This window comes from Dendrobates tinctorius, unplaced genomic scaffold, assembly GCF_039654945.1.
Source record: "Dendrobates tinctorius isolate UK_male_01 unplaced genomic scaffold, ASM3965494v1 ptg000070l, whole genome shotgun sequence".
NCBI lineage: Eukaryota > Metazoa > Chordata > Amphibia > Anura > Dendrobatidae > Dendrobates > Dendrobates tinctorius.
This window is the reverse complement of record NW_027361738.1, coordinates 74,372,418-74,491,819: the sequence shown is the minus strand read 5'-3', so window position 1 is coordinate 74,491,819 and position 119,402 is coordinate 74,372,418. Positions and strand designations below refer to the sequence as shown.

General features: G+C 44.7%; 1 protein-coding gene across 1 annotated transcript; it reads right to left on the bottom strand.

The window, feature by feature from the left end:
- Window positions 1-543: 543 nt before the first annotated feature.
- Window positions 544-64,850, bottom strand: ABCB1 (ATP binding cassette subfamily B member 1). The gene is made up of 28 exons (XM_073581921.1): window positions 64,560-64,850; window positions 63,814-63,929; window positions 41,929-42,004; window positions 32,631-32,775; window positions 31,399-31,447; window positions 24,586-24,777; window positions 22,439-22,610; window positions 22,228-22,352; window positions 21,955-22,126; window positions 20,835-20,948; window positions 19,719-19,829; window positions 19,371-19,496; window positions 19,091-19,294; window positions 18,671-18,841; window positions 18,123-18,284; window positions 14,201-14,371; window positions 13,211-13,357; window positions 9,724-9,825; window positions 8,486-8,563; window positions 7,972-8,055; window positions 7,103-7,306; window positions 6,399-6,499; window positions 6,149-6,289; window positions 5,879-6,035; window positions 5,317-5,514; window positions 5,023-5,229; window positions 2,323-2,469; window positions 544-1,868 (listed from the first exon to the last, which is right to left on the bottom strand). Exons 2-28 carry the CDS (start codon window positions 63,918-63,920, stop codon window positions 1,668-1,670), a joined length of 3,864 nt encoding a protein of 1,287 aa, XP_073438022.1. The 5' UTR covers window positions 63,921-63,929; window positions 64,560-64,850; the 3' UTR covers window positions 544-1,667.
- Window positions 64,851-119,402: the final 54,552 nt, after the last annotated feature.

The window sequence follows — 119,402 nt, the reverse complement described above, 5'->3', positions numbered from 1 at the left end:
GGATCCTGTGTTTCGTCTGTGTATAGTAGTTACCTTTCATTGTAATCTTCTCTGTGACGATAATGAGACTTCTGAACACTCTTCTGTACAGATGTTTCAGTCTAGTATAAGGCCTTTTTGACAGAGATAATTGCAAGATTTCAGATTTTTTTCTTTTTTTAAGCATTCGGAGATGGAAAAAATAAAAATAATCCAGCATGTTCCACTGCGTGTATCTGTGCGTCTGGCAACTTATACAAGTCTTTGTGCATTTTTATTTACTAGGCAGTCTTACACCCCTCCATTACTGAAATTATCATCAACTTTAAAAAGCTGTATTTAACATAAAAAACTTGATTTCAACAACAGATCATTTCCTGGTGACACATGCCCTTTAGAAAAATTTTCTTTAAGAGCTCAAAACTAGTATTGTTTGCTTTTCCTGTAGTTACACCCTGGTGATAGGTTTCTTTAGTTTATTAGGGCATGGTCCTAGGAGGACTCTGTAACTACCTTGTCCATATTTATACTTCACTGAAAAACAACCTCAAACAAACCGCCAAGTTGAAATGTTAAGAAAAAAAAGTTTATTTTGTCTTAAACTTTGCTCAACAAAACTATATTCCAGTGCTGGAGTGGTAGAAAAACAAAAACAAAATGGGGAGGTAGCAGCAGTAAAACAACCCTCCAACTATCCTGTCTCCGAAATTATCAAGTGATCAATACTTGTTATTAAATAAGAGGTATATATTATATTAACAATACACAAAATATTAACAATTATACAGAAATTATATCAAAAGTTAAAGAAGTCTTATGTGATTATACTAAAGGGTCATTGTTTTTTTTTTTAGAAAAAGCAAATACCAGACACAACCCACAAAGAGTGGCGCTCTTTATGCCTTACCATACACAATGTAAAGAGAAGAGTGGCGCTGTTTATGCCTTACCATACACAATGTAAAGAGAAGAGTGGCGCTGTTTATGTCTTACCATACACAATGTAAAGAGAAGAGTGGCGCTGTTTATGTCTTACCATACACAATGTAAAGAGAAGAGTGGCGCTGTTTATGTCTTACCATACACAATGTAAAGAGAAGAGTGGCGCTGTTTATGTCTTACCATACACAATGTAAAGAGAAGAGTGGCGCTGTTTATGCCTTACCATACACAATGTAAAGAGAAGAGTGGCGTTGTTTATGCCTTGCCAAACACAATATATGGAGAAGAGTGGCGCTGTTTATGCCTTACCAAACACAACATATGGAGAAGAGTGGCGCTGTTTATGCCTTACCATACACAACGTATAGAGAAGAGTGGCGCTGTTCTCACCTTTTAGCATAATCACAGAAGACCATGTTCACTTTTGTTTCAATATGAGAAGAGCAATAGAAACATGAACAAATAAACACATTTTTGGAATTTTTAACCATTTTGCTTACAGTAGCGATCTCATCATCCAGGTCTCTATACCAGCGCCTTTGCTTCCTCCCGCCATATACTGTAAATGACTTGACGTAACCAATTCCTACTCAAAATAACAATCATTTTTACATTTGGGTATTGTGAGAAGGAACAAAGAGCGAGAGATCCGGCCCCGGTGTAATGCCCGTAGTGCTGGCCCGCTAATGGTCTTTGGGTTCACAGTAACACCATCTGAATCTGCAATGTCCGCTCTCGTGTCCTTCTCATGTGGGTCCGAGCTGTATTGTGACCAGTGAGTGATACACCCCCTTCATCTGCAGGAGCTGCTGATGTGTCCCCTGTTCTACAACTTTTCCGTTCTGGATCACGGCGATTTTATCCGCGTTCTGAATGGTGGACAGGCGGTGAGCGATGACGATACATGTACGACCTTCCCGAGCTTTGTCCAGAGCTTCCTGTACAACCTGAGGGAGAAAGGGGAAACGTTCTATTATTACAGACACAATGAATAGAACAAAAAAATATATATATCAAAACACAAAAATCAGAATTTCAAGGAAAGACTCAGTTGGTGCCTGTGTTGTAGCTGACAGCTATTCTTCCGACCCCTCTATCACTCTAAAAAGTTCTACTAGAGCGATCCTCTTGGCATCCAACTCTCTTCTAAGTGAAGGCTCAGTGGGTTAATTTTACCCCCTTGTCAGGGGAATGACAGGACCTGCTCTTTTTATCTGTAAGTGATCATTCCCTAACTGATAACTAGAAGCAATCCTACTACCATTGAGAGCTTTGGGCTTACGCAGGGCGCTGCTCCTTCGTGCCACAAGGACACAATAATTACTCCTGCCCCTATATGTGCCTATAGGCTTGCTCTTATAAGCAATGTGTGATCGCTTCCTACACAGTTTATTTTTTCACCTTTTCACTCTCTGTATCCAGAGCAGACGTGGCCTCATCCAATAACAGGATTTTGGGTCGACGGACCAGAGCTCGTGCTATGGCGATTCTCTGCTTCTGACCCCCGGAGAGCTGTGTTCCCTTATCTCCAACACGGGTGTTATATTTCTGAAAAAAAAAATATTTTTAGGAGACTTTTAAATTATTTATCAATTCTGCATTATTTATATGGATACAATTTTAAAGCACCACTCCAGTGTTTTGTTGTTTTTTTTAAATTTCACCACGGGAGTGGTGCAACTGATCTAAGTTCCCTGACCCTAGTATTATACTTGCCAACTGCCGTCTTCAGCTGTTTCAGGCACCATTATGGTCTCATACCGCCAACTTGTGACCGCAACTTCTGACTGGCCGAAAGTCAGAGGTAACAGTCACAAGCTCTCAATGTAAGTCTATGGGAGCCTTGTGCTGACTCTCATAGACTTACATTGAGTTCTGATTCCTGGCACTGGAGAGATCCGGCAGTTCATAACTCTAATAATAAAAAGTTACGGTGGGTTCACTGTCATTGGAACCGCTTGACCACAGTGCCCAGAATTATTATCAAAACTGAGGTTATATAATTTATAACAAATACTATGGACCCAATTCATCAAGCCCAGTGTGTTATGATGGGGGTTTTGGAATCAGACACTCCTGTTTTGTGAAGAGGTGGATGCTTGAAACATCTGAAGAGTCGCGTGCTCCTCCATGCGGTACACCAGAAATATCATTTGTGTCAGGTACGGAACACCAAGACTCATCTTGGATTAGACAAGCTGGGGGGAGTGTACTTCTTCTCCCTGTATGAGTTGCCCAATCATAAGTGTGCAACAACACAGCTGAAAAAGAACACGCCTCCTCTATGGCTTAGGTTTCACAGTGTGTGTGAGATGAAAGGATACAGCCCTGAACTCCTCGCCTAACCTCATGCATGGCTAGAAAGTGCTGAAAGATTGGAGCACATGACTATCCTTTTTCACATAATGTGAATATGGGGGAAGGCTCAGCACAGCTGAGTTTAGCAGTGTCACATTGCACATCCTTTTATCAGCTCTCCTCCACTCACAGCACTGTCAGCTCTGCTGTACTGCCCTTTCCACCCACACAGCCTGTCCAATGAGTAATACTTACAGCTGTTATGCTCAAAGCAACTTGTAAATGTTCTGTAGTGAAAGCAGAGCAAACGGCTCTTATGTGGGACATATAATATCAGCCTGCTCTGCTCATGTAATGACCTTAATTGAAAGCTGTGAGTCAACTGAGCTCTAATTTGCCAACACTTTCTAATCATAAAAAACGAATCTGAACTGAGAAAAGTAAGTTAATGTGTATGCAAAATGTAAGTGCATATTAACACATGACCATTAACCAGAGAAAATAGAAAGCAAAAAACACAAATATTCTGAACTAAAAAGTAAAAAATAAACTGCAAATAATGCAAATATGGGTGTGACCGCCCTCTTTCTGAGCTGGGAAAACCATCCTGACTGGCCTAAGCTTTTACTAGTGGTTTAGCCGCTTGATCCTTGTTCACATTCACGTCACTTGGCAAGTGAAAAGGTTTTAAATACTAGAGTAGGGACTGTCCCACAAGGGTTGCCGTGACGTGGCGGGATGGCTTGTATATTATTTTGATCAAAATTATGTTTACTAAATACCCTTATTATTATTACCTTTATGCATTATTTGCAGTTTATTTTTTACTTTTTAGTTCAGAATATTTGTGTTTTGCTTTCTGTTTTCTCTGGTTAATGGTCATGTGTTAATATGCACTTACATTGTGCATACACATTAACTTACTTTTCTCAGTTCAGATTCGTTTTTTATTCATTTCATTGTGCATTCTGTGCATATATGGGTGTGACCGCCCTCTTTCTGAGCTGGGAAAACCATCCTGTCTGGCCTAAGCTTTTACTAGTGGTTCAGCCGCTCGATCCTTGTTCACGTCACTTGGCAAGTGAAAAGGTTTTAAATACTAGAGTAGGGACTGTCCCACAAGGGGTGACGTGACGTGGCGGGATGGCTTGTACATTATTTTGATCAAAATTACGTTTACTAAATACCCTTATTATTATTGTTACCTTTATGCATTATTTGCAGTTTATTTTTTATTTTTTAGTTCAGAATATTTGTGGTTTTTGCTTTCTACTTTCTAATCATGCATGAGGTTAGATCATGAGATCAATGCTGTATTCTTACATTTCACACAGTGAAGAACCTGCTCTAAGCTATTATGAAGGGGGGGGTTCTTTCGCCAGTGTGTTGCAGACTGCTTATGATCGGTCAGCATCAGAATGAGGATGAAGTACACGCCCCCAGTGAAATCTCTCTGGTAACACCCACTTGGACTTAAAAATAAGTAACCGTTTACATTTCATTTACTCTGATCGTTAATATCTCCGCAACGGAGAGGTGAAATTATGAAAAAAACAAAAACCTTTTATTCAGATCTGCAGCATCTATTACATCGTGTCCAGTTCAACACAAAAAAATTGGTTAAAGGTCCTCTTTAATCTAGGGTTCACTGTATTTAGAAAAGAGTTGTGGAACAATATTGTTGCAGTGTTAGATTTGTAGTAACTATCACAAGTCAGCCACGACTTCTAATCTTACAACAGATCATTTCAATTTGATCCAGTGATTAAAAGTCACATAGAAATTGCTATTTTGTTGACTTACATCAGGGAGTGATTCAATGAAGCTCTGGATATTGGCCTCCTTGGCTGCTTTCTCCACTTCTTCGAATGGCACCACTCGGCTGTTATCTCCATAGGCGATATTATCTGCTATACTGCAGTCAAACAGCATGGGCTCCTGAGACACGATACCCATCTGTGCCCGGAGCCACTGGATGTTCACCGCCCTGACGTCAGACCCGTCCACACTCTATAAAGAACACAACAATGTCTAAAACCTTGGACACAGAGTTGTCAGATGTCCATTACAAAAATCTTTTCCATTGGGTTTACTTACCACTTCTCCATCCAATGGGTCATAGAATCTTTCTAGAAGTTGGACCGTGGTACTTTTCCCACATCCACTGCTACCAACTAAAGCCAGGGTTTCTCCTTTCCCTACGTTGATATCCAATCCTCGAAGCACGGGCAAATCTGGTCTTGTCGGATAATTAAATCGGACTCCTTGGAATCTTACGTTCCCAGCGCAGTGAGACTGTAGGCAATGACAAGAGATTTTTATCGATATGCTCCTGAGGCAAAACTTTGCAGAAAGTTGTGCAGAATTTGAAAATCATGGATAGGTTGTGTCTGGTATTGTAGATCAGTTCCCGCGAAGTGAATGGAGCCCACTAGTGATACTATACAATCTATTACAGAGATATTGGGCTGTTTTCAGAAGAAATCATATTTATATAATACTGTATAACCTTTAAAGAATTAGGAGCCTTAGTGTCATTAGTCCACCTCACATTATATGATGGCCACTTCTAGGTGGCTATAGATATGTCTTCCATTTAACATAGGAGCAAATAGACAAGTCATGAAAAATAATTCCACTTCTTCATTAGAGATCTTACAGGTTTGTCTCCGCCCGCGTTGTAGCTGTCTATAAGAGGCTCCCGCTCTAGCAGATTGAATATATGAGCTGCTGACGTCTTGGCTTTCGCATAGTCTGGAGCAAAGGAGCTGGTCTGACCCAAAGCCATGGCCCCGAATACAATGGCTGAAAATACCCTGTATAGAAAAAATACAGTAGTGTAATATTATCAAAGATATAGAGATGTTGGTAGAAAGATAAACAGACAAAGGAAGATAAGATAGATAGATAAATAAATAGATAGACTTACAAGAATACATCCTCCATACTCGTGTGATTGTTTGCTACCAACCAAGCCCCAAAGCGGAAACACCCGGCGTACGCAAAGAACATGATGGCTTGAGATAATCCAAAAGTCGCTCCATGAATGTGCGCTTTCTTTATAGAATTTCTAGGCAAGAGGACAATACATTTTTCAATGTCAGACGAGGGATCTTCTGTGCTGCGTCTCGGCCGGTATCGTACAGACGCACAAGTGCACACATTATGGCTTCTCTTACCTGTAGGGTCCGACCAGTTTTTCATCATACATAGCCTCGAACTTCCTCTCTCGGGTTAATGAGACCACGGTACGAATGTTCTCTACAGCCTCAGTGGCGATCTATGATAGAAGGAGCGGGGATCAGAAAGTAAGAGGCCCTGGTTACGCGGCCAGGCACTGCCAGCTGAATGCAACCACCAATTATGGCAACGTGTGACCCTATGATGCACTACTGTTACACAGTATGGGTCCGAGGAAGGCAGATGTCTGGATAGCAGCAGTATCAGGGTGATATTAGCTCATCTGTGGCTGCCCCACCACTAGGGGGCAATAAGAAAGGACATCCTGGCCTGTATGGTTTCGGTTCTGTTCACAGGTCCAGTAGTTATTTCCAGTTTTGGGGTAATAAAAATTGAAATAAAATGTTCCAGCACAGAACGCATTTATTTCAATGGGATCGGAAGTGTCATAAAATCTTTACCATTTGCCTCCTTTCCAAAAAAACCCCCAAAAATCTGATAGCAACTGGATCTGTTTTGTTTAGCACTGACGTCTATGGATCATAACGGATGGCTTCCAATGTGCATATGTTTTTGCTTTGTATGTAACTGATCTAGTTTCTTTTAATACTGAATCCATTACAAACAGATGACAACTGGATGTGTGAACATTGCCTTAGTGTGGTCCAGGCTGACAGCACATATTATGGCAGACGTCGCTCACCTTTCCAGCTACTTCCAGTTCCTTTTTGTCCTTCTTTGCGTGCCCAGCAAACGCTTTCATCTGCAGCAGCGCAGACACGGCGAGGACTGGTACAATCGCCAAGATAAGGAGAGTTAGCTGCCATCCGTAGATGAAAGATATTATGGTGGCGGTGCCCAAGTTGGCAACGTTCTGTGCCAGTAAGGCCAGTCTGGATCCGGTGGCCTGCAATAAAGACACACAGGCAAAATATGGTAAATGATGTCTCTTTCCATAAACCAATTCCAGCAACATTACATTAGCTGTAAGTAAAAAACCTGCAGATGTCAGAAGCATCTGAAATGCCCGATATTTAAGAGCTCCATTCATTGTCTATGAGCCTACTGGCGATATCCAAGTGCTCTCTCTTTCTCAATCCGTCGGAGGCTCATATTCATGGGTAGGGTGGACATTAACCCAATGCATCACATGTAGGGTCAACATTAACCCAATGCATCATGGGTAGGGCCGACATTAACTCAATGCATTACGGGAAGGGCTGACATTAACCCAATGCGTCCCGTGTAGGGACAAAATTAACCCAATGCATCACGTGTAGGGTCGACATTAACCCAATGCATCACGGGTACGGCCGACATTAACTCAATGCATCACATGTAGGGCCGATATTAACCCAATGCATATGATGGGTTTTCATCCCTCTTTCCATCATCTATAGTGGTCACCAACAGCTCCTCGTTCCTCTGAGTATATTGTGGCTGCAAGACCCTATAGTAGCTTCAATGTCGGTACATAACCCAAAGTCTCCCACTACTGTCCTCATATTAGGTTTTAGTTTTGAGCGTCCTCTAGCAAAGTCATTTTTGGAATAGTCAAAACCAAACACATACCCCCTGCACTTGGGAGGCGTCGGTGGCCAGTCTTGTCGTTAAAGCACCAGTGCTATTTTTCTTGTCATCAAACCAGCCCATTTCCTGAAATACAAAAGACTCCATGAAATAATCAACGTCAGGAAACTTCTATTATCCATGGAAGTAGATCGTAGTACCTAGACCTTGGCCTGAATACAGATTGCTGCCTCTCTTTTTACTTTGGGGTTCTCCCATTGTTATAAGGTCGTCATCGTAATCACGTACCTAGGAATATTTTGGCTCCTCTTTACGGAAGATGGATTATTTAACCATTGGATGAGATGACATTTTTCTTCATGTACTACCCTTCCCAGCCAGCAGAGGTAGCATTGTGGGAGATAGGACGTATCGCTGTACAACACCATGACCTGTCCCTGACTGAATGTACAATACTATAAAGCTGCATTTTTTAACAGATATTCTGCTTTAGAAAACCCATGGCTTTATTTCCTAGGGGTGTCAACCCTTTTAAAGTAAATGCCATAGATCATACCTGTCTTAACATCGCTTTAAAGGTATATAGCCTGAGTCTTGTTGTCAGAATTTCTCCAGCTTTTCCAAATGTGAATCCCTGTAAAATTAGGAATAGAAAGTGTTAGGAAATGTTCATCAGATTAGAAGAACATACTGTAGTTACTTTTAACCATAAACAGTGCCACACTTGTCCAGAAGTTGTGCTTAATATTACAGCTCATCACTATTAAAATCAATTAGTCTCAGCTGCATTACCTTCCATAACCTGTTGGTCGGCGTGGCGCTGTTTTTTGGAAGAAATCAGCCATGTTTTTGTAATCCTACAAACTCAAACCCGAGTTTCTTCGTACGCCATTCCAAAGTGAATGAGGCTGTGAAAACTCCACTTCCTCCATGGGGCAAGGATGTCCCAGAGGCATCGAATGCACAACAAAATTAGCATGAAATCTGAACACACCTTTGGAGAATGTTCACACGATGCGTTGTAGAAGCTTTTTTGGCCCTGTTTTTATCACTTTTTCAGAAAATTTGGGCAAAAGCAAGGCGTTTTCACTGCATTTTGGAAACAATGCTGCAAAAATGCAACAAGTAAGCATTGTATGAACACACCGTTAGAGAATGAATTACTGGGGTAAATGTTTTTGATTGAGCAAACAATCTAAAAGAGTGTATCTCATGTTCTTATTTTAGGAGTGCACTTGCCTCCTGGCGCCTGTTTGGCGGAGTCAGTGCGCTCCTGATTGATCAACAGTTCGGACCAAAGGCATGGCGGCACCGCCGGTCTCCAATGCTATAGGTAGATTTGCCCTTGTAGCATAAGGCTGGGATCACACATGCGAGAAACACGGCCGAGTCTCGCATGTTAATACCCGGCACTGCCGCCGGCACTGGGGAGCGGAGCGTGCGGCTGCATGTATTGCTATGTGGCAACACGCTCCGATCCGATCCCGGGTATTAACATGCGAGACTCAGCCGTGTTTCTTGCATGTGTGATCCTGGCCTTAGTGGAATGCAGTGGCAGCGCTTACAAGCTCTATTGCCTAGGAGACCGGCCATTGCCGTTAGACTTCAAAGTTGGCTGGTAGCCTAAGCAATGAGCAATAAACAATAAAATTAAAATTCTTTAAATTCTTGAGAACAGAGAAGATTTTTAATAAAATGTTAACTGCAAATTTGCTTGTTTTTACAGGCGTGTTGCAATTTTACTGTCTTAAGGGCAACCTCTTTAGAATAAAAAAAATGCTCAAACTGAAATACCTGGAGGAAAAATGTCACAAAAGAGATGCCTCCGAGTCCCAGAAATATCAAACAAAACATGTTACTTTGGGATCTCATCTCATGTGGCTCACCGGCAAATACCTACAATTTAAGAAAACACACTAATTACTATGTGCTCTGTGCACATCGAAGAATGAAAAACACAATACGTGAGCAATGTCATTCCTATGGTTCAGCACATAATACCAGATAATTTAATAATAAAGATCCTTCAATAATCCTAAAAAATGAAATATTAAACTTTGTAATATTTCCTCTTAGTTGAAGTTGATATTTTCCTCACTTACCAAATGCATTTAGATTCCTTTAAAAAGAATGTTCAGAGACCTTACCAGTCACTAAAAAATCAATCTTTAGTAACTGAAGAGAAAAGGAGGAAAAAAAAAAAGAGGTGTGGGGAGGAGGAGGGGGATGATGCTGCAGAATTTCATTCTCAATCACAGAGGCTCATGCCATCAAATAGGAAAAGGGGCAGCACATGTAGTGACTGGTCAAAGCACAGCTTAGCTTTTCATCTTTACACCCAGTTAAAGAGAGATGACGTACACACACACTTTTTGGAACAAAGTATTATTTTGCTTCAATTTAATGCAATAAAAGACAAACACAAGTATATTACAATGTTCTGAACTACAACTGTTTATCGTATATACCCGAGTATAAGCCAAGATTTTCAGCCCATTTTTAAGGCTGAAAGTGCCCCCTCTCGGCTTATACTCAAGTCATAGACCAGGGGGTCGGCGGGGGAGGGGAAGCGCGCCTGTCACATCATACTCACCCCTTCCTGGCGTGGTCTCTGCAACCCCTGCTTCTCAAATCATCTCCAGTGCCTCAGCTCTTCCTGTGTTCAGCGGTCACGTGGTGCCGCTCATTAAAGTAACGAACACTGGAAGGAGCTGCCGGCATCGGAGAAGCAGGGTCTGCAGAGACGCGTCAGGAGGGGGCGAGTATGACGGGGGGAGCATATGCGATATTCACCTGTCCCCGTTCCATCGCCGGGCGCCGTTCTGTCCTCCGCGTCCTCTGGCTGTGACTTTCAGGTCAGAGGGTGCGATGACGCAGTAAGTGCGTGCCCTCTGCCTGAACAGTCACTGCAGAGACCCGGAAGACAGAGCGGCGTGCGGCGGTGGAGTGGGGACAGGTGAATATCGCAGGTGCCGGGGCCCTGAGCCAGCGGCGACAATGACACTTAGCCCCCATAGTGTGCCGGTGTCCTCGCCTGCTCAGGACACCAGCACCTGGCCCCCAGCGACGAGAGGTGAGTATGTAATTTTTAATTCGCAGCAGCATATGGGGCATATTCTATGGAGCATCTTATGGGGCCATAACCTTTATGGAGCAGCATATGGGGCATCTTATCTGGCCATCAAGCTTTATGGAGCAGCATATAGGGCATATTCAATGGAGCACCTTAAGGGGCCATCAAGATATATGGAGCAGCATATGGGGCATATTCTATGGAGCATCTTATGGGGCCATAACCTTTATGGAGCAGCATATGGGGCATATTCTATGGATCATCTTATGGGGCCATCAAGATATATGGAGCAGCTTATGAGGCATATTCTATGTAGCATCTTATGGGGCCATAATCTTTATGCATTATGTGGGGCATCTTATGGGGCCATCAACCTTTATGGAGCATCTTATGGGGCCCATCATGAACTTTATGGAGCATTATATGGGGCATATTTTGTATGACGCATCTTATGGAGCCATCATGAACTGTATGGAGCATTATATGGGGCTCCTGATTCAATATGGATATTCAAAAACATTTAACCTACTGATGTCTCAATTAATTTTACTTTTATTAGTATGTATTTTAATTTTTGAAATTTACCAGTAGCTGCTGCATTTTTTACCCTAGACTTATACTCGAGTCAATAAGTTTTCCCAGTTCTTTGTGGCAAAATTAGGGGCCTCAGCTTATACTTGGGTCGGCTTATACTTGAGTCATAGACCAGGGGGTCGGCGGGGCAGGGGAAGCGTGGCTGTCACATCATACTCACCCCCTCTTGGCGTGGTCTCTGCAACCCCTGCTTCTCAGATCGTCTCCGACACCACTGCTCTTCCTGTGTTCAGTGGTCACGTGGTACCACTCATTAAAGTAACGAACACTGGAAGGAGCTGCCGGCATCAGAGAAGCAGGGACTGCAGAGATGCGCCAGGAGGGGGTGAGTATGACAGGGGGAGCATATGCGATATTCACCTGTCCCCGTTCCACCGCCGGGCGCCGCTCTGTCCTCCGCGTCCTCTGGCTGTGGCGTTCAGGTCAGAGTGTGCGATGATGTAGTTAGTGCACACCCTCTGCCTGAACAGTCACTGCAGAGACCCAGAAGACAGAGCGGCGCACGGCGGTGGAATGGGGACAGGTGAATATCGCAGGTCCCGGGGCCCTGAGCCTGCGGCGACAACGAAACTTAGCCCCCATAGTGCGCCGGTGTCCTCAGCTGTTCAGGATACTGGCACCTGGCCCCCAGCGACGAGAGTTGAGTATGTAATTTTTTTTATTCGCAGCAACAGCATATGGGGCATATTCTATGGAGCATCTTAAGGGGTGATAACCTTTATGGAGCAACATATGGGGCATATTATCTGGCCATCAAGTTTTATGGAGCAGCATATGGGGCATATTCAAAGGAGCATCTTATGGGGCCATCAAGATATATGGAGCAGCATATGGGGCATATTCTATTGAGTATCTTATGGGGCCATAACCTTTATGGAGAAGCATATGGGGCATATTCAAAGGAGCATCTTATGGGGCCATCAAGATATATGGGGCATATTCTATTGAGTATCTTATGGGGCCATAACCTTTATGGAGCAGCATATGGGGCATATTCTATGGAGCATCTTATGGGGCCATAACCTTTATGGAGCAGCATATGGGGCATATTCTATGGATCATCTTATGGGGCCATCAAGTTATATGGAGCAGCTTATGGGGCATATTCTATGTAGCATCTTATGGGGCCATAATCTTTATGCATTATATGGGGCATCTTATGGGGCCATCAACCTTTATGGAGCAGCATATGGGGCATATATATCTATGGAGCATCTTATGGGGCCATCAACCTTTATGGAGCAGCATATGGGGTATATTATTCTATGGAGCATCTCATCTTATGGGGCCATTATTAGCCTTTGTGCAGCATTATATGGGGCATATTTTGTATGAAGCATCTTATGGGGCCATCATGAACTGTATGGAGCATTAGATGGGGCTCCTGATTCAATATGGATATTCAAAAATATTTAACCTACTGATATCTCAATTAATTTTACTTTTATTAGTATATATTTTTATTTTTGAAATTTACCAGTAGCTTCTGCATTTTCCACCCTAGGCTTATACTCGAGTCAATAAGTTTTCCCAGTTTTTTGTTTTTTTGTGGCAAAATTAGGGGCCCCGGCTTATACTTAGGTCGGCTTATACTCGAGTATATATGGTACTTACCGCAATAATCTTGGAGAATATAATTGCGAAGGCGGGCTGAGTGGCACCATTTATAGCAGCGCAAATTATTCCAACCACAAAGTACGGCCATTCTGGTTTGTTTAACTTCATGATTTTGAGAAAAGAGACTGGAGGAACTTTTTCAGCCTGAAATATAACATGTCCAATATATGAGTTGGGAAGTGAGGAGATCGACAGTTGCCAAGCCCTTTTATTTATCAGAATGCATGGTACAATCATATATCATAAATACATTATACTGCTCTAAAATTAGAACGCTTGCTTTTTTTGTAATCTCCACTGGGTCTAGATGACTGAAACCGGAACGCTGCCGGGGAGAATAAAATTCATGGGGTAAGTGCAGGTACCGGGCAGGTCAATTATGCTATTAACCTTCAGATTAAACCCAAATCTACAGGTTAATAGGATTATTTCTGGTGACAAGTTCCCTAGAATGCAAAAAAAAAAAAAACTCCAGAATTGCTGTTACAATTTTTCCACCTCCTTTCCAAAAATGTTATAAGAAGCAGTCAAAACATTGTATGTACTTTAAAATGGTATCAGGAGAAATTACAACTCACCAAAGAAAAAAGCAAGCCCTGCTGCAGTTCCAGGGAAAAATAAAAAAAACAGCTACAATTATCCAAAAAATGGCGACACAAATCAAAGTTTTCTTTAAACCATTGAAATATAAAATTAGCTTTATAAGTTTGGTTTTGCCGTAATCCTACAGACTTGAAGAATCATGCTGTCAGCTAATATTTACAGCACAATGAATGACGAAATAAGAAAACCCTCAAAACAATGGCGGAATGATGGGGTTTTAATCACCATTTCACCCCAGTTGGAGTTTTTTTTTCCCTATTTTTCAGCAGATTATATATGGTAAAGTGAATGATGTCATTTGTAACTACAACTCGTCCTTATGTTATTGATTCAATTTTTCCAGCTAAAATAGAAAAGGCATTTATGGTGTTTCCTAGCACTCACCTCCTCCTCTTTGTCCTTTTCCTTATCTTCGTCCTCTGCTGTTTTCTTGTAGCTGCTGTGCCGACTTGATTTCCTCCTTATTATGTTGGTATCAGGGACTTTTTCATAGGCATTTATAACTCCGTATTCATTACCCTTTACTTGACTTTCCTTATCCTCAGCATCTATTGTCTAATGATGAAGGAGAGTACACATTACATTATATAACGTGGAGATTGGCAGAATGGATGTCTGTCATGTCTCGCAATTCATATATGACATATTGATGTGTTTTGACTAGTGGGATCTCCACCAAGCTCAGAATGCGAGTGTCCATCATCCTGTCTTAGGCTCATAAGTAGCTGTGACGGTGTTTTCGCCCTCTATTAATGTCTAAGTGACATAAGCATAACACTCCATCATAGGGGCCTACCGGAGGATTCTCCTGTGGGCCAGTCCGAGCCTATCCACAAAGCTCAGAATGCGAGTGTCCATCATCCTGTCTTAGGCAGATAATTAGCTGTGACGGTGGATTCGCCCTCTATTGATGTCTAAGTGACATAAGCATAACACTCCATCATAGGGGCCTATCGGAGGATTCTCCTGTTCTCTTGTGGGCCAGTACAAGCCTGTCCACCAAGCTCAGAATAGAAGTGTCCATCATCCTGTCTTAGACTAATAAGTAGCTGTGATGGTGGATTCGCCCTCTATTGATGTCTAAGTGACATAAGCATAACACTCCATCATAGGGGCCTACCGGAGGATTCTCCTGTTCTCCTGTGGGCCAGTACGAGCCTGTCCACCAAGCTCAGAATAGAAGTGTCCATCATCCTGTCTTAGGCTGATAAGTAACTGTGACTGTTGATTCCCCTGTATTGATACCTACATTAGATGTGCATATAGTTCAATAAGTGTGTAACATCTTCTATGATGGGGATGGAAGAATAAAGAGGCCATATACCTGGCCAGGCAGCATAAAACCATGTGCTTCAACTGTTCTTGCTGCAAGTTGCTGTAAATTGTGGATGACTTTGCCATGCCGATCTCTGTTGTGTGGCACACTACCAATGCACATCCACTAAATGAAGATGCAGACTTAAAGGGGTATTCCCATTTTCCAAGATCCTATTCCAATATGTAGAAAGTGTAATAATAATAATATTAGCAAATGCCTCCCATCAGAAATGTAGTATGTTTCTCCTGATTCGCTATGTCTCTTTCCTCATGTGCATTGCAGGACCTTATGTATCCATGGTTACGACCACTAGCAACTCTCTGTCACTATATCGGTGGTCGTAACTATGAATACTTAAGGTCCTGCAATGAGGAAAGAGACATAGCGAATCAGAAAAACTATACTACATTTCTAATTGGAGGTATTTGCTAATATTATTATTATTATTACACCTGCTACATACTGAGATAGTATCTTGGAGATGGGAATACCCCTTTAAGGATACATATTTCTTATCATTTTTGAAACGACTCCATATTTTGGCTTGAAAAACAACATTAAAAAACCTTAATCAAAACCTGCATGTCTACTGGCACGCTTAAATGACCGTGCACTTCAGATGTACGTAGGTTGATTTGACCTTGGATGAGCATATAATGTGCAAGGTAAGCTCATGACACCTTCATCATGGAAGATAAGGATGGCGTAGATGAATCTTGACTACCAGATCCTTTTGTTGCTATCGGAGGAGTCTAACAATGGAAGATCAAGAGAAAAAGCTGCGGGCCTTAAACAACTATGCAATGCATATGATAAGCTTAAGGTAAATACATGGGTGCAGGTTTGGTGCCTGCAGATGCCGGTTTAGAAAAATTCTTTATTAATTCATATACTGCTTTTTCTTTTTTTTTTTCCACAATTACATTTACTGAATTCTAAAATTTAATAAGAAGTATTTTGTTAAAGAAAAAAACACAATAAAGCAAGCAAAAACATAATGATGTATCCAGGCTTGGACTGGCCCACAGGAGAACAGAAGAATCCTCCGGTGGGCCCCTGTGTAGGAGCGAGCCACCACCCTCTTATATGACCAGTACTTAGCACTCTGTACTTGAATGACTATGTACAGACAGAGGTGGCATCTTATTCATTTACCAATCTACCCAGATCATCTAATATATAAAGCTCAAAGTGTGTGTGTGTGTGTGTGTGTGTGTGTGTGTGTATGTCTGGGATAGGCATCCACACCGTCGCAGCTACCCCGAGAGCGTCCTAGGCTATGTTGTGAGGCGAAAATTTAACCCAGCGCGTTCCAATTCACCAAACAATTTTGCCCCTATCTACAAAATGGGGAAAAAGTGTGTGTGTGTCAAGCCCCGCCCCTCATTATGATGTCACAATGGTTGCCATGGCGACGCTGATGTCATCATAGGTTGCAAGCCCCACCGCTCATTATGATGTCATAATGGTTGACTATGGGATGGAGGATGTGTGATGGTATATGGGCACTGGACTATGGGATGGCGGATATGTATGATGGGTATATGGGCACTCTACTATGGGATGGAGGATGTGTGATGGGTATATGGGTACTCTATTATGGGATGGAGGATATGTATGATGGGTATATATGGGTACGGGACTATAGGATGGAGGATGTGTATAATGGGTATATGGGCACGGGCCTATGGGATGGAGGATGTGTGATGGGTATATGGGCACTCGACTATGGGATGGAGGATGTGTATGATGGGTATATGGGCACGGGACTATGGGATGGAGGATGTGTGATGGGTATATGGGCACTGGACTATGGGATGGAGGATATGTATGATGGGTATATGGGCACGGGACTATGGGATGGAGGATGTGTGATGGGTATATGGGCACGGGACTATGGGATGGAGGATGTGTGATGGGTATATGGGCATGGGACTATGAGATGAAGGATGTGTGATGGGTATATGGGCACTCGACTATGGGATGGAGGATATGTATGATGGGTATATGGCCATGGGACTATGGGATGGAGGATATGTGATGGGTATATGGGCATGGGACTATGGGATGGAGGATGTGTGATGGGTATATGGGCACTCGACTATGGGATGGAGGATGTGTGATGGGTATATGGGCATGGGCCTATGGGATCGTGGATATGTATGATGGGTATATGGGCATGGGACTATGGGATGGAGGATAATTATAATTTGCTATAACTAACCACAGTTAGTTACTATGCCCGGGCAGCGCCGGGCTCTTCAGCTAGTTGTTATATATATTTTTGATTAAGGATGATGCCACATTTGCATGTAGCTGAAAAGTGGCACCCATGGAGTTGGATACTGGTGGGCCCTTTGCACCCCAGTCCGACACTGGATGTAGCATATAATAGGACAGCCACAGATTACATTCTGGAGATGCCAAAAGTTTACAATTTTTATTGCACCCACATGGCAGATCTGGCATGAATAATAAGATAACTGTAAGTTGCTTTTTAATTGATTGGGTTTTTATTATGTAACTGAACAAAAAAAAAGAAAATTGAAATGTCTTAATAAGGGGGCTTTTTGGTACAGATTTTGAAGACAAAATAAGCAGTATATCACAAATGGAAGGGTCAGCTATAACAGAGCCTATAAGATGCACTGTCATGAGTTGTTATGATTTATGGCCGCTGTACACGATAGGATAAAGTCAGCTGAACCCATCGATATTGGCGAGATCAGCCTACTGTATAACACCTATAGGGGTTTCTCGACTCTCTAATAAAATATGATGTTGGGGGACATAATGTTGATTTGCAAAGTGATCCATTGTTCTCTCTGGACATAATTTTCTACCAGAGGAGTTTAGCAGCTGCTCTCATAAAGAACACAAGAGTCGACAGCTATGACAGCTACCTGATGTGTATGGGGGGCTTTTGGGCTACAGTGAAATTATGGCTTAAAATGACTAACTTTTCAGGTACAAGTGGTGAATTTTTACCTGCATAGTGACCAGCTTATAGTAAATTCCTTCCTTCTTCATGAGCTCTCCATGAGATCCTTCCTCAGTTATGACACCTTCAAAAAATCCAGCAATAGTATCTGCGTTCCTGATTGTTGACAATCGGTGGGCAATGACAATAGTGGTCCGTCCTTCTCTAGCCTACAGAAAAATTAATAGTAAAGAGTTTAGAGGAAGTTTTACCGTATGCTTAGTGACCCAGAGAATAATATGGGTTGGAAATTTAGGTGCAACCTTCTTAGCCCGGCCACCGTGACGTTATGACATACTGTATAAGATGCATGAGCCAAATGACTTGAACCCTGAACACCCACTAATAAACATTTTCCCAGAAGTCGTTAAGGGGCTTTATCACATAGTGTCATGTCACAGGGTCACAATGAGTTGTCATGTAGACTGAGGGCACCATAAAAAAAATTAAAAAAATAAAAATTTTGGGAAAAAAAAAAGGTTTGGCCTTTGGAATGATTTTTTTTTTTTAAATAATAGATTGATCATTAAAGTAAACAATATACCAGTCACTTTACCTTATCCAGAGCTGCCTGGACAACAGATTCACTCTCAGTGTCTAGAGCAGATGTGGCTTCATCAAGAAGAAGTATTTTGGGGTTGCGAACCAGGGCTCTGGCAATCGCTATTCTTTGTTTCTGGCCTCCACTCAGCTGAGTTCCTCTCTCTCCCACAAGAGTCTCAAATTTCTACAAATTCACAAAAACATGGTCAATCAAGCATCTGAACTATGTATTTCCTTGGACAATTGTCTCACAAAAGTTTCAGGTCCCTTCTACAATGTCCATATTTCCCAATAGGCGCTGAACTCATGAGTCAACACATTTTAATTGGAAAGTCATAACTACTGGTATCAAGTTCGAGGTAAACACAATGTCAAAAAGAGAGTACGGTAATTAATTGACTGTATAAAAAAGCTAAAATCATGTTGAGCTTACATCTGGAAGCTTTGTGATGAAGTTATAGGCATTGGCTTCCTTTGTGGCTTGTATAATTTCCTCCATGGTTACATCTTCCCGGCCATAGCGTATATTTTCAGCTATGGTGGTATCAAACAGGACTGGTTCTTGGCTCACCACCCCAATGATCTCTCTTAAGTATCTGGTATTCAGATTCCGAATATCTTGTCCATCAATGGTTATCTTCAAGAAGAAGAGAGTGAAAATCTAACCAAGGATGGCAGAAAAATTCAGAAAAGGATGTAAAAAGCCCCCTTACCGTGCCTTCCTCTGGGTCGTAGAATCTCTGAATAAGCTGGACCGTTGTACTTTTTCCACAACCACTGCTCCCCACGAGGGCCACCGTCTGACCGCTGGGAACCGTAAGGTTCAAGCCTTTCAAAACCTTCAGTGAGAAATATTCTCATTATACGTCACTTGTATGTAGATAATGCTGCAATCATGTACACATAGGTAATACCACAGTACATTACACATTAATAATACCGCCATATTGTAAAAATAAATAATACCACTATACAGTGCCCAAATAAAAACCCTACATAATGGTGTGCCAGCTATTATTATCGTGATTAGGAGTATTGTTGTGGTAACACAAGTTACTTACCTGGATGTCAGGCCTGGATGGATATGTGAACTTCACATTTCTGAACTGTATGTCTCCCTTAATCTTGTCAGGTTTAAACCCTGCAGTGGAAAAGCTGTCTATTTTGGGTTTCTGTAGGAAACAAACAAAAAAAAGATGTGTAAGTATGTATAGACAAAATGTATTAATTTATGGGACCCCTTAATCAATTAGTAGCCCGTAGAGATGATGATCTGCAATAAAACAGGCAGATCAAATAACATGCACTTCTAGCACGGTAGGGTTTACGTATAGGCATTGTAGACCTGTGTGTATATAGACAATGTAGGTCTATACTGGCGCCACAACAGCAACACTTCTCACTTTCCGATACATACAGTAAGTAAGACACATTGGATAACCCCTTTAGGGTGTGAATTATTTGAGTCTAAAGCACAGGATAATCTGTATCTACAGAATTCTGCAATGTAAATGCAATATTGAGCTCCACAGACAGATAGAGATGGGCTTCAGCTGCATCTCCCTCCTCCCTCCCACCGCTCCTCTATTCAACATTTGCTCACAAATCCAAAGACTGCACAAAGACGCTGTAAGTCTTTGGCCAAAAAACAAAGAAAGCCTGAAGCCACCTAACTGAGACGAATCTAGCCACACTGGAGAGCGGCATAGATGACGCTATTTGTGGTCAGAAGCCAAAAAAACTCATAAAAACTCCACGTACCAGTCCCATATTTAATAAAAAGTACTATACACATGGTCACAGACAGTAAAGATCCCTGAAAATGTAAAGATTAAATTGTGATGAACGAGTATACTTGTTGCTTGGGTTTTTCCGAGCATGCTCGGGTGTCCTACGAGTATTTTGCCGTGCTCGGAGATTTAGTCTTCGTTATCTCATCAGCATGATTTATGACTGCTAGACAGCTTGATTACATGTGTGGAATGCCTGTTTGTTAGGGAATTCCCACATGTATTAAGCCTGTCTACAAGTTGCAAATCATGCAGATGAGACGACGAAATCTAAATTTCCGAGCACACCAAAATACTCGGAGGACACCAGAGCATGCTCGGGAAAACCCAAGCAACGAGTATACTCGCTCATCACTAATAAAGAACCTACAAAAAAAGAAGTCTTACATTGTCGATAATGTTAAATACTGCATATGCGGCCCCCCGGGCGTTGGAAAATGCTTCAATATTGGGGGATGTTTGTCCAACGGCAAAAGCTCCGATAATGACGGAAAAGAATACCTAAGAGAGTCATAAAAGAAAGACATCTCAATAGTTCATCATGACACTGATAGATATAATTACAAAGTTATTTACAGGGGGTTGTCTAGTTTTGACAAACTTTTTTTTGTAGAAGGGTCCCAATATGATAAGCTGATCACAGGGAGTCCTTATTCTGGATTCCCCAGTAATCAGATGCAATCTGCTGGGGAAACCGTCAGCAAGTGCTCAATTCCTCTGTAGTGCCTCCACAGGGGAAATGAGGTATGAACTGTCTGTGCAAAGTGTGCTCAAAGGAGCCAGGTACTGCGGATTAGGGAAAGCTCCATTCTGAATTGTAGACATGTAGAAATAACCAAATATCTCAGAATTAGTTTGCTCAAATTGACCAGTAGTTTCGACCAGGTCCAAATAAAATTCGGTCCAAATAAAATCAGTCTTGAAAAGACATTTATCTCTCCTTACCCAAACTCAAAATAAAGGGTGGGCCAATAAGAGGTTAAAAAATAGTACGCCTCACATGTCCTCCAACTGTAGTTCTCATTCAGGTCCTCTGCTTTATTTGTATTGGTCTTCAGATCGGAGTTTGGTTCAGATCTTCACTAACTTACACCCAATATGAGGGCTAATCAGATCTGGACTGAGGGCTGAGGTCCAAAGACTGATCCAGAGCAGAGGACCGGGTTAGTTGGGCTGTCCCTAGAACAGGTTAGTATAATTTTTTATTCATTTCTACCCTTCTTCTCAGGACTCAAAGATTTCTCCAAAATGGCGACTGGTAAATCGAATCTTCATCATTTTAGCAAACCTGAAATTTTGGGGAAATTTGGTAACAAATTTGATTATGAATCTGGGTGATTTGCAAATGGGTTTTCTAAACCTGACAATCAAATTAACACCTCCTAGACACTGACAAAACCCCAACTGCGATTGCATCCAGATGTTACCAAATGCGATTTACATCCTAGCCATCTTTCTATAAATGTGGCCTTTTTTAGAAGAAGAATTCGTAGGCATCAGTACTCACGGTCAGCACGCTCCCAATAGTGTAGTCTCCCTCTATGATCAGGGTGGTACCATACCAAAATGCCAATGCATAGGATGCATATATCATTAAAAACGCAAATCCTATTGAGACGTTAGCCGTGATTGCCTTCCTGATCCCTATCTTTTTGGCATCCTCTAAATTCTTTTCATATCTGGATACACAAAAGGGTTAAACAAGTCAATCACTGATGCTGTGACGATCACGGTCTATCCTCGACCTAAAACAGTATTACAAGAAGAGAGCTGTTCCCACCTCTGAATTTCCTTATCTTGTCCGCCAAAGGCTATAACTGTCCTGATGGCAGCGAGCACTTCCTCGGCCACGGCTCCAGCTTTGGCATATGCCGTCAGCTCCTTGTTAGTAAATGCTGACAATATCTGTGAATAAATGGTAAGATTTACACGGAACTCGCCTATTGGCATTATATACGGAAGAACTAGAAGCTTTCAGTGTTTTTTATTACCTTTGCCCAAATAGCTGCTGAAAGTCCCATTACGGGGCTGATTGCGAGAATGACCAGGGTCAGCTTCCAACCCTTAACGAAGCCAATGATAAATCCGGTCAAAAACGTAGCCAACGATTGGACCAGCATGGCGATCTTATCTCCAATGCCTTCATTGATTTTTTGGACATCACTGATTTAAAAAACAAAAAAAAAGAAAGGAAAAATCAAAACAGACCAAGCTGTAAAGTTGAAGGGATGATGGAGAAGAAATCTTCTATGGCACCAACAATATCACGGAAAGCCTGCTAAAGGGATAACCTAAAATTAGGGGTATATGTACCACAGAGGCATCTAATGCAAAAGGTTACGGGCCCTCAGAGAGTACATGTCATCCTAGTTCCTCATGAAAACTAAATCAAGGTCTCCCCTAAACGAAGGTGATGGATCACTAATAAAAGAAAAAATTGGCGGTTTGTGCCACTACCTCGTCCAGCAAATAACAAAACGCTCACACTTCCTTCACTTTCTCTCTCGAGTCTCCTGGGGTGTAACTATAGCAGGTGGCACCTGGGTCGTGAAGTCTAGAAAGGTCCTTTGGTTCAGATGGTAAAATCAGAACTATTAAAAACCTGTGATAGGAGCCCTGTTGGAAAGTAGGGCTCACAAACTCAAGCAAGCTACAGCACTGGTTCTCTGGTTCTAAAATCTGCCTCAGACAGTTATGTGCCTCACGAGGCTGGTGGTGGTGTGTCATGCTCTTCCTCGAATTTTAGAACTCCTTATCTCACCCACCAATAGTTCCCTTTCGCCATTTGGGAGAAAGATCAGCAGATAACTCCAGCTCAATGCTTTATTTGCACATGGGTCATCATGAGATCCATATGGCCACAATCTCCCTTCTCCAGAAACAGGTACACTGATGGTGTACCCAATTAATTTTAAACATGGGAAACACCTTTAATAATAACACTAATTATTATTACTATTATTATTGATTAAATATACTTTATGTATTTTTTTTCTTCATTTTTTTATGTTTATTATTTATTTTATTTTCTTTTTAAGATCTGAACGTTGTACATTCTGTATACGGATGGCCTGTTGCCTGTGCTTCTCTTTTCCCCTCATCCTCTGTCTAGTCAGTAAACAGATTAGATCCGTTTTAGATATAAATATATCTTCCAAAGTCTCCATAGAAACCAACCAGGTCATCACGTAATTCAGAACAATTAGATGTAACAACAAGACAGAACATAAAAGAAATATAATAACATAAAAAATATCATAAAAGATAAGAAATCCTCCGCAGTGTCGGCCTTTTATTACTGACCTGAATGCCTTCCTTATATGAAGACAAAAAATAAAAATAACTTTCTGGACGTCTGGCTGCAAGAAGTTCAACATCGCACTTTCTTCTAACCATGTTACACCCACAAAATCCAGGAAGCTGAGTTGTGGGGGGTTGTTTGTTGAAGTTCCTATTGTTAATTTCCCAGTATTCTTTAGATTTTTTTCCCTTTGGTAAGAGGATCCTGGCAAGCAAATTACATTTTCTCAGCTTCCTTAATCCCTATGCATGTAACATAATAAGAAGAGGGTCTGGGGGGCCAAGTCGGCATAGGGAGACTTATAGGCCAGGAAATGCTCCCTCTACGAAGACGCTATTTGCCTAACTTTTACCAGGGAGCAAAGCCTGGTCTATAGGTCTCCGTCTGCTGACTTAATGAGAAACTTGGACCAAGAAGGCCATCAATGGCTTTCTCCCACTCATACTTTGCATTAATGAGGGACAAGAACCACAAAACAGCTGCTTGCAAATGGAGATCTTAATTTTGAAGAAGACTCTGACCTGGCTCTGGCACGAGGCACAGGTCAAATTCTAGAATTGCTACCTCCAGTAGATGGCATTAGAAACCCTGTTCTCTTCCTTGCATGAAGATTATGACCCCCCATAATAGTAGACTTATTTTTTAGTTTGGGGTGGTCCTCTTTGGGGGAAAGTTAGTGAAAACTCTTTGGATGGCAAAAAATGGAACCCTGAGTAGCTATCATACTTTTACCCCTTGGGGTGACCCAAGTAATACCTTAACCTCGAAGGTGGCATGTTTGGCGCCATACAATTACAGTATGTAAAATATGAGTAAATAATGTCTTCGAGTACTCACTCAGTCAGCCTAGTGTTCAGTTCTCCAGCGTCATTGATGTCAAACCAACTGATTTCCTGCCTCAGCACCGCATGGAAGAAATTCTTTCTTATTTTCTTGATCTGCCGGCCGCCAGCCAGGGTCCAGAATGAAACCTGGATATAGCCGGCAAGAAGCACTCCGAATCCTAACCCCGAATAATAATAGGCATACCTGCATCAGGAAAGGATAATGGTCAAGACTACGTACAACAGTGATTCTGGTTACATCAAGTTGTTGCTTTTTGTATTAGATTCTAAAAGTTGTAAAACTTTCCAACTTACTGTTCTAAAAGGCGTTCTCTTATAAAATATCTTACCAGTCATCTCGCCTGTTGCTTCATTTCTATTAGTTATGACCTGTAGACTTTTCACAATTGGTGGTGGAGCATTCACAATACCATGTTCACTATTTAAGAGCCCTTTCACATAGTCCTGTACAGTAGGGAATTATGGGAAAACACTTTCTCTAGCCAAAATACCTCTTTAATTTTGCCTTGTCCTACTGCGCTAAAACCATTGAGTTAGTGTTCAGCGGACAAACTTACATTGAACCTGTCACTTGTCATAAATAAATACGTAATTTTCTTTATCAGGTGTAAATGCCGCTGTTCTCCTAAACCCAGTGTTGTTTTTCTTTTGTTCCTGCGCCTCTCTGTTCCTGAGATATGACCCTCTTTTCCCTTCACATAAATCTAGTCTTGCTAAACAAGTGGGTGTGGTCCTCAAGTTTCCTCTGAGGACGTCTTCATGAGTGCCACTCCTTGTTGGCTAAAGAGACTTGATTTATGTACAGGGAAAATTGGGCCATATCTCAGAAACTGAGAGGAGCAGAAACAAAAGAAATACATCGCTGGATTCAGGAGAACAGCGGCATTTACACCTGGTAAAGAAAATTACATATTTACTGTAAGGTCTTCTTTAAAGGGAATTTTTCTTAAAGCTTATACCCTGTAAGGTATATTTTGGGTAGCATTTCCAGAAGTACCTTTACATCCTGGGGCACAGGATGGACCCATGCGCCATGGAGTCCACTATTGGTTTCGGATGCCTACGGACACATGACCACCTCTTGGCACCTCTAATTGGCCCAGGCCCACTATAATATGACCCCCCCTAACCCTATAGGACACGCCCCCGGAAGAGGCAAAAGGGCGAAATGTGCGTCAGGGCACGGGGGGACTCACGGACCATCTATATATTTTCTTTGGTTATTTCTGACTACAGTTACGTTTCCTGGGATAAGGTAATATAACTATTTGTACGTTTACATATAATCAATCCTGATTCAGTTTCTGGGTTCACCTTGCTAGGTATGGATACAAGAATTTGGTGATGCTATAGCCACACTTTCACTTTATTTATTCCTTACTACCTTTGGTTCCCTTTTGATTCATTACCAGCTGAATTTTATGGATCCCTGAATATAGTTATTTAATGCATGGAATTTTTATATTATGCTGAATGTACCTGGAATTTCATAATATAGGTTATTTAATTTTTCTGGTATGTCCTTGGGTCCTACCCTTTGGGTATTTTAGTGTACTGTTGATCTATGGTATTTAATTATTTTTTAATATGATCAATAAAGATGGCTCATTTTATCGTAACTATGGTTCGCTTCATTTGGCCAGTGGTTTAATAACTGCTTGTCTTGTGTAATTGTATTGGAAGTGCCCTTAATCTTACTGTGAGACCGCCTTTTATGTATTATATATTTTTGGTAGGCCATGAGGACCATCACTGAGAGGGAAATAATGGTCATTTACATCTACAGTATATACTAGAATATATATGGGCAACAAAGAATAGGTGCTGGTATTATTGTTGTTATTATTATTGTAGCGCCATTTATTTCATGGCACTTTGCATGTGAAATGGCGTATACAACACAAAAACGAATGCAATAATCTTGACCAAAACGAGTCACCGACTGGTACAGGAGGACAGAGGATATATGATATATGAGAACATGCTGTTTTAACCTATATACTAATGGAGAGAGCATAGAAATTCAGGGCTAAGTGGCAGCAAATAGAGGCCCCTGTTACTGTGATTATCCCATAGGTACACCCCAGCTGGCAAATATATATCCTATGGGGATGCCGGTAATGATTTTGGTTGGAAAATCCCTTTAAAGAATATCTGCCATAACGACAGTATCTGTAATAGCTAGAATAATTAATATAGCTTGGCCTCATCAAAATACCCATTGCCTTCACCTCCTAGGGTTAGTACTGGACATCTTAGGGCAAGCTTACATAATAATCTCCATTACTAAAGGTGTCATGGAGTCAATTCATTCCTCATTGCTAAATGTAGGGGTATTTAAAGGGGTCAACTACACAGGGCCGGCCCGAACGTATAGGCGAACTAGGCGGCCACCTAGGTCGCCGACCCAAAGGGGGCGCCAGAAAAAAATAGAAAAAATGATAAAAAATCTTTTCAAAAGGCAAAAAGTTTTAGAGATGGAAAGAAAAGTGTACATATTTAAGGGCAAATATGACACAAGAGAGGTTGGTTGGGTTGGCAACAATTTCGATAGAATCTGAAGTTGCTAAACAAATTAATCTCGGTGACTTAGTGTCATCCTTTTAAAAAAAAAGGCAAGGAAGCAAAAATTTTAATTACCTATGGTCGTTTTTGTTTTGTGTTATTGATTACTTTGTATATATTTGTCCTATACAACTTCTCAGGAGATTAAAGAGTTAGGAGAGAGTTAATTAATCATTGTTGTTGTGGTTTATTTTGCTCCTAAATTTATATCCCAAGTTTTCATCTACTGCCAAGAATAGTAGGGGCGCAACAAAATAGTTTCGCCTAGGGTGCCGTAATCTCTCGGGCCGGCCCTGCAACTACACTAAGCAGAGTGACTCTATCTGGGCATATTATGGATGCCATTATGTTAGTCGTATGAAAGATCCCTTTGAATGAAAAGCCGTAGTTTTACTACCAGGCAAGGAATCATATTTAGCAGTGACCTTTGCTTTTCGCTTTTATGGCCGTGTTACTCAGTTTGTTCGGCCCATCTCTGCATACAGTGAAGACAACTAATCAGATATAGATGGATAGTAGGAATAACTTATTGTTAATAGATAACCTGTAATATTTGTACTTTGCACCATGACATACAGTATAACCACACCTTGGGAAGCTGATAAACACAAGAAAGAAATATTTTTATCTTAATTCCAAGAAATAGTTATGTGACACCTTTTGAAGGACATGAAGACTCACGAAGTCCATCAGATTATTGTAATGCTCTGCTACATCTAGGGGGAGCATATACCACTGAGGTCGGATGAGAGTCCATGAGACTGGTCAGAAAACTGGTGCAAGGTAACTGTGCAGACCTATGAGTCCTCATCATGGCCTGCTGACAAAGGCACCGCTACGGGGGGGTTCAGAAATACCGGATGAACCTGGGTCCTGCAGCTTGTGGGGGATCAAAGTCCCCTCTTGTTCAAAAGAAGATGTGGGTACTATATATGGCAGATGGAATAGAATTATAGCTCTGAAAAAGGATAAATTCACCTGTAACGACCACATAGCTACAGAACTAACAGGCTGGTAGTTGCCAACTATTTGCCTGTTGTGCCTGTCGCCGATCTCTGCCGGCACAGAGTAGTCACTGACCGCTCCTGTCGGCAATTCAGCTTCCTCCGTTGACGTCATATCAACGAAGCAGCAGGTTCTTTTTAGTTCTGAACTTTCAAAGGTACTTGACTGCCGACGTCATGCTGACTGAAAGCCGGCTCCCTGCTGCCTCACTGCGGGAAGCTGGCAGCGAATCGGCATGATGCCAGCTGTCATGCCCTGCCGACAAAGCAGCCTTGAAGAAGAAGAGCTGCTCTTTTGATTTGGAGCAGCTAAATCATCGGCAGTATCAGCCGGTGACCGCTCTCTGAGCCAACGCCGGGTACAGGAGCCAGGTGGTTAGGAACTACCTGTCAATTCGTTTTTCGGCACATTGTAAAAAATATTTATATTTTTGGTCCATGTGCTGTCCCTGATACAAACAAACCACACACAGGCCAATAGGAGTGACTGAGCTGGTACAGAAAAAAAGATCGCAGCATCGTTTTTCGGATCAGACTCGCCTATTAAGCCCAATGGATGCCTTATGGTCACTATCTGTACTGCATCTGTTTTTAATGGCTCCATTGCAATTGTTAATATTGATAACCGTAATGTCTTTGTAAAAAAATATAATTAATAATGAATAAAACCAGATACTATATGAATGTCAAAAAGAGATATGTGCTTGCCTGAATCCAGCATAAAATCACGCCCACGCACCACATGCTGCCACGACTTTCAGGCACACTGCTGCCGCGCCATGTAATTATGTATGAACTCAGCCTCATCAGTCATACACCTTTGTCAGTTGAAGCAAACCTGACAGCAGGATTTTGCTAATTAAACTACAGGCATTGTCATGTTGCCACTGTAACACTGATTAAAATGATATCTGGGGTGTAGAAATCCGTCTTGTAGTTCTTATGTAATCAGTGTTAGGAGTTTGCAGCTAATGAGTCAGGACTGTAGGCAGAGTCTTATTTTCCTGCTCTAGGCCAGAGAAACCAAGGAAAGACCTTCCCACAGGATGCCCCGAAGCACAAACAGTCTGTCTTTATGATGAGGAACATGTTTGTGCTTCGGGGTGGCCTGTGCTCAGGCCTTTCCTTGGTTTCTCTGGCTTAGAGCAGAAAGATAAGACTCTGCCTAAAGTCTTGCCCTGGAGAACGGGTATATCATTAACTGAAAACATCTAACACTGATTACACAAGAACCACAAGATGAATTTCTTCTTCCCAGGTATCATTTTAATCAGTATAACAATGGCAACCTGACAATGCCTGTAGTTTACTTAGCAAAATCCTGCTGACAGGTTCGCTTTAAATATGGTTAGGACAGGCTTTCCTCTCTTAAATGCAAATGTTTTTTTTCACTGACAGAACACAGTTCCTAAAATATGATTTGAAACATAACTGTATAGTTCTATATAGTTTTTTTCAGTAAATTTTGACAATTTGTAAAGTATTAAACAATTCCTATAACTCTAGTGTGAAAAGCACCGCCTGAATTGCAATAATTGGGGAACCTATGGGCAGCGTGGAATGTCAGACTCAAGTTTTGTACGTACAACTTCATCACATCGAAAACTGAAAATAAACACTAAGAAACAATGGGAGGAAGTCTCCTGGAGCTGATAAGGAAGGAGACTTCTGCACCTCCCATAATCACCCTACCCCTCCGAATACCACTGAATTCACTGCATTTTCTGAAATTGTAATAAGTCCGTCAGTCTGTGCTGGGTCATTTTATAATTTTTATAGGACAGTGATTGCTAACAGTTTGCTTTCTAGTTCTTCCAAAACTACAGCTCACAGTGATGTTTGGTCTCTATGCACAACATCTAGAGAGCATCAGGTTTGAGACCACCAGGGTGATAGAGAAGAGCGCCCGATTAGGCCACGTGCACACATTGAGTATTTAGTGACTTTCAGTATTTTGCCTCCCTGGTCTCACACAGTGTGCTGGTGAAGTTAGGGAGCATACACCTGGCTTCACTGTGTATGAGTAGGGAGGATGAACGTTCTGACACATCAGCTGAGACTTGCAGGGATGGCCATATTAGCGCCTAGGGGGAGATCTGAGTCTGGACTAGTTTGGGGGAATCAACACTCCATCCAACCAATCCTGACTAGTCTGCATAACTCAAGCAAGGCTTAAAGGGTTACTCCCATCTCCAAGATCCTATCTCAATATGTAGTACATGTAATAATAATGATAATATTAGCAAATTCCTCCAATTAGAAATGTAGTACAGTTTTTCTGATTTGCTGTGTCTTTCCCCATGCGCAGGCATTGCAGGACCTTAGATAGCCACGTTACGACCACTGATATAGTGACAGTTAGCTAGTTGCTAGCAATCATAACCATGGATACCTAAGGTCCTGCAATGCCTGCACATGAGGAAAGAGAAATAGTGAATCAGAAAAACTATACTACATTTCTAATTGGAGTTATTTGAAAGTATTATTATTGTTACATCTACTACATATTGGGATAGGATCTTGGAGATGGGAATACCCCTTTAAAGCTTTATTTTTCACATTTAACAAGTATGTTGCACATGAAGTAGTTTATTGTAATACAAAAACAGACATATATTTCGTCATAATGACTGTTTATAGAAGGTTAGGGGAGCTGTCAGGGTCCCTTTCATCGGTTGATAATATGTTTATATTAACTTTGCCAACAAAATTCTACTTACTCCCCTTGAGAAAGCGACCAGTACGGACGCGAAACGCGCGTCGGGGCTCTCTACACACCCCCCTCACCTCCGTGCTCCTGCATGTCCAGCCCGTTTTGGTAAGCCTTCTTGCCACTTGGCTATGCGGTATGTTCCACTTGGCATTTCTTGTTAGTACACCGCTTCTTTTGGCTTAACCATATTTTACTCCCTACTTTTGGGACAAATCTTTTTTGGTTACCGGTCCTGTAAATGGGTTATCATGCTTGGGCATTTTTATCCCCCCATTTTCTGTCTTTTGCATAATGTTGTATTGCTATAATGCGGTATATGTATTTTTCTACATGATTGTTATTGAATAAAATTGTTACATATTTTTACTACATATTGAATCCTATACTCCCCTTTTTTCGCCTGCTGTTTAAATATGTATTTGGAGTGGAATATTTATTGACATGGCGGTTTATCCTAAAATATGTCCGCCTTCTATCCTCACTAAGATTCATGGCACTGTGCTGTTTCTAAAATTCTACTTACGTTGTCATTTCCTCTTGGAACTGGTTGGCTGCCTCTATCATTTCTTCATCTGTACAGGACAAAACGGAAAAGAAAAATATAGATATACGTTATATATCATTCAACATTTCTCAGAACAAGAAACTCACCGAGGAGAGGTAGCTACTCTTTAAATTAATGTCTGAGCCTTTAACAAGGAATAACTGCCAAGCCAGAAACTCATCTACAGAAAGCCTGTTTCGGGTTGGGGGTAGGGGGTATTTCCCCCTCTTTTATGTAGAGCAGATAGTGTCTCCATACTTAGCCGGTCTCCTTAAGATACCGGACATTTCAGGTAATTTTTCAGAATATGTTGGCATGTATGTAAATGAGGAATAAAACTATTTCTGTCCATTATGTAGTTAATCACCGTTTCTCTTATGTTTTCACTTCTGATGACTCCATCTCTAATTCTCTAATTTTCAGTTGTCTCTGAGCTAGAGAGTGTAAACTATCAGCTATTGTGTCTCCCATCACAGCACAGCACACACTGACATGAGGGATTCCTGCTCTTCTTCCTTATGTTGCACATTCAAAAGCAGCAACGAGAAGGGCATTAGACAATAGTACTGAACTGTGTAGCTGTGAATCCAACTCTGTAAAAAGCTAATTCTTTTGTTGGAAAGCTGCAAGATCTGTCAGCGTGCTTCCGTGCCTGAGTATTCCTCATCTCCTCCTCGTCCTTCCCTCTCCACAGAGTAAAACAAGATGTTAGCAGTCCATCTTGATTTGGCCAAGACTGATTAGAGCTATTTTTTTTCACAGCAGATGGTAAGTTCAGGAGTAGGGGGGAAGAAGTGGCTAATAAGTGGAGAAAGAAGTTGACTTCTCTGATAAGATTTATTACAACGTTTCTTATTTTTGTTGGTACTATTGTTTTATGCAAAGTTTTTTGAAAGGACAGTCACCATTTAAGGAGAACCAGTACTTCTCCCACTAAAAAAGTAAAAAATAACCTTGTTTTCTCATCCAATCATGAGCCCCTTTACATTATCCGGATTTAGAAAGGATTTTAGCACGTTTTGTGCACCAAAGGAAATCTGGAGTGTGTGAACATGCCTTTAGAAAACCAAAATGCTGACTTTTCCCTATAGAAAACGAGGTCCACAATTCAGTTTTGTAGGCCCGCATTTTACATTATAACATGGGTTTTTTATGGTGTACGATAGAACACTGAATAGTCATTATCACAAGCCATGTGATTGTATACTCACGGGTCATATTTTTCCCAAAGTCCACAAAGCTGTCTGTCATGTCTCCAAAGACGAGCATCATGAGCGGCAGGCCGGCACCATGAGCCATCGCTGCTAGTGTTCCCACCAACATTAGAAGTCTGTCTACTCCTCCAGAATATCGGAACTGGAAAAAGAAGAAATAAGCTAATGGAACTGAAAGGATTTTCAATAACATCAGACTACACCGGTCATGGTAATGCAAATTAATAAAGGCTTCCGTTAAGACCTTATATTGAGAAAGCCTTGATACAATTAATGGGGCAGAAGGTGAGGAATATTTAAGGGATTCTCCAGGACCTCAATGTTTAAATGGTGGGGGTCCGACCTTCACCGATCTGTATAATAGCCACGACCCTGCAAGAAATTTATCCTTTATGACAGATGTCTTTAAAAGTGCATGAATATTATACCCGAATATTAAAACTGAATTAACTAAAATACCTCTAAAAAGGGGGCAGAAAATAAAGTACTGGGTCACGTGATGTCTCATATGTTCCCTCTCAGCTAATCAGCAGCTCTTCAAAGCATCACGTGATACTGTATATACTCCACCACTCCTTAAAATTAAGCATCACATCTTGTGATACTTTCCAAGACCGTTGACTGGATTCAGCAGGATCAGGTTGTGCTTGAAATGCTGTTTATTTTAAAACATTAATGTCCTACCTTATTTTGTTATGAGTGATTTTCAGATACAAATATAATTTTTTAGATTATTTTCCAAAACGTTATCCCTGGAAGTTTATAACGCAAATAATTAAAGGGGTTCTCCAGAAATAGAAAGAAAAACTTCAAAGGAAATGTCGATAGAAAGAAATTCCGAAATACTGTAGCATACATTAGCAAATCACAGGTAATTGCTATATAATTAAGATGTCCACTGCCGTGATAAATAGACAGAAACCTGTCCTAGAATGTTAGGACAGGTGCCTGTGAGCATGTGCAGTAATAAGGTTAGGACAGGTGCCTGCGAGCATGTGCAATAAGAATGTTAGGACAGGTGCCTGCGAGCATGTGCAGTAAGAATGTTAGGACAGGTGCCTGCGAGCATGTGCAGTAAGAATGTTAGGACAGGTGCCTGCGAGCATGTGCAGTAAGATAAGAATGTTAGGACAGGTGCCTGCGAGCATATGCAGTAAGAATGTTAGGACAGGTGCCTGCGAGCATGTGCAGTAAGAATGTTAGGACAGGTGCCTGCGAGCATGTGCAATAAGAATGTTAGGACAGGTGCCTGTGAGCATGTGCAGTAATAAGGTTAGGACAGGTGCCTGCAAGCATGTGCAATAAGAATGTTAGGACAGGTGCCTGCGAGCATGTGCAGTAAGAATGTTAGGACAGGTGCCTGCGAACATGTGCAGTAATAAGGTTAGGACAGGTGCCTGCGAGCATGTGCAGTAATAAGGTTAGGACAGGTGCCTGCGAGCATGTGCAGTAATAAGGTTAGGACAGGTGCCTGCGAGCATGTGCAGTAAGAATGTTAGGACAGGTGCCTGCGAACATGTGCAGTAATAAGGTTAGGACAGGTGCCTGCAAGCATGTGCAGTAATAAGGTTAGGACAGGTGTCTGCGAGCATGTGCAATAAGAATGTTAGGACAGGTGCCTGTGAGCATGTGCAGTAATAAGGTTAGGACAGGTGCCTGCGAGCATGTGCAATAAGAATGTTAGGACAGGTGCCTGCGAGCATGTGCAATAAGAATGTTAGGACAGGTGCCTGCGAGCATGTGCAATAAGAATGTTAGGACAGGTGCCTGCGAACATGTGCAATAAGAATGTTAGGACAGGTGCCTGTGAGCATGTGCAGTAATAAGGTTAGGACAGGTGCCTGCGAGCATGTGCGATAAGAATGTTAGGACAGGTGCCTGCGAGCATGTGCAATAAGAATGTTAGGACAGGTGCCTGCGAGCATGTGCAGTAAGAATGTTAGGACAGGTGCCTGCGAGCATGTGCAATAAGAATGTTAGGACAGGTGCCCGTGAGCATGTGCAGTAATAAGGTTAGGACAGGTGCCTGCGAGCATGTGCAATAAGAATGTTAAGACAGGTGCCTGCGAGCATGTGCAATAAGAATGTTAGGACAGGTGCCTGCGAGCATGTGCAGTAAGAATGTTAGGACAGGTGCCTGCGAACATGTGCAATAAGAATGTTAGGACAGGTGCCCGTGAGCATGTGCAGTAATAAGGTTAGGACAGGTGCCTGCGAGCATGTGCAATAAGAATGTTAGGACAGGTGCCTGCGAGCATGTGCAGTAAGAATGTTAGGACAGGTGCCTGCGAGCATATGCAGTAAGAATGTTAGGACAGGTGCCTGCGAGCATGTGCAGTAAGAATGTTAGGACAGGTGCCTGCGAGCATGTGCAGTAAGAATGTTAGGACAGGTGCATGCGAGCATGTGCAATAAGAATGTTAGGACAGGTGCCTGTGAGCATGTGCATTAAAAATGTCAGAACGGTGCCTGTGAGCAGGTTCAGTAAGAATGTTAGGACAGGTGCTTGTGAGCACGTGCAGTAAGACTGTTAGTGCAGGTACCTGTGAGCATGTGCAGTAAGAATGTTAGAGCAGGTGCTTGTGAGCATGTGCAGTCACAATTTAAGTACAGTTGCCTGTGAGTATGTGCAGTAAGAATGTTAGTACAGGTGCCTGTGAGCATGTGCAATAAGGATGTTAGGACAGGTGCCTGCGAGCATCTGCAGTAAGAATGTTAGGACAGGTGCCTGCGAGCATGTGCAGTAAGAATGTTAAGACAGGTGCCTGCGAGCATGTGCAATAAGAATGTTAGGACAGGTGCCTGTGAGCATGTGCAGTAAGAATGTTCGGACTGGTGTCTGTGAACATATGCAGTAAGAATGTTAGTACAGGTACCTGTGAGCATGTGCAGTAAGAATGTTAGGACAGGTGCTTGTGAGCATGTGCAGTAAGAATGTTAGGACAGGTGCTTGTGAGCATGTGCAGTAAGAATGTTAGGACAAGTTCTGTGAGCATGTGTAGTAAGAATGTTAGGACAGGTGCTTGTGAGCATGTGCAGTAAGAATGTTTGGACAGGTGCTTGTGAGCATGTGCAGTAAGAACGTTAGGACAAGTTCTGTGAGCATGTGTAGTAAGAATGTTAGAACAGTTGCTTGCAAGCATGTGCGGTAAGAATGTTAGGACAGGTGCTTGTGAGCATGTGCAGTAAGAATGTTAGGACAGGTGCTTATGAGCATGTGCAGTAAGAATGTTAGGACAGGTGCTTGTGAGCATGTGTATTAGGAATGTTAGGACAGGTTCTGTGAGCATGTGTAGTAAGAATGTTAGGACAGGTCCTGTGACCATGTGCGGTAAGAATGTTAGAACAGTTGCTTGTGAGCATGTGCAGTAAGAATGTTAGGACAGGTGGTTGTGAGCATGTGTAGTAAGAATTTTAGGACAGGTGCTTGTGAGCATGTGCAGTAAGAATGTTAGGACAGGTGCTTGTGAGCATGTGCAGTGAGAATGTTAGGACAGGTGCTTATGAGCATGTGCAGTAAGAATGTTAGGACAGGTGCTTATAAGCATGTGCAGTAAGAATGTTAGAACAGTTGCTTGTGAGCATGTGCGGTAAGAATGTTAGGACAGGTGCTTGTGAGCATGTACGGTAAGAATGTTTGGACAGGTGCTTGTGAGCATGTGCAGTAAGAATGTTAGGACAGGTGCTTATAAGCATGTGCAGTAAGAATGTTAGGACAGGTGCCTGTGAGCATGTGCAGTAAGAATGTTAGGACAGGTGCTTATGAGCATGTGCAGTAAGAATGTTAGGATAGGTCCTGTGAGCATGTGCAGTATGAATGTTAGGACAGGTCCTGTGAGCATGTGCAGTACGAATGTTAGGACAGGTGCTTGTTAGCATGTGCAGTATAAATGTTAGGACAGGTTCTGTGAGCATGTGTAGTAAGAATGTTAGGACAGGTCCTGTGAGCATATTCAGTAAGAATTTTAGGACAGGTGCTTGTGAGCATGTGCAGTAAGAATGTTAGGACAGGTGCTTGTGAGCATGTGCAGTAAGAATGTTAGGACAGGTGCTTATAAGCATGTGCAGTAAGAATGTTAGAACAGTTGCTTGTGAGCATGTGCAGTAAGAATGTTAGTACAGGTGCCTGTGAGCATGTGCAATAAGGATGTTAGGACAGGTGCCTGCGAGCATCTGCAGTAAGAATGTTAGGACAGGTGCTTGTGAGCATGTGCGGTAAGAATGTTTGGACAGGTGCTTGTGAGCATGTGCAGTAAGAATGTTAGGACAGGTGCTTATAAGCATGTGCAGTAAGAATGTTAGGACAGGTGCCTGTGAGCATGTGCAGTAAGAATGTTAGGACAGGTGCTTATGAGCATGTGCAGTAAGAATGTTAGGATAGGTCCTGTGAGCATGTGCAGTATGAATGTTAGGACAGGTCCTGTGAGCATGTGCAGTACGAATGTTAGGACAGGTGCTTGTTAGCATGTGTAGTATAAATGTTAGGACAGGTTCTGTGAGCATGTGTAGTAAGAATGTTAGGACAGGTCCTGTGAGCATATTCAGTAAGAATCTTAGAACAGGTGCTTGTGAGCATGTGCAGTAAGAATGTTAGGACAGGTGCTTGTGAGCATGTGTAGTAAGAATGTTAGGACAGGTGTTTGTGAGCATGTGTAGTAAGAATGTTAGGACAGGTGTTTGTGAGCATGTGCAGTAAGAATGTTAGTACTGTTTCCTATGAGCATGTGCAGTAAAAAAAAGTTAGGACAGGTGCAGTTATGTTGGTTCGGGTGCCTGTGAGCATGTGCAGTAAGAAGCTCAACATTCTAAGACATATTTCTGTAAGTGTAACAAGTCGGTAACAATCTTCATTATATAGCGATTACAGACAAAACTATTGTGATTTTTCTCATTAAAAGCATTTAGAAATGTATCTATAATGACATTTTCTTTGGTTCTTTCTTTTTTTTCTATTCCCGGAGAGCCTCTTCTAAGGAAATGGAAAGAGACTTTTAGCAGTGGGTGTCCATTACAGATGCAAGAAGCCTGAATCATTAGCGATAAAAGGACTTTTTTGGTAATTAAACTAATTGGATCAGACATTAGGCCTTGGCCACTTGAGACTTCCTAGAAGAGAACGTACGCCATGTGCTCAAGTTCCAGCCAAATCATCATCACTTTTCAGGTGTGAGTGGCTTTTAGATATTTAATGAGAAATTTCATGATATCTTTGCTCCAATTTTTAATTACCGGTATATAATCATAAACAGATTATCTGAAATCTGAAAGTTAACAGATGAGATTAGTGGATGTGTGCGGGTTGTAGCAGAGCAGAATTAGCCATTAAAATGATCGTTAGTGCACGATAATAGCTCTTTGAGCTAAGGGGAAATAGTTGCCAATTGTCTGGGTTTTTTAAGGATACCCAGGCCAAAATGGAGTGTAGGTTATATCAGTGATGGGTGTGTTCTCAATAGGGATGGGGCTTTAAATATCCCCAAAAATGTTGGCAATGTTGCAGGGGTCGTCTGCTTTGAAAAACCTCTTTTTGTTACAAAGTTTAAAAAAAAAATAGCATATCAAAGGGGATCAGCTACAGTGATTCCCCTCTGTGAGTTGCTATATTCCGTGGAAGATCCTAGCCAACAAGTGTTTAGTTTCCCTGCAGCGCCTCTGCAGGAAGGATAAGGCACTACATGGTGCTCACTGAGCAATCTATGTAATGCATAAGAGAGCAAGAGAGGATGTGTAGCAGGGACGGAAATACTGGATAGGCAGCTGGATCACACGCACAGGAGCCCGTGCTATAAGGGGGCCAAGTCACACTGTAAGTTTCTCAGGTGATGCTGTGGTCATTCTACTTTCTATTTTTGTAGATTCTCCTCCTCTGACTTAGGACATTGGGGGAAGGACCCCAGCATCTCTTTATGCACACCAAACAGAAGCTTTATCAGTGAGCCACAAGCTGTACTGGTAAGTCTAGGAATATTTTTTTTTTCCAAAGAGCCAAATTATATTCTTCTTTACAGGCATATTGTACTGGTAAATAGACATACATCCCTATATACCGGCAAATCTATATACAACTGTATATTAGAAGTAAGATAAAAGTCAAGGAAGTTTTTCTTCCCTCAAAATTATGAAAAACCTACTAAAAAACAATTACAATATTCAAACTTTTAATAAATACACTTTTTAAAAATAATTGTCATAAAAAAGTAAATAACACAGACATATTTGATATCACTGTAATTGTAACAACCCTTACAATGTAGTTAACAGTTTACATGCGGTAATGGTAAATGTCGTTAAAAAAGAGAAAATGTTGTGATTGTTTCTTTTTCTCCATTAAATCCATAAAAAGTTAATAGGAATGTAACTCTTACAAAAAGGCACTTAAAAAAATGACAGCTCTTCTCGCAAAAAAACACGACCTTTATGGGGTATGTGCGCGTGACGTTCTTTTTTCAGGCACATTCTGTCTAAAATCCGCCTGAAAAAGCACAGAAAAAAATACTAAGAAGAATGAACATATACAATGTCAAAATGACTTGCTGTGCACATGTTCAACCTTTATGAACTTCTTTTAACCGCTTTGGGACTCCAGAACACTATTCTGGCGGATTCCGCTTTGAAGTCACTAACTATTAGTACATAACATTAAAAAAATTGCCACCTGCGAAACCACTGCAAAAGGCGTCAGAACAGACAAAAAAGAAACATTTTTTCAGAAAAAACACCGCCAGGGTTGCCCTGAAGCGTCTTTTGCCAGAAAATCTCAGCGGGTGTGCCAGCACCTAAAAGATGTGTGCACATACCCATATAATTAAATCTTACGTGAAAATAAAAAGTCATAGCTGTCAAAAGATCAAAAGAGTAACAAACAATCTGGTTGTCTGGAGAGTGATTCCCAAAAAATGTTATTATCTGCACGCATGTATTATGTGGGTATTTTTCATGTTCGTGTGTGTTTGTTTGTACTTGGTATATACACTCACTGGCCACTTTATTAGGTACACCATGCTAGTAACGGGTTGGACCCCCTTTTGCCTTCAGAACTGCCTCAATTCTTCGTGGCAGAGATTCAACAAGGTGCTGGAAGCATTCCTCAGAGATTTTGGACCATATTGACATGATGGCATCACACAGTTGGCGCAGATTTGTCGGCTGCACATCCCTGATGCGAATCTCCCGTTCCACCACATCCCAAAGATGCTCTATTGGATTGAGATCTGGTGACTGAGGAGGCCATTTGAGTACAGTAAACTCATTGTCATGTTCAAGAAACCAATCTGAGATGATTCGAGCTTTATGACATGGCGCATTATCCTGCTGAAAGTAGCCATCAGATGTTGGGTACATTGTGGTCATAAAGGGATGGACATGGTCAGCAACAATACTCAGGTAGGCTGTGGCGTTGCAACGATGCTCAATTGGTACCAAGGGGCCCAAAGAGTGCCCAGAAAAAATTCCCCACACCATGACACCACCACCACCAGCCTGAACCGTTGATACAAGGCAGGATGGATCCATGCTTTCATGTTGTTTACGCCAAATTTTGACCCTACCATCCGAATGTCGCAGCAGAAATCGAGACTCATCAGACCAGGCAACGTTTTTCCAATCTTCTACTGTCCAATTTCGATGAGCTTGTGCAAATTGTAGCCTCAGTTTCCTGTTCTTAGCTGAGAGGAGTGGTACCCAGTGTGGTCTTCTGCTGCTGTAGCCCATCTGCCTCAAAGTTCGACGCACTGTGCGTTCAGAGATGCTCTTCTGCCTACCTTGGTTGTAACGGGTGGCAATTTGAGTCACTGTTGCCTTTCTATCAGCTCGAACCAGTCTGCCCATTCTCCTCTGACCTCTGGCATCAACATGGCATTTCCGGCCACAGAACTGCCGCTCACTGGATTTTTTTTCTTTTTCGGACCATTCTCTGTAAACCCTAGAGATGGTTGTGCGTGAAAATCCCAGTAGATCAGCAGTTTCTGAAATACTCAGACCAGCCCTTCTGGCACCAACAATCATGCCACGTTCAAAGGCACTCAAATCACCTTTCTTCCCCATACTGATGCTCGGTTTGAACTGCAGGTGACTGTCTTGCCCATATCTACATGCCTAAATGCACTGAGTTGCCGCCATGTGATTGGCTGATTAGAAATTAAGTCTTAACACACAGTTGGACAGGTGTACCTAATAAAGTGGCCAGTGAGTGTATGTGTGTAATGTGTAAATATGTGCGCGCATTTTATTATATTGTGCGCGTTGAGTCCTGACATGGGCCCTTTACTGTCAGTGCAGTACTGTAGATATTATAGAGTTTAACCACATAATAAACTGAGCTCTACTTTGCTGACAAACCAAGCTCTGCTGTATCTGTAAGTCAGCACAAGCTAGTTCAATGTCTGCAATAATATATAATGCTCTGCCTTTATTCACACTGATGTCGTTTGACACGTGGTAAGGTTTTAATACTGGAGACAGGTGAGGACCGTCCCGATGGGTCACCTTGTCGTGGTGGGATGGCTTTTAAGCCTTTTTGATCAAACTAGCGTTAACTTAGTGTCCTATGTTATTTACATTTACTATTACTATTCACTGATTTGCTGGTTGTTGGGTATATGCTCATTTTTATTTTTGGGGGGATTTTTTCTTGGGTTTTGATACTATATAAAATATATCTACGGTACATATCTGTGTTAGACATAAAAATAATATGTGTACATATATATTTCAGCAAAGAGCAAACAGATGAACGGCATACTAGGGCACACAAATCACCACATTACCAGACGGAGCTATTTATCTGAAGTATTGCGGCATATAATTCAGTCAAAAAATGGAGGTGCTTGCATGAAAAAACATGAATATTTCAATGTGAAGCAAAAAAAGAAGAAATATGCAGCACTCACCGATGTAGCTGAAAAACTGTGAGTCTTTATTTCACATAATTTCCATCAAATGTGTGGACATGCAGGACGTGGAGGAATGCTAGGGGAGGGAGGTGCCGGACAACGGCCGTTTCGCGATTACTCGCTTCTACGGGTCCACCCGAAACGGCCGATGTCCGGCACCTCCCTCCCCTAGCATTCCTCCACGTCCTGCATGTCCACACATTTGATGGAAATTATGTGAAATAAAGACTCACAGTTTTTCAGCTACATCGGTGAGTGCTGCATATTTCTTCTTTTTTTGCTTCACATATATATTTATATATATAAAATCAATTAAAATAAAAGGACTCCACTTCAGATAAAATTTTAATTTATTTTCTCTCCAAAAATTGAATTCAATTATTTCTGAAGCCGCTGCTTCTTACCATTGTGAACGAGCCGACCTTTGGTTTTTCCACTTTGTCTTTGTCTTTCGACCTGGAGAAAAATCCTTTCTTCTTGCTGCAATGAAAAACAACATAATGTTAGAGATCCCGATGATAAGTAAAGTGCGGCAGTAATGAGATCATATCTGAGGGATACGAATATCAGTCCCTAGGATATAATTGTTTTGTAGGGTATTAAGGAACGCAGAATGAGGGGAAATAGGCTGCTGGGGTCATCAGTGGAATTACCAGTCAGGAAGTCACCGGGGTATAGCAGAAAATGATGGTGTCTTTGGTTACAGTGATTGAGAATTTACATGATACTCATGATCTCTTAACAAGGACCTGTTCTAGTAAAATACATTTTCCCCCCAAAAATAAACATAAAAAATCTCTGGCAGCTACACATATCAGAGCAAGGAATAAAGCTAATCTAATTATATAGAGTTCTTTCATGCTTTTCAGAAATGGGATGATGTACAATATAGAGATAGTAAAGAAAAGCCGGAACCCTGCCGGAGCAGTGGGTGAAGGCCGACATGACTTGGGTTTGGAAGGTAGGGTGGAGTACAGGGCAGAGCTCACCCAAACATCAATGGGCGTTTCTGGATGCTTTTGGGGCTGGACTAGAGTTTCCCAAAAATGCAAACACCAATCTAGAGTATCTATGGGGTTCATTAAGTCCAAGGAATTAGGTATAACATTCAGGCCATAGCAGCCCTGGTGGGTAGGTGGTCCTTGTGGTTGGTGCTAAACTGTTGTGAGGGTCTGGTCCCCTCAATTATTGAAGTTTGGTTGGCCTGTCCAATTTTTGGTGATCTTTATAGGGTGGTGCCCATGGGAATCGCTGGAGGGTAAAGCAGCTAGTTGTGGTGGCTATGGTGCCCCTATCCATCATTTATGGGGTAGGTTGAGTTATTGAGTTACGAGATAGGTTGGGTTTTTCATTTGTGGGGTAGGATGGGTTTTTCATTTATGGGGTAAATTGAGTTTTTGATTTATGGGGTAGGTTGAACTTTTCATTTGTGGGGTAGATTGAGTTTTTCATTTGTGGGGTAGGTTGAGTTTTTCATTTATGGGGTAGGTTGAATTTTTCTTTTACGGGGTAGGCTGAGTTTTTAATTTATGCAGTAGGCTGAGTTTTTCATTTTTTTCAAGTATAGGGAAGGCTGCGTTTTTCATTTATGGGGTAGGTTGGATTTTTCTTTTATGGGGTAGGCTGAGATTTTAATTTATGTAGTAGGCTGAGTTTTTCATTTTTTTCAAGTATAGGGAAGGCTGCGTTTTTCATATATGGGGTAGGTTGGATTTTTCACTTAATGGAGAGTTTGAGTTTTTGGTGGTATAATACTTTTAGGCCATAGTAGACTCAGTGGGCAATTTTGGAAGAGGGTTGAAATCAAGGGCATAACTATAGTGGGTGTAGGGATTGTAGTCGCACTCAGGACCTAAAATCTACAGATGTTCAAAAGGTCCCATTTGCCTATATGAGAGGAATAAAACTATTAAAGACCTGTGATAGTTAGGACCCAGTTAGAGATTTTGCATTAGGGCCCTCAGTCTTCAGATGTTGGAATAATCATCGCTCGGACTCTACAATTCCGGTGACTCACACACGGCAGTGATGGCACATTCCACTCCAGAAGTGAAACAGTTAGGGTACGTGCACACGCTGCGGAATCCGCTGCGGATTAATCCGCATGGATTTTGCAAAAACCGCAGATAATCCGCAGGTCCAAAGACCTGCGGATTATCTGCGGTTTTGCCTGCGGTTTGGTCCTGCGGATTCACTATCTCCACAATGGTGAAGATAGGAACCCGCAGCGGTTTCCGCAGAAAGAATTGACATGTCACTTCTTTCTGCGGATTCAAAACCGCAGCAAATCCGCGCGGATTTTTCCGCAGCGTCGGCACAGCGGTTTTTTTTTCCCATTCATTTGAATGGTACTGTACACCACAGCTAAAACTGCTGCGGGTCCGCAGCGGCCAAAACCGCTGCGGAAACGCAGCGGAATCCGCAGCGTGTGCACATACCCTTACAGGATTTACTGCAGCCATTTTTGGAAATGTTTGGACACTTGTTAATACAACACCCTTGACAAGATTCAGATTGTTGTCCTGGAGAAGTGCTAAACTCTTTCCAAAGATGAAGATCACAAACCATTATTTTGTTTAAATCAAAATATTCTAAAACAGTACAATAAGCAAGACACATTTAAAAAAAAAAATCTGCAAATTTATTTTTTCGTCTTTGGTATTTGTTTCATTAAAGGCTCGAGGCTCTGTTTTATGTCTAACAAATTAAAATGTGTTTAGCTGCCATAATAATAAAAAAAAAGTGTAACATTTATTGTACCAGTTAAAAGGAATCTGTCAGCAGGTTTTATCATGTAATCTGAGAGCAGCATGATGTAGAGAAAGAGACCCTGATTCCAGCTATGTGTCCCTTACTGGTCCGCTTGTTTCATTTTCAATAAAATCAAAGTTTTATCATCAGGAGATTATCAATATCATGCCTCCTAATCCACCTGCTCTGTATAACCACACCTCCACCACTGATTGCCAACTTTCTGCCTATGCACAGTGTATGCAGAAATCTGCCAATCAGTGGTATGGTCAGGGTTATACAGGGAACAGCATTTAGAGAACTGCTAGATCTGCAGCTGAGAAAACTGTGATTATATCAAAATGATTGTACACAGCCAAGTAAGGGACACATCACTGGAATCAGGTTCTCTGCCCCTACATCATGCTGCTCTCAGATTACATAGTAAAAACCTGTTGACAGATTCCCCTTAAGGCAATATTATTGTCACAGGGCCTGTGCAACCTATATCCAATGGGTGAACCATAGCGATTGTACAAAATGTTCATAGGTAAAAAAAAGGATCGTATTTATCAGTGGCGGGCTGGGCCGGGTGGCAGGGAGGCAGATGCCCCCCAGGCCGATCCCCCAGGCCGATCCCCCAGCTGTGCAGCTCCGACTCTCCCTCCGCCCTCCCTGGACTTCTGGTCATGTGACATGGCTGTAGCTAGAATGTAGGGGCTCCTTGCAGGTCTTGACTACAGCCCATACAGTCTAGCTGATTCACTGCTGAAGGTGATACAATGTGCGGGCTCCTTCCAGGTACAGCGTCTGCCATGACAAGAGGAGCTGCAGCTGCGCCTGCTGGGGATCACTGGGGAGGTAAGTATGAAAAACGTTTTCTTTTTCTTTATCAAATGAATTAAATGGGTGAGGGGGCTGCAAATGATGAAAGGGGGGCTGCAAATAATGGAGGGGGGCTACAAATAATGGAGGGGGGCTGCAAATGATGAAAGGGGGGCTGCAAATGATGGAGGGGGACTGCAAATGATGAAAGTGGGGCTGCAAATGATGAAAGGGGGCTGCAAATGATGAAAGGGGGGCTGCAAATGATGAAAGGGGGCTGCAAATGATGAAAGGGGGGCTGCAAATGATGAAAGGGGGGCTGCAAATGATGAAAGGGGGGCTGCAAATGATGGAGGGGGACTGCAAATGATGAAAGTGGGGCTGCAAATGATGAAAGGGGGCTGCAAATGATGAAAGGGGGGCTGCAAATGATGAAAGGGGGCTGCAAATGATGAAAGGGGGGCTGCAAATGATGAAAGGGGGGCTGCAAATGATGGAGGGGGGCTGCAAATGATGAAAGGGGGGCTGCAAATGATGGAGGGGGGCTGCAAATGATGAAAGGGGGCTGCAAATGATGAAAGGGGGGGCAAATAATGGAGTGGGCTGCAAATGATGGAGGGGGGCAGCAAATGATGGAGGGGGGCTGCAAATGATGAAAGGGGGCTGCAAATGATGGAGGGGGGCTGCAAATGATGAAAGGGGGGGCAAATAATGGAGTGGGCTGCAAATGATGGAGGGGGGGCAGCAAATGATGGAGGGGGGCTGCAAATGATGAAAGGGGGGCTGCAAATGATGGAGTGGGCTGCAAATGATGAAAGGGGGGCTGCAAATGATGAAGGGGGCTGCCAATGATGAAAGGGGGGCTGCAAATGATGAAGAGGGCTGCCAATGATGGAGGGGGGCTGCAAATGATGAAAGGGGGGGCAAATAATGGAGTGGGCTGCAAATGATGGAGGGGGGGCAGCAAATGATGGAGGGGGGCTGCAAATGATGAAAGGGGGGGCTGCAAATGATGGAGGGGGGCTGCAAATGATGAAAGGGGGGCTGAAAATGATGGAGGGGGCTGCAAATGATGAAAGGGGGGCTGAAAATGATGGAGGGGGGCTGCAAATGATGAAAGGAGGCTGAAAATGATGGAGGGGGGCTGCAAATGATGGAGTGGGCTGCAAATGATGAAAGGGGGCTGCAAATGATGAAGGGGGCTGCCAATGATGAAAGGGGGGCTGCAAATGATGAAGGGGGCTGCAAATGATGAAAGGGGGGGGCAAATAATGGAGTGGGCTGCAAATGATGGAGGGGGGGCAGCAAATGATGGAGGGGGGCTGCAAATGATGAAAGGAGGGGCTGCAAATGATGAAAGGGGGGCTGCAAATGATGGAGTGGGCTGCAAATGATGAAAGGGGGCTGCAAATGATGAAAGGGGGGGCTGCAAATGATGGAGTGGGCTGCAAATGATGAAAGGGGGCTGCAAATGATGAAAGGGGGGCTGCAAATGCTGGAAGGGGGGCTGCAAATGATGGAGGGGGGCTGCAAATGATGAAAGGGGGCTGCAAATGATGAAAGGGGGGGCTGCAAATGATGGAGTGGGCTGCAAATGATGAAAGGGGGCTGCAAATGATGAAAGGGGGGCTGCAAATGATGGAGGGGGGCTGCAAATGATGGAGGGGGCTGCAAATGATGAAAGGGGGGCTGCAAATGATGGAGGGGGGGCAGCAAATGATGGAGGGGGGCTGCAAATGATGGAGGGGGTGCTGCAAATGATGGAGGGGGGGCTGCAAATGATGGAAGGGGGACTGGAAATGATGGAGGGGGCTGCAAATGATGGAGGGGGGCTGCAAATGATAGAAGGGGGTTGCTGGAAATGATGGAGGGGTGCTGGAAATGATGGAGGGGGGTGCTAGAAATGATGGAGGGGGTGCTGGAAATGATGGAGGGGGTGCTGGAAATGATGGAAGTGGGTGCTGGAAATGATGGAGGGGTGCTGGAAATGATAGTGGGGCTGCAAATGATAGAGGGGGCTGCCAATGATGGAGGGGGGTGCTGCCAATAATGGAGGGGGGTGCTGCAGTGCAAATGATGGAGGGGGTGCTGAAAATGATGAAAGGAGGGATGCAAATGATGGAGGGGGGCTGCAAATGATGGAGGGGGGCTGCCAATGGTGGAGGGGCCTGCAAATGAAGAAAGGGGGCTGCAATGATGGAAGGGGGGCTGCAAATAATGGAGGGGGTGCTGGAAATGATGGAGGGGGTGCTAGAAATGATGGAGGGGGGTGCTGGAAATCAGGGCTGTGGAGTCGGTAAGCCAAACCTGCGACTCCGACTCCTCAATTTCCCTTACACCGACTCCGACTCCACGACTCCGACTCCGACTCCCACACATATTGCTTATATTTAAATGAAAAATTTATTGTAGTACAATGTGAACCTCAGACATTTAATCATTTTTATGATCCCATAATCAAGATATTTAGATAGAACAGAATATATATTGGTGTACTACCCGGTTTTCATTCTTTTTGGTACAGATACGATATGGATAGACAGATATGGATAAATGGATAGATAGAGCAGATTTCTAATCTGCTTTTGCTATTGAAAACATTATCTATGAGCTCAAAAACCTTTCAGGTGATGCGGTTTTTTAAATAGATGATCAGCTTTTGCAGCTGAAAAACGTATCCTCAAAAAACACAGGAAAAACGCTGTGTGTGAATGTAGCCTTAGATCAGGAATAGAACAGCCATTTATAGGACATTTCATAACTTTCCCAAATTCCTATGAAAAAATATTCAGCACATCCTGCATTGAATTACTGTACCCAATTTATTATATATTTTAGGAGTCGGAGTCGGTCCATTTTATACCGACTCCAACTCCGACTCCGACTCCACCAAAATGAGCACCAACTCCGACTCCACGACTCCGACTCCGACTCCACAGCCCTGCTGGAAATGATGGAAGGGGGTGCTAGAAATGATGGAGGGGGTGCTGGAAATGATGGAGGGGGTGCTAGAAATGATGGAGGGGGTGCTAGAAATGATGGAGGGGGTGCTGGAAATGATGGAGGGGGGTGCTAGAAATGATGGAGGGGGTGCTGGAAATGATGGAGGGGGGGTGCTAGAAATGATGGAGGGGGTGCTGGAAATGATGGAGGGGGGGTGCTAGAAATGATGGAGGGGGGGTGCTAGAAATGATGGAGGGGGGTGCTGGAAATGATGGAGGGGGTGCTGGAAATGATGGAGGGGGGGTGCTAGAAATGATGGAGGGGGGGTGCTAGAAATGATGGAGGGGGGTGCTGGAAATGATGGAGGGGGTGCTGGAAATGATGGAGGGGGGGTGCTAGAAATGATGGAGGGGGGGTGCTAGAAATGATGGAGGGGGTGCTGGAAATGATGGAGGGGGGTGCTAGAAATGATGGAGGGGGGGTGCTGGAAATGATGGAAGGGGGGTGCTAGAAATGATGGAAGGGGGGCTGGAAATGATGGAGGGGGGTGCTAGAAATGATGGAGGGGGGGTGCTAGAAATGATGGAGGGGGGTGCTGGAAATGATGGAGGGGGTGCTGGAAATGATGGAGGGGATGCTGGAAATGATGGAGGGGGTGCTGGAAATGATGGAGGGGGTGCTGGAAATGATGGAGGGGGTGCTAGAAATGATGGAGGGGGTGCTGGAAATGATGGAGGGGTGCTAGAAATGATGGAAGGGGGTGCTAGAAATGATGGAAGGGGGGCTGGAAATGATGGAGTGGGTGCTGGAAATGATGGAGGGGGGTGCTGGAAATGATGGAAAGGGGTGCTGGAAATGATGGAGCAGGCCAGCAAATGATGGAGGGGAGCTGGAAATGATAGTGGGGCTGCAAATGATAGAGGGGGCTGCCAATGATGGAGGGGGGTGCTGCCAATAATGGAGGGGGGTGCTGCAGTGCAAATGATGGAGGGGGTGCTGCCAATGATGAAGGGGGGCTACAAATGATGGAGGGGGTGCTGAAAATGATGAAAGGAGGGATGCAAATGATGGAGGGGGGTTGTAAATCATGGAGGGGGGCTGCCAATGGTGGAGGGGGCTGCAAATGAAGAAAGGGGGCTGCAAATGATGGAAGGGGGGCTGCAAATAATGGAGGGGGGTGCTGGAAATGATGGAGGGGGTGCTGGAAATGATGGAGGGGGTGCTAGAAATGATGGAGGGGATGCTGGAAATGATGGAAGGGGGGCTGGAAATGATGGAGGGGGTGCTAGAAATGATGGAGGGGGTGCTAGAAATGATGGAGGGGATTCTGGAAATGATGGAAGGGGGTGCTGGAAATGATGGAGTGGGTGCTGGAAATGATGGAGGGGGCTGCAAATGATGGAGGGGGTGCTGGAAATGATGGAGGGGTGCTGGAAATGATGGAAGGGGGGGCAAATAATGGAGTGGGGTGCTGGAAATGATGGAGGGGGTGCTGGAAATGATGGAGGGGATTCTGGAAATGATGGAAGGGGGTGCTGGAAATGATGGAGTGGGTGCTGGAAATGATGGAGGGGGCTGCAAATGATGGAGGGGGTGCTGGAAATGATGGAGGGGTGCTGGAAATGATGGAAGGGGGGGCAAATAATGGAGTGGGGTGCTGGAAATGATGGAGGGGGTGCTGGAAATGATGGAGGGGGTGCTGGAAATGATGGAGGGGGTGCTAGAAATGATGGAGGGGTGATGGAAATGATGGAGGGGGTGCTAGAAATGATGGAGGGGGTGCTAGAAATGATGGAAGGGGGTGCTGGAAATGATGGAGTGGGTGCTGGAAATGATGGAGGGGGCTGCAAATGATGGAGGGGGTGCTGGAAATGATGGAAGGGGGGGCAAATAATGGAGTGGGGTGCTGGAAATGATGGAGGGGGTGCTGGAAATGATGGAGGGGGTGCTGGAAATGATGGAGTGGGTGCTAGAAATGATGGAGGGGGTGCTGGAAATGATGGAGCAGGCCAGCAAATGATGGAGGGGGGCTGCCAATGGTGGAGGGGGCTGCAAATGAAGAAAGGGGGCTGCAAATGATGGAAGGGGGGCTGCAAATAATGGAGGGGGGTGCTGGAAATGATGGAGGGGGTGCTAGAAATGATGGAGGGGGTGCTAGATATGATGGAGGGGGGTGCTGGAAATGATGGAGGGGGGTGCTGGAAATGATGGAAGGGGTGCTGGAAATGATGGAGGGGATGCTGGAAATGATGGAGGGGTGCTGGAAATGATGGAGGGGGTGCTGGAAATGATGGAGGGGGTGCTAGAAATGATGGAGGGGGGCTGGAAATGATGGAGGGGGCTGCAAATGATGGAGGGGGTGCTGGAAATGATGGAGGGGGTGCTGGAAATGATGGAAGGGGGTGCTAGAAATGATGGAGGGGTGCTGGAAATGATGGAGCAGGCCAGCAAATGATGGAGGGGAGCTGGAAATGATAGTGGGGCTGGAAATGATGGAGGGGGGTGCTGCAGTGCAAATGATGGAGGGGGTGCTGCCAATGATGAAGGGGGGCTACAAATGATGGAGGGGGTGCTGAAAATGATGAAAGGAGGGATGCAAATGATGGAGGGGGGTGCTGCAATTTGCGGAATGGGGCCAGCAAATATTGGAAGGGGCTGCAAATGACGGAGGGGGGGCTGCATATGATGATGTGAGGGAGGGGATAGGGGACTGCACATGGTCGAAATGTGACTTCACATGAAAAGGCGGTAGAATGGGGGACTGCAAATGATGAAGTGAGGGGGTAAGGGGGACAGCGAATGATGAAGTGAGGGGGACTGCAAATGATGAAATGAGGGATGGGGACAGCAATTGAATTGAAGGTGGGGGATGGGGAGAACAAATGAGGACCTGGGGGGGAGCAAATAATGAATTTTCAGGGTGATGGGAGTAAATGATGTATTGAATGTGGGGTAGAGCAGTTGATAATGAATAGAGGGTGGGAGAGAAAGACATGACAATGAATTGGGGCGGAAGGGGCATATAAATATAACGAATTGGGGGAGCGGGAGGCACATATTGAGGGACATTGAGGATGCAGTGACTGGTAATGAATTGGAGGAAGAGTACGGGGCTAATTAATGTATATATTAGTTGGGGAAATTGCTATTTATTGTTGGTGGGGGCGCAGTGGTGAATTATAATTTATATTTGGAATGGTGGATTATTATATATTAATGGTGGGTGCACGTCTGTATTTAGATGTGTAGTGTAGAAGAAAGGGGAAAAATGGGGAATGTGCTCTGGAAGCCGTGCTCAAGGTAACTTTGTGTTATTTTACGCAGAGACGAGTCCTGGCTGAAAGAAATGATGGCGGTCTGCCCTGCATAAAAAATAAAAGCAAAGATGAGGGACTTCAGCTGGAGACGTCACTGGTGAGTCAGTGTGCTACCTGTACACTGACACTATACACTATAACCTGTTCACTGTGCACTATATACAGAGCTTCTGTGTATAATGTCACAGGTAATCACTATATTACCTTGACACTGTATACAGAGCTCCTGTGTATAATGTCACTGGTGATTACTGTATTACCTGGACACTGACACTATATACAGAGTTTCTGTGTATAATGTCACTGGTGAGCTCTGTATTACCTGTACACTGACACTATACACTATAACCTGTTCACTGTGCACTATATACAGAGCTTCTGTGTATAATGTCACAGGTAATCACTGTATTACCTGGACACTGACACTGTATACAGAGCTCCTGTGTATAATGTCACTGGTGATTACTGTATTACCTGGACACTGACACTGTATACAGAGCTCCTGTGTATAATGTCACTGATGAGCTCTGTATTACCTGTACACTATATACAAAGCTCCTGTGTATAATGGCATTAGTGTTGTGTATTTTTTTATTAATGATCTGCATTGTAGTCTTCGATCACTATATGGTGGTAGTATGTGATCTGGTTATGGTGTGGCGGCATTTCTCCCTCTATGTGGTATTATTTGGCACTGTGTGATGGTAATATGTGGTCTGGTCATGGTATGGAGGTATTTGTTCCTTATATATGGTATTATTCGGTCGCTATGTGGTGGTAATATATGGTCTGGTCATGGTGTGACAGTTTTTGTTCCTTGTATGCGGTATTAATGGTCATTCTAAAAAATATATGCGACTAATTCCCTTAATGAAAAATAAATAAAAATAAACCTAAAAAAAGTATTGGATATTTTAGGAAATATTTAATAAGTAAGAGTAGAATATGGCCCGGCCAAAAGAGTCTACCTTGTTGTGGTGGCTTAAAAATTCTTTTGGCCAAAACAAAAGCTGCTGGTTATGTATGTGATCTGGTGTTTGCTGGGAACTGTTAATAGATTGGTAAGGACATGGTGTAGAAGATGAGTTTTTCCAAGAGCGGGCGGTGGGACTGTGGCAGGCTTGAGGTGTGGAGGCAGAACTGGGGTGGAGCCTGGGTGGAGTCTCAAGGGGTCCCGAAAATTTTGCCAGTATGGGGCCCCGAAATTCCTACTGGAAGCCCTGACTGTAATCGTGTGTGTTCTGCAGGACTGGCATCTACCAATATAGGGTTCCTGTAAGGTGGGACTAGTGCTCTTTTAGTAGCTTTTGTTTTTTTTATTTATTTAGTAACAGCTTAATGTGTTTCGGTCATTATGTAGTAGAAGGTGTATGGTGGTGTCATTGGTCTGATTAGAGTGTTTTGTTATGTAGAGGTAATGGTCATATTATATTATGTATTCGCGGTGTGGTGGTAATGGTGGTGGGCATTGTGCAGACGTATTGATTTGGCCTTTTATAGTAGTAATACTGATCATATTAGTCTTTGCATTGTGTGTTTTTGGGTAGCAACAGTGGTATACTGTAATTATATATACATGCTATTTTAAATGGCTAAAGGTTGGTCTTATGGGGAGACATGCTTTTTGGGGCTTGGGCCATTGAGCTTTAAGTACCCTGGCAATGCCCCTGCCATATTGTATGTTTAAATGTCCGTGTTTCTGGAGTTGTATGTTTGTAAGTAAGCTCAGTTATGGTACCATATCTAAGCAGTAACTTTGGTTCTGATACTGTATTGATGTAGTAATCTAGATTCTGGTACAATATGTATGCCATAAGCTTGGTTCTGTTTCTGTATCTTGTAGTAGACAGAGTAAGCTCTGTTCTGCTTCCTTATCTCTGTAGTAAGCTCTGTTCTGCTTCCTTATCTCTGGAGTAAGCTCGGTTCTGCTCCCATATCTCTGGAGTAAGCTCGGTTCTGCTTCCATATCTCTGTAGTAAGCTCGATTCTGCTCCCTTATCTCTGTTGTAAACTCAGTTCTGCTCCCTTATCTCTGTAGTAAGCTCGGTTCTACTCCTTTATTTCTGTAGTAAGCTTGGTTCTGCTTCCATAACTCTGTAGTAAACTCGGTTCTGCTCCCTTATCTCTGTAGTAAGCTCGGTTCTACTCCTTTATTTCTGTAGTAAGCTTGGTTCTGCTTCCATAACTCTGTAGTAAGCTCGGTTCTGCTCCCATATCTCTTGTAGTAAGCTCGATTCTGCTCCCATATCTCTGTAGTAAGCTCTGTTCTGCTCCCATATCTCTGTAGTAAGCTCTGTTCTGCTTCCTTATCTCTGTAGTAGGCTCGGTTCTGCTCCCATATCTCTGAAGTAAGCTCGGTTCTGCTCCCATATCTCTGGAGTAAGCTCTGTTCTGCTCCCATATCTCTGGAGTAAGCTCTGTTCTGCTCCCATATCTCTGGAGTAAGCTCTGTTCTGCTCCCATATCTCTGGAGTAAGCTCGGTTCTGCTTCCATATCTCTGTAGTAAGCTCGATTCTGCTCCCTTATCTCTGTTGTAAACTCGGTTCTGCTCCCTTATCTCTGTACTAAGCTCGGTTCTACTCCTTTATTTCTGTAGTAAGCTTGGTTCTGCTTCCATATCTCTTGTAGTAAGCTCAGTTCTGCTTCCATATCTCTGTAGTCAGCTTGCTTCTGTTACAGTATCAATGTAGGCAGCAAGCTTGGTTCTGCTCCCATATCTCTGTAGTAAGCTCTGTTCTGCTCCCATATCTCTGTAGTAAGCTCCAGTCAGTTTCCTTATCTACGTAGCAGTCTTGGTTCCGCTCTCATGTCTATGTAGTCAGCTTGCTTCTGTTACAGTATCTGTGTAGGCAGCAAACTTGGTTCTGCTCCCATATATATGCAGCTAGCTCCGTTCTGTTCCCATATCTATGTACCAGCCTGTTATTAAAGCCTGTTATCTCTGCTGCTTTAATGCAGCGGCCAGAGATAAGCAGGGCAAAAGCACCGCAACTGGTGGGCCACTGGCTTGTGATTGCCCCCCAGGCTGAAAAGTGCCAGCCAGCCCCTGGTATTTATGGACATAAACATCTGGAATTGGAAGTTTCCATGATTCTGGCCCTTAGTGTAGGAGGGCAGCTGTCAATCAGAGCCCTCTCCCTGTATCTGTATGTCTGCTCTAAACCCCAACTTCCGGAACCCCCGCCGAGGCAGGCGTTACAAAGGTCCAGCGACCAAAACACCTCCTTTATTGTTTACCTTCATTCAGGATAGACCATCATGAGTACAATCCCAAAGAAAACATTTAATGTCCCAGAGATCCAGCAAAACATATACAAATGTACATCACAATGTACCAAATGCTGCTCCTACGGTGAATTATCATCTTTTTCCCTTCGGCACAATCAGACCCCTGCGATTCCGGATAAAGGTTTTAATTCTGATAAAATCCACATCTGCGAGTGACCGGGAAACACAAAGATGTTGTTTCCTCTAAACCTTACGGAAAAATATATACTGTATACTGTATATTTACTTTTTAATAGACAAGGAATGTAGAATATAGCTATAACAAAGGGGTAAAGTAATTTTAGCCCAGAGGAAGCACTGTCAGATTTTGGTACATAAGGGGGCCACAGTATATAATGTATTTCACTAACATACACATGGATCAAATTCAATTCTTAGCAAAATCCTTAAAGGGGTTGTCCGGTTAAAACCTATAAGTCTGCAGTCACTTTTTATGAATGCAGACCTATGAATCTCCCCAGCGCATGCACTCTACGCTGCGGGGATTCGCCTGTTTCAGACCATGGATGTATGAGTTATACACACTCCCGACCTCACTCTTCATACACTTCTATTGAGTCGACGCCGCGCCCCGACCAGTGACGCAGACGGTAAGTGGGCATAGCTGACTAGAGGGCACGGCCTCGCTCCATAAAAAGTGTATGGACCTAAGGCTACTTTCACACTTGCGTTTTTTGCGCTGCGCTGTGTGCGCAGTGCAAACGCGCATAAAAACTCATCATGCGGTTTTTTAATGCGTTTTCTTGTCTTTTGCGCATGGTTTTTGCAAAAAACCGCATGCGTTTTTTTGCGCTGACGTGCGCACGTCAGCGCTCCCATAGACTTTAATGGGTTTTGGGTGAATTTTTTTGAGACAGGTCGGACGCACAAAAAATGCAACAGGATGCATTTTGTACGCCCGGGCGCACACTACAAAAAACGCATGCGCATACAAACGCGTACAAACGCATGACAATGCGCACCCATGTAAGGCCGGTTTCACATTAGCGCTTTTTAAGCGCACGCACGGCCGGGGGTAGCTCCGCCCCCGAGCCGGCTCTCTGCCCGGCGTGCCCGCCCCTTGCTTGTAGCGCCACCTACTAGCGGACAGCGGCGCCTGCGATCGGCGCACCCTATCTTTAGCATAGGGTGCGCAGATCGTGCGCAGGCCGTGCGCTAGTTGCGCTTTGACCTGCGCTGCGCACTTTTGACGGTGCGCCGTGCGCGCCAAAATCCGAAAAGTTTGATTTTGGCGCGCACGGCGCACCGTCAAAAGTGCGCAGCGCAGGTCAAAGCGCAACTAGCGCACGGCCTGCGCACGATCTGCGCACCCTATGCTAAAGATAGGGTGCGCCGATCGCAGGCGCCGCTGTGCGATAGGAGGCGGCGCTACAAGCAAGGGGCGGGCACGCCGGGCAGAGAGCCGGCTCGGGGGCGGAGCTACCCCCGGCCGTGCGTGCGCTTAAAAAGCGCTAATGTGAAACCGGCCTTAAGTATAGGAAAAAACGCATGCGCATGTATGCACAAAAACACAGCGCAAAAAAACACAAGTGTGAAAGTAGCCTAAGCCGCGACCACATGCCGGGAGTATGTATAACTCATACATACCCTCCGTTTTATGGTTGTAAACTGACAAATCCCCGCAGTACACAGTGCGTGCCCTTTGGGGACTCATAAGTCTGCAGTCACACAAAGTAACTGGATACTTATCCGTTTTGACCGGACAACCCCTTTAATGCAAAAAGGGGTTGAAAAGTATAGTAAACTATTATAACCTACAGGCAATAGCGCAGAATACTTTTATTTAACCAATTTTTGTATCTTTCCTCTCATTCTTTCAAAAAACATAACTTTTTTTTAAGATTTTTGTATCTTCATAACTGTATGAGGGTTTTTTTTGTGGGATGAGTTATAATTTTGAATGATACCATTAATGTATTGGAAAACAGGAAACAAAAAAAAACAGGAAAAAATCAAATGTAGTGAAATGGTGAAAAAAATTGCACCAATTTTTTTTATTTCATTTTTTTTTACATTTAGTCTGCGGTACAAATTACCTGACATCACAGTTCTACGGTTCAGTATGATCAGAACTTATATATATATATATATATATATATATATATCTAAAAAAAATAGTTTGTGTCACCGTTTTATGAGGCCTATATCTTTCTTTTACAGTCGATGGAGCTTTTTTATTATTACTTATTTTTTTAGATTGGGAAAAGGGGAGTGAGTCAAACTTTTATGTTCTTATTTGATTTTTTTTTTTCATTTTTTTATTTTATTTAATTTTCACTTGGATACTTTAACCTGACTTGTAACATACAGTCATAGCTGAAAGTGTTGGCACCCTTGAAATTGTTCCGGAAAATGAAGTATTTTCGTTCTCAAGTCCTCAGACAGTTCTCTTCTTCTCTTTCTGTTCTCCATGCTTAGTGCAGCACACACAGACACACAATGCAAAGATTGAATCAACTTCTCCCCTTTTTTTTATTTGGTTTCAGGTGTGATTTTCATATTGCCCACACCTGTTACTTGCCACAAGTGAGTTTGAACGAGCATCACATGCTCGAAACAAAGTGGTTTACCCACAATTTTGGAAAGGTGTCAAAAATTTTGTCAGGACAATATTTTTTTTTAATGAAATTATGTCCAATTTGTCTTTTTTTCTCTGTTATTTTTTGTGTTGTTCCAATACACATAAAGGAAATAAACACGGTATATAGCAAAACAAAACAGGTGTAAATGCAATAATTTTCTGGGAGAAATACTTCATTTTTCTGGAACAATTTCAAGGATGCCAACACTTTCGGCCATGACTGTATAGTGTATACCGCAATACATATACGATAGTATTGCAGTATATGGTAAAAATCATGACCTCTTATGAAGTTCAGACAGCCAGTAACACAGCCAGCAGCCACCATGTGCGGAGTTGTGACAAACATATATGGCACGTCCGGAAAGGGTTAACATAATTGGCTATGGGTGACAGATGTCACTGCATGGTACCAGTCACAAGCGTCTATTTAACGTGTATGTCAGGTGCTGTACTCAGTACAGTGTCAGACTGAAGAACATTGGGCCCACCAGAGGATTTGATTCTGGGGCCCACCTTTCTCCCCCACTCAAGAGTCCCATGGAAGCTGCAAGGTTTGCGCTATGAACTCTCCTAAAGAAGAAGCCAGGGCCCACCGAAGGATTCTCCGGTTTTCTGGTGGGCCAGTCCAACCCTGACTCAGTATATACAGCAAACAGAGGGGAAAAAAAATGTCATTTAAACCCCCGCCTTAAGAAGGGCTATCCTTAAAGGGGTTGTCCATTCTCAGTCAAAATAAGGCCACAGACTGGTAATGCTTTAAAATCACAAAATAAGAATTAGCTGCACTTACAATGCGTGACAGTTACAGCCAATCACAAGGTTAGGTGGCATGAGATTGCTGAGGCCAGTGATCGGCTGCAGCGGTCATATAAGGTTCTGCTGCAAAAAATATCTCTGCTTTCCCATGTGGAATCTACTACAATAATGAACATAATGTAGACCAAAATATGAACCAACAAAATGCAAAAGGAAAAAGGAAAAAGCGTCTAAATCCTGACATGAGAACGCGGTTTCAGAAAATTAGAAAGTTATAGAACCTTTCACTTAGGCCTCATTCAGACGTCTGTTTTTCATGTACGTGTTCTGTCCGTGTTTTTCATGGATAGAACTTCTACACATTATAATCTATGGGGCTGTTCACATGACCGTGTTTTTTTATCAGACTATGTGTCCACAAAAAAAAAAAATCACAAAGACATGTCCGTTTTTTTCAACGTCAGTGACGGCACAGGGATGGCATTGGCGTACAGTCCGAATGTTGCCCGTGATCAACACTGTAATGGATACGAGAAGCTTTGTCATTTATTTTTTCATACGTGAAAATCATTGATGAAACAAAGATGGTAAAAACTGACACACGGTGACACGGACCAAACATTTATGAGACTGATAGAAAAAAAACTGATGACACTCATTCCATTTTTTTTGCATGCTTGAAAAATCATTCATGTCTGAATGAGGCCTTATACACAGGTCAGATTTATTTCCGCAAGGCCACGTTCACACGTTCAGTATTTGGTCAGTATTTTCCATCAGTATTTATAAGCCAAAATCAGGAGCGGAACAATCAGAGGAAAAGCATAATAGAAACTCGTCACCACTTCTGGATTTTTCTCCCACTCCTGATTTTGGCTGAAAAATATTGATACTTACTGACCAAGTACTGAACGTGGCCTAAAACTAGAAAAATTCTTAAAAACTAAACAAATGTTATGGTTTGCTTTTTCTTCCCATTCCAATAGCCATAATTGATGTACTTTTCCATCGATGTTGCTATAGGAAAGGTTGACTGTTTTTAGCCATGTGACATGCAGTATAAATAATAGGTTGAGATTATTCTATAGGTTCTTAGAATATTTGTGGGGATTTGTTTTTTTTATGATGGGCGATTTAAAAAATAAAATGGAAATAGCAAATTATTTGTGCATTTTTTGGGAGACTTTTTTTAAAGAAACTTTACTAAAATTACTTTTTTCTTTTTGGTAGACTCGAAAACTCGAAGCTGCAATCATTTGATTGCTGACTTTTTTTAAGCTCTTGGCTGTGCTGGTAACCTATCAGCACTCATTAAGGACACTTGGGGCACCCATTGCATGCCAAAAAGGACACTTAAAAGAGTTTGTCCACTACTCTTCCATTGATGACCAATACTAAGGACAGGTCATAAAAGTTTAATCAATTGGGGTCCGACACCCGGCATCTCTGACGATCAGCTGTTCTTGGCGTCGGCGACCTCTGCCCGGAACTGCTCGATTACGGAGTTGCTCTGTCTTCTGATAGGCAGCACCATTCCATGGCCACTATCAGGCTCCTATTCAAATCAATGGGAGATGGATGTGCAGTACCCTGCAGCGTCGAAAGACAAAGAGCAGCTCTGCAATCGTGTAGCTCCGGCCTGCAGTAGCTGATGCTGACACCAGCTGATTAGTGGACCCCGACCGATCACACATTGATGACCTATGATAGGTCATCAATGAAAAAGTAGTGGACAACTTCTTTAAGTGGTTTAGAGATTCATTCTCTCAGGTAGGCATTAGCTAGTGTTCACACAGGCAATGTGGTTTGATCCAAACATGCAGTTTTATTGCTTTCTTACAACTCAAAATTAATCAAAACCAAATCAGCCTCTTCTGGGCACAAAAGTATCACAGCAAATAACCAGTTCATTCAGCAGGCACAAAAAAGTCAGTGCAGGCTCACTGAAGCAGATTACAGTCCTTTCTCCCGGAGCAAGTTTTATACACAGAAGAGGTGTCCTTCCAGTCTCAGTATCGCCTTCAGCCTGAGCTCCAGCACCAAACAGAAGTGTTCAGCTCTGTGCACAGTTCACACTGAACAGGCTGCAGCTTCCACACCGTACTCTGCGGTTCCAACACACAGACTGCTCAGCTTGCCAAGCTGACCCGTGCAGTCTTCATTCAGAGAAAGACCCTGACTTTTACAGCTCACATTTTGGCTGGTCACTCACCAGTTTCAACACACTTTACTTTGCTCAACATCCAACAGACTGATACAGGTGAACCTAATTCCTGGTTATAAGTCAAAGGAAGCCAGGTGCATCTAAATAAGACCTCCAGTGCTAGGATTTGCTAGAGTGGTTAATTAAGTGGTTTAGTAAATGGTTACCTCTGATCCCATATGCAGTCTTTCAGAACTCCATCATTGCAAGGGTGACAGTGTAAGTCCTTAAAGAGTTGAAATACTAAGACAATATTTGGTCCTGGTATATCGACACTGCACAATCACAGGGATGACAGGGTGAGCCCGTAAAGGGTTGAACTGCCAGGATCAGCGTTATTTATCTCTGATCCTATGACTATGGTATACACGATTGCAAGGATGAACCCCTGAGAAGCTGACTACCAGGATCAGTTATCTCTGATCCAGTGACTTGAGGCAGGAGCAGGGCTTTATAACATAGAGTTGCTCCGCAACCTATTAGTAGCATTAACTGTCTACATGAATGTAAATGGACTTTCTAGTCATTATTAATTAACCACTTACGGTCCTATGGCCATAAATATTTGTGATATAATCAGCTTGCCCTATAAGAGGCAATCAGGTAATATAATGTTCGTTTTACAGAAAGAGAGCAAACATTCAGCTAAAAAAAGCCTGATAAAAACACTGAACACTTGTTTGCCCTGCAATGAAAAGTGATCATGTGGTGTCATAAAACATCACTCAGGATCCATGTTTATGATGATATGTGACCATGAACATGACAGCGAGGTGCTGGATAAAGAGAGATCGCTGGAACAATAAAGTCTTCCCGAAATGGAAGAAAGCGTTGGAAAATTTCTAATCCCATTATTCATTTTTGAAGTTTGGATTTTTCTTTCCTTTCTTCCAAGCGTGATAACTTTTCTTTATTTTTTGCGGCACGAATTTTATTTTTCATTTTAACAATCAATCAATGGACTGGAAAACAACAAAAAATTTCCAAGTGGGTGAAACGGTTAAAAAAAAATTGCAATTCTGCCTTTTTTAATTTAATTATATTATTCATTGTCTACTAAAAACGACCCATAACTTTTTTTTCTATTGTTCTGATGATGAAGTGTGCGAGGGGTTGTTTCTTCCATGGTGGGCTGAAGTTTTTTATTGGTACCTTATTGGGATATATATGAACTTTTTTTTACTTTTTATTGCATATTTTGGGGGAGGTGCAGTCAGGGGTGATAAGGACCTTCAGCAGGTCCAAGGCTCCAATAGGAATTTGTCGGTACCCTGCATCATGGGGGGAGGGGGTGATGGGTACACAAACACCCCACCGCTTCCCTTTGGGGTGCAAGATCAGCCCCTTGGTGTAACAGTACATCGTGAAGCTAGAGGGGGGTAAAGAAGTTTAAGACTTGATTCCACTTAGACGGTGAGGCAACCAAACATGTCCTTTGAAGAAAAGATAACCTTAGATTGTCTCCCTGCTGAATGGCCCATTGATCGGCTGTAATCTATGAGAAAGTCTGATAGTAAGTGATCAGTTTTTCTGCAGCGCCACCGCAGGGGAATCTAGGTATTACACAGTGCCCATTCACGTTAATAGGTTGCCCGCGTAATGCAGGACAGGACAGGTCCTCCACAACGAGAGACGCTCTTTGTAATTAACCACGACGCCAAAGAGATGTGAACTCTTTTTTTTTAAGTGATCTTTAAAGATTGATTTTGGAATTCAGAATTACGCCTTATCGGACCAACCACTTCCTGAGGTGCAGCCGTGACTGTGAGCGGCTGTAGCTGCTTCTATAGTAACAGAAACCATTAAAGCTCCAGAGGAAAAAATGCAATTAGTCATTTCCTGCAACAACAATGTTCACTCCTTTTACTGTGGTGTCACTTGTTCTGGCAGACGTCTTGGATCTCTTATATGCCATAATCACCAATACCAGGAAATATTATAGACATGTCTGAGGGTATGTTTCCACGGTCAGCCGCGGCGTCCAATCTGCAGTGTCCAGATGTTACAGCATAGTGGAGGGGATTTTATGAAATCCCGTCTCCACTATGCGGGCACGACCGCATCCGGCGGCCCTGCGTAACCGGACATGCGGCGAGTCTTTACAGACTGCAGCATGTCTATTTATCTTGCGGAGATGCTCTGTCTCCGCAAGATAACCCAGTCTATGAATAGGATGCGGTGATTCCGCATGTGATCAATGAACACGTGCGGAATCACTGCACGTACAAAAGGGGGCAGCGCTGGGTTTCTGCTCCATGCAAAGTGCTGCATATCTGCACCATGGACACATACCCTTATAAGAACATCCCCGCAAAATAAATCCCACAATCGTGATGGTACAGGTGACAGTCAGTGTACGTGGCAGCTCTTCTTCCTACATTGCATACATGCTGCCACAAACAGCAGCTCTGCCCACCTGACCACACAGCGAGGTGGCAGTTATTCATTTCCTACAGGCTTAACCTCAGGTTCACGGCTGTTATCAAATAATCAATCATGAAATAAAAATTTGTGAGCAAGTGCTGACAGATCGAAAAGAAACAAAGAAAAAAGAAGGAAAGAAAGAAGGAAAGAAAGAAAGAGAAAGAAGGAAAGAAAGAAGGAATGAAAGAAGGAATGAAAGAGAAAGAAGGAATGAAAGAAAGAAGGAAAGAAGGAATGAAAGAAGGAATTAAAGAAAGAAAGAGAAAGAAAGAAGGAAAGAAAGAAGGAAGGAAAGAAAGAAAGAAAAATAAAGAAAGAGAAAGAAGGAAGGAAAGAAAGAAGGAAAGAAGGAATGAAAGAAGGAATTAAAGAAAGAAAGAGAAGGAATGAATGAAAGAAGGAAAGAAAGAAAAGGAATGAAGGAAAGAAAGAGAAGGAATGAAAGAAGGAATAAAAGAAGGAATGAAAGAAAGAAGCAAAGAAATAAACAAAGAAAGAAAAAAGGAAAGGAAGAAAAAATTGTGCTCAGGAAAAAAATGAGCAAATATGAACTTGGGCCTTCTGCACACAACAGGGGTGTCCGCACAGACGCTGAAAAGCAGAACATACAGACAGTCCTACAGTCACACAGGCATTCCATGTGCCGCCATATTGTGCCTCAATTCAGCACAGTGTTGCCAATATTCTCTTCTAGATACAATACAGTGCAACAAATCACACTTGCTTGGTCAGATTTCTTATGAAACCAAGAAAAAAAAAAACAAAACTAGATGGCTTTGGTACAGCTGCAGCCCCATAAACCTTCCTACTTGTACAGCGCCACATTACAGCTGTGTGCCGCCAACCTCTGCTGACATCTTATTTGTGACCAGTATATGCGGCAGACCTCCAGGCCCATATACCGAATGTATCCATAGGGCCACAACTGAACGACTGTTACACCTTGGTATCATATTTTTGTTTAGATGCATACGGTAAAAGAAAAAATATAACCCATTGTATCAATGTTTTACTATGGTGTTGTATAGTAGATATCTTGCCTCTATCTTGGGATGTAACAGTTGTTCTTATGTAACCTAAACACCAATTCATAATAATAATAATAATAATAATATTTTCTTCAATTTCTATAAATTTATTTATATTAGTTTTACACATTTATATATATATATAATTTTTTTTTCTCCATATAATAATCCATAGATCTATAAAACTCACCTTTTTGGTGGGTTAGGGTCTGCAACATCCACTTGTACTTCTCCACGGCCATTGTCTTTCCCTTTCCCCTCGATGCCATTGGCTGCGCTATTCGGATTACTTGCCATGTTTGATTGCTACAAGAAATAAATAAACATATATATTTATGGCATATATGAACCAAATAAGCAACAGCACCAGTCTTGTCTTGTAGATTAATTTGCGAGTACCTGCACTTACACAGTCTGAAAATTCCTTAAATGACAATCGCTTAATATATATTATTTCAGTTGACTTTTGTTCAAAAATGTAAATGTATAAAATACAATTTCATAGTGTAAAGGTATATAAAAGCAAACTTTAATTAATATATTATATCATTATATATTATAATTATTTAATTATGTATATGTATTACATATCAACGTATATATTATATGATAATATATTATCATATAATATATACGTTCACATTGGAATTCTACTTTTTTTATGCCATTTATATTCTGTATTCCCCAATACATTAGCTCACGAGCACAAACGAATGGGTAAAAGATAAAAAAAGAAAAAAAAAATCAATGCATGAAATAGACTTGTAACGAACATAGCTCTAGACATGTAGCAGAGCCGAATTGTTTGTTTCACTTTTTTGAGACTAAATTGCAGTCCTATGTAAAACCAGAATATGTTGCAATCTTTCGTCAATATTGAAAGTAACAATCTCGAGCTGTTTCTTTCCAGCTCCGCTTTGCTATTTTTCCACTTACCCTTGCAGTTTCTTTACTATAAATTGCTCAGATATTTCCACAGGGGATGCCGGATAGTCCTGAGGATGTTATAACGTGGAGGAGTACTGAAGAATAGAGGCTTAAAAGCACCGTGCTAATGGGGAAAACGTGCTCGGTTCCTCCTCCCTGTAATCAATATATTGCAATAATTCTCCTAATATGGCCCGGATTGGGTGTCCCTGGTCGCGGCTCCTCCTCGCCCCGGTGACAAGTTGCTGCTCTGTCTATTAATATTTGATGGAGATAAGCAGTAATATTGTGTTTCTCACGCACACTGTCACGTCTGCTACTCCTCCCATACTTATATATACCCTCCAGCCCCCTCCGGCCCTCCACCCACTCAGCCTGCCTCTCTATGAAATTTGTGGCCAGTTACATCATCCTCCAGCTCTCCAGGTTTCCTTTGTGACTTCTAGTAGATTTCTGTGGATTGCAATCTCATTTCTCTATCAGTTCCGCACTGTTTCGAGGAACTTCAGCTTTCTAGCCATCACGAGATACTTTTATTGTCATATCTGGCCACTGCACAACTCTTCTCTGACGTATCCTTTGCAATGAAGCATTTCCGCAACACAGTCCTTACGATCTGCTGCAGGATAAGTAATAACTTGCTGATTAGTGGGGGTCCGATTACCGGGACTCCCACCAATCCTGGTAACAGGGCTCTGAAATGTCTCAATGACATAGAGCAGTCAGCACCACAGAGAATTGTAATCCCCGTTCTCAGGATCAGGTCGGGGTCAGACTTGCGAGTGTGATGCGAGAAATTCGCACAAGTCTCTCGCATCAATACCCGGCACTGCTGCCGGCACTCGGACCGGAGTGTGCGGCTGCATAGAAATACATGAAGCCGCACATTCTGGTCCCGAGTTCCGGCGGCAGTGCTGGGTATTGATGCGCGAGTTTCTCGCATCACAACGTAAGTCTAACCCCAGCCTTAGTGAGTTTCTCAGCATTCAGTGAGTGATCACTATAGTTAGGTAAAAATGTGCAATATTGGGAATAGCCCTGGCACCAGAAAAAGACCCATTATAAAAAAAAAAAAAAAAAAAATTATATATATATATATATATATATATATATATATATATATATATATATATATATATGGTAAGTTTATTCAAAAGAATGCTTTATAATTTTTCACTTTTACATATCAATATCATTATTTTAAAAAAAAAAACCCTGAAATACTGCAGCTTTGAAACTGGCCACTAGACCTTATATTCATACCTGCTGTTGTCACCTGTGTGTCATGTCCTCCTGGGAGATCTGGGCTTAGAAGAACACTACTTATTGTAAATCACAAATCTTCCATTTAGCCTGTGTGTTTGTGTCCCATTTCAGCTGCTTCTGATCTAGTCATTACCTCTCCCTATAAAACCTGGCCAGACCTTCTCTGCATTGCCAGTGAAAGCTTTGCTTCCTAACGCCTTAGCTATAAAGGTGATTGTTTCGTGCTATTTTTGGGCGTATGCTTTCCTCATCATCCTATTCCCATTTTGTTGGTACATTCCTATCCTTCCCTATATGCCTCTTTATCTTTGGAGAGTGTTTGTATGTTTTTTGCTTTCTGTTATCCCTGTTTTGTCTTTGTGTCTTGTTTACCTTATATTTCTGTCCCAGGCCTCATGGGTTGGGGGAGGGGACAGACCAGGGTTTAACAGGAGCATAGTAAGATCAGAGACTTGGCCTTTCTACATTAAAGAGTACCCCCGGGACAGGGATAGTTAGGGTCCCAATTCCAGGGACAATTTGAAGCCCCCCTGCCTTACCAAAAACCATCACAGCATGACATATAAGTTCAACTATACACTGTCAATAAAACAGGATTCACAATTCATAATATGTGATGTCATAACTTACCTTCTCTTCCTACTGTACAATAACACCTCAATATGCAGTAGATAACACAGGATTCACCATTCACAATAGGTGATGTTACAGCTCACCTCCTCCTCCTGCAAAATGACTGAGAACACCTCTATATATAGCAGATAATACAGGATCCATCATTCACATTAGGTTATGTCACAGCTCATCTCCTCCTCCTGTATAATGACTGATATCTCCTCTCTATATAGTAGATAACACAGGATCCACCATTCACAATAGGTGATGTCACAGCCCACCTCCTCCTCCTGTATAATGACTGATATCTCCTCTCTATATAGAAGATAACACAGGATCCACCATTCACATTAAGTGATGTCACGGCTCACCTTCTCCTCCTCCTGTAAAATGACTGATAACACCTCTGTATACAGAAGATAACACAATAATAATAATAATCTTTATTTATATAGCGCCAACATATTCCACAGCGCTTTTCAAAATACAAGTCATAGGTAGCAACGTTAACAATACAATAATTAAAGCAAAATAAGCCGCCCCTGCTCGTGAGAGCTTACAATCTACAATGAGGTGGGGGAAATACAAAGCACAGGTGTGTATTTACAATGATGGTCCAGCCATCTTGAGGGAGTGAGGGTTGGATGGAGATAGTGAATGGGCTACACACGCACAGAGGATCCATCATTCACATTAGGTTATGTCACAGCTCATCTCCTCCTCCTGTATAATGACTGATAACACCTCTCTATATAGTAGATAACACAGGACCCACCATTCACATTAGGTGATGTCACAGCTCACCTCCTCTCTCTCCTGTCCAATGACTGATAACACCTCTATATACAGTGTAGATAACACAGGACCCACCATTCACATTAGGTGATGTCACAGCTCACCTCCTCTCTCTCCTGTCCAATGACTGATAACACCTCTATATACAGTGTAGATAACACAGGACCCACCATTCACATTAGGTGATGTCACAGCTCACCTCCTCCTCCTGTACAATGACTGATAATACCTCTATATATAGAAGATAACACAGGACCCACCATTCACATTAGGTGATATACCAGCTCCCAGAATTGGTGGGTTTCCCAGAGGTAGGACCCTCACCAATCATCAAATGGTGTGATATCCTGGTGATATGACACCATGGAAGGGAAAAGCTCAAGGTAAAAAAAAAAACAAAAAAAGGTGTGGAGTGACAAACTCCGGTCTCTTGCAACCATGAGACATAACAGGTTAAACCAGTGGCTGTATTTACCATGTACAGAGCTCTGAGTTCAGATCTGCTGCCCGCTCGCCACCACGTTACAGCAGCTGACAGGATGATTGACTGATGGGAAACACGACATCTCTCTGAGCATATATGACAGTATGCCTGATAATGTACAGTAGTTCCATTATTATCTCCACAAGGAAAAACTTCAGCCCTTTAGGCCTGTTTCACATTTCCATTTGTTGCCATCAGTCAAAATCCGCCGTTTTGCAAAAAAAAAAACGGATCCGCCATTTTTTTTGGCTGATCCGTTTTTTTCCATTGACTTGCATTAGCGGCGGATTTTGACAGATGGTCATCCGTTGGATCCGTTTTTTGATGGATCCGCCATAATTTTGGCGTCCGCTGTCTTGAGTGGACAGACAATGAAACGTTTTTTGTCTGCGTCAAAACAGCGGATAGCAACGGATCCGCCGCTATCCGCCATTCGTTATAATGGTCGCCTATGGGCGGCGGATCCGTTGCCATCCATTAATTGACGGAATCCGCCAACGGATCCGCGTTTTTACACTGAGCATGCCCGGAAGAAGTTCCTTGTCAGGAATTTAACCCCAAATTCCGTTCTGGCAGCGAAAATTCTTCTCTCTCTCTCTCTCTCTCTCTCTCTTTCTCTCTCTTTCTTTCTCTCTTTCTCTCTCTCTCTCTCTCTCTCTCTCTCTCTCTCTCCATCCAGACTCGTGTTACTTTAAATTTCAGGCACTACCAGCTAAAGCGGATCCGTCAAAAAAACGGATCCGGTGGACTCCATTTGTGCCAAAATGGAAACCGATCCGTTTTTTCACACTCTGGTGGATTTTAACTGACGTCAAGAAACGGAAATGTGAAACAGGCCTTAGACACCCTGACAGAGGTGAAATGTGGCGCCCCCAGGAGTATGGTCGCCACAGTGGCATTGCCTTCCTCCAGGGAGGGTGATGTCAGGCTTGGAGGCAATGACAGTTTTATAACAGTTAATCATTTTCATGCAACACGGTTCCCACTCCAGGGCAGCAGAGGGAGCTCTGAACCAATACTAAGGGGAAGAGCCTCTCTGGGGGCCAGGAGGGGAAATTAGTAAGTTAGTGTGAGGAGGGCAACGAGTGTAGACGTGTGGAGAGAAGCTGGAGGTTGAGCTGAGGATAGAGAGCTCCCTCCCAGTGATAGCGCATGATCTGGAGCCTGGTCTCCACGGTTGTATGGATACTGAAGGTCCTGCAACAGAAACCAGAGGAGTAGGAAGCTGTAAATGCTCTATTCCCAACTAAGACTCGGAGGCACAACAGCGACGGGTGAGCCAAGAGAGACAGAGGGCTACAGCTGTCTGCCATACGAGGTAGTTCTAAGAGACGATAAGGAGGAACTTCAGTGTAACACTGTACTGCATGTACCTCAAGCCAGCTCTAGGAAGGAGACTAGACAACCCATCTGATAGAGAGATCCCTGAGTTGCTTCCAGGCTAGCCTGCTCCTGTGCCATCTGTAACCAGGACCCTGGACTGCATTTGCCAAGTAAAGGTAAAGAAACTGCACCCTGTTGTGTCCTTGCCTCCTTCCTGCAACATCCTCAGCACTGCTACATCTCTGTGCCAAACACTGCACCCTCTTCCTAACCAACCCTTTATCTACACTGCCCTGGGACTACAGCCCTGCCTGTGGAGGGCTACAGCATCACTGCTGCACTACACCATCTGTCCCAGAGGATCTGTCTGCAGCGTCGGCTTACAACTTCATTGCCGAACACCACAGGTGGCGTCACGAATCACTTATAAACTTTATTCCCAACTCAACCCCTTTTACATGGGCGCCCAGGGCCACGGACCGGGTCACCGCTGCTGTGACAATCCCCTCTGAGAGACCGGCCCGGTACCGAGTACCCCACAGCCCTGAGAGGGCGGCCCAGAAACATCAGTGCAAATAAACAGTCTACATGGAGTTCTGCCTTGATTTGGAAGGAAGGAAAAAAAGGAAGGATGGAAGGAAGATAGGAAAGAAGGAGAAAAATACAGACGTCAGAAGAAAAAAAACAAAGCAAAAGAAAGATAAATAGATACAAAATAGATATTAGATAAATTGCTAAAACAAATAAAAAGAATGATAAAGAGATTTAAAAAATAGGGAAAGAAAGATAGAACGAAAAATAAATGTTAAATGTTAGAAAGGAAAAGTTAAAAAAGTGGAAAAAAGAAAGATGATATAAAGAAATAAAAAAGAGAAACAATTTAAAAATGAAAGATGTTATTAGATTGATAATAGATAGATAGACAGTTAGACCACACCAAGTCTTCTAAGCATGGAATGAACAAGTTGGTGACATATCTTTCTTTTTCCATTGTTCAAGAACAAGCTCTTTAAGTGCCTGAATGCTGGATGGCGAATGATGACAACTTGTCTCTGCAGAACTCTCCATAGGTGTTCGGTTAGGTGCAGATCAGGAGACATACTTGGCCACTGAATCACTTTCACCATGGTCTTCTTCAGAATTGCAACAGATGTGTGCTTTAGATCATTGTCATGTTGGAAATGTGTATGTCTACTAAGGGCACAGAGTGATGACAACATCTTATCTTTCACTATAGTACTTCTGTGAATTCATGATACCATCAATGAGATGTACCTGCTTGACAGCAGGAGCTCATGCAGCACCACATAAAGACACTGCTACCGCCATGTCTCACTGTAGGCATTATGCACTTTTCCTCAAAGTGTTTTGACTCCCCCTGCTATCCGTTATGCCAATGCAATAAAGAAGAATTTTATGGAGCAGTGAGAGCGAGTAGTTTCATTGTTTTCCGTTACATTTTTTTGCTTTCAATCTGGATGAGCACCCATAACTCCTCCTGTGTGGCTTGGACTGATTTTTTTCCACATAAGGACTAATCAGTGGGTAGTGATTCATATGGTGCCAACACATTTCTTTACTGAACTATCATGCATTTTGCTAAATGCTTGGTGCCTAAAGTGACATATGGCGGTGGCAATGTTCTTCTGTGGGACTGCATGAGCTGCTGGTGTCGGAGAGCTACATCTCATTGATGGTATTATGATTTCACAGATGTACTGCTCTACAGTGAAAGAGAAGATATTGCCATCACTCCATGCCCTTGCTAGACGTGCTCTTTTACAACATAACAAAGATGTGAAACACACATCTAAGGCCACCTTTGTATTTCTGAGGAAGAACAGAGTGAAAGTGATTCAGTGGCCAAGTGTCTCCTGATCTTACCCAACCCATCACCTATGGGCAATTCTGAAGAGACAAGTTGTCATCATCCATCCAGTATCCAGACTCTAAAATAGCTCGTATATCTAACTCCCATATAAGTACATACGGGAAAAAGAAGAGATCCCAAGTGGTATTAAGAACAAATTTTATTATAAATTCAATAAAATACCAAATAAAATTAAAAAAGCAAAATGCCATCTAGGGGACGCAAGAGCACAATAATACAATCACAAAAGGGTCATGCAGACCAACTATGGGCTAAAGGTACTGTCACACTTAGCGATGTACCAGCGATCCCGACCAGTGATATGACGCTGTCAGGATCGCTGGTACATCGCTAAGTGGTCGCTAGTGAGCTGCCACACAGGCAGATCTCACCAGCGACATAGCAGGGGTCGGGGGTCGCTACTTACCTGTCACACTAGGCGATCCTGCGTCCTCCCGCCCGGCTCCACGCGTCGCTCGTCCTCACAGCACGAAGCGCCGCAGGAAGCTGACGACGAGAAACAGTCCAGCCTGTTCTCGCGCGATCAGCGATAAGCAGCGGGGGAGCGGGTCGTAGGTAAGTATCATACACAGCGATATCGCTAGCAATATCGCTATAACGTCACAAGTTATAGCGATATTGCTAGGGATATCTCTTAGTGTGACAGTACCTTAAGAGTAATCTCGATATGACATAGCAAACAATTACCAATGCTACAAATAGCTATGATATACGGATATATATAGTATGATGACAGCAATATATCATATTAACCGCATATGAAAAATAATACTGACCCTCAAAAAACAAAAAGATGGTTGCATATCAGTGGAAGAATATAAATAGAAACAACCATTATCAGGTCCAAGAGTATGGTAATACTACTGAGTGGACATAAGCAAAGGAACTCCAACATCGTTTCCATATGATTTACATAACAAGAACCTAGTGAAAGAAGCAGTTCAGGGTCGGCTGGGGGAGTATGTGATGTGTGGCGGATGTGCGTAGCTTGCTTTTACGTTTGGAGCAGGGTTTTGTGGGGTCGTCGCCAGTAGCAGCGTGGGTTGGGCCACAGGGTGGCGGGTCAGGGCGCGGCTGCGTCGGGCCCTTGTGTTGGCACGCCGGTTTCAGTGTCGGTGCAAACCGAGAAGGAAAAGGAGTGTCGTGTGCATCTGGATGATCGGGCGCATGGCGAGGTGTATGTGTGTTTTGAGGGTTCGTTGGGGGCCCATTTGAAAAAGGAGGTGAAAGAGCGGATTTGGAAGGATGAATATGTTGAAATATTTTCGCTATTGCCTCTTGAGAAGTTTAATTTGGACAAAAGTAAGAAAGAGGATAGCAAGAAGGAAGAGGAAGAAAAGCGGAGGTGGCGCTTGATTCCTCAGACGTTTGTAAATTGGCAGCAGGCGTTTGCTATTTTGGCGAGTGTTATCGGGGAACAGGCCCCTGATAATTGCTCCGCGTTATTTTGTTATTTGGATGCTATTGGGGAGGCTTATAGAGTATATGGCGGGCAGGCGTGGCTGCGGTATGACGAGCAGTTTCGTCAGAGGAAAGCTGTGCGTCCGGCTATCCGCTGGGACCAAAAAGACATTGGCTTGTGGATGCGGGTGATAGCGCAAAATAAGTCTGGGAGTTCCTTTCTTGGGGGGGCTGGAAGCACCAGCCAGAATAGCGGCACTGCCGGCTCTACGGGTGGCGGGGGTCAAGGGCAGTCGGGAACGCACAAGGCAGGGGTGTGCTGGCAGTTTAATGACGGCCAGTGTAAGTTTGGGGCCAACTGTAAATTTAAACACCTCTGCTCAAACTGCAACGGTACTTCACATGGGGCATCAAAGTGTTTTAAGAAAGGGAAGTCCAAAACCGGGGGGGGGGTAATTCGCAAGGGGGAGACTCCAGTGAATCTGGAAAGGATGGTCCCCTATCTAAATAGATACCCTGATAGGGTAGGAGCGGAGCTGTTGTATTCTGGTTTTCAGGAGGGTTTTCGGATTCCGGATCCTCCGTTTGAAATCCCGTTTGTTTTAAAAAATTTGCGCTCTGCTTTGGAGCATCCGTCAGTTGTTTCGGAGTAGATCCAAAAGGAAGTTTCGTTGGGGCGCATGGCGGGCCCTTTCGTGTCTCCTCCTTTTCTGAATTTGGTCATTTCCCCGTTGGGGGTGGTTCCGAAGAAGGAGCCCAATAAGTTTCGGCTCATTCAGCATTTGTCTTACCCACGGGGGAGGTCGGTTAACGACGGTATCGATCTGGAGATTTGTTCAGTGGTATACTCTTCATTTGATGAAGCGGCAGGTTGGGTCCGGAAATGTGGTCGTGGGGCCCTTATGGCTAAGACTGATGTTGAGTCCGCTTTTCGTTTGCTTCGGTTCACCCAGACAGCGTGAGGTTGTTGGGCTGTTTCTGGGAAGACAGGTTTTTTTGTAGATAGGTGTTTACCTATGGGTTGTTCCTTGTCTTGTGCGTATTTTGAGGCTTTTAGTTCTTTTCTTGAGTGGGTCGCGTGCGATGTCTCTGGTTGTGATTCGATAGTTCATTATTTGGACGATTTTTTGTGTATTGGCCCGGCGGATTCTTCGCGTTGTCTCAGGATATTGAAGGCGATTGAGTGGGTGGCGGATCGGTTCGGGGTTCCGTTGGCACCCGGGAAAACTGAGGGCCCCGGTACGTGTTTGCGTTTTCTGGGGATCGTCATCGATACGGTCGAATGGGAATTCCGGTTGCCGGAAGACAAGCTTGATGATTTGAGGGCTGAGGTTGTTCGCGCACGTCGGTTGCGTAAAATTTCGTTGAGGGACCTTCAGTCGCTGTTGGGAAAGCTGAACTTCGCTTGTCGGGTAATGCCGATGGGTCGAGTTTTTTCACGTAGGCTGGCTAGCGCTACTTCGGGGGCTCGGGCTCCCCTTCATTTTGTGAGATTGTCGGCGGAGCTCAGGGCCGACTTGGAGGTTTGGGAGTTCTTTTTGATGAAGTACAACGGTCGTTCGTTGGTAATGGCTGATGTGGTCTGCAACGATGCTTTGGATTTGTTTACGGATGCGGCAGGCGGATTCGGTTTTGGTGCTTATTTTGGAGGGCAATGGTGTGCCGCTCAGTGGCCTGCCGCTTGGGTTTCGGCTGGGTTGGTTCGTAACATCACGTTGTTGGAGATTTTTCCGATTCTGGTGGCAGTACATTTGTGGGGTCAGGAGTTTCGGAATCGGCGCGTTCGTTTTAATTGCGACAACATGGGGGTGGTGAGCGCGATTAATGGTCTTATGGCATCATCCCCTCCAGTGGTCAGGGTTTTGCAGAAGTTGGTGCTAGCATGTTTGAATGCGCATGTGACGGCGACACATGTGCCTGGAGTGAAGAATGAGATAGCTGACTCTCTCTCTCGCTTACAGTGGGATCGTTTTCGTTCCTTGGCCCCGGAGGCAGAGTTCGAGGGTCTGATTTGTCCAGAGGAATTGTGGAGGGTGGCTTACGAGCCGCGGAGTCACTGATCGTATCGTCTTTGGCACCAAAAACCTGGGAGGCCTACCGGAATGTGTGGTGTGCGTGGGAAGAGGTCATTACGGCTGGCTCCACCAGTGGGGCCAGGCTTGAGGAAGAGGGTCTGTTGTTGTCATGGTTGGGGCAGGGCGCAAACGAAGGTTGGTCTCGGGCAAGGGTGACACGTTTGTTGGCCGGATTGTCTTTCGGTTTTCGGTTGCGCGGGCACAGGGATTTGACAAAAACGTTTTTGGTTAGACAGGCGGCGAAAGGTTTTCGCCGCTTTCGGGGGGGGGGGTGATTTACGTCGGCCAGTGTCGTTTAATATGCTTGAGCAATTGGGTTTGGTTCTGGAATCGGTATGCGCGGATGGTTATGAGGTTGAGTTGTTTCGGTTGGCTTTTTCCTTTGCATTTTTTGGGGCACTGTGGATCGGGGAACTCGTGTCTCACAATAAAGAGTCTGTGGGCGGGTTGTTAGCCAGGGATGTGACGTTGACCACTCAGGGCGTCGAATTCTGGCTACGGAGGTCGAAAACGGACCAGGCTGGGAAAGGCCGTCGAGTTGTGTTGGGAGTTGTCTCTGGTTCCAGAATGTGCCCGGCTCAGTGTTTTCGTAGATTTTGGGATCTTCGTCCTAGTCTGGGCGGATCTTTGTTGTGTCACGCAGACGGGGGAAGTCTGTCTCGATATCAGTTTGGTGCGGTGTTTAAGAAGTCAATTCGGTGTTTGGGTTTGGACGATTCTAGGTTTGCTTCGCATTCTTTTCGGATTGGTGCGGCGACTGAGGCAGCTGAGCGTGGTTTGGGTCCCTCTTTCATACAGCGTATAGGAGGGTGGAGGTCTAATTGTTATCGGAGTTATGTTCGGCCTTCTGGCGTGCAGGAGGTGTGTCCGGTTGGTGTTGTCCATGGGGTTGATTAAATATTGCAAGTATTGGAGCGTTTTCTTGCGATATGTTTCTGTGAGTGTCGTTTTGTGTTTCAGGTACGGAACCGCTGCTGGTTTGGATATTTGGTCACTCCTTTGTTTACTGGGGAGCGGTGAGAGCCGATGTCAGGACCGACGGCAGGCAGTTGGGAATTTCCAGATCGGCGGCGGTGGTGCGGTGGATCGGTTTTCGGGGCCTGGTGTGGCGTCGGGTGTTGCCGGAAATTCACGAGTGTGTTCGTTTGGACCGGGCACCAGATGTTCTCGTTATTCACGCTGGGGGTAATGATCTGGCTGTTCGTCCCTTCCGGGAGATGATCAAGGACATTAAGCAAGATTGCTTGCGGTTGTGGGTGACTTATCGGGAAGTCACGATTGTGTGGTCAGAGATCGTGCCACGCAGGCGTTGGCGGTCCATGAGATCGTTGGAGAAGGTCAACCGGGCAAGGATCAAGGTTAACAGAGCGGTGTCCGCTTTTATAGTTAAAAACGGGGGAGTTGCCGTGCGACATTTTGATTTGGAGAAGGGTGAGGGCGATTACTGGTTGGCGGACGGTATTCACTTGAATGCAGTGGGTTCCGATATTTGGGCCCTCGCCCTTCAGGAGGGGATAGAGAAGGCTGTCGCTTGGCGGGTTGTGGGGGTCTCGGGTCATTGAGGTGTTCAAAGGCCCCTCGTTGTGGCGGTTTTGGGGGAGGGGGAGTCCTTGAAGTCGGTGGAAATTGGTTTGGGAGACTCTCTGGGTAGGGTCTCCTTCGTTTAAAGGTATGCTGGTCGTGATCTGGTGAAAGGTGGATGGGGAGTTTTCCGTCGGAAGAGGGCGGATCCCCAAGGAGTTTGTGGACAACATCTATTGGTGTGCTGGTGCTCCCGAGCCTGTGGGGTAACGGCTGGGAGCAAATGGTCGGGGGTTGTCCACGATATTTGTACTATTTAACCACGATCTTGTGGCTTCAAGGACTTCTCCTTCCAGGGTTAAATTCATTGTATTGTTTATGATACAGTGTTTATTGTTTGTTTATTGTTATAATAAAAGGCTGCTGTGGCCATAAAATTCCAAAAAGAAATACCGGTGTCTGTGTATTAGTTGGCGCCGTGTTGGGGGTGGTCATTTTATGGTCACAGTGGGGGGTTTTGGGGTAAGTCAAGACGCTTGATATCCCCTTACGAGGTAAATACTTAACAATACCAACGTCAAGCAACCTAACATATGCTGTAAGGGTAAACAGTGTAAAGGCAATAATTACCAAGTGAATCGAGTTGTTTTTGACATTAAAATAAATCCACAAAATATTGCCCTTGATCCCTTACTAAGATATCTGGAGATGATCCCTTCCTTTGTGGGCCTAGGGGTCGGTCACCATACACTTAAAACGTTGGCATTTGCTGATGATATCTTACTCATGATATCCAATCCTAAGGAAGCCATTTCCTCTATAATGGACGCCTTTAATGAATTTGGAGCAGTTTCAGGATTTCGTATAAACTTTAATAACTCTCATGCTTTAGCTATTTTTAAAAGTGTTCAGAAAAGGTGGCCGTTCCCTTTTCCCTTTCAGTGGAGGAGAAATTCTTTACCTTATCTTGGCGTGGAGCTACCATCAAATCCTCATGATATCTATAAATTAAATGTTCAGCCTCTTATTTCTGTAGTTATACAAGAAATTCAATCCTGGAAATCCCTTAAATTATCCTTTGCAGATAAAACCCATCTAATTAAAATGATCTCTTTCCCTAAAATACTCTTTCATTTACAGACGCTCCCGGTTCTACTTTCTAAAGCTGATGATAGGCTACTGACACAAGCCTTCCGCCAATTTATTTGGGGCTCAGACGGGGCTCTAGAATTAGTGTTTTTAGGCTACAGCAAACCAAATCTTTGGGTGGACTTAATCTCCCAAATTTACGCCTCTACAGTATAGAGGCTGCTTTTCGCCATTCCCTTGATTGGATATACGCCTTCACTGATACCCCAATAGATGAGGCCATGTGTAGACCCTTCAGCCTCCCAGCATTGCTTCACCTACGAAATGCTGAAATTCCAGTGGAGGTTAGAGATAATCCTCTATTATGGTCGGTAATCTTGGGATGGCGTCAAGCTAGACGAGTTAGCGGTCTTGACCCCCACATCTCGATGTTTCTTCCCTTTCAAGGTAACCCCTCTTTTCTACAAGGCAAGCCACCTCCCATTTACAAGGTGCTTGGAAACAATGTGTGTAGACTGGTCCGAGATACGTTAACAAATAGTCAATGCCTTCTTACCTTAGAGGACATGGTTTTCAAATACCCAATCCTTACAGAAGACAATTTTACTATCTCTCAAATTAGACATTACGTAAGCTCAATATTGCGAGACCGGATACCGGATGATGCTAGAACGCATCCTCTAAATTTAATATCCATTAAAGCCCAAATGGGAACTTATTCTATGAGTCTTATATATAAATCATTAAAGCCTTCTATACATTGGTCAGACTCTTCACCAGGCCCTGGAAAATGGGTTGCTCAATTAACGAACTGTCGGGTAAATGACCTTTTGAAAGCCACTCTGCGTATTAACTCTATATTACCATATGACAGTTACATAACCATGTCTCTTATGATATTTCATAGAGTATACATCTTCCCGGAGGTCAAGTCTAAAATGTCCCCCTCAGGGGACTATCCCTGCCCTAGATGCTTACACTCCCCAGCTGATATTTTCCATTGCCTTTGGGACTGCCCAAAAATAAGGGAGGTGTGGGATGCACTTCTGCAACATCTCATCAACAATTTTGGCATATCTATCTCTCCCTCCCCGGAGTGGGCCATATTTAATATTCTCGCACAGGACCAGTTGGTGAGGCTCTCTGTCCAGCAGCGCCGCATCTTGTTCATATGGGCGGCAGCCACACGTAAAAGCATTCTCCATTTGTGGGCACAAGATGTTGGGTTATAGTTGAAAAAATGCCATCTAATGTTAATAATATTGCATAAATGTTCTTCTGTTATGTTATTGGACATTATATGTATGCTTTGTATTACACTCAATAAAGACGGTTTTAAAAAAAAATAAACCCACAAAATGTTTATAAATACATCAATGCCAAAAAGAAAAAAAAGAGATGGTATAAGCCCCTTAAAAGGCAAAAATAACAAGATAATAATAGAGGACAAAGAAAAGGCTGAGATATTACAGGCACTTTTCATCCATGTTCACCAATGAACTAACTGTTCCAGGGATCATTCAACAAGGCAAAAATCAAAGCTCACTATCTGAAATATTTTGGTTTAACACAAGAAGAAGTATGCCTGCGTCTGAGCAAATTCAACATTGACAAATCCCCTGGCCCAGATGGCATGCATCCACAGATACTGAGGGAACTGAGCTCAGAAATTGACAGACCGCTGTATCTTATAGTCTTTGACTCTGTTGTAACAGGGGTGGTGCCACAGGATTGGAGAATGGCTCATGTGGTTCCAATATTTAAGAAAGGCAAGACGGTGGCTCCAGGCAACTACTGTCCGTTAGGCCTGGTATCGGTAGTGTGCAAAATTTTTGAGGGCATTATAAGAGATGACCTGCAGAGATATATTGCAGAGAATAATATAATAACTGACAGCCAGCATGGATTCATGAAGGATAAGTCGTGTCTAACTAACATGTTGGGTTTCTATGAGGAGATAAGTGCAAGTCTGGATGTTGGTATTGCCGCTGATATGATTTATCTGGACTTTGCAAAGGCATTTGATACTGTACCACATAACAGCCTTATACTGAAGCTCCATACGCAGGGACTGGGGGAAACTATTTGCAAATGGGTGAGGAATTGGATAAATGACAGGAAACAAAGAGTCGTCATAAATGGTACGTTCTCTAAATGGGATATAGTCAGCAGTGGGGACCGCAGGGATCTATACTGGGAGCAGTGGGGACCGCAGGGATTTGTACTAGGAGCAGTGGGGACCACAGGGGTCTGTGCTAGGACCGATTCTTTTTAAGCTCTTTGTTAATACCCTTTTGGATGGGATTGAGAGTGTCAGTCTTTGCTGATGACACCGAACTATGCAGGATACTAAAATCTGACCTTGACATTACAAACTGGCAAAACTATCTGGATAAGACGTCTGAATGGGCAAACACTTGGCAAATGAGATTTAATGTAGAGTAATGCACTTAGGAAGGTTTAATCCTATTGCTGAATATACATTATACTGGAGTATACACAGGACCACAGAACAGGAGAAGGACTGGGGATTTTGGTTACAAGTAAGCTGAGCAGCAGCACTCAATGTCAGGCAGCAGCCACAAAAGCAAACAAGATTTTAGGGTGCATAAAAGAGATAAAATCCCGCGATCCCAAAGTATTGTTACCCCTTTATAATATGCTTGTGAGGCCACATTTAGAATATCGGATCCAGTTTTGGGCTCCACATTTAAAAAAGAACATTCAGAAATTAGAGCCAGTTCAAAGATGGCAACTAGATTATTACAATGGATGGAAGGCTTCTTATATAATGAGAGGTTGAAAAAGTTGGATAATAGAAAAAAATTGGAGTCCGGCTCAACAGGACTGGATTTTCCTTTTCTTTTTCAAAACAAATTATAGTGCATACAAAACAAAATTTTCATGGTCAACATGACCCAGTTGACGGGTTTCGACTGCACTAAGCAGTCTAACTCATGAGCTGGAATTAAGTTTTTATAGTTGAAAATGTTGGGGTTGTTTAGCTTAGGGAAAAAACCATACTAAGGACCAGGGGGCACTCGTTACAGATGGAAGAAAGACGATTCCGACAGCGAAATAGGAAAGGGTTCTTTACAGTTAGAGCAGTCAGACTGTGGAATGGCCTACACATTGCGGGTTATAGTTAATTTAGTGACAAAAAAAAAAACAGTTGGTGGAGAATGGTTGAACTTGATGGACCTAGGTCTTTTTTCAACCTACAGTTGTGCTCAAAAAGTTTGCATTCCCCGGCAAAATTTTTGCTTTCTTGGCCTTTTCTTCAGATGATATAAATTATGGTTTAAAAAGAGAAAACACAGTATTTTGACAATAAATGGCTTCACCCAACCACTAACCATGAGTGGAGAAAATTTAATGGTGTTATTATTCATATTCTCTGAAAAAAAAAGCCAAGAAAGCAAAAATTCTGCCGGGGTATGTAAACTTTTGAGCACAACTATATGTAACTATGTAAATACTAGATGTGGTAGATTTTGATGTGGGGTGTATTCATTTTTGCATCCAATAATTTTAAGTAAAACTGAAGATTTTGTAATGAAAGTTATATTATTAACCTTACTTTCATGTTATTGGTTCAAAAAAAATGTTCTGTGAAACTTCTTGGAAATTGTTATTTTATTCAGTGAGATATTGATTCAAATGTTACTTATTAAAAGGGGGTGTACTCATTTATGCTGAGAACTGCAGACACATTCATAGATATAGCTAGGTGTCAGTATTTTCTCCATCCTGCATGATGCAAGATTTCTATGAAGACAGTAACACTGAATATTCGTTTTGCTGCGATAACTATTGTGAAATCCATATTCCGGTCATTAATGTCGGCATGTGACTGTTTATAACTTGTACCTTGAACGTAACCCGTGAATAAGGGTGTGCGCTCCTTACATGAAGTCAGCACTTGTAGCTGTGTGATTTATTTATATCGGGCTTGGAGCGCAGGTTCATCCTGCCGAAAAGGAAGGAAGCATTAGAACATAAAAAGTACAACTTAAGACAAAAGATGGATCCTACTTTTTCCTTTTCTTATTGCTATTTATTTATTTTTTCTAAAACTTGTTATGTTGGGATTTTAGATGCCAACATCTACATTATAGCCATACTCCTCTTGCTCTGTTGATGGAGCTGCTTTTTGCTTTGGGGGCTGACATGATGATTAGGATAATTTTAGGGAATATTCTTGATGTTTTGATCATTTTTTCTAAAATTTTTATTTTGAGGTTAAGTGACCAAAAAAGAGCAATTCTGACATTTCAATTTTTTAAAGCTTTATGGTGTGTACCATATAAGTTAAATAATTTTAGAATTTGATAGATCTGATTTTTATGGAAACGATGATACCAGATATCCGTATACATTTTTTCTTTATTTCTGTATTGGGAAAAGGGGGTATGGTTAATTCAAACTTTTACACTTTATCTTTTTTAATTATTTTTTTATTTTTTTCCATACTTTTTTGAATTTTTTTTTTTTGTTTAGTTTCCTTTGAACCTGCAATTCTTTCATCTCTTGTGCTAGAGTATTGCAGTATATAGTGACAATAGTTTACAATCTCCTTTGCAGCCCAACAACAAAGATGGTATATGTATGTATATGATTGCAATGTGTATGAGAGAAGCAGCCTGCTGTAGATGCTGCACCGATAGAGACACACAAATGATTTATTCCTGATCTATTAAGCTTATCATATATTGTTCCTGTTTGTTCCTGAATAAAGAAGCTCCGCTGACACACGCATGGAGGTATCCTGAATGATCTGCTGCTAACAGGTTATGGGCCCAGAGTGACACAAAACTCCAGAGTAACACAGCAAAAGAAGCCCAGAGCAAAAGCAACACAGAGCAACAAAGAAGATGTCCACTAGCAGCAATCCTGTCAAGTTCTCAGTGCCAAGACTCACTAACCAGAACTACCAGTCCTGGAAATTCAAGGTGAAGATGCTGCTCTCATAAGAGAAGGTGCGTGGAAATATACTCAGGAACAAGTGCCACACTCTCCCACCCGGCAACAAAGGGTCCCTTTCCCACTCCCAGGCAGGCTGCCTGGGTACAAGGAGCAATACACGACAAGAAACAGCGGGAGTGGGAAGTCTGGATGGAGCTGTGGCGGCCTGGCGGGGGAACACTGGCGGGGCGGCGTACCTGCGGATGGTTGGTGTACACCGACACAGAGCGGGGCTACGGCTTCATCCAAGAAGAAGGAATGTGTCATGATCCCAGTGCAGGTTTTTGAGCTGCACGTCAGTTGTTAATGTCTGGAGCTCTGTGCAGGTTTTGACCTGCACACCTGGGCTTAATGATTGTGGCCTCTTTCTGGTTCTGGGAGAGCTTCTTAAACCCCTGGGAAGCTCCAATCCCTGCCAGTTATACTTTTGCCTTTGGCCGAGTGTGGTGACCTCTGTGTGCCTGTTCGATGTTATAGCTTGTTTATATGGTTCTGACCCGGTTCTGTTTCCCGTTGTGAGTTTGCCTGTTGATTCTGTACTGCGCTATCCTCTCTGTGTATAACTCATTGCCTGTGACCTGACTACTCTCTGCTCGCCCCTCTTGTACCTTCCAGCTATCTCTGTGTATTACTCATTGACTATGTCCTGACTATCCTCCCTGTCTATGCCCCTTGGTAACTTTGTCTCGCAGTTACCCTGCTAGGAGTTCTCTTGCAGCTCCTAGCTCTCTGTAGTTTAGGCCACGCCTCTAGCAGTCACGTGCTTCAGGTCCTGCGGCTCTGAAGTACGCATCTACTCGGCTGCTGCCCGCTCCACAGGTATCTTTGAGCACAGTTCGCTTTACTCAGGACACACACACTGGCTCAGTGAGCAAGTTCAGTGCGGTGTTTCTGACAGAATGGACGCCAAAGTTTACGTCAATGTGGCGTCCGTCAAATTTGTGCGCTTGCTGCAGAAGGGAGATCGGGTCTCCTTCTTCAAGGAGGACTGCTCTTGCGGGTACTATGCAGTGGCGGTTACCCACTATGACGAAGACGACGTGGGGCTCTTCCCGGAGTCGGTGCAGGCCCAAACATCAGCCGGCACCCGGGGGCCTGCTGGCGCCACCGCTCACACTGCTGTGCAGCAATCTGCATCCTCTGCGGCCACAGAGATGGCAACGGAAAAGAAAGGAGCAACACGCCATACGTGCCGTTGAACTTTGTAAATGAGAAAAATAAAAAATATTGTGCATGTTGCACCCCTAATGGAACTGGGACTGTCCCGCGTCCCTGCAGGCACTGTAGCCCTTAAAGAGAAAAAAATGCTGACGGTAAGCGGGTGAAGTGTGGCCTTTAACAACGCTGAAGGCGAAACGTTGTCTGTTATTGTTTGTTTTTGTGTGTTTTTCTTAAGAGTGTGCATATTTATTCATTTCGGCCTAGACGACTGCGAGCTAGGCGGATTATCTGGAGCCAATGGACTCTTTCTGTCTTATGTTGCGCCCATTCTGCTGGATAAGCAGTGACTGCCTTTTGGGCTAAACCCCGCAAGGGGAAGAGTCGTACTCCCCTCGGAGAAAGGGGGAGCTCCTCTCCTAGGATTGCTGTTCCACTCGTGAGAAGGGTAAATATGTTTTATTCACTGCTTATGAAGAAGAGTCTTAACCCCTGGAGGACTGGGAACCAGGAATGTTACCTGTGCGACACGAACTGTGGTGCGTACCGAATCCGGCTTAAATTAAGCTAAGTGACTTGCGTTTTAAAAATAATAAAGTTTAAATTTTGCCTTGGTCGAGGATGACCAAATTTGCTCTGCTCCCCTAATGGTTCTTAATGTGTAAATGTTTACATTTGTTAGTTACTGTAATGTTGTAGTTAATATTCGGTGATACTGCTACATGTAAAAATATGTATTACCCCGCATAGTCAATGGTACTGCCACACTCTTTACAGTGTTACCATTTTATGTACAATGTTGTATATGTGCTATGTGCCGGTAATATAATACTGTGTAAGATAGGGAAAGTAAAGTGCACCCTTCGGACATTAGAGGGGGGCATCTTAGTATTATAGTTCTCATAACTATGGGTAAGTGTAGTTTCTTTGGGGACCAGTAGATGGCATACTAGTGTGCATGGTTAGAATAGGTCATAGCTAGTTTGTAGGGGTTTAAAGTAGGAGGGGCTGCCGGGTGGTAAGTCAGGAGTTTTAGAAAGTTAAGTCAGATGGGGCCAGGGTGCCCGAAGTGTCCACATGGACTATATGCCCGGATGGCTCGGCAGCCATGCAACGTTAAATAGCTGCAGCCCACGTTATCCACGGCCACTGGGCATCATCGCAATGGCCAGTAGAGGAGAAGGAAGATGTGGGGACTCATAGCCTGGGCAGACGCCTTTAGAGCGGGAGTCAGTTGGAGTGAGGAGCTGAAGGAAGTTGAAGCTTCAAAAGGAACCATACAGATGGGCTGGATGCTTTTCCAGAGGCAACCAAACCGTGTGGCTAGTAATCTCAAGTCTGGGGCTAAACAGGCAGAAGGAATTGTCATCATGGCGAGGTTAGGCTAGGAAAGATCTGGGGAGCAGTCTAAAACGGTTCGGTCCAGACGTGTGCCGCACAGAAGCATCAGCGAGTAGGGAAAGATGAGGAAACAAGTGAATTACATGATGTGCCAACTGTGGATATAACGTGTGAAGTTTTAAGTAAAGAGAATGTTAAAGTTATCCTGGACTGTGTCTCCATTACTGGGAGTCACCTGGAAGAGGGGCCATCGCCGCCTGGGAAGTGCCCAGGGGGACCTTAAACTGGAGACGCAGGTACAATGAGAAGTGAGACAGTTTTCTGTGAGGGAAGGTCAGGACACAGATGCTTCAGTGTCTCTGGCCATGACTACAGTCCTGCCCCCCACCCTTACACAAGCAGTCATATGACAAATAACAAGGATTTCTTCACTGACCTTAATGAAAGCAAGTCAGAAAAGGTCATCTTAGCTAATGGTCACTATATGACTTCTGAAGGAGTAGGAGACAGCTACTTCCACTGCCCAGTTTCCTCAGCACAACGCAGAAAGAGTCCAATAAAGGATGTTCTCTATGTTCCCAGCCTTGAAAGCAATGTTCTGTCAGTAAAGAAGCTCACGTAAAAGCGAAATGTAGTTACTTTTAAAGATAACGGCTGCATCATCTCAAAGAAGGGTCACACTCTTGCAGAAGGAAAAGTCCAAGATGAACTTTATCAGCTAAAATGCAAAGAAAGAGTGTAAAGTACTAGACAAGATCTACATAAGAACGGTATCCATGTATGGCACAGACATCTTGGGCACAGAGATCCAGAAGCAGTAAGGAAGCTAGCTCCGCTTGCAAATGGTATTTACATCAATCAGTGTAGTCAAATGATGAAGTGCACTAGATGTCTTAAAGGGAAAATGTCCAGAAAATCCTTTCCTAAAATAAGCACCACTAGATCTGCACAGCCACTGGATCTGATACATACAGATGTATGTGGTCCAATGAGAGTTCAAACTCCCATCAAGAAGAGATACAGTATTTTCTCACATTTATTGATGACTACTCCAGATATATAGTCGCCTGCCTACTTCACAGTAAGGCTGAAGTTCCACAGAAACTTGAAGAATATCTTGCTGTAGTGTTTAACAAATTTGGAAGAATGCCAAAAGCCCTGCATGCAGATAATGAAACCCGAAAATAGTGGTAAAGTGCAAACCATTTTAAAAAAGGATGGAATCGTGTTCCAGACTACCATTCCATACAATCCAGAACAAAATGGCATTGCAAAGAGAAAGAACCGTAATCTCTGTGAAAGTGGAAGTAGTATGTTGTTTGATGCGAATCTACCTACAACACATTGGGGAGAAGCCATCAGGACAGCTTGCTATCTTCAAAACAGAGTAAAGCCACAAATAAAACTCCATATGAGCTATGGAACTGCGAGAAGCCTAACCTGAAGCACCTCAGGATATTTGGAAGCAAGACGTTTATGTTCCCAAAGAAAAACGTTCCAAGTGGCAATCACACGCTAAGGCTAGGTTCACATTAGCGTTTGAGTCCGCAGCGTATCATCTGCATCCGAAAACGCATGCGAAAACACATAGAAACGCATGTTTACGCAGCGTTTATCCGCATCATCTTACGCATTACGCAAAAAAATCGCTGCATTTGTATGCGTTTTTGCATGCGTTTGCGTTGATTATGCACATGCATTTGATATGACATCAGACAAAAATGGGCGTGTCTCATGGGATTTCTATTTACATTTTGAAGAACACATACATATCAAATGCATGTGTACGCATTTCCGTGTGTACGCATGCGTTCCCATAGACAGTAATGCTTTTTTGATGCACTCATGCGCATGACTGCACATATTTGACAGATTTTTACCGCTTCCAAAAGTGCAACATGATGCGTTCGCCGGACCCCGCCGCACACCGAAAACGATGCATGCGTATGCAGACGCATGCGAACTGATGCAAACGCATGCCCCTGCATACACCATGTTAAAGATAGGTACACATGATGCAAGCGGATCTATGCGGATGAAATGCCGCACACACAGACGCAAATGTGAAACAAGCCAAAGCAAGGAGACCTGGTGGGCTATAGCGAAACTCAAAAGGGATTGATGAAAACTCTGTATTGCTCAAATTCCATGAAGTTACACCAGTTATTCAACCTAAGAAGCAAGAACAAGAATCTCAATCACCAAACCCAGACACCGAAAAGGAAAACACTGAAGTGTAGATAAGCTCTGAAGCCACCAAGGAAAACACAGAAGAACCAAGTCAACCTCCAGTCAGGAGATCGGAAAGGCCAAACAAAGGTATCCCAGCCTTTATTATATGGTTAGAACACTTCCTGAACCAGAGCCACAGTCATGGCAAGAGATGGAAAAACTGCCTGTTCACGAGAAGCAGAAGTGGATAAATGCCGCTAATGAGGAGATGGAGTCCCTTCACCAACTCCAGACATGGGAGCTTACTGAGCTACCTCAATGAAAAGGAAATTGCAAAGCTAGGTGAAATTCTCAACCAGCACTTTAAGACTAAAGACCTTGGAAATGTGACATATTATTTGGGAATCCAAAACCAGAGAGAGGAAGATGGGAGTTTTCTTCTCAACCAAAGTTCTAAAATTTCCATAATACTAAACCAGTTTGGAATGTCAGAAGCCAAAGGTGCGTCAACACCAATGGATCCATCCTACTTAAAGTTGGAAGGAGAAGATATGCTACCCAGGAATGAGAGTTACAGACAAGCAGTGGGGGTGCTTTTGTACATAGCAACTACAACTCGTCCAGATATCACAGCCACAGTTGGAATTCTCTGCCGCCGTGTAAGCAAACCAAGCCAAAGAGACTGGAATGCAAGCAAGAGAATACATCAATATCTTAAAGAAACTCAAAGGCTAAATCTTGAGATATGTGCATCAGGAGATCTCACTCTCAGAGGTTATGTTGATGCAGATTGGGCTGGAGATTCTAGTAATCGGAAATCAACAAGTGGTTACTTGTTCAAGTTAGGAGAAAATTCAATTTCTTGGTCCAGCAGAAAACAAGTGTCAGTCGCATTATCTTCTACAGAAGCAGAATATGTGTCTGTTGCTTATGCAAGTCAAGAAGTAATTTGGTTGAAACAACATTTGGAAGTTTTCAGCAAGCCATTAGCTCAAACAAACAATTATCTATGAGGCCAACCAAGGATGCATTAAACTTGCCAGCAGTGAAAAGATTAGTGCAAGGACTAAGCACATTCATGTAAAACATCACCACTTATGTGACTTAGTGGAACGTGGTGTACTCGAGTTTGTTTATTGCGAGTCTGACAAGATGATAGCTGATTGTATGACAAAGCCATTATTAAGAGCCAAGTTTGTGGACTTCAGAACCGCAATGGGACTAACAGGATAAGTAGTTGTTGAGTGGGGGTGTTGGAATATGTTTGATGCAACAACTCCATTCCTGTCTATGAGTGTTCAGTTGCTAGATTTGTATGCTGTTTATAAAGTAAAAAAAACTCCCAGAGGCTCACACAGGGAGAGCATGTGACTGTATTTCCTGTTTTTCCTGTGTCTGTGTATGAGAAAAGCAGCCTGCTGTAGATTCTGCACAGATAGTGACACACAAATGATTTATTCCTGATCTATTAAGCTAATCATATATTGTTCCTGAATAAAGAAGCTCTGTTGTCACACGCTTGGAGACTATCCTGAATAATCCACTGCCAACAACTATCTCAGAGCACGTCTACATCAGCTGGAAGCTTGAAGCTTTGCAGCACTGCCTCAGCAAACCAGGCTCTGTTGAAGCTAATTTGTCTGAGCTAGTGCAGTTGCAGCAGGGTGTCTGCTCTGACCTTCTAAGAAACATATAAGGGTACGTGCACACGCTGCAGATTGGGGTGCGGATTTGGCCGCGCGGATTTTGTAAAATCCGCAGGTAAATCTGCAGGTCAAAAGACCTACGGTTTTACCTGCGGATTGGCCTGTGGTTCTGCCCTGCGGTTTTTCATCTCCACAATGGAGGAGATGGCAAACCGCAGCAGAATCCGCAGAAAGAATTGACATGTCAATTCTTTCTGCGGTTTCAAAACCACAGGAAAACCGCGCGGAAAAATCCGCACCGTCTGCACTGCGTTTTTTTATTCCCATAGGGAATAATGGTACTGTACACCGCAGCAAAAACTGCTGCGGACCCGCAGCAGCCAAATCCTCTGCGGAACCGCAGCAGAATCCGCAGCGTGTGCACACACCCTAAGAATATACATTCTAGCGCCATGTTCACACTATCAGTATTGGTCAGTATTTTCCATCAGTATTTGTAAGCCAAAAGCAGAAATCGAGCAATCGGGAAAAGTATAATAGCAACACGGCACCACTTCTGTATTTTTCACCCGCTCCAGATTTTAGCTTATAAATACTGATGTAAATTACTGACCAAATACTGAACGTGGGACTGTAGCCTTATTATGTAATACTGGATAATACAAAACCATTAATTACACATCACTTCACCCTAATAATCAGCCACTCCTGTTGCAACAGGTATACATAGGTAAAATCACTAGTTGAAGTTCTCTTACGTTACATCTGTTGTCTTGGAATACAAAACTGTGCATATCCTGTATAACCTCGGTACAATAAGCACAAAGCTACAAGGAATTTGCAATTAAGCGCCATTATTTTATGTTCTACCTTAGAAGTCACTGACAGATCTTGACGACGTGTAACGCACAAATGCAATTCCCAGAAAATATTCCATGCATAGTTAACTCAGAAAGTCATTGACAGCCGAGTGAGTTCTATACTTAAAATATCTTTAAAGGGGTTCTCCGGTCTAAAGACATACCATCTGAGTGCGTGCCAATTTTCATAGACGTTCACATAGGAGAATGTGGAGAAACTATTTTTCTCCATGTACTAGAAAAACTGATGACAACACTCTGATCAAAGATAGATCAACGTAATTGGTTTGTTTTTCTCATACCTGGAAAACACTGACGAGTGGATGGGGAGTTCGTTGTATCTGTGCCAGTTATTGCGTCCCTAGATACACCTGCTGTCACATTGGATTTTTAACCCTGATCTTTCACTCAGCTTTGTGTGACTACTCTTCTGCTCTTTTTTTTTGACTGTGCACTGTTTGACCCTTCATCTGCCATAGTGTTCTGCCTGTCTCTCCAGGAATCTGCCTTAAAGGGAACCTGCCAGCACGGTTTTCCCAATATAAACTAGGGCCACCTCTTTTGCAGTAGTCTAGAAACCTGTTGTAAGAAAGAAGGTAAGAAGGTCCCGGATAGAGTATATGTGTCACTGAGTTGCCTAGCCTCGGTGATGTGAAACCTGGAGAAGCAGGCTCCAGCACGTATAGTGCTGAGACGTGTTTTAATGAGCCCGGATTTTGGGTCTGGGTTTTAGGAATGACTAGAAGAGCTTGGTGGGACTGGTCATACCATCTTCAAATCCAGAAGGTGCAGCTGGTGTAAAAGGGGAGCTGAGCTGCTTCAGAGATGTATTGCAGTAGAGGTGGAAACACTTTTGAGACTTGGCTCTGTAAAGGTGATGGGACCTGTGATTCTTTGCAGACTTGTATGGACTTGTTAGTAAACCTTGTACTTGCTGAGAATATTGTTTTCTTATGCTTTATGTCAGAAAGGCTGTTTAGTTTTGTCTGGGGAGATAATAAACTTCTCCTACTTGGACTCAACCGCATTGCTTTCTTGTACCTGAGTGAACGCTACCAGCTGCATGAAAGCGAGTGAACCCCTACACTGTACATAAGCCCCTAATCCTCACAGCATATGCCAAAAGGTACCTTTTATAATCCCCCATATGGCACGGTTCGGTCCAATGGGCGCCACTGTCAACTGTTATTGTCATCTGTTTGGGAAAAAAAATATGTTTTGAATAAATCATTTAACCCGACCTGGATTTTGGACCTGTTCTGATGTTGTTCAGTTATTCTCTTCAGCTCGTTCTATCAGTCAGTGATGACTGCAGACAAAACGTGACTGAGACTCGCTGCAGAAGTTTGACTGTGAAAGCTGCTTTTGAGCTGTTGGGAAATATTACGCTCTTGACCTTGGCGCTGTATGGCTTTATTTTATCACTGCCGGGCACAGAGACCTATAACATATAGCCAAACACAGCGCCCCATATCACTGCCGGCACAGTGTCCTATAACATATAGCAAAACACAGTGCCTCATATCACTGCCGGGCACAGAAACCTATAACATACAGCCAAACACAGCGCCCCATATCACTGCCGGGCACAGAAACCTATAGCATATAGCCAAACACAGTGCTCTATATCACTGCCGGGCACAGAGACCTATAACATACAGCCAAACACAGTGCTCCATATCACTGTCGGGCACAGAGACCTATGACATACAGCCAAACACAGTGCCCCATATCACTGCCGGGCACAGAATCCTATAACATACAGCCAAACACAGTGCCCCATATCACTGCCGGGCACAGAAACCTATAACATACAGCCAAACACAGTTCCCCATATCACTGCCGGGCACAGAGACCTATGACATACAGCCAAACACAGCGCCTCATATCACTGCCGGGCACAGAGACCTATAACATATAGCCAAACACAGTGCTCCATATCACTGCCGGGCACAGAGACCTATGACATACAGCCAAACACAGTGCCCCATATCACTGCCGGGCACAGAATCCTATAACATACAGCCAAACACAGTGCCCCATATCACTGCCGGGCACAGAAACCTATAACATACAGCTAAACACAGCGCCCCATATCACTGCCGGGCACAGAATCCTATAACATACAGCCAAACACAGTGCCCCATATCACTGCCGGCACAGTGTCCTATAACATATAGCAAAACACAGTGCCTCATATCACTACCGGGCACAGAAACCTATAACATACAGCCAAACACAGCGCCCCATATCACTGCAGGGCACAGAAACCTATAACATATAGCCAAACACAGTGCTCCATATCACTGCCGGGCACAGAGACCTATGACATACAGCCAAACACAGTGCCCCATATCACTGCCGGGCACAGAATCCTATAACATACAGCCAAACACAGTGCCCCATATCACTGCCGGGCACAGAAACCTATAACATACAGCCAAACACAGTGCCCCATATCACTGCCGGGCACAGAGACCTATGACATACAGCCAAACACAGCGCCTCATATCACTGCCGGGCACAGAGACCTATAACATATAGCCAAACACAGTGCTCCATATCACTGCCGGGCACAGAGACCTATGACATACAGCCAAACACAGTGCCCCATATCACTGCCGGGCACAGAGACCTATGACATACAGCCAAACACAGCGCCCCATATCACTGCCGGGCACAGAGACCTATGACATACAGCCAAACACAGTGCTCCATATCACTGCCGGGCACAGAAACCTATAACATATAGCCAAGCACAGTGCCCCATATCACTGCCGGGCACAGAATCCTATAACATATAGCAAAACACAGTGCCTCATATCACTGCCGGGCACAAAGACCTATAACATGCAGCCAAACACAGTGCCCCATATCACTGCCGGGCACAGAGACCTATAACATACAGCCAAACACAGTGCCCCATATCACTGCCGGGCACAGAAACCTATAACATATAGCAAAACACAGTGCCCCATATCACTGCCGGGCACAGAATCCTATAACATACAGCCAAACACAGTGCCCCATATCACTGCCGGGCACAGAAACCTATAACATACAGCCAAACACAGTGCCCCATATCACTGCCGGGCACAGAGACCTATGACATACAGCCAAACACAGCGCCTCATATCACTGCCGGGCACAGAGACCTATAACATATAGCCAAACACAGTGCTCCATATCACTGCCGGGCACAGAGACCTATGACATACAGCCAAACACAGTGCCCCATATCACTGCCGGGCACAGAGACCTATGACATACAGCCAAACACAGCGCCCCATATCACTGCCGGGCACAGAGACCTATGACATACAGCCAAACACAGTGCTCCATATCACTGCCGGGCACAGAAACCTATAACATATAGCCAAGCACAGTGCCCCATATCACTGCCGGGCACAGAATCCTATAACATATAGCAAAACACAGCGCCTCATATCACTGCCGGGCACAAAGACCTATAACATGCAGCCAAACACAGTGCCCCATATCACTGCCGGGCACAGAGACCTATAACATACAGCCAAACACAGTGCCCCATATCACTGCCGGGCACAGAATCCTATAACATACAGCCAAACACAGCGCCTCATATCACTGCCGGGCACAAAGACCTATAACATGCAGCCAAACACAGTGCCCCATATCACTGCCGGGCACAGAAACCTATAACATACAGCCAAACACAGTGCCCCATATCACTGCCGGGCACAGAGACCTATAACATACAGCCAAACACAGTGCCCCATATCACTGCCGGGCACAGAATCCTATAACATACAGCCAAACACAGTGCCCCATATCACTGCCGGGCACAAAGACCTATAACATGCAGCCAAACACAGTGCCCCATATCACTGCCGGGCACAGAAACCTATAACATACAGCCAAACACAGTGCCCCATATCACTGCCGGGCACAGAGACCTATAACATACAGCCAAACACAGCGCCGCATATCACTGCCGGGCACAGAGACCTATAACATACAGCCAAACACAGTGCCCCATATCACTGCCGGGCACAGAGACCTATAATATATAGCCAAACACAGTGCCACATATCACTGCCGGGCACAGAGACCTATAACATACAGCCAAACACAGTGCCCCATATCACTGCCGGGCACAGAGACCTATAACATATAGCCAAACACAGTGCCCCATATCACTGCCGGGCACAGAGACCTATAACATACAGCCAAACACAGTGCTCCATATCACTGCCGGACACAGAAACCTATAACATATAGCCAAACACAGTGCCCCATATCACTGCCGGGCACAGAGACCTATAACATACAGCCAAACACAGTGCTCCATATCACTGCCGGACACAGAGACCTATAACATATAGACAAACACAGTGCCCCATATCACTGCCGGACACAGAAACCTATAACATATAGCCAAACACAGTGCCCCATATCACTGCCGGGCACAGAAACCTATAACATACAGCCAAACACAGTGCCCCATATCACTGCCGGGCACAGAGACCTATAACATTTAGCCAAACACAGCGCCCCATATCACTGCCGGGCACAGAGACCTATAACATATAGCCAAACACAGCGCCCCATATCACTGCCGGGCACAGAGACCTATAACATATAGCCAAACACAGTGCCCCATATCACTGCCGGGCACAGAAACCTATAACATACAGCCAAACACAGTGCCCCATATCACTGCCGGGCACAGAGACCTATAACATACAGCCAAACACAGCGCCCCATATCACTGCCGGGCACAGAGACCTATAACATACAGCCAAACACAGTGCCCCATATCACTGCCGGGCACAGAAACCTATAACATACAGCCAAACACAGTGCCCCATATCACTGCCGGGCACAGAGACCTATAACATACAGCCAAACACAGCGCCCCATATCACTGCCGGGCACAGAGACCTATAACATATAGCCAAACACAGTGCTCCATATCACTGCCGGGCACAGAAACCTATAACATATAGCCAAACACAGCGCCCCATATCACTGCCGGGCACAGAGACCTCTAACATATAGCCAAACACAGCGCCCCATATCACTGCCGGGCACAGAGACCTATAACATATAGCCAAACACAGTGCCCCATATCACTGCCGGGCACAGAAACCTATAACATACAGCCAAACACAGTGCCCCATATCACTGCCGGGCACAGAGACCTATAACATACAGCCAAACACAGCGCCCCATATCACTGCCGGGCACAGAGACCTATAACATATAGCCAAACACAGTGCTCCATATCACTGCCGGGCACAGAAACCTATAACATATAGCCAAACACAGCGCCCCATATCACTGCCGGGCACAGAGACCTATAACATATAGCCAAACACAGCGCCCCATATCACTGCCGGGCACAGAGACCTATAACATATAGCCAAACACAGTGCTCCATATCACTGCCGGGCACAGAGACCTATAACATATAGCCAAACACAGCGCCCCATATCACTGCCGGGCACAGAGACCTATAACATATAGCCAAACACAGCGCCCCATATCACTGCCGGGCACAGAGACCTATAACATATAGCCAAACACAGTGCCCCATATCACTGCCGGGCACAGAAACCTATAACATACAGCCAAACACAGTGCCCCATATCACTGCCGGGCACAGAGACCTATAACATACAGCCAAACACAGCGCCCCATATCACTGCCGGGCACAGAGACCTATAACATATAGCCAAACACAGTGCCCCATATCACTGCCGGGCACAGAGACCTATAACATATAGCCAAACACAGTGCTCCATATCACTGCCGGGCACAGAGACCTATAACATATAGCCAAACACAGTGCCCCATATCACTGCCGGGCACAGAGACCTATAACATATAGCCAAACACAGTGCCCCATATCACTGCCGGGCACAGAAACCTATAACATACAGCCAAACACAGCGCCCCATATCACTGCCGGGCACAGAAACCCATAACATATAGCCAAACACAGTGCTCCATATCACTGCCGGGCACAGAGACCTATAACATACAGCCAAACACAGTGCTCCATATCACTGCCGGGCACAGAAACCTATGACATACAGCCAAACACAGTGCCCCATATCACTGCCGGGCACAGAATCCTATAACATACAGCCAAACACAGTGCCCCATATCACTGCCGGGCACAGAGACCTATGACATACAGCCAAACACAGTGCTCCATATCACTGCCGGGCACAGAGACCTATGACATACAGCCAAACACAGTGCCCCATATCACTGCCGGGCACAGAATCCTATAACATACAGCCAAACACAGTGCCCCATATCACTGCCGGGCACAGAAACCTATAACATACAGCCAAACACAGTGCCCCATATCACTGCCGGGCACAGAGACCTATGACATACAGCCAAACACAGCGCCTCATATCACTGCCGGGCACAGAGACCTATAACATATAGCCAAACACAGTGCTCCATATCACTGCCGGGCACAGAGACCTATGACATACAGCCAAACACAGTGCCCCATATCACTGCCGGGCACAGAATCCTATAACATACAGCCAAACACAGTGCCCCATATCACTGCCGGGCACAGAAACCTATAACATACAGCCAAACACAGTGCCCATATCACTGCCGGGCACAGAGACCTATGACATATAGCCAAACACAGTGCCTCATATCACTGCCGGGCACAGAGACCTATGACATACAGCCAAACACAGTGCTCCATATCACTGCCGGGCACAGAGACCTATGACATACAGCCAAACACAGCGCCCCATATCACTGCCGGGCACAGAGACCTATGACATACAGCCAAACACAGTGCTCCATATCACTGCCGGGCACAGAGACCTATGACATACAGCCAAACACAGTGCTCCATATCACTGCCGGGCACAGAAACCTATAACATATAGCCAAGCACAGTGCTCCATATCACTGCCGGGCACAGAGACCTAAACCATATAGCCAAACATAGTGCTCCATATCACTGCCGGGCACAGAGACCTATAACATACAGCCAAACACAGTGCCCCATATCACTGCCGGGCACAGAGACCTATAACATACAGCCAAACACAGTGCTCCATATCACTGCCGGGCACAGAGACCTATAACATATAGCCAAACACAGTGCTCCATATCACTGCCGGCACAGTGTCCTATAACATATAGCAAAACACAGTGCTCCATATCACTGCCGGGCACAGAGACCTATAACATATAGCCAAACACAGTGCTCCATATCACTGCCGGGCACAGAGACCTAAACCATATAGCCAAACACAGTGCTCCATATCACTGCCGGGCACAGAGACCTATAACATACAGCCAAACACAGTGCCCCATATCACTGCCGGCACAGTGTCCTATAACATATAGCAAAACACAGTGCTCCATATCACTGCCGGGCACAGAGACCTATGACATACAGCCAAACACAGTGCCCCATATCACTGCCGGGCACAGAATCCTATAACATACAGCCAAACACAGTGCCCCATATCACTGCCGGGCACAGAAACCTATAACATACAGCCAAACACAGTGCCCCATATCACTGCCGGGCACAGAAACCTATAACATATAGCCAAACACAGTGCTCCATATCACTGCCGGGCACAGAGACCTATGACATACAGCCAAACACAGCGCCCCATATCACTGCCGGGCACAGAGACCTATGACATACAGCCAAACACAGTGCTCCATATCACTGCCGGGCACAGAGACCTATGACATACAGCCAAACACAGTGCTCCATATCACTGCAGGGCACAGAAACCTATAACATATAGCCAAGCACAGTGCCCCATATCACTGCCGGGCACAGAATCCTATGACTTATAGCCAAACACAGTGCTCCATATCACTGCCGGGCACAGAATCCTATAACATACAGCCAAACATAGCGCCTCATATCACTGCCGGGCACAGAGACCTATAACATACAGCCAAACACAGTGCTCCATATCACTGCCGGGCACAGAAACCTATAACATATAGCAAAACACAGCGCCTCATATCACTGCCGGGCACAAAGACCTATAACATGCAGCCAAACACAGTGCCCCATATCACTGCCGGGCACAGAGACCTATAACATACAGCCAAACACAGTGCCCCATATCACTGCCGGGCACAGAATCCTATAACATACAGCCAAACACAGTGCCCCATATCAATGCCGGGCACAGAGACCTATGACATACAGCCAAACACAGCGCCTCATATCACTGCCGGGCACAGAGACCTATAACATATAGCCAAACACAGTGCTCCATATCACTGCCGGGCACAGAGACCTATGACATACAGCCAAACACAGTGCCCCATATCACTGCCGGGCACAGAATCCTATAACATACAGCCAAACACAGTGCCCCATATCACTGACGGGCACAGAAACCTATAACATACAGCCAAACACAGTGCCCCATATCACTGCCGGGCACAGAGACCTATGACATACAGCCAAACACAGTGCCCCATATCACTGCCGGGCACAGAGACCTATGACATACAGCCAAACACATTGCTCCATATCACTGCCGGGCACAGAGACCTATGACATACAGCCAAACACAGTGCTCCATATCACTGCCGGGCACAGAAACCTATAACATATAGCCAAGCACAGTGCTCCATATCACTGCCGGGCACAGAGACCTAAACCATATAGCCAAACACAGTGCTCCATATCACTGCCGGGCACAGAGACCTATAACATACAGCCAAACACAGTGCCTCATATCACTGCCGGGCACAGAATCCTATAACATACAGCCAAACACAGCGCCTCATATCACTGCCGGGCACAAAGACCTATAACATGCAGCCAAACACAGTGCCCCATATCACTGCCGGGCACAGAAACCTATAACATACAGCCAAACACAGTGCCCCATATCACTGCCGGGCACAGAGACCTATAACATACAGCCAAACACAGTGCCCCATATCACTGCCGGGCACAGAATCCTATAACATACAGCCAAACACAGCGCCTCATATCACTGCCGGGCACAAAGACCTATAACATGCAGCCAAACACAGTGCCCCATATCACTGCCGGGCACAGAAACCTATAACATACAGCCAAACACAGTGCCCCATATCACTGCCGGGCACAGAGACCTATAACATACAGCCAAACACAGCGCCGCATATCACTGCCGGGCACAGAGACCTATAACATACAGCCAAACACAGTGCCCCATATCACTGCCGGGCACAGAGACCTATGACATACAGCCAAACACAGCGCCTCATATCACTGCCGGGCACAGAGACCTATAACATACAGCCAAACACAGTGCCCCATATCACTGCCGGGCACAGAGACCTATAACATACAGCCAAACACAGCGCCGCATATCACTGCCGGGCACAGAGACCTATAACATACAGCCAAACACAGTGCCCCATATCACTGCCGGGCACAGAGACCTATGACATACAGCCAAACACAGCGCCCCATATCACTGCCGGGCACAGAATCCTATAACATACAGCCAAACACAGTGCCCCATATCACTGCCGGGCACAGAAACCTATAACATACAGCCAAACACAGTGCCCCATATCACTGCCGGGCACAGAGACCTATGACATACAGCCAAACACAGTGCCCCATATCACTGCCGGGCACAGAGACCTATGACATACAGCCAAACACATTGCTCCATATCACTGCCGGGCACAGAGACCTATGACATACAGCCAAACACAGTGCTCCATATCACTGCCGGGCACAGAAACCTATAACATATAGCCAAGCACAGTGCTCCATATCACTGCCGGGCACAGAGACCTATAACATACAGCCAAACACAGTGCCTCATATCACTGCCGGGCACAGAATCCTATAACATACAGCCAAACACAGCGCCTCATATCACTGCCGGGCACAAAGACCTATAACATGCAGCCAAACACAGTGCCCCATATCACTGCCGGGCACAGAAACCTATAACATACAGCCAAACACAGTGCCACATATCACTGCCGGGCACAGAAACCTATAACATACAGCCAAACACAGCGCCGCATATCACTGCCGGGCACAGAGACCTATAACATACAGCCAAACACAGTGCCCCATATCACTGCCGGGCACAGAATCCTATAACATACAGCCAAACACAGCGCCTCATATCACTGCCGGGCACAAAGACCTATAACATGCAGCCAAACACAGTGCCCCATATCACTGCCGGGCACAGAAACCTATAACATACAGCCAAACACAGTGCCCCATATCACTGCCGGGCACAGAGACCTATAACATACAGCCAAACACAGCGCCGCATATCACTGCCGGGCACAGAGACCTATAACATACAGCCAAACACAGCGCCCCATATCACTGCCGGGCACAGAGACCTATGACATACAGCCAAACACAGCGCCCCATATCACTGCCGGGCACAGAGACCTATAACATACAGCCAAACACAGCGCCCCATATCACTGCCGGGCACAGAGACCTATGACATACAGCCAAACACAGCGCCCCATATCACTGCCGGGCACAGAAACCTATAACATATAGACAAACACAGTGCCCCATATCACTGCCGGACACAGAAACCTATAACATATAGACAAACACAGTGCCCCATATCACTGCCGGGCACAGAAACCTATAACATACAGCCAAACACAGTGCCCCATATCACTGCCGGGCACAGAGACCTATAATATATAGCCAAACACAGTGCCACATATCACTGCCGGGCACAGAGACCTATAACATACAGCCAAACACAGTGCCCCATATCACTGCCGGGCACAGAGACCTATAATACATAGCCAAACACAGTGCCACATATCACTGCCGGGCACAGAGACCTATAACATACAGCCAAACACAGTGCCCCATATCACTGCCGGGCACAGAAACCTATAACATACAGCCAAACACAGCGCCGCATATCACTGCCGGGCACAGAGACCTATAATATATAGCCAAACACAGTGCCACATATCACTGCCGGGCACAGAGACCTATAACATACAGCCAAACACAGTGCTCCATAGCACTGCCGGACACAGAAACCTATAACATATAGACAAACACAGTGCCCCATATCACTGCCGGGCACAGAAACCTATAACATACAGCCAAACACAGTGCCCCATATCACTGCCGGGCACAGAGACCTATAACATATAGCCAAACACAGCGCCCCATATCACTGCCGGGCACAGAGACCTATAACATACAGCCAAACACAGTGCCGCATATCACTGCCGGGCACAGAATCCTATAACATACAGCCAAACACAGTGCCCCATATCACTGCCGGGCACAGAGACCTATAACATACAGCCAAACACAGTGCCCCATATCACTGCCGGGCACAGAGACCTATAACATACAGCCAAACACAGTGCCCCATATCACTGCCGGGCACAGAGACCTATAACATACAGCCAAACACAGTGCCCCATATCACTGCCGGGCACAGAAACCTATAACATACAGCCAAACACAGTGCCCCATATCACTGCCGGGCACAGAGACCTATAACATATAGCCAAACACAGCGCCCCATATCACTGCCGGGCACAGAGACCTATAACATACAGCCAAACACAGTGCCGCATATCACTGCCGGGCACAGAATCCTATAACATACAGCCAAACACAGTGCCCCATATCACTGCCGGGCACAGAGACCTATAACATACAGCCAAACACAGTGCCGCATATCACTGCCGGGCACAGAGACCTATAACATACAGCCAAACACAGTGCCCCATATCACTGCCGGGCACAGAAACCTATAACATATAGACAAACACAGTGCCCCATATCACTGCCGGACACAGAAACCTATAACATATGGACAAACACAGTGCCCCATATCACTGCCGGGCACAGAAACCTATAACATACAGCCAAACACAGTGCCCCATATCACTGCCGGGCACAGAGACCTATAATATATAGCCAAACACAGTGCCACATATCACTGCCGGGCACAGAGACCTATAACATACAGCCAAACACAGTGCCCCATATCACTGCCGGGCACAGAGACCTATAACATACAGCCAAACACAGTGCCACATATCACTGCCGGGCACAGAGACCTATAACATACAGCCAAACACAGTGCCCCATATCACTGCCGGGCACAGAAACCTATAACATACAGCCAAACACAGCGCCGCATATCACTGCCGGGCACAGAGACCTATAATATATAGCCAAACACAGTGCCACATATCACTGCCGGGCACAGAGACCTATAACATACAGCCAAACACAGTGCTCCATATCACTGCCGGACACAGAAACCTATAACATATAGACAAACACAGTGCCCCATATCACTGCCGGACACAGAAACCTATAACATATAGACAAACACAGTGCCCCATATCACTGCCGGGCACAGAAACCTATAACATACAGCCAAACACAGTGCCCCATATCACTGCCGGGCACAGAGACCTATAACATATAGCCAAACACAGCGCCCCATATCACTGCCGGGCACAGAGACCTATAACATATAGCCAAACACAGCGCCCCATATCACTGCCGGGCACAGAGACCTATAACATACAGCCAAACACAGTGCCCCATATCACTGCCGGGCACAGAGACCTATAACATATAGCCAAACACAGCGCCCCATATCACTGCCGGGCACAGAGACCTATAACATATAGCCAAACACAGCGCCCCATATCACTGCCGGGCACAGAAACCTTTAACATATAGCCAAACACAGTGCTCCATATCACTGCCGGGCACAGAAACCTATAACATATAGCCAAACACAGTGCCCCATATCACTGCCGGGCACAGAAACCTTTAACATACAGCCAAACACAGTGCCCCATATCACTGCCGGGCACAGAAACCTTTAACATATAGCCAAACACAGTGCCCCATATCACTGCCGGGCACAGAAACCTATAACATACAGCCAAACACAGTGCCCCATATCACTGCCGGGCACAGAAACCTTTAACATATAGCCAAACACAGTGCTCCATATCACTGCCGGGCACAGAAACCTATAACATATAGCCAAGCACAGTGCCCCATATCACTGCCGGGCACAGAGACCTATAACATACAGCCAAACACAGTGCTCCATATCACTGCCGGGCACAGAAACCTATAACATACAGCCAAACACAGTGCCCCATATCACTGCCGGGCACAGAGACCTATAACATATAGCCAAACACAGTGCTCCATATCACTGCCGGGCACAGAGACCTATAACATACAGCCAAACACAGTGCCCCATATCACTGCCGGGCACAGAGACCTATAACATATAGCCAAACACAGTGCCCCATATCACTGCCGGGCACAGAAACCTATAACATATAGCCAAACACAGTGCCCCATATCACTGCCGGGCACAGAAACCTATGACATACAGCCAAACACAGCGCCCCATATCACTGCCGGGCACAGAGACCTATGACATACAGCCAAACACAGTGCTCCATATCACTGCCGGGCACAGAGACCTATGACATACAGCCAAACACAGTGCTCCATATCACTGCCGGGCACAGAAACCTATAACATATAGCCAAACACAGTGCTCCATATCACTGCCGGGCACAGAGACCTATAACATATAGCCAAACACAGTGCCCCATATCACTGCCGGGCACAGAATCCTATGACTTATAGCCAAACACAGTGCTCCATATCACTGCCGGGCACAGAGACCTATAACATATAGCCAAACACAGTGCCCCATATCACTGCCGGGCACAGAAACCTTTAACATATAGCCAAACACAGTGCTCCATATCACTGCCGGGCACAGAAACCTATAACATACAGCCAAACACAGTGCCCCATATCACTGCCGGGCACAGAAACCTTTAACATATAGCCAAACACAGTGCTCCATATCACTGCCGGGCACAGAAACCTATAACATATAGCCAAGCACAGTGCCCCATATCACTGCCGGGCACAGAGACCTATAACATACAGCCAAACACAGTGCTCCATATCACTGCCGGGCACAGAAACCTATAACATACAGCCAAACACAGTGCCCCATATCACTGCCGGGCACAGAGACCTATAACATATAGCCAAACACAGTGCTCCATATCACTGCCGGGCACAGAGACCTATAACATACAGCCAAACACAGTGCCCCATATCACTGCCGGGCACAGAGACCTATAACATATAGCCAAACACAGTGCCCCATATCACTGCCGGGCACAGAAACCTATAACATATAGCCAAACACAGTGCCCCATATCACTGCCGGGCACAGAAACCTATGACATACAGCCAAACACAGCGCCCCATATCACTGCCGGGCACAGAGACCTATGACATACAGCCAAACACAGTGCTCCATATCACTGCCGGGCACAGAGACCTATGACATACAGCCAAACACAGTGCTCCATATCACTGCCGGGCACAGAAACCTATAACATATAGCCAAACACAGTGCTCCATATCACTGCCGGGCACAGAGACCTATAACATATAGCCAAACACAGTGCCCCATATCACTGCCGGGCACAGAATCCTATGACTTATAGCCAAACACAGTGCTCCATATCACTGCTGGGCACAGAATCCTATAACATACAGCCAAACACAGCGCCTCATATCACTGCCGGGCACAGAGACCTATAACATACAGCCAAACACAGTGCTCCATATCACTGCCGGGCACAGAAACCTATAACATATAGCAAAACACAGCGCCTCATATCACTGCCGGGCACAAAGACCTATAATTTTGGGCACCACATTTTAAAAAAGACATCAACAAACTGGAGCAAGTTCAGAAAAGAGCGACCAGAATGGTGACCGGTCTGCAAACCCTGTCTTATGAGGAAAGGTTGCAGGATTTGGGAATGTTTAGTTTGCAAAAGAGAAGACTGAGAGGAGACTTAATAGCTGTCTACAAATATCTAAAGGGCTGTCACATTGTAGAAGGATCAACTTTATTCTCATTTGCACAAGGAAAGACTAGAAGCAATGGGATGAAGCTGAATGGGAGGAGACACAGATTAGATATTAGAAAAAACTTTTTGACAGTTAGAGTGATCAATGAGTGGAACAGGCTGCCACGAGAAGTGGTGAGTTCTCCTTCAATGGAAGTCTTCAAACAGAGGCTGGACAGACATCTAACTGGGATGATTTAGCGAATCCTGCTTTGAGCAGGGGGTTGGACCAGATGGCCCAGGAGGTCCCTTCCAACTCTACCATTCTATGATTCTATGATTCTATAACATACAGCCAAACACAGTGCCGCATATCACTGCCGGGCACAGAAACCTATAACATGCAGCCAAACACAGTGCCGCATATCACTGCCGGGCACAGAAACCTATAACATGCAGCCAAACACAGTGCCCCATATCACTGCCGGGCACAGAGACCTATAACATACAGCCAAACACAGTGCCCCATATCACTGCCGGGCACAGAATCCTATAACATACAGCCAAACACAGTGCTCCATATCACTGCCGGGCACAGAAACCTATAACATATAGCCAAACACAGTGCTCCATATCACTGCCGGGCACAGAGACCTATAACATACAGCCAAGCACAGTGCCCCATATCACTGCCGGGCACAGAATCCTATGACTTATAGCCAAACACTGTGCTCCATATCACTGCCGGGCACAGAATCCTATAACATACAGCCAAACACAGCGCCTCATATTACTGCCGGGCACAGAGACCTATAACATACAGCCAAACACAGTGCTCCATATCACTGCCGGGCACAGAAACCTATAACATATAGCAAAACACAGCGCCTCATATCACTGCCGGGCACAAAGACCTATAACATGCAGCCAAACACAGTGCCCCATATCACTGCCGGGCACAGAGACCTATAACATACAGCCAAACACAGTGCCTCATATCACTGCCGGGCACAGAATCCTATAACATACAGCCAAACACAGTGCCCCATATCACTGCCGGGCACAGAAACCTATAACATACAGCCAAACACAGTGCCCCATATCACTGCCGGGCACAGAGACCTATGACATACAGCCAAACACAGCGCCTCATATCACTGCCGGGCACAGAGACCTATAACATATAGCCAAACACAGTGCTCCATATCACTGCCGGGCACAGAGACCTATGACATACAGCCAAACACAGTGCCCCATATCACTGCCGGGCACAGAAACCTATAACATACAGCCAAACACAGTGCCCCATATCACTGCCGGGCACAGAGACCTATGACATACAGCCAAACACAGTGCCCCATATCACTGCCGGGCACAGAGACCTATGACATACAGCCAAACACAGTGCTCCATATCACTGCCGGGCACAGAGACCTATAACATACAGCCAAACACAGTGCTCCATATCACTGCCGGGCACAGAAACCTATAACATATAGCCAAACACAGTGCTCCATATCACTGCCGGGCACAGAGACCTATAACATACAGCCAAGCACAGTGCCCCATATCACTGCCGGGCACAGAATCCTATGACTTATAGCCAAACACTGTGCTCCATATCACTGCCGGGCACAGAATCCTATAACATACAGCCAAACACAGCGCCTCATATCACTGCCGGGCACAGAGACCTATAACATACAGCCAAACACAGTGCTCCATATCACTGCCGGGCACAGAAACCTATAACATATAGCAAAACACAGCGCCTCATATCACTGCCGGGCACAGAGACCTATAACATACAGCCAAGCACAGTGCCCCATATCACTGCCGGGCACAGAATCCTATGACTTATAGCCAAACACTGTGCTCCATATCACTGCCGGGCACAGAATCCTATAACATACAGCCAAACACAGCGCCTCATATCACTGCCGGGCACAGAGACCTATAACATACAGCCAAACACAGTGCTCCATATCACTGCCGGGCACAGAAACCTATAACATATAGCAAAACACAGCGCCTCATATCACTGCCGGGCACAAAGACCTATAATTTTGGGCACCACATTTTAAAAAAGACATCAACAAACTGGAGCAAGTTCAGAAAAGAGCGACCAGAATGGTGACCGGTCTGCAAACCCTGTCTTATGAGGAAAGGTTGCAGGATTTGGGAATGTTTAGTTTGCAAAAGAGAAGACTGAGAGGAGACTTAATAGCTGTCTACAAATATCTAAAGGGCTGTCACATTGTAGAAGGATCAACTTTATTCTCATTTGCACAAGGAAAGACTAGAAGCAATGGGATGAAGCTGAATGGGAGGAGACACAGATTAGATATTAGAAAAAACTTTTTGACAGTTAGAGTGATCAATGAGTGGAACAGGCTGCCACGAGAAGTGGTGAGTTCTCCTTCAATGGAAGTCTTCAAACAGAGGCTGGACAGACATCTAACTGGGATGATTTAGCGAATCCTGCTTTGAGCAGGGGGTTGGACCAGATGGCCCAGGAGGTCCCTTCCAACTCTACCATTCTATGATTCTATGATTCTATAACATACAGCCAAACACTGTGCCGCATATCACTGCCGGGCACAGAAACCTATAACATGCAGCCAAACACAGTGCCGCATATCACTGCCGGGCACAGAAACCTATAACATGCAGCCAAACACAGTGCCCCATATCACTGCCGGGCACAGAGACCTATAACATACAGCCAAACACAGTGCCCCATATCACTGCCGGGCACAGAATCCTATAACATACAGCCAAACACAGTGCTCCATATCACTGCCGGGCACAGAAACCTATAACATATAGCCAAACACAGTGCTCCATATCACTGCCGGGCACAGAGACCTATAACATACAGCCAAGCACAGTGCCCCATATCACTGCCGGGCACAGAATCCTATGACTTATAGCCAAACACTGTGCTCCATATCACTGCCGGGCACAGAATCCTATAACATACAGCCAAACACAGCGCCTCATATTACTGCCGGGCACAGAGACCTATAACATACAGCCAAACACAGTGCTCCATATCACTGCCGGGCACAGAAACCTATAACATATAGCAAAACACAGCGCCTCATATCACTGCCGGGCACAAAGACCTATAACATGCAGCCAAACACAGTGCCCCATATCACTGCCGGGCACAGAGACCTATAACATACAGCCAAACACAGTGCCTCATATCACTGCCGGGCACAGAATCCTATAACATACAGCCAAACACAGTGCCCCATATCACTGCCGGGCACAGAAACCTATAACATACAGCCAAACACAGTGCCCCATATCACTGCCGGGCACAGAGACCTATGACATACAGCCAAACACAGCGCCTCATATCACTGCCGGGCACAGAGACCTATAACATATAGCCAAACACAGTGCTCCATATCACTGCCGGGCACAGAGACCTATGACATACAGCCAAACACAGTGCCCCATATCACTGCCGGGCACAGAAACCTATAACATACAGCCAAACACAGTGCCCCATATCACTGCCGGGCACAGAGACCTATGACATACAGCCAAACACAGTGCCCCATATCACTGCCGGGCACAGAGACCTATGACATACAGCCAAACACAGTGCCCCATATCACTGCCGGGCACAGAATCCTATAACATACAGCCAAACACAGTGCCCCATATCACTGCTGGGCACAGAAACCTATAACATACAGCCAAACACAGTGCCCCATATCACTGCCGGGCACAGAGACCTATGACATACAGCCAAACACATTGCTCCATATCACTGCCGGGCACAGAGACCTATGACATACAGCCAAACACAGTGCTCCATATCACTGCCGGGCACAGAAACCTATAACATATAGCCAAGCACAGTGCTCCATATCACTGCCGGGCACAGAGACCTAAACCATATAGCCAAACACAGTGCTCCATATCACTGCCGGGCACAGAGACCTATAACATACAGCCAAACACAGTGCCCCATATCACTGCCGGGCACAGAATCCTATAACATACAGCCAAACACAGCGCCTCATATCACTGCCGGGCACAAAGACCTATAACATGCAGCCAAACACAGTGCCCCATATCACTGCCGGGCACAGAAACCTATAACATACAGCCAAACACAGTGCCCCATATCACTGCCGGGCACAGAGACCTATAACATACAGCCAAACACAGTTCCCCATATCACTGCCGGGCACAGAATCCTATAACATACAGCCAAACACAGTGCCCCATATCACTGCCGGGCACAGAATCCTATAACATACAGCCAAACACAGTGCCCCATATCACTGCTGGGCACAGAAACCTATAACATACAGCCAAACACAGTGCCCCATATCACTGCCGGGCACAGAGACCTATGACATACAGCCAAACACATTGCTCCATATCACTGCCGGGCACAGAGACCTATGACATACAGCCAAACACAGTGCCCCATATCACTGCCGGGCACAGAATCCTATAACATACAGCCAAACACAGTGCCCCATATCACTGCTGGGCACAGAAACCTATAACATACAGCCAAACACAGTGCCCCATATCACTGCCGGGCACAGAGACCTATGACATACAGCCAAACACATTGCTCCATATCACTGCCGGGCACAGAGACCTATGACATACAGCCAAACACAGTGCCCCATATCACTGCCGGGCACAGAAACCTATAACATACAGCCAAACACAGCGCCCCATATCACTGCCGGGCACAGAGACCTATGACATACAGCCAAACACAGTGCCGCATAACACTGTCGGGCACAGAGACCTATGACATACAGCCAAACACAGTGCTCCATATCACTGCCGGGCACAGAGACCTATAACATATAGCCAAACACAGTGCTCCATATCACTGCCGGGCACAGAAACCTATAACATATAGCCAAGCACAGTGCTCCATATCACTGCCGGGCACAGAGACCTAAACCATATAGCCAAACACAGTGCTCCATATCACTGCCGGGCACAGAGACCTATAACATACAGCCAAACACAGTGCCCCATATCACTGCCGGGCACAGAATCCTATAACATACAGCCAAACACAGCGCCTCATATCACTGCCGGGCACAAAGACCTATAACATGCAGCCAAACACAGTGCCCCATATCACTGCCGGGCACAGAAACCTATAACATACAGCCAAACACAGTGCCCCATATCACTGCCGGGCACAGAGACCTATAACATACAGCCAAACACAGTTCCCCATATCACTGCCGGGCACAGAAACCTATAACATACAGCCAAACACAGTGCCCCATATCACTGCCGGGCACAGAAACCTATAACATACAGCCAAACACAGTGCCCCATATCACTGCCGGGCACAGAGACCTATAACATACAGCCAAACACAGTGCCCCATATCACTGCCGGGCACAGAAACCTATAACATACAGCCAAACACAGTGCCCCATATCACTGCCGGGCACAGAGACCTATAACATACAGCCAAACACAGTTCCCCATATCACTGCCGGGCACAGAAACCTATAACATACAGCCAAACACAGCGCCCCATATCACTGCCGGGCACAGAAACCTATAACATACAGCCAAACACAGTGCCCCATATCACTGCCGGGCACAGAGACCTATAACATACAGCCAAACACAGTTCCCCATATCACTGCCGGGCACAGAAACCTATAACATACAGCCAAACACAGTGCCCCATATCACTGCCGGGCACAGAGACCTATAACATACAGCCAAACACAGTTCCCCATATCACTGCCGGGCACAGAAACCTATAACATACAGCCAAACACAGTGCCCCATATCACTGCCGGGCACAGAGACCTATAACATACAGCCAAACACAGTGCCCCATATCACTGCCGGGCACAGAGACCTATAACATATAGCCAAACACAGTGCCTCATATCACTACCGGGCACAGAGACCTATAACATACAGCCAAACACAGTGCCCCATATCACTGCCGGGCACAGAGACCTATGACATACAGCCAAACACAGCACCCCATATCACTGCCGGACACAGAAACCTATAACATATAGACAAACACAGTGCTCCATATCACTGCCGGGCACAGAGACCTATGACATACAGCCAAACACAGTGCCCCATATCACTGCCGGGCACAGAAACCTATAACATACAGCCAAACACAGTGCCCCATATCACTGCCGGGCACAGAGACCTATAATATATAGCCAAACACAGTGCCCCATATCACTGCCGGGCACAGAGACCTATAATATATAGCCAAACACAGTGCCCCATATCACTGCCGGGCACAGAAACCTATAACATACAGCCAAACACAGCGCCGCATATCACTGCCGGGCACAGAGACCTATAATATATAGCCAAACACAGTGCCACATATCACTGCCGGGCACAGAGACCTATAACATACAGCCAAACACAGTGCTCCATATCACTGCCGGACACAGAAACCTATAACATATAGACAAACACAGTGCCCCATATCACTGCCGGACACAGAAACCTATAACATATAGACAAACACAGTGCTCCATATCACTGCCGGGCACAGAAACCTATAACATACAGCCAAACACAGTGCCCCATATCACTGCCGGGCACAGAGACCTATAACATATAGCCAAACACAGTGCCCCATATCACTGCCGGGCACAGAGACCTATAACATATAGCCAAACACAGTGCTCCATATCACTGCCGGGCACAGAGACCTATGACATACAGCCAAACACAGTGCCCCATGTCACTGCCGGGCACAGAAACCTATAACATACAGCCAAACACAGCGCCTCATATCACTGCCGGGCACAGAAACCTATAACATACAGCCAAACACAGCGCCTCATATCACTGCCGGGCACAGAAACCTATACCATATAGCCAAACACAGTGCCCCATATCACTGCCGGGCACAGAGACCTATAACATATAGCCAAACACAGTGCTCCATATCACTGCCGGGCACAGAGACCTATGACATACAGCCAAACACAGTGCCCCATGTCACTGCCGGGCACAGAAACCTATAACATACAGCCAAACACCGTGCCCCATATCACTGCCGGGCACAGAGACCTATAACATACAGCCAAACACAGTGCCCCATATCACTGCCGGGCACAGAGACCTATAACATACAGCCACAGTGCCCCATATCACTGCCGGGCACAGAGACCTATAACATACAGCCAAACACAGTGCTCCATATCACTGCCGGGCACAGAAACCTATACCATATAGCCAAACTCAGTGCCCCATATCACTGCTGGGCACAGAAACCTATAACATATAGCCAATCACAGTGCTCCATATCACTGCCGGGCACAGAGACCTATAACATATAGCCAAACACAGTGCCTCATATCACTGCCGGGCACAGAAACCTATAACATACAGCCAAACACAGCGCCCCATATCACTGCCGGGCACAGAAACCTATACCATATAGCCAAACACAGCGCCCCATATCACTGCCGGGCACAGAAACCTATAACATATAGCCAAACACAGCGCCCCATATCACTGCCGGGCACAGAAACCTATAACATATAGCCAAACACAGCGCCCCATATCACTGCCGGGCACAGAAACCTATGACATATAGCCAAACACAGCACCCCATATCACTGTCGGGCACAGAGACCTATAACATACAGCCAAACACAGTGCTCCATATCACTGCCGGGCACAGAAACCTATACCATATAGCCAAACACAGCGCCCCATATCACTGCCGGGCACAGAAACCTATAACATATAGCCAAACACAGCGCCCCATATCACTGCCGGGCACAGAAACCTATAACATATAGCCAAACACAGCGCCCCATATCACTGCCGGGCACAGAAACCTATAACATATAGCCAAACACAGCGCCCCATATCACTGCCGGGCACAGAGACCTATAACATATAGCCAAACACAGTGCCCCATATCACTGCCGGGCACAGAGACCTATAACATACAGCCAAACACAGTGCCCCATACCACTGCCGGGCACAGAGACCTATAACATACAGCCAAACACAGTGCTCCATATCACTGCCGGGCACAGAAACCTATAACATATAGCCAAACACAGCGCCCCATATCACTGTCGGGCACAGAAACCTATAACATATAGCCAAACACAGCGCCCCATATCACTGCCGGGCACAGAAACCTATAACATATAGCCAAACACAGTGCTCCATATCACTGCCGGGCACAGAAACCTATACCATATAGCCAAACACAGCGCCCCATATCACTGCCGGGCACAGAAACCTATAACATATAGCCAAACACAGCGCCCCATATCACTGCCGGGCACAGAAACCTATAACATATAGCCAAACACAGCGCCCCATATCACTGCCGGGCACAGAGACCTATAACATATAGCCAAACACAGTGCCCCATATCACTGCCGGGCACAGAGACCTATAACATACAGCCAAACACAGTGCCCCATATCACTGCCGGGCACAGAGACCTATAACATACAGCCAAACACAGTGCTCCATATCACTGCCGGGCACAGAAACCTATAACATATAGCCAAACACAGCGCCCCATATCACTGTCGGGCACAGAAACCTATAACATATAGCCAAACACAGCGCCCCATATCACTGCCGGGCACAGAAACCTATAACATATAGCCAAACACAGTGCTCCATATCACTGCCGGGCACAGAAACCTATACCATATAGCCAAACACAGCGCCCCATATCACTGCCGGGCACAGAAACCTATAACATATAGCCAAACACAGCGCCCCATATCACTGCCGGGCACAGAAACCTATAACATACAGCCAAGCACAGCGCCCCATATCACTGCCGGGCACAGAAACCTATAACATATAGCCAAACACAGTGCCCCATATCACTGCCGGGCACAGAGACCTATAACATATAGCCAAACACAGTGCTCCATATCACTGCCGGGCACAGAAACCTATAACATATAGCCAAACACAGTGCTCCATATCACTGCCGGGCACAGAGACCTATAACATACAGCCAAACACAGCGCCTTATATCACTGCCGGGCACAGAGACCTATAACATATAGCCAAACACAGTGCCCCATATCACTGCCGGGCACAGAAACCTATAACATACAGCCAAACACAGCGCCTCATATCACTGCCGGGCACAGAAACCTATAACATATAGCCAAACACAGTGCCCCATATCACTGCCGGGCACAGAAACCTATAACATATAGCCAAACACAGTGCTCCATATCACTGCCGGGCACAGAGACCTATAACACACAGCCAAACACAGCGCCTCATATCACTGCCGGGCACAGAAACCTATAACATACAGCCAAACACAGTGCCCCATATCACTGCCGGGCACAGAGACCTATAACATACAGCCAAACACAGCGCCTTATATCACTGCCGGGCACAGAGACCTATAACATATAGCCAAACACAGTGCTCCATATCACTGCCGGGCACAGAAACCTATAACATATAGCCAAACACAGTGCTCCATATCACTGCCGGACACAGAAACCTATAACATACAGCCAAACACAGCGCCTCATATCACTGCCGGGCACAGAAACCTATACCATATAGCCAAACACAGTGCTCCATATCACTGCCGGGCACAGAGACCTATAACATACAGCCAAACACAGTGCTCCATATCACTGGCGGGCACAGAGACCTATAACATACAGCCAAACACAGTGCCGCATAACACTGTCGGGCACAGAGACCTATAACATACAGCCAAACACAGTGCCCCATATCACTGCCGGGCACAGAGACCTATAACATATAGCCAAACACAGTGCCCCATATCACTGCCGGGCACAGAGACCTATAACATACAGCCAAACACAGTGCCCCATATCACTGCCGGGCACAGAGACCTATAACATATAGCCAAACACAGTGCCCCATATCACTGCCGGGCACAGAGACCTATAACATATAGCCAAACACAGTGCCCCATATCACTGCCGGGCACAGAGACCTATAACATACAGCCAAACACAGTGCCCCATATCACTGCCGGGCACAGAGACCTATAACATACAGCCAAACACAGTGCCCCATATCACTGCCGGGCACAGAGACCTATAACATACAGCCAAACACAGTGCCCCATATCACTGCCGGGCACAGAGACCTATAACATACAGCCAAACACAGCGCCTCATATCACTGCCGGGCACAGAGACCTATAACATATAGCCAAACACAGTGCCCCATATCACTGCCGGGCACAGAGACCTATAACATACAGCCAAACACAGTGCCCCATATCACTGCCGGGCACAGAGACCTATAACATACAGCCAAACACAGTGCCCCATATCACTGCCGGGCACAGAAACCTATAACATACAGCCAAACACAGTGCCCCATATCACTGCCGGGCACAGAAACCTATAACATACAGCCAAACACAGTGCCTCATATCACTGCCGGGAAATGGTTATTACTTGTGGAGGGGGCCAAATATTACTTTATTAGGGGCAGGAACAGAAAATGGCATTACTACCATATATGTGGGTAATTGAAGCATTCTTACTTCATTTAAGATTTACTTGCGTAGACTGTGGCCATCTCGCTGTGCTGAATTTGACTTTCAGCATAAGAAAGGTTGGGTATCTCCTCGTACTATTGACATCCACACAGACTTGTAATTGATGGTCAGTTCAGTGCCCTATATCATAGACATCACACCCCAATGCATAGCCATACATAACAAGCTCCGTCTCTCTGCAGACAATTCCCAGGGTGTGTAATCACTTAGCATCCCTCCTCCAGCTCACCAGTTGTCAGGGTCTGACACCTCCAGCATCCAGGCAGCCTCTGCACCATCAGGAGGTGAAGCAGTTGTGTTCCTCTACACCCTGAGGTTGCACACATGAGGAGGAGCAGACTGTTGTCCTCAGACTACACACCAAGCAGTTTACATATAAAACCAAAAGCAGGAGTGAAACTAGGACATCAGTGCCTGCAAAGTGCTGCAGACTGTCTAACCACATAAGACTCAGATATATCCGGTCTCTGAGATCAGAAGCTCTAGAAGATATATCTATAGATCAGTCCTACAAATGAGGCATCATAGTTGGGTGTCCTGTAAGAGATTATTATTATTTATTTATATAGCGCCATTAATTCCATGGTGCTGTACATAAGAAGGCGTTACATACAAAGTTATAGATATCGTTAACAGTAAACAAATTTACAATGACGGACTGGTACAGAGGGGAGAGGAAACCTGTCCTTGCGGACCTACATTCTACGGGATAGTGGGGAAGAGACAGAAGGTCGGGGGTGCAGCAGCTCAGGCGGTGGTGAGGCGGCAGAATGGTTATTGCAGGCTGTAAGCTTTCCTGAAAAGATGGGTTTTCAGGTTCCCTTTGAAGGATCCGAGGGTGGTGGATAATCGGACGTGTTGAGGCATGTTCCAGAGGAAAGGGGATATTTGGGAGAAATCTTGGAGGCGGTTGTGTGAGGAACGAATAAGTATGGAGGAGAGTAGGAGGTCTTGGGAGGATCGAAGATTACGTGACGGAAGATATTGGGAGATTAGTTCAAAGATATAGGGAGGGGAACGGTTGTGGATGGCTTTGCAGGTCAGTGTTAGTAGTTTGAACTGGATTCGTTGGGGAATTGGGAGCCAATGGAGGGATTTGCAGAGGGGAGTAGCGAGGAGAGAGGTGGATTAGTCAGGCAGCAGAATTGAGGACAGACTGGAGTGGTGCAAGAGAATTAGCAGGGAGGCTACAGAGGAGAGTGTTGCAGTAGTCAAGGCGGGAGATGATGAGGGTATGTACAAGAGTTTTAGTAGATTGAGGACTGAGGAAGGGAAGGATTCTGGAAGTATTTTTGAGTTGGAGGCAACAGAAGGTGGCAAGAGTTTGGACGTGTGGTTTGAAGGACAGGGCAGAGTTGAGAGTTACTCCGAGGCAGCGTATTTCAGGTGCGGGAGAGATCGTGATGCTGTTTACCATAATAGATAGATCGGGTAGGGAAGATACGTGAGATGGAGGAAAGATAATGAGTTCAGTTTTGTCTACGTTGAGTTTTAGGAAGCGAGAGTTGAAAAAGGAAGATATGGCTGATAGACACTCCGGGATTCTGGACAGCAGAGAGTTGACATCTGGGCCAGAGAGGTAGATCTGAGTGTCATCTGCATACAGGTGGTACTGGAAGCCGTGGGACTTTATCAGTTGTCCTAGGCCAAGAGTATAGATGGAAAAAAGTAGGGGCCCCAGGACAGAGCCTTGGGGGACTCCAACAGAGAGGGGGCGGGATGAGGAGGTAGTGTGGGAGTGGAAAACGCTGAATGTGCGGTCAGAAAGGTATGAGGAAATCTAGGACAGGGCAAGGTCTTTGATGCCAAGGGAAGAAAGAATCTGTAGCAGTAGGCAGTGTTCAACTGTGTCAAAGACAGAGGACAGGTCAAGAAGGAGGAGGATGGAGAACTGTCTGTTAGATTTGGCTGTGAGTAAGTCATTAATAATTTTGGTCGGCAGTTTCAGTGGAGTGGTGGGGGCGGAAGCCAGATTGCAGGATGTCAGAGAGGGAGTTAGATGAGAGGTGGGAGGAAAGTTGAGCATGGACATGCTGTTCGAAGAGCTTGGAAGCAAATGGGAGCAGTGATATGGGCGATAGCTGGGCATAGTATCAGGATCCTGTCAGCGCCGGCGGGCTGCCGCGGCTGAACAGGGTAACACACCCAAACTACGGGAGGACCCGGGGTCTGATACTGCAGGGAAAGTTCAGACAACAGGACCTGCGACACTGAAAGTAGTTTAGCAGTACAAGGACCTACGATCATGTGACCACAGGGGGCGTGGCTTAGCGTCCTGCTGCAGGATAGGGTTCTATTACAGGAATCTTGGAGCAAAGGCTAGGGAAACTCAGGTCAGACAAGTGGGGGTCATACACGGGGAGGACAGCACGGTACCAGAGGGACAAGCAGAGAATAGTCAAAACGTAAGCAATGAATCATACACAGAGATAGCAATGCAGTACAAGGGAGGCAGTCAGAGAGTAGTCAGGTCCAAGGCAAAAGAGTCATACAAGGGAATAGCAGAGCAGCACAAAAGGAACAAGCAGAACTCGTAACAGGGACAGAACCGGATCAAAACCAAGCAAGCATAATGTATCACAGTCACAAAGCACACCAGGGTCACACACTCGGCCAAGGGTCTGAGTATAAGCGACAAGGAGTGAGCCCACAATGAGACTATAAAAAGCCTCCCAGAATCTCAGAGTGAGGCTGTCCAGATTAACCTCTAAACTACCTGATCCCACAAACTCAGCAGATCATGACACATAGCAGTTGGGTCAAGGTTTGATTTTTTGAGGATGGGTGTTATGGTGGCATGTGTGAAGGCAGAGGAGAAGGTACCAGAAGATAGGGATAGGTTGAAGAGATGGGTTAGGGCTGGAATGATCATGTTAGTGAGGTTGGGGAGCAGGTAGGAAGAGATGGGGTCAAGTGCACAGGTGGTGAGGCATGATTTGGAAAGGAGATGAGTAAGCTCTCCTTCAGTGATGTTGGAGAGGGAGGTTATTAGGGAAGGGCTGAGGTCTGGTATGTGGAGCCGTTGGGGTGGTGGAACTGTAAAGGTTTGCCTTGTTCGGTCAATCTTGTTTTTGAAGTAGGTGGCAAAGTCCTCAGCAGAGATGAGTGGAGTTGGAGGTGGTAGTGGTGGGCAGAGGAGAGAGTTGAATGTGCTGAACAGTTGTTTTGGGTTGTGGGATAATGAAGATACAAGATTTGTGAAATAGGTCTGTTTAGCAGTGGTGAGGGCTGATTTAAAGGCAAGTGTAGTTTGTTTGAAAGCAGTGAAGTCGTCTGGCAGGTGTGTTTTCTTCCAACGCCGCTCCGCGACCCTGGATGCTTGTCGAAGTTTTTTGGTGAGGTTGTTGTGCCAGGGTTGCCTATTGGTTTGTCGCACTTTGCCATGCATGAGAGGAGCGACTGAGTCTATGGCTGATGCGAGGGTGGCATTGTGCGAGGTTTCTGCGAGGATGGCTGGACATGGGGGGCAGGTGAGGAGGACAAGGATGAGAAGGTGAGTAGATGGTGGTCAGATAGGGGGAAGGGAGAGGTTGTGAGATTAGATAGGGAACAGAGGCGGGTGAAAATGAGGTCTAATGTATGTCCATCTGTGTGGGTGGCTGTGGAGGACCACTGAGTAAGTCCAAAGGATGAAGTAAGTGACAGGAGTTTGGAGGCTGCTGGCTGGTGGTTGTCAATGGGGATGTTGAAGTCCCCCATGATGATGGTGGGGATGTCAGAAGAGAGAAAGTGGAGGAGCCAGGTGGAGAATTGGTCGATGAAGGCAATGGCTGAGCCTGGTGGTCGGTGTATGACAGCCATTTGGAGATTAGAGGGAGAGTAAATACGGACAGAGTGAACCTCGAAAGAAGGGAGGATAAGGGAGGGTGGGGGTTGGAAAGGGTTGAAGGAGCAGTTTTTAGAAAGGAGGAAACCCACTCCTCCATCATGTCTGTTGCCAGGGCGAGGAGTGTGGGTAAAGTGGAGGCCGCCATAACTCAGTGCGGCTGGGGAGGCCGTGTCAGGGGGTGTCAGCCAGGTCTCAGTGAGGGCCAGGAAGGAAAGTTTGCGGGAGGTAAAGAGGTCGTGGATCACGTGGAGCTTGTTGCAGATGGAGCGAGCATTCAAAAGTGCTCCAGAAAGAGGGTGCGGGAGGGAAGGGGTCAGTGGCACAGATTTTAACTTTGAGGGATTGCAATAGTTTCTCTTAGTGTGAGAAAGATAGGGGTGAGGATCAGTGGGATGTATGAGGCAGGGGGGCCAGGTTTGGGGGATTTGTTACCAGCAGTAAGAAGAAGCAGAGAAAGGGAAAGCAGGTGGGTGAAGGAGAGTGATCGTCTTGTATTGTATTTTAGTAGGAGAGGTCTGAGGTTAAGGAGTATGTCTGCAGATGAAGTGAGGTTGGGCGGTAAAAGAGAGGAGGAGATTGTTTTTTGGTTCAAGTTTGCAGGGGTTTGGGGATAGCGAAGGAGAGTGAAGATTAGTGGAGCAAAAACGGTGATGGCAAATGTGAGCATGGCTGAAGAGCAGGGTTAAAATGAAAAAAAAAAGCAAGTAAAGTAAGAAAGCAGTGATTAGTCTTACCGTCTGACCGATTTCTGGACTATTTCTGGTATATTTTTCAACTATCACTTTAAATATTTCACTTCAAATGATGTCACATCTGACCAAGGTCATATCTGACCTGCTCTCTCCAACTTATACCATTCAAATGTCCATGAAATGAAGCCAGGTGAGTGAGGGAGGAGGAGAAGGGGACTGGAGGACGGTTCACAGCATGGGGCAATTAACAGATTGCAGTTA

Bases quoted from the DNA above. Each gene is read 5' to 3' on its own strand.
- ABCB1 (XM_073581921.1), bottom strand. From the start codon at position 63,920: ATGGCAAGTAATCCGAATAGCGCAGCCAATGGCATCGAGGGGAAAGGG. The intron at 19,295-19,370 runs GTAAGGGGGCTT...TTCTTCTTGAAG, and splicing joins ACGACCCAGAGGAAGGCACG to ATAACCATTGATGGACAAGA. The intron at 14,372-18,122 runs GTAAAAATTCAC...CTTCATCATTAG, and splicing joins ATAAGCTGGTCACTATGCAG to ACAATAGATGCTGAGGATAA.